At 38.3% G+C, this 144,179-nt stretch overlaps 4 protein-coding genes across 7 annotated transcripts in view; 1 reads left to right on the top strand and 3 right to left on the bottom strand.

Moving 5' to 3' along the window:
• NCOA6 (nuclear receptor coactivator 6) overlaps window positions 1–46,617 on the bottom strand; it is a 51,949-nt gene extending 5,332 nt beyond the window's left edge. Inside the window, exons 1-13 of the mRNA XM_026697624.2 lie at window positions 46,386–46,617; window positions 30,580–30,710; window positions 28,693–28,829; window positions 28,024–28,306; window positions 26,847–27,002; window positions 25,937–26,059; window positions 24,774–24,893; window positions 23,221–24,075; window positions 19,844–19,990; window positions 17,382–18,501; window positions 8,511–8,632; window positions 4,240–7,233; window positions 1,963–2,016 (exon numbers count right to left, since the gene is read on the bottom strand). Of these exons, the coding sequence (XP_026553409.1) occupies window positions 1,963–2,016; window positions 4,240–7,233; window positions 8,511–8,632; window positions 17,382–18,501; window positions 19,844–19,990; window positions 23,221–24,075; window positions 24,774–24,893; window positions 25,937–26,059; window positions 26,847–27,002; window positions 28,024–28,258 (5,926 nt within the window). The 5' untranslated portion in view covers window positions 28,259–28,306; window positions 28,693–28,829; window positions 30,580–30,710; window positions 46,386–46,617. The remainder of the gene's footprint in view (window positions 1–1,962; window positions 2,017–4,239; window positions 7,234–8,510; window positions 8,633–17,381; window positions 18,502–19,843; window positions 19,991–23,220; window positions 24,076–24,773; window positions 24,894–25,936; window positions 26,060–26,846; window positions 27,003–28,023; window positions 28,307–28,692; window positions 28,830–30,579; window positions 30,711–46,385) is intronic.
• An 18,753-nt stretch (window positions 46,618–65,370) lies between these two features.
• On the bottom strand, window positions 65,371–107,286 carry GGT7 (gamma-glutamyltransferase 7). Its single transcript, XM_026697623.2, has 15 exons — window positions 106,990–107,286; window positions 90,166–90,392; window positions 86,082–86,233; window positions 83,767–83,884; window positions 83,225–83,292; window positions 81,800–81,873; window positions 79,238–79,434; window positions 78,217–78,304; window positions 77,603–77,730; window positions 75,187–75,275; window positions 68,849–68,998; window positions 67,769–67,886; window positions 67,026–67,163; window positions 66,652–66,751; window positions 65,371–66,183 (listed from the first exon to the last, which is right to left on the bottom strand). The coding sequence occupies exons 1-15, from the start codon at window positions 107,198–107,200 to the stop codon at window positions 66,020–66,022; spliced, it is 2,022 nt and encodes a 673-aa protein (XP_026553408.2). The 5' UTR covers window positions 107,201–107,286; the 3' UTR covers window positions 65,371–66,019.
• Window positions 107,287–109,273: 1,987 nt separating this feature from the next.
• On the bottom strand, window positions 109,274–117,131 carry RAB5IF (RAB5 interacting factor). 2 transcript variants are annotated; one of them, XM_026697622.2, is made up of 4 exons: window positions 116,838–117,131; window positions 114,325–114,428; window positions 112,275–112,404; window positions 109,274–110,852 (listed from the first exon to the last, which is right to left on the bottom strand). In XM_026697622.2, exons 1-4 carry the CDS (start codon window positions 116,991–116,993, stop codon window positions 110,811–110,813), a joined length of 432 nt encoding a protein of 143 aa, XP_026553407.1. In that variant the 5' UTR covers window positions 116,994–117,131; the 3' UTR covers window positions 109,274–110,810. The 2 variants fall into 2 exon arrangements, with proteins under 2 accessions (XP_026553407.1, XP_087785255.1); XM_087929129.1 differs by having other exon boundaries at window positions 109,280–110,879; window positions 112,274–112,404; window positions 116,838–117,117.
• Window positions 117,132–122,869: 5,738 nt separating this feature from the next.
• MYL9 (myosin light chain 9) lies at window positions 122,870–142,455 on the top strand. 3 transcript variants are annotated; one of them, XM_087929127.1, is made up of 5 exons: window positions 133,008–133,117; window positions 133,785–133,849; window positions 135,199–135,403; window positions 140,248–140,409; window positions 141,170–142,455. In XM_087929127.1, exons 3-5 carry the CDS (start codon window positions 135,220–135,222, stop codon window positions 141,346–141,348), a joined length of 525 nt encoding a protein of 174 aa, XP_087785253.1. In that variant the 5' UTR covers window positions 133,008–133,117; window positions 133,785–133,849; window positions 135,199–135,219; the 3' UTR covers window positions 141,349–142,455. The 3 variants fall into 3 exon arrangements, with proteins under 3 accessions (XP_026553406.1, XP_087785253.1, XP_087785254.1); XM_026697621.2 differs by lacking the exons at window positions 133,008–133,117; window positions 133,785–133,849 and adding an exon at window positions 122,870–122,921; XM_087929128.1 differs by lacking the exon at window positions 133,008–133,117 and having other exon boundaries at window positions 133,564–133,849.
• Window positions 142,456–144,179: the final 1,724 nt, after the last annotated feature.

The raw sequence follows: 144,179 nt of genomic DNA, 5'->3' as shown, positions 1-144,179 counted from the left end.
TTGCTCACTTCCTTAGGCATAAACCTGAAACTGATTGCAAAAAATCTGACATATTTGTATCACACAACTCCATTGATAAATGCCATAAAAAAGTACCTATTGTAAGTAAATCCATGTGGGTTCTAATAGGCTTATCCTCACTAATCTGAAAAACTGTCACACAACACATTTAAGAATTCCAATTTAATTCTTGAACTCTGAAGCCAGAGTTAGCTCCACTTAGCTTCACTATTGACAATTGCTCAAGGATGCAACACAGAAGACAAACCAAGATTCTTTCCCCCCTTCTTTTACTTCCATAACAATCATAAAAATATGTTCTTGCCTGTGTTTGGTCAAGCTTTCTTTAACATTTGGTTACTGTTTGTTTTAAAATAAATTGTAGGGCTGCGCATCACATTTGAGAGAGGGGCTTAGGAGGGCACACTACATTAACCATGTATTCCTCATTAAAATATTAAAGCAGTAAATATAGTCCATGCACATGTGGAAATATAAGGATAGTCAGAGAGTGCCTTCAAAGAACTGACACTGAGGTCTCCAGTGTATGCAGATGCTTTTGTGCTTAGAAGAGGCATTAAATGCTCAGGGAACAATTGGCCTCTTTCAAATGTCTTGCACAATGCTAATACTTTGTGCAGAAACCCCCAAACCACATTCATCTGCAATAATCAAAGTATTTTACCTTGTAAGTAAAGTCAAAATAAAAATTATATTCAAAATTATTTTAAATGTATTCCCTTGTCTAAGGAACTGTCCAGTATAAAATTCAGTGTAAGATCCAATATAATATAAAATTAATTTTGAATGTACAAGAGATTTTATTTATTTGTAAAGAATATAGACCATCCCGCCAACACATTACAACTCTGTGTAATTTAGAAAAATAACAGAAAATGTAAAGATACATAATATAAAAAGGAAGAGCCAGGACATGAAATACTAACTGAAACTGGATTCATCATCCACTCTGATCTAAAGCCTGGGGAAACAATGAGGTTTTGAAGGCATATTTAAATAAGGTCAAGTGTGGATGTCATATGAACCTCAGGGGCAATGTTGTTTCAGAGGGCATAAGGCCCAATTCTTGTAATTTAAAAACAATTCTTCTAATGGAGTATATTGGGTATGTCCAGTTAATGAAAAGAAGGACTAGGGGTGACATGATAACAGTGTTCTGATATCTCAGGGACTGCCACAAAGAAGAGGGAGTCAAGCTATTCTCCAAAACACCTGAGGACAAGGCAAGAAGCAATGGGTGGAAACTAATCAAGGAGAGAAACAACCTAGAACTAAGGAGAAATTTTCTGACAATTAGAACAATTAATCAGTGCCTGCAGAAGCTGTGAATGCTCCAACACTGGAAGTTTCTAAGAGATTGTACAATCATTTGTCTGAAGTGGTATAGGGTTTCCCGCCTAAGCAGAGGGTTGGACTAGGCTTCCAAGGTCCCTTCCAACTCTGTTATTCTATTCTATTCTATTCTATTCTATTCTATTCTATTCTATTCTATTCTATTCTATTCTATTCTATTCTAGTCTAGTCTAGTCTAGTCTAGTCTAGTCTAGTCTAGTCTAGTTTATTCAACTCTACTCTATTCTCTATTCTCTGTACATCCTACCTAATTACGTGAAGTGTACAAAATTACAAACTCACCAACACTGATTATATAAATTACCTTAAATATTCAAAATGATTGTCTTTTTGTTCTAAGCATTCCCTTTCTAATTTGATGGCTGACCATTGAGCATTTCTACAAACAGTAACATTTTCTATGAAAATAAAGATACATTCATGAAATAAAATATAACATATTGCGACTAGCCTATGGTGTCTGACTTTTGGTACATCCTGTATATTATAATTATACACACAGATACAGGTTATAAATATAATTACTTATACACACACGCACGCACACAACTTCATGAAGCCCTACATCAGTTATCTAGAAAAACATACCTGTTCTTTGAATAGCACTCTCTGGTATTGCACTTAGAGTCTGACACGAAGATGCTAAAGCAAGAAAAAAAAATTAAAAACCAATCTATGATACAATCTTAAGAAACATTGTATATAAAATTCATTTAGACGATGCAAGGGAAGGAAAAAGAGATTTATTTTATATGGCAAGATACTGTTGTTCCAAGAATGGAAATTCCTGAAACAGAACATTCTGTTCTACAATGTTTTGGGAATACTATAAACCAGCTAGGAAAATCTATTAAAATAATGTGCTAAATGTAAAAATCTCTTAATTATAAAGTGATGGCTAGTATACGAATTAATTGAATTTTGATACATTAAAATTTACTTTGTCAACTTGAAATACTGATATATTGAATCTACTATACTGGTATATATAAAAATATTAGCCCATAGTTCTATTTTTATGTTTATTTATACATGTTCAACAATATGTTTATAACTATATCCTTAGACGTATCTTGGTTTCTGATTCCTGCAAATTAGGAATGAAATCATCAAAAGATCTTCCATAGAGAAGATTTTATCTTATGTTCACCAGATAGCAAGCCACATCATCTTTTTGGGGGAGGGTCGGGTGGAGGTAGGAGAGGGCTCAGAATCAGAGTTGACTATTAGTGACTGCCTGGTTTAGGATTGTAATTAATTTATAATGTACTCTTTGTTGTTGTGACTTCAAATTAGGGTTTAGTCCTGGCAACTGCCTTAATTAGTCCCTGCAGTTTTCTTGGCAATATTTTCAGTAGTTTGTCTTTCCGTTCTTCATAGGGCTCAGAGAGTATCATGGTCTCCCAGTTTCTAGTCTGATATCTTAATTGCTGCAGCAAAATAGTTCCCAACCCTTATCTACTTCTGAAGTTTTACAATGGCAAGTCAATGCTCTGATAGTTAGAAGATAACCATCAGTTACATTGTATGCATCCAAGTTCTTTTTATGTATTCAACATTACTCTGCCAAAAAAGCAGCTCTCATTTTTAGAAAACTATTTAGAGACATTTAGAGAACATTTTATAGAACTATTCATTTTTCCCTTTGATGAGCCCTTCTATCATTTTCTTTGCTTTTCATTAAGGTATACTTAGCTTTCTGCAATTATTTGAAACTTCGTATCATACAAGAATTGAAAAAAAGTATCCTTTCTTCTTCTACCAGCAACAATGTCCGTTATATGAAATACTGCCAGAGATTTCAAAATCCAAGCTAATGTCACTAAACTTTAGAGTACAACTTACTTCTCAAACAGTAGTATCCGTTACTGCTACAGCTGGACATATGCACCTGGCATCAACCAACTAAATTTAAGGAAACTCAGTTCAAAATATAGTTACAGAATTACAAAATAGGAAGGGAACTTTTAGACCACTGAGTTGAACTCCGGCAAGAATCCGAAGTAAAGCATCGCTGGCAGATGGCTACTTAACTTTGGTTTGGGCATACTAAGTGAAAGGAGGTCTGTCACGTTCCCCCAAATTTTATGTCAAGCTACTCTTGCAGTTAGGAAGCTTTTCCTAATATTCAACTGCAATCCTCAGAATTCCTTCCAACTCTTCAAATAAGATCTCATCAATTATGTATATACACCTGGATGTTTCCTATCCAAACCTTAATACAATAAATACAGTGGGAAAAAAGAGAAATTCACTGGGGAATTCACCAGTCCTTGTCTTTAACATGTGCTATAATGTTGACAATAAGTACAGCACAAGTATAGTGTTGTGCTTAGAATAACCACAGTAGAAAACAAATTTTACATCAATTCAGTTTTCTGTCAGCTGAAGGACTGGTGCAGTGCACTAACTCAGTCATTTAACTGAATCCCAAACTAAAATTCTCTCAATTCTTTCAGGTTATTCTTCATTTGTATGGATTTTTCAATATTTATTAGTATGTTTCACCTGATATCAAAGATAAGAAACAAAATAGGATATGTAAAAATATTTTTCCCAAATTCACTGTGATTGTGCTACTTGTTTAATAACCCAGACAAATATCATTGCAGGGTTAGCATTTTGGAGCATTAGTATGCCTGAAGGTTTTTAAACCAGGGTTTTAAACAATATTTCATCCGAACTACACATTTTTCATAAAATATCCTCCCGTCAATTTTTCCAAAGTTTCAGGTCTGACATATGCAAACAAGAGTGGTCTCTTACAAATGTTTCTAGTTAAAAACTCCTGTATGAAGAATATTAAGCAAATGCATTCTGTTTATTTTGGCAAGAAAGGCTTGCCAAAGTACATGGGATACATACCCATATTATGTGGTAATTCATGATGGGTTTCCACTTTCTCGTCTTCAGATGCAATCCCAATCTGTTCATCTGTTATACCACCAGGATTTCCATTAGTACTCTGAATTGAAGATATGATTTCAGACATCACTGGAGTGCTTACTACTGACAGTACAGCAGTAGTAGGAGTGCCACCTGGTAAACTTAGCGATACTGATGCAGGAACAGTAGCAGTATTACCAATATTTGAATTACTAGTTCCACAAGTGCTGTGTTTCAAAAGGGTGGAAGCCGGAGCTGCCACAACATTGTCTTCTACTTCTACAGACTGTTCTGCCTCCATGCTGCTAGGAACTGAAGCATCTTGTTCCTGACACTCTATTTCTCCCTCCACAGCATATTGTTCTTCCCCGTTATCAAAAACATCTGTGACTTTTTGGCATGCTTTTGTTAGCAAAAACTGACCAATTCTGTCCACCTTTCCCTTTCCCTTAGCATTTGAAACTGGACTTCGCCGGTTGCTGGAAGACCCAGGGCTATGAGCACGAGATGGAGAAACCCCCGCAGTTGACTGTGAGGCTGTTTCTGTGGATGGGTCAGCAGAGGCACAATTTTGAGAATTCATCTCCTCTAAACTGAAATCTTTACTTAAGTGACTGGGAGGATGTGAAGAAGTGCTTGAAGGAATAGTTGATGAAGGAGAAGGAAATGGAGTAGTTGTTGTTAATGAATTAATAACCAATGGTCGGTTTGTTGACATACTTGTGACAGCAGTATTAGTTGAAGAGCTAGGTGTAGAAGGCCCAGATGAAAATTTTATATTCTGGGATAAATGTAAAGGACCAACAACTGTAACAGGCTGTGATATTAAACTAGAATTAGAAGTAATTGGGGTTGCAGGAAGTGTATTTGTTTGAGAACCTTTCATAACCTGAATGATTGAGGATGAATTTATAAACACTGGAGTAATAAATTGAGGTCGAGCATTAGCTTGAACTGCTGTCTGTTCTTCAGACGTCAGAACTTTATTCCCAACATTAGGCATGGTGACAACAGTAGACATTAATGTGGGTTGCATATGAGACGGCAATGATGCTGAAGTGTTAGATGATGATGTAATGGGATTGGAAGTTACAAATACTGTTATTTGATTGGGTGAGATTGATGTAGAAAGAGAAGTAGAACTAATAGGTCTCTGTACTGCTGGAGACATATTTTGAGAAACATTTGAATTTATGTCTCCCAACTCTTGTTGTACCGGAGTTGAACAAGATTCTGTATTTGCAGGTAAATTTAGGGAACAAATGGGGTCTTTATTAGAAGAGGAATCCTGTGAAGGAGGGGGTATGCCAGAAACCTTTTTAAATTCATCTGCACAAGTTACTGTGGGAGGTACCTCAAGGCCAGGGAGCCCAGAAGGTTTGATAGTAACATTAGGGGCTCCAGAATTATCAAGAAGTTGACTTAAGGATGTTGGTGCTTCACGCATAGCTGGGGATAGAATAATGTTATTTTCATCTAGACTGGGAAGCTTAGAAGATTCTGTGAGAGGCACCTCTCTTTTCTGTTGCTCTTCACGTACCAATATTTTGATTTCTTGACTGGGAACTTTTAATTCAATGTTCTGCTGATCTTTATTCACTGGGACAACCTGCATATTTTGGCATACACCATCTTGAGAAACACTGAAGCTTTCCTTGCTTTCTTCTGAAATACCAGCCATAACAGATACGGGAATTGCAGGGTTCTGAGCAGCTAACATACCATTATTTTGAAAACTTCCAGGCATAGCTGTTTGCAAAGGTTGGCCAACCATAATATTTCTCTGTAAATCCATGTTGTGCATAAGTGTGGGATTCTGCTGAGAAGTCAAAGCTAATTTAGCTGCTTTTGAATTTTGTCTTCCAGGACTTGGTGTGGTTTTCCTGCTGGATCCAGGACTAGATCTTCTACTGTTACTTGGACTGGCTCGCTTTGCTCCACTTACATTTGTTTGTTTTCCTGGATTGACAGCCATTGGATCCAACTTGTGAGTCTGGGGGGAAACAAAACTGGATTGGCTGTTCATTGTGAGATTTGAGGGTGCTTGGCCAATGGCCTTCAAAGTGGTTGGATTAAGACCCTGTTGATCAAATCCTCTGTTAAGATTAGGTCTGGGGGGCAAAGGAATATTAATCTGAGGAGGAAAAAGACCAGCAATAGAAGCATTCAGCCTCTCTGGAGATAAACTTATTTCTGATGGTTCTGTACTTGGTGGGCGATTATTGGGAGTCTGAGGATAATATGGTCTCGGACTTGCCCTGTTTGGTGTTTTTGGTCTTGATGTTTGTGATGCGGTAGCAATATTTTGAAAATGATGTGAATGTGGGCCTGGAAGAGAATTGGACTGCTGCTGAGGACTTGTTCCTTGGGGAGTTGACATCTGAGGAGGTCCAGATTTTGGCCCTGCCATCATTATCTGGTTTTGTGAAACTATTAAATGAGATGCTATAGTGTTTTGAGGACCTGAAACTGATGGAGCTTCAGGTCCATTTCCTTCAGGAACAGAGGAAACAGATGAAATATCTCCCAGTGGAGAACTGGTAGGGTTTTGTGAATTATCAGTGTAAACCATCTTCCGTGTATTGTTCACTAGGGTTGGATTGTTTGACATCGGAATTCTTTGCTTATCAGGAGATGGGGGCACTATACCAGGACCTTGCAGACTAACCATAACCGGCATATTGCCTCCCTGCTGCATTGACATTCTTTGTGTTTCTACATTTAAAGAGCTCCTAGACTGATGGACACTTTGGGAAACAGGAAGCCTGACTGATTTAGAATCTTGCTGCATCATGAGCATCATCATCATCTGTTGCTGCTGCTGCTGCTGTTGCTGTGACTGTTGAGATGTGAGTGGTGGCTGTTGTTGCTGCTGCTGCTGCTGCTGCTGATGTTGTTGCTGCTGACCATGTTGCAAAAGCTGAGGAGGTATTTGCTGAAGTGATCGTTGTTCAACTGACTGAGATGGGTAGCCTGTAAATGAAAAAAAACAATCATTTATCAAAATCTGTTGCAGCACATTACATTTTAAAATAATAATCACGGGTTAGGCAGGAAGACAAGAAGTTACAACCTCTCACTTTTTAAACTGGCAGAAAAGATAATTAATACACAGAACATTAGGTTTAAGTGAAGAGTGGAGAGAAGCTAGCTGTGGAGCCTTCTCCCTCCCCCAGTGTTTCTGGATTGAATTAGGACTGATGCTATTTAAATTATTTAAACAGAAAGAAAACCCCCTAAGTTCACCAAACCGGTCAATTAGTTATGATGAAAAAAATGTATGAATCCAGAGACCTCTAAAAGATTTCTGTCCATTATGAAGTAGTCAACAGAAAGATAAATGAGGCTCAGTGTAAAGAAATGCAAGTAAAGGCAAAATCCCATCTTACAACCTTTTACATACTGTGTACTGTCCAATAAGGTGCAACTTATTAGTGGCTAACAAGTAAAGATTTCAAAGTCACCATAAATAGCTCAATGAAAAACATGTTGTTATATGTCAAAATGAAACTGGCAAATATTCAATGATATAGTAATTACTGTTAAAACTATACATAGCTTCTAATGTAAGAACATTAGGAATACAACTGGTCTTACTATGATGATTTGAAGAAGACTAAGAAAAGTAATTAAGATAATGAAGCAGTTGGAACATGCTTTGAAACTTTGTGGTGCTGTTTAGAAGAGACTACTGCAGGATGTCAGAAGAAAAATAATAAATATTTATTAAAACATGCATAATATTAAGAAACTTTTTTCTCACTTTTCCTCATTCTATCACTATTGAAATGTGGAGTTAATCAATTACTTTAATTAACACCTAAGTCTGAAAAGTTTGGAGAAAATAGTTCTGTAATTGCAACTAACCTATAGAATATATTACACATATTCATGTAATATGTCAACAATTATTGACCAAAAGAGTTGGATAGATTCTCAGAAGCCTATAGATTAATAATGAATATTGATTGTACCAGTGAAATATACAATATAATTGATTTTTCAAATATTGTTATCTAATTCCAACTAATAATTTTTTGAATTATGAGTTGTTTATGAGAGACGATAATGCTAGATGAAAACATTTATTTTATACTTGTTTGTGGACCATTTTGCTGTGCTCCTAATAAAGAACAACATTTGATCCAGTATCTAAAAGGCTTTGAAATAGCAGGAAAATAACATTTAGGATATTTAAAACATTGCAAAATATATGACCAAACACATTTGTTATAAAATATATTTATTACCTGTTGGCCTATTTGTGAAGTCCGAAAGTTTATGTCCACTGTTATCCAAATTTATACCTTGCTCTCCTGGCAATGGTGGCTGCTCCACTTCTTCAAGGCCAACTGGGCGTGATTCTGAAGCACTAAGGACAGAAACATGTATAACTAATGCAAATGTAATACTTGTTTTAACTTTATGAATGCATTCTATGTTCATCAATATAGAAATATATCTGTTTAAACATCAGCAAGAGCCATTTGGTGTAATGGCTTAAGGTACCAGGTTACAAACCAGGAGACCATGAGTTTTAGTCCCATGTTAGGCATGAAGCCAACTGGGTGACTTAGACCAATTACTCTTTCTCAGCCCTAGAAAGAAGGAAATGGCAATTCTGAAAATCTTGCCAAGTAACTGTAGGGAAGTCAACACTAATTTGAAGGTACAGCAATAAAAAGTATATCATAAATTCATTATAATTGATTTTATTAGATCCAAGAAATGTCATCTTTGCCTAACTGTTGTTGATACAATTCAGAATATTCTCTTCATAACTTTGGTTCATTCAACATAAGATTGCAAAAGGAAATTTTCACATGCTTCCCTTAAACCTCCACTATATTATTTCTTCTAACCAAATTCCCCTTTTCCTAATTAACACAGCATATATGCCAGTTTGGTATAGTGATTAAGGAATCAGGCTAAAACCCATGAGACCATGTAGTCCTGCCTTGGGCAAGAAGCCAGCTGGGTGACCTTTAATCAATCTCTCTCAGTCCTAAGAAAAAGACAATGAAAAGCTACTTCCCAAAAACCTTACCAAGAAAACTCTAGGGACTAGTCCAGGAAATTCCCAAGAGTGGCTAAAAGTACAAAATAAAAAATGAATGTGCAAAGCAAAGCCCATTCTATATATTAGGTTAAGACAAATCTTTTTATGTACAGTTCATGCTTTTTTGTTTCTTGGTGGCTGAAGTTAATAGGCAGGACACTGTTATAGTTTCTTCTGGGTGGGTGAGAATGACATCTTTTTCTGAGCTGCTTTCTTTATTGCTATACCTTATTGCAGACCTTCCCAGAGGTCACCAGGGGTTCTGTAAGAGCTCATGACTGAAAAAAGTAAAAAGTTGTTTTTTGAACATTCAGCACCTCATAATGCTAGCACTTAAAGTGGTAGGAATTTTTACATGCTACAATTTTCAGCTACCACTTTGCTTTAGTTTTAAATGTTGTAAAACATGCATAGATTAGATGTGAATTGCACTGTGAAGTCTTTATATTTTTTGCTATTTTTATACTGAGGTTCCTTTCAAAGTTTGCTCCAGAGTAAAAAAAAGTTCAGAAAGACTGCTTTATAACTATACTTTGACATTTAGGGCCAGGTACAGTTTTGATATGTAAGTGGATTAGATAAATATAGTAGCGAGTTAAATGGACTTTTGTGACAAACTATTCTTAAAACAGGTAGAAAATTAAATGTGAGTTGCATGGGTTGTTCTAATAATTACTATTAAAAACCAGCTACTGCATATATTAAATTAATAAATGGCATGCTGCATATAAGTCAATATATCTTTTATCCATTATTCTATTTCACCATCATAACATAGACTACTAAATTAACCTGAACTTCTGAATAACATTTAAGCAACTGCTCTTCCCTCTTTTTTGATGTTAAAAAAATCTCTGTACATGTTGTTTATTCTTAGGCCTTTGATTTCCCAACATAGCCTTTTGGGGAGCCACTGTCTCTGTCAAAAAAAACTGAGATAGACCTGTCCTAAGCAAATGCTAGCATATCAGGGGATGCAGAAAACATCAGTAGGAGACTGAATCTTCCCTAGAGCTCTACTGATAGAGACAATATAACAATGATGGAATTAACTGAAGCACTTAAGAAGCAAAATAATGGGAAAGCACCAGGTCCAGATGGGCTCCCGGCAGAATTTTATAAAACACTACAAGAATCGCTGAGTCTTCCATTGCTTGAAGTCATGAATGAAGTTATGTCAAAGAAGATGATACCTAAAACATGGTCAGAAGCTTATATTACACTTATTCCAAAAGAAGAGGCTGATCCATTGCAAATTAAGAATTATAGACCTATCTCTCTATTAAAGACCTATCTCTCTATCTCTCTATTATAGTCTATTAAAGACTATAAAATCTTTGCTTCAATTTTGGCAGAAAGGCTTAAAAAATACTTAAATAACTTTATTCATCCAGATCAAAATGGATTTCGCCAAAGAGACAAATCAAAGACAATATGAGAGTAATTCTGGACACTTTGGAATATTATGAAGCACATCCTGAAAAGCAAATGGCTTTGATATTCTTAAGATGCGCAAAAGGCATTTGATAATGTGAATTGGAGATTTATGTTATTATTACTGGAACAGATGGGTTTCGCCAGAAAATTTATTCAAGCAATAGAAGCCATATACTATAAGCAAACGGCAAAGGTAATGATAGAGGGAAAATTTACAGATTCTATCAATATAAGAAAAGGTACAAGACAAGGATGCCCACTATCACCTTTGCTATTTGTATTAACTTTGGAAGTGTTGAACAGAAATATTAGAGATGATAAAAGTATAAAAGGAATGAAAATTAAAAAGGAAGAATTTAAATTGCAAGCCTTTGCGGATGATTTGGCCTTTATTTTGGAAGACCCCTTAGACACAGCTCCAAAATTATTGGAAAAGATAGAGACATATGGTGAGGTGGCTGGTTTGAAAATAAACAAAGATAAAACAAAGATCTTGACAAAGAATATGTTATTAAGACAAAGAGAAAAACTGGCCGACCTGTTGAAAATTCAAGTTACGAATAAGGTTCAGTATTTGGGGATACATTTGACATCAAGATGTAGTACATTAAAAGAGAACAATTATATTAAACTTAAACAACAGATAGCGTTAGACTTGATGAAATGGGAGAACTTACAATTGTCATTAATAGGGAGAATCTCAACAATCAAGATGAATATCCTACCCTGAATCTTATATTTGTTTCAAACAATACCAATTAGGCTTGGAAAAGACTATTTTGAAGATTTAAATAAAATTGTGTTGAAGTATGTATGGCAAGGCAAGAAAGTGAGAATAAAGTTAAAACTTTTACAAGATGCTAGAATTAGAGGAGGATTTTGGTTTGCCTAATTGGGAGTTGTACTATCAAGCTGCAAATTTGATGTGGGCCAAGGAATGGATAACATTAAGAAAGACTAGATTGTTGACACTAGAAGGACATGATTTGTTGTTGGGCTGGCACGCTTTTTTATGGCATAAGGGAACTAAAACACAGGGCTATTTTAGAAGACATCATATACGGGAGTCTTTGTGGTTAAATTGGGAGAAGATTAAAAGACAATTTTATTTGAAAATTCCAGTTTGGTTATCGATTATTGAAGCATTTTCCTATCCTATAATTTATAAGAAGGAACAAACAGTTAGATATGGGGAAATATTGGATGAAAAGGGTGAACTTAAATCGATGCAAAATTTAGAGGAACAAGGTATAAAGATGAATTGGTTTTCATATGCGCAAATACATTCAAGGTATGATGAAGATTTTAAAACAGAAGGATTTTATGATAAATTGACTGATTTAGGTAAGATTTTGACAGGTACTGATGAAAAGTGATCAAAAAATTATACGGTTATTTATTGGAAATTAAGCTAGAGGAAGAACAAGTTAAAGAAACAATGATTGCTTGGGGGAAGAATTTTGGATATGGGATTGATTTAGAGAAATGGCAAAAATTGTGGTCTCAAAATTATAAAATGACAATGTCAACAGCATATAAAGAAAATTTGTATAAGATGTTTTACAGGTGGCACTTTCCCCCAACAAGAATAGCAAGAATGTTCAAGAACAAATCTGAAAAATGCTGGAAATGTCATCAGATACCTGGCTCATATGTGGTGGACTTGTGAGGACGCTAGAAAATATTGGATTAAAATTCGCATGTGGTTGGAAAAAATGACAAAGAAACACATAGACTTGAAACCAGAGATCTTTTTATTGGGAATCTTACCTGATACATATAGTAAAGATTTGGAAGTAGGAATTATTATTATCACTTTGGAAAAACAAGGGTTTCTACTTGATCTGTAGTAATGATTCATTCCTACCCTAACCGTTGTTAATTTTAATTTAGTATTTGTCATTTTAATGTTTTATATTATTTTTATTATGCAATCTGCCATGTCATTTGATAGTGAGGTGAGTAGCATATTAATTTAATAAATAAATAAATTACATGTGATATTTTTGTTATTATTTTTATTAACCAATTGATATTTGATGACATTTGAAAAGTATCAAATGTGATGCTTATATTTTTTTGCTATCTTTTGCTTTTTAAGTAAAAGTATGTAACTTTCATGTTATAAAATTGTCTTTTTACTGTCAGAATGTTGACAAATACGAGTCACGCACATACACAAACACCACACATAGACTTGTCTCCTAGTAGTCTTGCTCAACATAATGGTAAATGACGTAAGAAGAATTGTTATTTGTTTAGTGCATTTGCATCGTCTTTTTTTCTATCAGAAACATGAGACGGCATACTTGGGAGTTCCCAGCTGCCTAGATACTAGTGAGACCTAGTTCATCTTAGATTCCGTAGGGTGGCTGTTTCAAGCAGTCAGGTTATTCTGCATTTTGTAATGGCAAAATGATAGTAGTCCTTTCATTGATGAGATAATTGCAATGTTAGAAAGTTCTACAGAAAGTCAATTCACAACTATAATTGAGCCCGGAATTACAGTTTCAAGTCATAGAGGTCATTAGGTAGGTCACCATCTGACCACACCAAATTTTACATTCTTTTGCAGTTGTTAAGCAAATGCAGCAATCATGAAAATAAAGGCTGGTTTCCCCCCACCCACCCCTTAAAAAAAATGCTGAAAATCAAGTTATGTCGCCGACAGAGGCTGTAATATCTGTAGATGAAGGCCGGTTGTCAAATGTCCCGAATGTGATCACATGATTTGGGGGGGCACAACTGTCAGAACTTCAAAATCAAGTCATAAGCACCTCTGGGGAGATCTGTTGTAACTGAACAATCACTAAATGTTGAGGACCACATATAGTGGGTTTTGAATCCTATCACTACTATACAATAGGGACCATTAACATTCATCCTTTCATCAAGCTTTTTGTTTAAAACTTCCGGACAATAACCCATTCATTTCTTTCATACCAAACTTGCGTACCAAACTTAGTACTCTCCTGTATGCATATATTTATTTTATCAATTCTGACTAAATAGAATAGCTTATATATATTCTATATATAAATTTATGCTGAAATTCTATATTATTTTCTAATTAATAATCCCATGATGTAACTATAATGGTAAGAAAGCCTCACATTTATTAATTCACCTACAGCTAATAAATGGATTGATCATAATATTATGAACATAATATGATCATCGTTGTATTAGGGGATTTTTATTTTCTTTCTTTCTTACCAGGCTACTATAATAAAAATAAGATGAAGTTCCTGTTGATAAATGCCTTGGAATAGCATTTAGATTAATGTGGCATTAAATTTCCCTTTAAAAATCGGGTATGGAATCTGGACATGCTCTTGCTTTCATGAAAATTTCTGGAGATTTAAGAAATGCTAGTGAGTAGAAGACTTGATATACTAACTGAATTTTTTTGAACAGAGGTCATTTAACAGTCATTTGTTTTTTGTGAGTTATTGGATGGATGACTGCAATGCATTATATGACGGACTATCTGTGAAGCATGTTCTAAAATTTAAATTACTCCAAAATAAAAACCATCAAGTTAACAACTGTGACCAGCTAAATCCTGGCTGGAATCATGTTAGTATTCAGTCATTAAAAGTCTCATTTAAAAAGGCTCATTGAACAGCACAAATTGGTAAGTATAAAGATATTTTACTGAGGAACCTGAAGAACCACTTTGATGCCTCTGTATTATTATACTAGATTAAAATCTACAATTCTATGCAGTAATCCAACTGAATTTAATGGATTTTTTGAATAAATGTATATCAGAATGTGTCTTAAATTGTTTCTTTCTTCTTACTGTAATCAGTACTTCAGACATAATTAGCCCGTGCTGACATAGAATTGTGCTTTTCCACTTAGAAGAATGAATGCTTATTTATTTATTTGTTTAATTTATTTGTTGCCTATCTCATCATGGGGCTACTCTAAGCACTTACAATAAAAAGGAACAAAAATGTAAATGTAAACAGAAGTAAAATAATAGAACAATGAAGTAAACAACGACAAAGGAACACAACAAGAATAAATACATCAATATAATAACCAAAAAGATGAGTGGGTGGAGGGCAGAGAGAAGGGACGGAGGGAAGATGAAATCTGTTATCACTCTAGCAGCCACCTCCAGTGTGGCACTCCTCATTTGGCAGATCCATGTTTTCAGGCTCTTGTGGAAAGATAGGAGGGTGGGAGCTGATCTTATCTTAGAAGTTAAGATGTTCCAAAGGGCAAGCACTAAAGCAGAGAAGGTTCTGGATCCAAAGTAGGCCCTCTCTGGTGGAACAAGTAGGATAGGCTTGTCCTAGTGGGACAAGGCAGTTCATCAGGTAACCTGGACCTATACCATTAAAGGCTTTAATGGCCATGACCAACACCTTGAACTGCACTTGGAAGCTGCCTGGTAGCCAGTAAAGTTTGCAGAGAAAAAGTGTGATATGGGTCATCCTACAGAGTTCAAAGACTGCTGTCACTGCTGCACTTTGCAGCAGATAATCTTCCAAATGGACTTCAAGGACAGCCCCATGTAGAGCACACTGCAGTAGTCCCGGTGAAAGATGACGATTGTTTGAGTAACTAAGCGCGGAGAGTCATGATCCAGGAAAGGCCACAACTGGTGCACAAACTGGAGCTCTCCTGGTCATTCCTGTCACCTGCTCTTTGAGCAGAAGACGTGAGCCCAGAAAAACTCCTAGGTTGCTGATTGGGTCAGAATAGATTAGTACAAGCCTATCCAAAACTAAGGATGACAAATACTTGAATCTAAGGCTCCGTGCACCCAAAGCCACTTTTTTGTCAGGGTTCAGTCTCTCAGTCTGTTGTCCCTAACTTCCTAACCCATCTCCATATTTCATAAATTCACTGGAGGTTTTAGGGGAACAACGAAAGAGACTGTATTGAAGCATAATTGGTTTCTTTTCTAATACAATTTATATCTACCAAGTTTTTTAATGCATTTAAACATTTTTCGGAGAACAGTTCAATATGTTTCATTAGATTCTTGAACGCATCCATGGGACAAAAAGATTAAGAATTGCTGCTTTTAAGGACTGCTTTTTACAATTCTGCCCATTAAAAAGATCAACCAATAAACTACTTATAAAAAATACAATAGCCTTTCATATCAATTTTTCCAATGATTCTGTTAAAAAAAAACTTCTAATACAGTTAGCAATCTAACTTTGTTCTAATTACATTTTCAATTTTATTTTCTATTTTCTTTCAACAAACATTTTCCCATTTTTTCTGCAAGTTTTAATTCAGATTAAATCAATAATAGCCAATACATCTTTCCATGCAGAGACCTTTTAAGTGAATCATTATGGTATGACATACTAAGTCTTCAAAAAGAATAGAGCGATGAGCAGGCCCAGCCATTTCACATAGATAATGGTGTAACAAAGTCTGCAGAATGGCTTTTCAGGTTTGTATACATAAACTTGGAGATAGTCAACTTATTAACATGTATAACTATGTCCATGATTTGCCTAATACCCATTTCCCCAACTTCTTTAGAAAATTAAATTTGTAAGAAATCAGCCAATTTGCCTAAATCCTGCCTCAAACCTAATTCCATTTGTACATATAAAGTTGGAAATTTATGTTGTACTACATGAGGAAATTATATATAATTATATAACAACTGCTGTGCCAAATAGCATCCAAATCAAAACTTGGGATACAGTGAATGTATGTGGATAAGAACAATTTTTGTTTTTGGTGTGGTAGATCTTAAATGAACAATGTAAGTTATTAATCAAGAGAGAATAAATCTACTACTGAATGTAAATTAGAGGAAAATGTAAAAATAAAATGTTTACATATTTCTATTACTCTAATCCCAAAGCACTAATAACAAGCAAGCTATTACTTGTCCCATCAAAAATCCTACATGTATTATTAAAAATTTAGCCCAACTTAATGCCAGAATGCTGTTTTTAGTTAGCTTGACTTTTAAGATCAAAAAGAAAACTATATATTATTTATCAATGTAAATATCTATTCTAGTCTTGCAGAAGTTGCGGCTGATTTGTTTGCAGAATTACATAATATTTTTATTTTTGTTTTCTGTAGTTTGTAAACTACTCGGATTTTTAAATATTTTAATGATGGTCATGATAATGATGTTGGGGCAAAATTAAAAAAGAATACTGGATAGATGCAATCTAATATTGGTGAGTGCATTTTGATTTAAATGTTTACATTTATTATCCTATACAAAACAAGTATCTCCTTTATTAGCTTCAATTATCTTCTCTCATTTTCTGAAATACCAAACTGAAATCGTGAGTAATGAAGATATTTGAAATATAAACATATATTAATTCTGGATGGTAACTTAAGACATCCCTTAGCATTTCTTTCTGTGATTGCTTCTGAATCACTCCTGTATCATAAAAAGGAATTTGCCTCTGGATAAGACAACATTTATGGCACAAATTCTTGAGTTTAACAACTAACATAAATGTACAAATTGTTGTTAATTATTTCTTCAATCCTTAAATATGTTTATCACAAAATTGTTATTGCTTTGGTATTTAAAAATGCTTAAAACAATCCAAACTGAATACTATGTTCAACTGACAAATAAACTTTATGTAGGAAACAAAAATGTTAAACCTACTTGATTTGTTCTGCTTGCTGATTATTTTTCTTCTTTCTTGGAGGCTTTTTCTTCTTCGGTTTATTAACATTTTGATTGTTCTGTTTGTTGTTCACACCAAAATGTCCTGCAGATATATCACTCTGTAGCAAGTTTACCAACAATGGACTTGTTAATGTGACATCTTTGTTGACAGGAAAACCTGGATTTTGTGCACAGGAAATCTGATTCCCATTTTGGGTTCCACTAAAAGGGGCATTGAAAGGTATCCCATGTCCAGCAAATTGGTTTCCTGGTGTGTTGCTGTTTCCCTGCATCCCTTGCAAGTGTGGAGGTACTATGTTTCCTTGTTGCATAGAAACTTCAGGTAGTATTTGTGTCAAATTCACATCACTGTTGGCTGTAGTGGTGGCATCACCCAGCTGTTGAGACATATGAGGGCCAGGTCCTGTAGGCCTCAAAACTTGTCCCTGAATCCCCATTACCTGAGAAGGATTACTATTTACAGAGCTCTGTTGAGTCATCATTTGCCCTGTGAACTGCACCATATTTCCCTGCAAATTGGGAGTTGGTCCTCTCATCATCTGAGCTGGCCCCGTCATAACATTAGATTGGCTTTGAGCATTGAAGGGCTGTTTATTTCCTTGCATTTGATTGGTCATCATCTGTTCCATCATTGAATTTTGCTGCAGCAGCACCTGGCCTTGAGGTCCCATAATCTGATTATGTGCACCCATCATTTGTTGGCCTTGTTGGGGAATCATTTGTTTGGGTGGAGTCATCTTTTGCTGTGATGGACCAAGATTTTGATTTTGAGAAGCTACCATCATCTGGCCTTGTGGCATGAGTTGAGCTCTAGAAAGTATCATCTGACTTTGAGGATTTAGAGATCCCTGGGGCTGTATGTTAACCATCTGTCCTTGAGAGGATATTATTTGTTGGTGCATGCCCATTAACTGAGATTGTGGTCCTTGTGGAGGTTGACCCTGCATGTTGCTTATATTAAGTTGTGGAACTCCATTGGCACTTGTCTGTTGACTGTTTACATTCCCATGAAGTCCAATTAAGTTGGTCGGCATCATGTTTGATGGGCCATGTTGAACTTGCAATTGAGTCTGGGGAGGACCATTTCCTTGACCACCTTAAAAATCGTATTTAGACTGAATTAATACAAATACATATAACTTAAGAAAACAATATCCATTCAATATTGATTATACTGCTAAAATAGCAAGATCTGAAATATATAGTAGGAGGGTTGAAATAAAATGTATTTCTAAAATGTATTTACTACTAATATTTGTGCTAGTAACACACAATGAAAATATGGAGCTTTAAAATGCAACAGATTGGTCAACTGGGGAAAACTAAAAAAAATCTATAAAACCAAATAACGGAATGCAATGAAACCAATGAATTCTTCGCATTTATCTCCTTTATAAATTGACAGTTATACATTATACAGTATAGTACAAAATGTTTTGTTTACAACTATAAATGACTGTTAGTCACAGACAATCGTAGTGAAAACTACATCTCCATTATAGTAGCTGCTATTCTCTAAAACAGGGGTTGCCAACCTTTTGGACCTCAGGAACCAGCAAACTCATAATTTTAGATCCCAGGGATCACTAACTGGTTCTGTGGGCGTGGCCTAATTTGTGGGCATGGCTTGGTGGTCATGTGACTGGCTGGGCATGGCTTGTGTGTAAATATTATAAATATTTATATAAATATTGAATTTTTTATAAAAAAGAGCAACTTTTACCCAAAATCAGGCGAAGTAGGCAGGCAGATTGAGTTGCTCACAGAACCACAGATTCATTCAGAGATCTATCTATCTGCCATTGTCTAGCTCAGTCTGTCACATAAAATTTGCTAGCAAGCAAACTCACAAAATTAACTCACAACACACCATGCATGTAAATATTGAATTTTTTATTTTAAAAAAGCAACTTTTACCCAAAATCAGGCAAAGCAGGCAGACTTGAGTTGCTCACAGAATCATTCAGTGATCTATCTATCTGCCGTCGGCTAGCTCAGTCTCTCAAATTTGCCTGCCGTGAGTCTGAATTGAATTTGCTGGCAAGCAAACCTTCGAAGAGTCCTAAGGGAGATTCAGCTGTACTTAAAAGCAGAGCCGAAGATCTAAAGACTAGCTAGAAAGCAAGAAATCCAACCATTTCCTGCTTCCTAGCTAATCTAAATCTCCCAGCACAGCAGAAAAGATGATGGTTGGAAAAAGGAAAAATAGCAACTTAACAGACAAGCTTACTGAGTAAGGAGTGAGTGGGTGGGGAGGGTTCCTGCGGGCCATGTGGGCGGCGCAGCCTTGTGTTTCTGCGCAGCCTGGATTAATTGCTTTGGGGGGGGTGCTCTAGGGGTGAGATTTCTCTGCGGCCTACCAAAATTTTCTCATAGCCCACTGGTTGGCGACCGCTGCTCTGGAAAACAAACAAGTAATCCAACAAAATGTAACAGACCTGTATGCTGCACACTTTGACTTGCTTGCAGTTGGGTTGTGCCACCATTTGCAGGTGTGCCTGGTGCTGTAGAAGGCACCTGACTTTGCATGAAATTTTGATTTGGTTGCCCTGTAGTAAAGCCAGTTGGAAGACGTTTGGCCATTCCTGGATAGAAAAAAAATGCTGATTTGAAGATTTTTATTAATATTAACCAATATATTCTATTACTAAGAGAAGAAAAAGGATGAAAAGGGATCAGGAAGATAAGCTATAAAAAGCAGTATCTGACGAGACAAAAATTAAATCAGTACCAATCATTGCTTTTAGTACTAAAAGAGGAACTAGGTAGTGGGTTCAACATTTTAAGATATATAGAAAGAATGTGGATTATTACAATCCCATTAGAAAATATAACGCACATTTATATATTATATGTAAGACAGAGGGGATGGTGTCTTACATATAATATATGTAAAAACATGTGGGATCTTGTCCCCTGAAAAACTACAGAATTATACAAAGTGGTCAAGGATCTGGTAAGAATGAAAATCATATTTCTATGGTACTTAGTTACAAGGTAGCTTCTCTGAGAAGCCAAAGCCTAGAACAACCAAAATCTGAGACAGAAAAGAGTTTCAGAAAGATATTTTTTCTATTATCTCAAAGTGTATAAAGAGGCTAAAAATGAAATCAGCTGATAGAAAATAACGAAATTATTCTAAAAGATCTCTGAACACAGAAGGAGATTCCAATCTCAAGTGTAGAAAATATTCCCTACTTACAACAACTTCTAACTACGGTAGAAGATAATTAAACCAGCACCCTGGTTGGAAGGTGACAGGGATTGATGAAAAAAATCACTCTAATTAAATTATGTCAGCAAAGCACATAGATTGAAACAGATTGAAAGAGTTCAAACTACATTCCAATTCCAAAAAAAGGAGGAGAATTAACAGAATATCTAAATCATCATACAGTTCCAAATTTCATTTGCCAACAAAATAATGCATAAAATTATCCAAAATAGATCAGAGCCTTAAATGGAAACGGAGATGTCAGTTGTTCAAGCTGGCTTTTAAAAAGACCAAGGAACATCTGATGTTATTACTGATGCACATTGGATTAATTGAAAAGCCAAAGAATATAAAAAAGAAGTCAGTTATGCTTCATTAATTATATAATGGCTTTTGTGTCAATCAGGTCAAGCTGTGGAATATACATAACAGATGGCTATGAAGAAAATCTACCTACGTGGCCAGTAAAAGTTGACACCAACTTGATGGCACACAATCAAGTAGTAGTTAAGACTAGGGTTTTTTTCAAAATAATTTACTTTAAAATAGCAAAGGCCCACATTCACCAAATAGATGCTCTTTTCAAAAATAAAGAACTCTAAAAATGCATATAAAATCCATTTTGAAATATAAATAAAAGACAAATCAGATGCATGTATTGATATTCCATTAATTACACAACAGGTTGTTGTTTTACAGCAGGTCAAACTCAAGGCCGTGCCAGATTTGGCCTGTGGGGTGCTTAGATCTGGCCTATGGGGCCAGCCTGGAAACAGCGGACTGGCTCACAGTGCCTCTGTCATCAAAAATGGAGCTTAGGCTTGGTTTTCACTGCCAGAGGACTACAGGAGGTTGTTGTAGCTGAAAATGAAGCCCTTTCGCTGTCAGAGGGCTGCAGGACATCAAGCTGGCCATGCCCACCCAACCCTTGCTTACCCCAGCAATGCCCACTTGGTCCCCCGAAGTCAAACACAACCATGATGCAGCCCTTAATGAAATCAAGTTTGACACCCCTTTTTACAGGATATTAGGTTTAATAAGTATTTATTCAATCAATTAATATTAATTTATATGATTAATATATTTTTTCTCCTAGTCCTGTATCTTTTTTGGCACATCTTCTGATTAGTATGACTAGAGTGTACATACACACCACATACAAACACAAACACACACATAGAACTGTGCAAAAGTTTTAGGCAGTTGTGCAAAAATGCTGTAAATTAAGAATGCTTTCAGAAATAGTATTATTACAGTTTATTTTTATCAATTAACAAAATGGGAAGTAAACAAACAGAAGTGAAATCCGAATCAATATTTGGTGTGACCACTCTTTGCCTTCCAAACAGCAACAATTCTTCTAGGTACACTTGCACAGTTTTTGAAGGAATCTGGCAACTTTCCTTCACAGTTGTACTAAACATCTTGGAGAACTAACACAGATCTTCTGTGGGTATAGGCTGTCTCAAATCCCTGTCACTTCATGTAATACCAAATAGACTCAATCTTGAGATCAGGGCTCTGTGGAGGCCAAACCATCACTTCCAAGACTTCTTGTTCTTTACCCTGAAGATAGTTCTTAATGACACTGGCTGTATGTTTGGGCCAATGACTTGCTGCAGAATAAATCTGGAACCTGGATCACACTGGTTTCTGTCACTTCTGTGCTGATGGAGCTATTGGACATCTTCCGATGTTGAAGAGAAGTAAGCATGATGTGTCTTTAATCTGCGGCATTAAATTTCCTTGGCCAACTACTGTATCCACAGTCTTCAACATTGCCCATTTCTTTGTGCTACTTCAAAAAAGCTTGAACAGCACATCTTGAAACCCATCTGCTTTGAGGCTTTTGCCTGGGAGAGACCTTGCTGATGCAGTATAACTACCTTGTGTCTTAGCCCTGTGCTCAGTTTTGCCATGGTGGATGACCTGAAACTGTCTTGGTTGTTCCTCACTCAGTTTTAAACCTCCTACACAGCCATTTCTGTTTCAGTTATTGAGTATGTTTCAACCTACATATGAAATTGATGATCATTAGCACCTGCTTGGTATAATTGGCTAATCATACATCTGCCTCTAATTCTTCAAAATCCTGGAGTAAGTGTAAGAACTGATGCTGTTTTGAAGGCAAAGAGTAGTTACACCAAATATTGATTTAATATATCAAGGACTGCTTTTACCTGGTATTGGTAACTCTAAGTTGGTAAGACATGGAAATTAGACATTACATAGTATTCAGGGGTTTGTTTTCAGAATGTATATGGCTTCATAGAATGATTCTAGGTGGTTCACAACACTCCATAAAACCATGGTTAAAAACAATTACCTTTTTCCCAAGTTACCCTTTTCCCAAGCACCAGACTAAACATCTGCACAGCTCAACCACAATTTATGTAACTTTCCTTCGGGCTCATTTTAAAAGATCATTTTAAATCCATCATCTATATGTTGAACAGATGCAATACAACTTCCACAGGTATACTTCTGGCATTTTTTATCTCATATATAATGCCTTATGATAGAAGTAAATTCAGATGAAGTTATAACATGTCAATTTACTATAAAAATAAACAAGCATTTTTCTAAAATGGGATAACTTACCACCAAGCCCAGGATGCAAGCCCTGTGGACCCTGGTTTTGCTGCTGCATCACCATGAAATTAGAAGGTACGTTTCCCTGCTGTACCATAGGGTTACGGCCAGGAGAATTTACAGACTGTTGGAATCCCTGGGGGAGGGTATTAGCTTGGGGGGGCCTTGGTCCCATCTGCTGCTGTGCTTGATTAACTGTTGGTGAAGAGGCAGGAGAACCTTGCTGAAAAGATGAGGGAGAGGATGCAGGAGACTTGCTGGAAAGGTGGGATTGTTGTAATGGAGTAGGAACCCGTGAGGGTCCTCCCTGAAGACTCTTCATTTGAGGAGCAGTAAATTGGGCAGAGTTGCTCATCTGAGAAAAGTTTGTATGTGTTTGAGAAGCTTGTTGGCTTCCAAAGGGATACGGGGGTGGAGGGTGAGAGGGTGTTTGTACTGTTGCTAATGAGGGCCTGGTTTGGATTTGCTGCTGCATTTGCCCAGGCAAAGGGGTCTTTTTCCAAGCCTGGTTAACTGTCAATGCACCCATTGTTCCTTGGGATGGAGGAAGTTGAGATGTTCCAGAAGGTACTTGGTTCCAACCAGGAGGAGGAACTGGAACTTGAGCTGGGGTTGTAAATGAAGGTCGAATACCCTGTTGTTGTTGTTGTTGTTGTTGTTGTTGTTGTTGTTGTTGTTGAGGCCGTGGATGCAACTGTTGCTGTGGCTGAATCTGCTGCTGAGCTTGCATCTGCTGAAAGTTGCCTGGATTTATTTGTCTATTAACAGAAACTGATTGTACAGAATGGAGCTGAGGCATCATAGATCCAGATGGATGATTCTGCTGTTGGATAGTGAGGCTTGATAAAAGTGGATCCGCTGTATCTATGAAAAAAAAAATGTAGGTAACTAGTTCTATAAAAGTAGCAACAGAACAAATGTATATCCCAACGATTACTCAGAGAAACAAACATATTCCATTTTCTTTTATATAAATTGCCCTTAGAGTAGCATTCTTCAGTAATTTTTCACTCAAATTTTATTAATTCTATAGTCTCTGATCAATGTTGACATGGGAAGAAATGTTTCTTTTCTCCATGTATACATGATTTTACATTTTGATCATATCCCTTCTCAGTCACACTTTTCCAAGCTAAGAATTTCTGATGTTCTACCTTTATTTTTTTTGCAGAGAATGTGTGTGAGCCTTATTATCACTGAGTTTGCCACTTCTGTACTTTTTCAAACTTAGTGGAAGATCAGTTTAGAGTGCAACCTGGTTTCAGAATGGAATTTTGCTCAGGAAATGAGCTTTTCTTCCACCCATCCTACTAAATCATCTACCATGCCATTTCTAAGTATCAAGTAGTAGCCTGGATAGCATGAGGTTGTTGTAATGAGATAACAAATTGGAAAAATTTGTTGGAGCTCTATTGTTCAAGTAAAATTGCTTCTCTGTACATGCAAAATAGTTCTAAATTAATACAAGCAAGAAAATGATTAAACATACATTTTTTCCCATGGAGGTATTCACCAACATGGAAAACAATGGCATTTAGAATTTGCGAGAGTTAATTAATTACCTGACTGAGCGGCTGGGTGAGGTGTTCTGGATTGCAGTTCTGTATTTGTCATTACAGAGGATGCTACAGTCCCACTCTGTTGCATCATCACGGATGCAGGATTATTTATTCGAATTAAACCTAGAAATGTGAACACATTTTTATAGTATATCACACTAAAATATCAAATTATAAACATCTTAAAACTCAGCACTGAAATATTTTTCGGTAGTTACTGAAATATAGTTTACAGTCATTTCTTATTGGATCTAAATATGGGTGTCCAACCTTGCTAGGGCCACACATGAGAAGAGGAATTGATCTGGGGCACATATAGAACATATAATATACAGTAGTTAATGTATATAAATCACATCATGGTAAAGTTAATCTTGTGGGGTTTTATTACTGGCTGCCCAAGACCACATGTGGTCCGTGGGTTGGACATGTCTGAACTAAGTAAACAAAATAGAAAAAGAACAGTTCCACAATTATATCTATTTGTAAGACCATACACCTGGAAATACTATCTCACAAACATAAATACCACATTCTACCATTAATGTATGATGTTACTATTTTTAGTATATTTCAATTTAACTACTGAATGTCAACAAAGAAAGAAAAAGCCCATATATCTTTCATTCACAATACAGTAAGTGGATTTTCCACAGCAATAATACTGCATACTTTACCTATGTAGTGATCTATGAATATTCTTCATTTATTACAAACAGAATTACAAAATACATTATGAATAACATGTCTGCTTCTGTTCCTAAAAATTACCAGTGATCCCCATGTTTCCTAATGTAATGTAAGACCTATAGGATTTAAACATTTCAAAGAACATCTCTCTCTCTCCTATATTTTTTTAAGAAGGCATCTTTTCCTGTATTTCTTTTATAGAAGCTAAAATCCAGATTTTTACTCCTTCCCTATATTTTTTCTGTAATCAAGCTGTGCTTTGTTTTTACTACACGAAATAAACTTGCATCAGTTTATTTATATCAAATGTTTGCTTCACAATTCACATCCATATCTGACTTACCCAAATCCATTTGACTTGTGCTTCCAATTTGAATTTGAAAGGAAATATCAAGCAGAAATAGTCTGGAGTTGTAAAATAAGCTATGGTATTTGAAAATTTCCTGGATTATCCAAATTTTAAAAACTGAACTTGCCTTGACTTCCTGGCAGAGGAAATCCTGTCTCTATCCGTACTGTGTTGCCTTGTCCAACAGGCCCATTAATCCTTAAATCCTGACTCTTGTTTTGAGTTAATGATAAATTGATGGCACCTTCACCTAGGAACAACAGTCAGAGAATATAAATGTGGCTTTCATGTGGCAGGAAGTTAAAAAAGCAGCTTTTTTAGAAGTTCAAAAGTCTTATAGGTTAAAGGAATATTAATTTGAAACAAGTTGGCTTCTTGCAACTGATCACCCCCCCACCCCACCTCACCCCCCAAAAAACCACCATTAGACACCACACTTTGGATCTGTAATTCAATTGTTATATGTGGATATTTTGCTGCATAGGAAACTTCCCAGAGATACTTCTCCATTCAACTAATTGAAGAGAAAACATCATTTTCCTTTCTTTCAGTAATGAATGGGTCTGCCCAATAATTCATGTATCACTCAAGCAGAACAAATTGTATACAAATTTCATCTTATTAACAATGGCATTGTGCAAAAAGCTATATTTAAGATCTATGCATCATTGGATGTTTAAGCACTGATACTCATCACCTCTAAAGAGAACTGTTAAATGTTTATTCCCAACGCTACTCAAAATTATTACAGCATTACATTTCCTATTCCAGTTCTCAAGATCTATTAGATGATTTTCCCCAAAAATGACATGTAGCTGTTTCATAGCTAGCATTCACTTTAATTATGTTAACAAAGATGGGGGGTGGGGTGGGGGAGGGAGAATGAACTTGGAGAGTGTAACTCGTCCCAAAAGATTATTTAGTCCTATTGTTTTAATCAAATTATTAAAAAGCTAATCAGAATGGATTAACAATAAACTTAGCTGCATTATTTGATATGGTTCAAACTCAGTCACAAAGTAATTTCAATTAATTACCTTCGATTTGAACAGACAGAATTCCCAAGTCACGAAGTTGTTGGTTGTTGTTCTGAGCTAGCATTCGTAGCCTCTCAGCTGCTTCACGAGGAATATTAAAAGTAACACGTACACTATTCCAGGGCTCCACTTTCTTCAATTTTAACTTGGCAGATTCTTGTTACAGAATAAAAAAGAAAACAAACTATAAGATTTGCACTCTAACATACATGAGATTAGGAGTTAGAAAGCTTCATTCACTTTTATTCATTGTTTGTTACTCTTAGCAACTCTAGGCTAGTTTATAAAAGAAACCATTCAACTAAACATAAAATTACTGTAGTTAACTCTCAAACTAAGGCTAGCTATTATCTTCATAAGAACCTACATATATCATGAGAAAGAAAAAAGTATGTAGAACCAGTCTCAATAACTTGTTCTATTTGAAGCACGAAAATTATGGAAGTTTGACTCCATGATTTGGATTTAATTGGCAGAAGATATTTATCCTAGTATTACATTTAATTAATCTTAATAGCTTACAAATGATATATATCACATACATTTATTACATTTAAGATCTGATATCAACAAAGTATTCATTTATATAAAATTATAATTTCATTTTATAAATGATTTTTGAATGTGCCACACAGTGTTTTCTCCAAAACAAGAATTAATAGATTGAGTTTTCTTAATGAAATGCATCTATTTGAAGGCAGAAATACTGATTGCTTAACATGGCTGTTATTCCATTTAAGATCCTACATATAGATGGATTTTGTGTATGCTTCAAATATAACATATATAATTTGTTTGTTTCGAATAAAAATGCAATTAAAAATGAAGCAGCTACAAGAACTTATTTCATCTGACAGAGGATAAAATAAGAGATATCTATAAATGAAATATATGTTTTCCTGTCTAAAAAAAGAGAAAACCTCAAAAATAATTGATGCCTCCCAAAGCAAATAAAATGTGTAGCTGCTTATTATGGCAGGAAACATCCAGGTTAGTAAACACACAGTATATTTTTAATGGAGAATAATAACTATATTACTGATCTTCCCAATGGTTACTATATAGTATTGTTTTACCAAAAAATATTGCAGTGACGTCTAATTTTTTAGAGCAACTTGAACTCTAGATACACATTACATTTTTACATATAAAAAGCCAATATGAAAAATTGAAGTACCCATGTGTAAGAGGCCAGGAACATTGTCCAAAATGACTCCCAATTTCTGCTTGAAGTCATCGTCATCTATATTGCCCTTAAAAGCTACAAAGATTGTAGAAACACCAGAAGGGCTGTTAGGTTTTATATCATCTTCTTTTTGTACAGGATCAAGATCCACTTTCAATTCTTCCATGACTGAGGAGCACAATAAACTGTAATTATCTTTTAAATTGGGTAAGTCGCTCCAAACCATGGTAATATAATATCCTGCACTGGAAATTTATCAGGTACTAAGGAGAATCTATGAAAAAAAAAGAAATATATTATTTAATATATGTAGAAATGCAGGTTATTTTTGTTAATATTTGGTTTTTACATGTTTAAATATAAGGAATTATTTTTATTCATGTTATTTATTTATAAAGACTGGAATTAAAAAAAAACTCTCCAAATTTGCTAATGCTGAATTTGCAAAAGTAGTTGCATTCAATCATTGTATAGCATACAAACCACTGAGTACATAGAAAAAGAATCTTGAGAAATGTTTTAAATTTCAGTGCAAAACAGCTCTTTTGATTGCAAAAACCCCCCACCTCTGTAATATTGAAGCCAAGTATTTTTATTAATCATAGAAATGAATATTATTCATAATACTAAACATGTTAATTAGAAAAAAAAATAGCCTACCAGGAGATCTTGCATCAGAAGCTTGATGACAACTTACAGAGGTCCATAACATTCGAGCCATAGTAGCATATACGTTGCTGATTTGCTAGAACATACTATGGGAATCCAATCTTCTTTGATCTTTACCCGGGGCAAACCTGTAAATGTATCCCATTAAAATTATCTTCTCAATTCTGAATCAATGTAATACCCAGTAAAACACATGCATATTTGTTTTTAAAGATTTCATTGTTAAACCAAATATGAATTAAGTTATGTTTCTAGAAGGAGCATCCAAGTCAGTTCCTAAATTATGTTTAAATTTTAAATTTTAATTGATATCCTATATGTAGACAATTCTTTGAATCTCCAAATTCAGAGAAAACTCTCTTGGTCGGGGATGACATTCCAGGTGGCAAAGATTATTAAACCAGCAAAGATTTCTTGATTTGAAGCTAAGACCTGAGAAATGTTGAATGGCAACAGAAGAAAATACATGTAGCTCAGGGTTGAGCTGCGGAGTCCTAGGTGCTCTCTTGAGCTTGGTTGTTTGCTTACAGACAGCTCATTTTCCAACTAGGTAAAACAGTGCATTGTTGAATTTGAATAGCTTCAGGCAGAGGAATTTTAATGATTCACACTGAATTTCACAAAGTTGACAATATCAGCACCACTAATTATTCCAGTAATTTAGGATAGGATTAAATAATCTATGACTTTTTATATATTATTTCCAGCATCCATCACGGCTTGCCTTAGAACTGAAGGGGATTGTAATTTAGCAATGTCAGGAAGATACAGGATCCCTACTTCTGACTTAGATGAATAAAGTAGCACTTATTCCTATTCTTTATTTGAAGGACTTTTTCAAAAAAACTTTTTCAAATAATGTTGGTGCATGCTTTTAGGAGCTCCATTTTCATTAAAGAAAGATTTGGTAGAAACAAGTGGTTTTTTTAAAAAAATTAGTCATAATGATTTTCTGATAATAAAAGCTATATTTCCCAATTCCCATTCAAAGAAGATTCTCTAAATCCATTATACATTTTTATAAATAGATTATATACCTATGGGTCGGCATAATACATTTCTAGACCAAGTGTTATATTTCAGGATGAGTTATAGTTTAACAAGGATTTCTATCTTTAAATTAATAGTAGTAAAAAATACATCTTTACATCTAAATCCTTTCCCAAAATATATTAGAGATTTGTATGCATGTTATATAAAATAATTAGTTTTCTAATATGATAGGATGGTGAAATCTATTTTGTTCTGATGTTTGGGACCAAGCTTTATTAATTTAAATGTTTCCCTTTTGCATGAAGCTTTAATTAATGCATCTTAAGTTTTATAAAACCTATAAACTCAAAGTTCTGTTCTATTGTATAAGAAAAATCTACGTTTCATTACTTTTTAGGCCAATGACAGTTCAGGTCTCCCACCTTGACATTAATAATGATTAACTTAAAATGTAATCTTATCTAAAATGCTCAGAAGCAAGTTTCACTCACATTTATGGTACTTATTTTAGGTGAGCTAAGTATACACAAATCTCGCTTCTAATTTGTAATTTCAAAAACACTAGGAGCTTAAGTCCCAATGAGATTAATGAATACACTGTACAAAGTGTTAAGCAATCAAAATATTATATATTAACATTATGTCAGTTTCTTGAATCATTGCAGTAACTTCATTAGTAAAGAATATTGATATATAAGACAATAAAATCTCACATTGTAAATATCAATGGTTTGCTATTTGTTTAATATTATTAAATTTTAATATTTGTTAAATTGTTGCTTTTTTAAAACACTTGTAGACCTCCAAGGGTAACTTTGGGATATGGGAAGCCATATAGATTGTTTAAATAAAATAAACGAATTTTGTTTACATGAGGTTAGATACCTGTTAGTCATAAATCCACAATCATCTTAAATTGAGTAGCCATCACATTATCCACAAAACCACTCAGCATAGTTTAGAGCTGGATTAGATTCTGGATGAGGTCCTGCTATTCTTCTTGTATAAGAACAGACCTTTATTATCAAGAAAAGGAAGCAATTAATTTTCCACAAATTTAATTATTTTTTTAAAGTAAACTAAATGATTGCTAGGCTGTTTCTTATAGGTTATCACATCACAGTTATTATATTACAGTTACAGGTAGTCCTTGACTTATGACAAAAATTCGGTCTAGAATTTCCATTATTAAGTGATGCGGTGGTAAAGCAGTCCCAAGGGTTGTTGTGAACTGAATCTCATGATTGTTAGTCCCAGGCCTGCAGATAGGTAAGTGGCTGCTGCCAGGTGGGACAGAGAATGAGGGGGTTTGCGAGGGTACAAGGGAGGGACGGCATGTGCAAGAGGCACAGGGAAGATGCATGACAGCCATGGAACAAAGGATTGAGGAAGAATTGAGGACAGTGCGTGAGATCCCATGCGGGCCAGGAAGGATTCAGGAAGATGCATGACAGACATTGTACAGGTTGAGGAAGGTGTGCAAAGGTGCACAACTTGAGTGTGGATGGGCTGGGGGAGGGTGGGTGGATGGGTGTGACTTACATCAGTGAATTGTGATCTTCCCTGCCAAGTTCCCCATTCAGATATTGGGAAGTTGGCAAGGAAGGTTACAAATGGTGCCAAGAACACTGATAACAGAGGAGTGCTAGGATGGTCAGAACTATAGGACTGGTCCTGACCACTATTAGTTCAGCACCATCATAACTTGGAATGGTCACTGACTGAATGGTTGTAGGTCGAGGACTACTAGTACTGCTGAATGACTAGAGATTTGTAGACAACTTGTGAAATATAAAATCATGTTCCAAGTCACTTCCAATCTATTATTGCTGATAAATAATACTAACAAATAAATGCACAAAGCTTTATAAAGAAGGCAAACCCTAATTAGGTGAAACAACAGAAAAGGGGGAAGTATTTAAATCTTTCTCTAACTTCAAATTCCCTTATCTTGTTCGGCTGAACCGGTCCAAACCGGTAGCATACCATGTTTAAAACCAAGGAAAGTTGAACTAAAACCATAAGCACCGTTATGTTCATATGATTTTCACTTAGCAACTGCTTTGCTTAATCACTGAATTGCCAATCCCAATTGCAATCACTAAATGAGGACCATCTGTAATATAAAGCTGTGAAGAGACTGTGGAAATCAAGAAGCTAATATTACAGCCCCCCTCCCCCCCCCCACACGCACGGCCATCCAACGTCCACTTAAATCAGGCATGTCCAAAGTCTGGTCTGGGGGCCAATTGCGGCCCGTTTTCAAATTTTGAGTAGCCTGGAGCCTCTTCTCCCCACTGGCTCAGCCTGTCACTCATCCCCACCAGCTGGTGTTTTTCCCCTTTAATGTTAATGGTTCAAGAATGTCAGGCTGAATGGTCGGCCCCCACACATTTTCACCTCACCAAATCTTGCCCTCCTTGCAAAGGTATGGACACCCCTGACTTAAATACTTCCCCTGGAAGAAATAGCTACTATCACCTGAAGCAATCTGTTTCATTATTGAAGATTTTTTATGAATAGGACATTCTTCCTGCTGTCTAGTTGAAATCTGCTTCTCTGTAATTTTAAGCTTACTGTTTATGTTATTTTATGGAACAATACAATATTGAGTAAGTTTACTCTACCTGTTAATGTTAATCTTTCAGACACCTGAAGAAAGCTATCATGCCTCCCTGTAATTTCTCTGTTTCAGGCTATAAATACTAAATAAAGTAAATAAATATTTCAAGATTTTATTATGTCAAATCCACAAACAAACAAAATTGCCCATCACTAGCAATTACCTAACTATCATGAAAACTGCCTTGAAATTTCAACTAACCCAAAATCTGGTGGCTGGGCAGTGATGAGCATGCTTCAGTAGGCTGCTTCATAAGCTGTACTGGTTCCCTTTTGCTTTTGGTTACAATTCAAGGTTCTGGTCATTACCTATAAAGCCCTATATGTAGGGATGGGATTCTACCAGTTCGCACCTATTCGCTAGAACCGGTTGTTAACATTCTAAGCAGTTCAGAGAACCGGTTGTTAGAATAAATTACTAGCCTAATCCTCTAAGGAAGGCAGGAAGGAAACATTCTGGTGTTGCTTACAGAAACTGCCTCTCTGTTAACCCTTATTACATTCTTGGCAGGACTAGACTTCCTGTCTCTGGAACTTTTCTGGAGTTTTTTTTCCCCCTCCTTTGCTGGTACTTTGCTTGTGTGGAGTGACCATTGAAAAAAGTGACTTATGACCATTTTTCATACTTATGACTGTTGCAGCATCCCCACAGTCACGAGAGGCGAGGTGAGGAGATGCATGCCTCGATGTGAGTGATGTTGAGTTGGCCACGCCCAGCAAGTAACATGACCACCAAGCCATGTACACCAAGCCACGCCCACAGAACCGGTTGTTAAAAAATTTGAATTCCACTCTTGCCTACATGCATACAGCTCAGCTACCTGAGGGACTGCCTCTTTTCCCTATTAATTGCTATATTCATTTCTTCTTTCACTGCTGTATTGTCTTTATAGTTTCATAGTTTTATGATTTGTTAAACATCAGGTATTATAGGAATGAAATTTTGAAAGTAGCTGTCGTCTGCAAAATTGCATTCTTCTGAGAAAAAGAGAAAATTGTGGCTGCTTCCAAAAGGTCCTGATTTTAAACACTTGTCTGAAACTGGCTTTCAAAATGGCACCCGGCATCCTTAGTTATTCTAATATCTTGCTCTATCCTATTAAGAAGCAGTATGAATAATTAATTATTAATTCATTTACTGTTATGCTTACTTTTCATTCTGTATCACGATCTAGCCAATTCTTGTTCTGTACTCTGCATTAAAATTCTCCTCCATGCTGCATCGAGAGCCCAGGATGGGTTGACTCCTTCCTATGATGCCATTTAGCTGAGTCTGTACTAAGATATAAAAGCCAGCCCCCGGAAGAGATCCCAGCTTTTGACTCAGCTCCTTTCAGTCAGTAGCTGTGTTTCTGAAAGCTTCTGTTAGATAACACTCACCAGCGATCTTCAGTGCCGTTTTTCCTCGTTTCAAGCAAGGTTGGGAGCAGCGTTGCCAGAGCGCTGTTCAGGCAAGTTGGGCAGCATCTGTAGACCTCCCCCACGCCTGCGGTTTGAGTGGTCGTAAAAAGCGATCAGCAAACCGATAACAGCTTCAGCCAGCTGAGGTTCTGTAGATTGCACTCACCAGCGATCTTCAGTACCTTTTTTCCTCACTTCAGCAGCTCCCAGGATCTGGGCAGCTGCTCTTCCAGGAGAGCAGGGCTCTCTCTCTCCTGCAGCATTGGGGGCAGCGTTGCCAGAATGCTGTTCAGGCAAGTTGGGCAGCGTCTGTTGGGCCACGCCTGCGGTTTGAGCGGTCGTAAAAAGCGATCGGCAAACCGATACCAGAGTCAGCTAGCTGATCGTGTGGCCAGAGGCTGCCCTTTCCTTTGCTGACTTCACTCGGGGCTCTTTATAGCCTAAGGAGAAATTCTTCAATCTCGGAGCCGGTTTCCCATAGTCAGTGGCCATCTTGGATTGAAGCCTTTCACCACGAGGTGAGCAGCCATTTTGTAAGCCTGGAGGCCAATTTATACCCTAAGGGGCTTAATACAAAAAATTTACAGTTTCTTTCCATCGTAAGAGCCTTTATTCTTCAAATGGAGCAAGATAAGGGTCAGGCAGAGTCCCACCCCCCCGTGGAATAGTCTCTTAAGCCAATGAGAGAAAAAGTTGTAGGCAACGCACCCAATCAGTCCAGAGGGAGGTGGCTGCTAAAATCAGAGTTAAGGCTCTAGCCCCTAAGAAGGCAACTCAGGCTGAGTTGAGGGCAGAAAAGCGCAGACATGCAGCCCTAGAGAGGCAGTTCAACAGAACTATTCAACAGAAGGGAATACAACTACAGCATGTTTCAGGTAATACCTGTGGGCCCCAGCCAAGCCCTCCCAGGGGAGGAGAAGTTATCTATGAGCCTGCCTCCTGAGGCTTTTGCAGTACAATGATCCTCAGGATCTAAGCAGATCTGGGCCTTATTTCCAACAGGCTTCTGGACCCTATGCTCCTCCCCCTCCCTCCAGGCCTCAAACCTCTTCTCAATCTAGGCCTGAAGCCACCTTCACTCCCTCAGCAGCGGGCCTTCTGCCTTCTGCCCCTACCTTTGAGTACAGACCAGGGGATATCCAAGATGTTGTCTCTTTGGCCATTAGGCAGGGATTGGCTGAAGGCTTCAAGAAAATCCTTTGACCTCCGGAAAGGGTTCAGGCCCTTCTCCCTTCTCAATTTATAAGTTGCCTCATCACCCTGATTTACACAGGCCCCAGGACCTCAGGGTCCATTCTTCTCTACCAGAATGGGAGGAGGTTGATGAGGAGGGAAGGGCTTCACCATCTGAACAGTTACTCCTCTCATTCAGAACATGAAGAGGGCAAGACCTTTGACCAAAATCTTTCAGAGGAAGAGGACTCTCGCCCAGTGCAGACATCCTCTGCATTGGTCTTCAATCCTTCTCTCTACAGGCCATTACTCAGCATGGCCTTGGTCACTGCCAAGCTGTCACCAGAGGAAGTGGCTCCTGAGCCACAAGGAATTCCCTCTAGCCAGGGAGACTCATTCTTCTCCAAGCCTATAGTGCATGCAGGAGTTTTGCCTTTTCCCACTTTGTTTCTGGACATGGTCAAGGAACAGTGTGCTTCCACTTCGGCAGGTCCTCACCCATCTTCTCTGGATAAGCATTTCTACATCATCAGCGCAGCCCTGGACAATTCCCTGGCAGTGCCTTCTGTTGACATTCCGGTTCTGGCCTCGTTCCCATTTTCTGGCACTCTCACGTGGGCAACCATACAGTGGCTGCACCAACTCGATTAGATTGCCTACATCTGACCTTCGGTCTCACCAAGGCCTTAATAAGATTATCGCAGTGGAGGAATTCACTGCAGATGCCACTCTCAAGTCCGCCAAATTTGCATCTAGGGCCATGGCATCTTCAGTAGCAGCAAGAAGACTGTTATGGCTCAGAAATTGGCAGGCAGAGTTACGCCGTAAATGGAAGCTGGTTTCAGTTCCATTCACGGGCGATAAGCTTTTTGGCAATGCTCTGGAACCTTATCTCATCGAAACCAGAGATAAACGTAAAATTCTCTCTTCCTCTGGGAAGAGAGCCGACTATCGCCCAGCTCCTTATACTGGTAAACAGCCCTTTGGGGAGGGTGGGGGTCGTTCCTGCCGTCGCTCTAAGTAATCACTCATTCTCCCCACCCATCGGAGGTTGCCTAGCCTTCTTTGCCTCCAAATGGGAAGAGTCAATGGTGGATGCCTGCGTGCTCAGCACTATTAGGTCAGGATTACAATTGGACTTCCTAATGCACCCCTCCCCAAAAAAATTTGATCTGTCCTGTCACTCGGGACATTTCAAGGCAAGACCTCATGAATCAGGCCATTCAACTCCTTCTTGAAATCCGAGCTACTCAAACCTGTTCTCCCCAATCAATGGGAACGTGGGCTTTATCCTCGCCTTTCATCGTTCCCAAAGCCTCAGGAGAGGTAGCGAACCAACCTGGATCTAAACTTTCTCAACCAATTTGTAAAATACAGGCTATTAAAATGCAGACTCTGCATTCTATTTTAGAGAGCGTTTGGGAGGGCGATCTCCTCTCTTCCACTGATCTCATGGAGGCTTACCTCCACATCCCCATTTGGCCTCATCATCGCCAGTTTCTCTGCTTCTGTAATCAGAATACCCATCACCAGTATCGAGCACTTCCCTTCGGCCTCTCATCAGCTTCAAGGGTCTTCACGAAGGTTCTGGCAGCATTGATGGCATCTCTGCTTTCTGTTCCAGTGAGGATCCAATGCTACTTGGACAACATTTTGATTCTGTCCTCCTTCATCCATGCAGCCCATCGGGATCTGCAAATTACCCTGTCATATCTCCAGAGCCACAGATTTTTCCACTCCTGTCCACTCTAATGGTTCCTGCTTCCCTACCAACAAGCAAGAACCAGCCACTCATCCATCAAGGTCCCGCTCCCGCCACAAATCCGGAGATCTCTCAATTGGTGGTGTTCCCCGTTAATCTGGAAGGGACTCCTTTTCAGGGTCCCAGACAGGCTAGTGATAACCACCAATGCCAGCCTCCTGGGTTGGGGTTCCCATATGCAGGGCCAGATAACTCAGGACCTTGGTCCAGGTCAGAGCAGGCCCTTCCCATAAATTGGCTAGAGCTCAGAGCCATTTTTCTAGCTCTCAAGCATTTTAGGCACTCAGTGACCGGCTCTCATATTCTAGTCCTTATGGACAACATGGCCGCCATGGCTCATGTCAATCGGCGGGGGGGACGAGGTCCAGAGCTCTCATGGGAGAGGCTCTACGGTTGGGGTTAGGGGCAGAGCAACACCTGTTGTTGATCACGGCGGACCACTTCTCCGGGATCAACAATTCCCAGGCCGACTGGCTCAGCAGGAGCCTAGTCAACCAGGCAGAATGGTCTATTCCTCCTTCTCTATTCCGGGACCTTTCCCTCAGATTTGGAATGCCGGAGATGGATCTTTTCCATTCCTCAAATTGCCCAGGTCACCAGATTCTTCACCAGGTTTCCTTGCCAGGGAGCGGAGGGGACCAATGCCCTTCGATGCAGATGGTCCAAAAGTGTCCTCTATGCCTTTTCCCCCACTCCCATCATTCCGGCAGTAATTCAGAAGATGTTGGAGGAACGAGCGGAGCTCCTTCTCCTGGCACCCTATTGGCCAAGGACGCCCTGGTTTGTGGACCTGGTCAACCTGTCGGTGGCTTCTCCTTGGAGGATCCCAGACCATCTAATCTCCCTTCATCAGGGGATTCTGCTCCACCCGGAGCCTCAGTGGCTCAAGCTGACCATGTGGCACTTGAGCAGCAGTGGCTAGAGGTGGCTGATCTTCCTGAAAGGGTCATCATCACTATCCTGGCATCTCGCAAACCTCCCACAAGGCGCATCTATGATGCCACCTGGAAGGCCCTTCCTGATGGTGCCTTAGGGAGGGTCTCTCTCTCCCGCTTTAGCCCAGTTGGCAGAGGTTCTTAGATTCCTTCAGCATGATCTGGAGAAAGGTTTGCCCCCCTTACGCAGGCAGCTTGAGGCCATCTCCTCGGTTCTTTCATGGGGTTCGCTTCCTTCCTTATCCCATCACCTTTCAGTCAGGAGGTTTTCGAAAGGGGCTTCCAACCTGCACCCTCCGGTGGTTCACAGGTATCTTCCTGGGATCTTCATGTGGTCCTTTATGCCCTTACAAAGCCCCCTTTTTGAACCCCTTAGAACATTGTCTCTCCGTTTCCTGACTCTGAAGGTAGTGTTCCCCGTTTCCATCACTTCAGCCAGGCGGGTATCCGAGCTCGCTGCTCTTTCCATCAGACAGGACGATGATAGGGTTGTCCTCAGTCTGGACCCCTCATTTATTCCAAGGGTTAACAACTGTTTCACAGGTCCCAGGACATTATGTTGCCTGGCTTCTGCCCCCTCCCGCACCATGACTTAGAGCAGCAGTGGCACTCGCTAGACATAAGAAGGGCTCTTAGAATATACATGAAGTGCACTTCCTCCTTCAGGAAGTCTGAAGCCATTTTGTTTCCTTTTCCCTTCTCACTTGGGGCACAAGGCCTCTTCTCCTACCATTAGCAGGTAGGTCAGATCTTGCATTGAGCAGACCTACAAAGCTGCGGCCGTTCTGGTCCCTCGAGGTCTGATGGTGCACTCTACCAGAAACGCGGCCACTTCGGCTGCCTGGGCGACCCAAGCACCCTTGGAGGAGATCTGTCATGCAGCCACGTGGACATCTCTGTCTCCTTTCATCAGATACCACCGTCTGGATGCTTTTGCCTCGGCAACTGCAGCCTTCGGCAGACGGGTACTTCAACGAGTGGTTCAACAGTCGGTGTGATGAGCCGGATGAGGGCCTACCCGTGGACATGCAAGCTTTGGTATGTCCCATCCTGGGCTCTCGATGCAGCATGGAGGAGAATGGGCGTTGGTAGAAGTTACCCTGAACGCCCTTTCTATCTCTGCTGCGAGAGAGCCCAGCCCCTCCCTTGATTCGTCCAGAGAGGGTAAGTCATATTTCTGTATTCATTTGTGCTTTCAGAGACACCTTTCAGTCTGTCAAGTATCTTCGCCAAAGCTGGGGTCTCTTCCAGGGGCTGGCTTTTATATCTTAGTACAGACTTGGCGAAATGACATCACAGGAAGGAGTCAACCCATCCTGGGCTGTCTCGCAGCATAGATAGAAAGGGCGTTCAGGGTAACTTCTACCAACGCCCATTCCTGTCTCACAAAATATAAGTTAACTGGTTTTTTTCAATCAGCATTTCCCATGTTGAAATGGGAAACAGATAAAACTATATCATATGCCCTAAAATAAACATACAATTAAAAAAAAACTTAAGATGATTATCGAGAAATGCAAATATTAAGCCACACACAAAAAAGGGGATAAATTATCTGAATCCTAAGCAGCAAAGATTATGACAAAATGGAGGGAAAACAAACAATGCCATCGGGCAAATTATATCTGGAAAACTGCAGATATGTTTATACTTTTTAAAATACAGCAATATAAGGGTATAAAAATTCATGTGGCATTGTAACATAGTTTTCATTTGTACTTTCTTTTTCCTGCAATTGTTTTACTTTCACTCTGTTTACTTCTTTTATTTTCTTTCACATCCATTTTCTCCCAAGATCAGTACTTGAAAAAGATAGTTGCAAATGACAGCCCCAGAGAACAAGACACAGTAAACATTGAAAGAGGCAGAGAAAATGCAATTATTTTGGAAGAATTAGTTTGTTAGTGAAGAGAGCTAAACAAAGGTCTACATGAGCAAAAATTTATGAGGCTTTATATTAAGGCAGAAGGTGTCCAGAAGAGAATTTTAGTCTTTATCAATCCACTGAAAATTATTTATTCAATTTGTATACTGCCAGTGTTGAAGCAACTCACAATGCATTACATAGATAACAAAGGTACCCAAAAATAATAAAGCACAAAATAACCACATTAAAAGTAGTAAAATAACTATCATGTGCCAAATAGTGAATCATATAAATATGACATCATATTTTTTTAAAAACCCAAGAAAAAGTTCTGTCTTAATAGTTATGCTGTAAGAATCAATGACAACTGGACCTCTTGGGGAAAATTATTCCTTAAAGTGGTAACCCTCAGAGAAAAACACTTTCTCTGGGTCTTCACAATTCAGTTGTTTTTTGCAAGGGGAGCACTAAACATACTCAATTGGAATGAATAAATGGAATGGTCTGTTTGTCCCTGGAGAAGATGGAAACTAAGTCACAAAGGCCTTTAAATGTCAAAAACAACACTCTGAATTGCACCCAGAAACCTGTTGAGAACCAAGACAAAGACTGCAATATGGGATTTAACAGATTTAACAGATAATCAGAGTTGAAAGGGACCTTGTAGGTCATCCAGTCCAACCCCCCACCCAAGCGGGAGACCCTACACAATTTTTGACAAATGGCAGTCCAATCCCTTCTTGAAAGTCCCAAGTGATGGCACTCCCACCACTTCCAGGGGCAAGCTGTTCCATTGGTTGATTGTTCTCACTGTCAGAAAGTTTCTCCTTATTTCCAGGTTAAATGTCTCCTTGTTCAGTTTCCATCCATTATTCCTTGTCTGGCCTACAGGAGCTTTAGAAAATAGCTTGACCCCTTCCTCCCTGTGGCAGCCCCTCAAACATTGGAAGACCTCTATCATGTCTCCCCTGGTCCTTCTCTTTACTAGACTAGCCAAGCCCAGTTCCTGTAACGGTTCTTCATATGTTTTACTCTCCAGTCTCCTAATCATCCTGGTTGTTCTTCTCTGTACTTTTTCTAGAGTCTCAACATTTTTTTTATAATGTGGTGAACAAAACTGGGTGCAGTACTCTAGGTATGGTCTTACTAAGGCTTTATAGAGTGGTATTAGTATCTCCCTTGATCTTGACTGTATCCCTCTGTTAATACAACTTTATTATGTGACTATAAGATTTTTATCTGCCAAGCATGAATATCTGCATACTGTATTAACTATAATTTCCAAGTACCTTAGTCTTTAAAGGCAGACCTATATAAAGCACATTATACTGACAACCTCGGATAAGGGCATGAGTTACCATAGCTTGGGCCTTCAACTCTACATAGGATCACAACTAGTTGTTGGATGTGATAAGTGTACAATGGAAATAAAACATTAGTGAAAGTGAATGAGACCCTTAGTGAATAGCTTAACCATTATTTTGCTTGCTTTTTTGTTTTAAGATATTTACTTGATAGCAAACATTTTCAAGTTTAATAATTAGAATAGCCATCTCAAAATTGGGAGTTTGACAGTACCTTTTCCAACTAATGTATTTTCTTAAAAGGCATAAACTTTTGTGAGCTGCAGTTCATTTCATCAAATGTATAGAGTTAAACCAGACATTCAGGAGATAACTACCACTCAGTGAGATCAACAGACAAAGCACTAGTGCCGGATCAATTCCCAGGAAGGACCTATTAAAAAACAGATCACAGAAACAGAGCACCACAGGTTGCCAAAAACAGCTCAAATCACTCAAACATACCCTGCTCAAAAAAATAAAGGGAACACAAAAATAAGACATCCTACATCTGAATGAATGAAATATTCTAATAAAATACTTTGTTCATTACATAGTTGAATGTGCGGACAACAAAATCAAACAAAAATTATCAATGGAAATCAAATTTAGCAACCCATGGAGGTCTGGATTTGGAGTTCAATCTTTGATGTAATGTCCTTAAAACAAGTCAAAATGAGGCCCAGTAGTGTGTGTGGCCTCCACGTGCCTGTATGACCTCCCTACAAAGCCTGGGCATGCTCTTGATGAGGTGGGGGGTGGTCTCCTGAGGAATCTCCTCCCACACCTGGACTAAAGCATCCCCCAACTCCTGGACAGTCTGTGGTGCAACATGCCGTTGGTGGATGGAGCGAGACATGATGTCCCAGATGTGCTCAACTGGATTTAGGTCTGGGGAACGGGCGGGCCAGTCCATAGCATCAATGCCTTCATCTTGCAGGAACTGCTGACACACTCCAGCCACATGAGGTCTAGCATTATCGTGCATTAGGAGGAACCCAGGGCCAACCGCACCAGCATATGGTCTCACAAGGGATCTGAGGATCTCATCTCGGTACCTAATGGCAGTCAGGCTACCTCTGGCGAGCACATGGAGGGATGTGCCACCCCCTAAAGAAATGTCACCCCACATCATTACTGACCCACTGCTGAACCGGTCATGCTGGAGGATGTTGCAGGCAGCAGAACATTCTCCACGGCATCGCCAGACCCTGTCACGTCTGTCACATGTGCTCAGTGTGAACCTGCTTTCATCTGTGAAGAGCACAGGGCGCCAGTGGCGAATTTCCCAATCTTGGTGTTCTCTGGCAAATGCCAAACGTCCTACACGTCCTGTAAGCACAACCCCCACCTGTGGACGTTGGGCCCTCATACCACCCTCATGGAGTCTGTTTCTGACCATTTGAGCAGCCACATGCACATTTGTGGCCCGTTGGAGGTCATTTTGCAGGGCTCTGGCAGTGCTCCTCCTGTCCCTCCTTGGACAAAGGCGGAGGTAGCGGTCTTGATGCGGGGTTGTTGCCCTCCTACGGACTCTTCCACGTCTCCTGATGTACTGGCCTGTCTCCTGGTAGCACCTCCATGCTCTGGACACTACGCTGACAGACAAAGCAAACCTTGCCACAGCTCGCATTGATGTGCCATCCTGGATGAGCTGTACTACCTGAGACACTTGTGTGGGTTGTAGACTCCGTCTCATGCTGCCACTAGAGTGAAAGCACCGCCAGCAATCAAAAGTGACCAAACCATCAGCCAGAAAGCATAGGAACTGAGAAGTGGTCTGTGGTCACCACCTGCAGAACCACTCCTTTATTGGGGATGTCTTGCTAACTGCCTATGCTTTCCACCTGTTGTCTATTCCATTTGCACAACAGCATGTGAAATTGATTGTCAATCAGTGTTGCTACCTCGGTGGACAGTTTGATTTCACAGCAATGTGATTGACTTGGAGTTACATTGTGTTGTTTAAGTGTTCCTTTTATTTTTTTGACCAGTGTATATTAATAAGCTACAGCCCATAACAGAAATGACACTGTAGTTTCTTAGGTTCATATCTGACTATGAGCATCCACCCAACCTAAAGTATATTCTCCACAAGCAAAAGAAAGAACAGAAAAGAATAGCAACATAGAAATCAAACCATACAACAAAACTAGGTGATAACTTTGCCTCCCTGTCTACAAAACAGCACTATCACAGGATCCAACAAGTACTCAAAATACTGGAGAAAGAGGCACCCCCAATGAGATATATGCCATCATCTGCCAATAATGCCCTTTTGGATTCTATGAAAAACAAGTGGGATAAAACTTCATGCAAAAAAAATTAATGAATACAAAGTTTGACATCAGGCCTCAAAACAAAGTCAAATGAATATCAGAACATTTCAACCTGCCAAGATATTCCACAGCAGACTTAAAATTAACTATTTTGGAAAAGCAGGGCTTTAATACCAACTTCAAGTAAGAAATTATTGAATTCATATTCATAAGCCTGAACAAACACAAGGATTTTTTAATACATTACCATTGTTATTTGATAGGCATTTGCAATTTGTCTCACAAGACAGGTGCTACCAGACTTTAGATTTTTTTGCCACCAGAGACTAACAGGCTTAACATATATAGACTAGCACGCAGACTAACTATTCTATTCTATTGGTGGGTCTTCTCCAATACTGTACTATCTTCTGATTATGGGAAATTGTATAAAACTTGGCAGCCTTTGGATGTAAGAAGAGAAATGAACAGAAAATTCTTGAGATGAAGTCCATATATGTGGAGGGCAGCCAACTTAAGGAAGTCTGCAGTAGGGGTAAAAGTTGAAGATAATATATAAATGAGGAAGGGTGGGAGAAAAAAAGAAAGGAAGAACTGCGGACTCTTGTTTTTGTGGAAAGTTAAGGATGGAGAAGATAATTTTATTCTTGCATACTAGATATTTGGGAAGAACTTCTAGAATGATACAGGAATCAAGGTTTATTAAATCTACTTTTCTTGCCCTTTTACTCAAAGAAGCAGCTGCTAATTAAAAGCCTTCCATTAAGTGAAATTTATGTAAGGATGAAACTTTTACATCATACCTCTAATTTTTGAGATGAAAAAGCATGCACTGACTGAACTACTTTTAAAAATATAAAATCTATTACTCAAAACTTTCTCACCATAATTAGGTGAAACAAAGGTTCTATAATAGATGGAATTCTGAGAAAAACTAGTTAATATTTATATTATATAGAGATTATATATAGTGACATACAAAACTCTGTAGAGGACAACAAACTAATTTTTTTCAGAGTGCTTTAGATACTCAAACATGATTGTGCAAAACATAGCATTCTCTTCTTATCATTCAAATAACCCATCTTTTGCAAGGCCTGTAGTATTATTTCAAAAGTTGTGTTCATGAACAAACAAAAGTTCTGCTGGGATCTCTTTGCATGCATGTGGTCTCAGCCAGATATAATCTTCAAAGAGACATATTTCAACGTTTTGTAGAAAAGTGTTTCATTTACACGAAGAAGGTTTGGAAAACTTTCTTTTGAATGTTTTTCATATGCCTTTTAAATCATTCTATCTATCAGCTCAAATTATTTAATGGATTGTATCTGCACCTTTCTCTTCAGCAGCAATTCCACTTCGTGTTGTTTTTATATTATTTAGATTTAATATAGCCTCCCACTTGAGTTCAAAACAATCTCTCTGTTATGTGAAACTAAGCAATTATTGCAAGCAAACCAAAACTATAAGTACATTAGCACAGACAGAAGCAGTATATTTATATATTCCCTCCCATATCCTAATTTGGAACAGACCATTTCCAGAATTTGGCTGTATAGTAAGAAATGAGAAAATTTAAGATTTGAAAGGTCATAATATAAAAATAAACAGTAGTTATGTTATGACTTGCAATTAAAAAGAATATAGATTGCTTCATAGTTTAACCGTATCTTTAAAATACGTACTGTTAAGGTTTTTTTTTTTTAAGAAAACAAGGCATTAAAATACATTATTAAAATATATGGAATAAGCAAACAATAAAAAAGCACTGGAGATCTTAGGGTCTTAGTTCCCCTATCTTAGAATAAGGGGTCATCTCAGGATAATGTATGTCCTGAAATTGATACAAAAATGTGGTTATGTAAACATATTTCAATATAAACATAAGCTGAATCAAACTTCAGACATTTTCCTATATTACTTGCCCTATCAGATTTCAAAACATGTTTTAAAATAAAGGCTATGTCACCTAACCAATTTTTATTTTAAAAAATTTAAGCAGGATTAGATCTGGCTAGTACAGTAATCAAATGGAACACCACCAAAATTTCCAGAGCGAACAAACAAAACTTCAGAAAATATGACAACACTGTATAAATATGTACATATCATAAACAGAAACTGAATTAAGTTGAGGAAGACTATGTTATTCAAACACCAAATAAGTATAAATCACAACCAATAGAATATCAGGTTACTTTATTATTGAAATAACTAAACTACACTGGTATATCTAGTATGACACCAGCAAAATTACCCAAGCCATCTAGATGTCAGATCAAGGGTCTTTTTCTAATATCAACGGACAAAACAATAGGCAATTGATGCAAAGTCCACATGCACCAAGGTTCCAATTATTGCCTGAGAAAGCAATCCTTTATGCATTGGATGTCAGTTGAATTTGTATGAATTATTTAATGGGGAAAAAGTAAAGCATTACAGAGAAATTATTTGGTTACTGTCCCTCAGGATTCTGAAATATAGTACAAAGCCATTTTACATCTATCACTTGGATATCCTGAGGAAAGACAGATTTCAAAATAAGTGGCTAATTATTGCTGTACGGTTTAACAACCAAAGGTGGAACAGAGCAAGGTAGATTAGCTTCACTGAAATGGAAGTCCACCCTTTTGGACTCCCAGCTCACGTGCTCATTTTGATACTACTAGTCCCTCAAGGGAAATCAAATGAGGCAACAACAGTCCTTTGCACAGCGCAGTCAAGCAATCAAATCTACATTGCCTCAGCTCCTGGGCGTTGGGAGGAAAAAGGACAGCCATTGTGCTTCATTTTGGAGCCCCCGTTTCATCCCAAGAGCTCCCCTCTCTTCCAACCCAGGGTGTCTAACAAAAGGGGGAGGCAGGCAGCCAGGCCCAATGCGAGGATCCCTCAGCCTGGCCTAAATCTTCCTCTCTTTTCTATACAGCAGCTTCCCCTCTTCTCTAACCTGGCCCAGCCAGATTCCGTCAGCCGTCCGCCCCCAACTCCAGATGCGGGGTCTCCCCAGGAAGGATTTCCAGCTCCCCTTCCCTGCCTCCTCGCCCTTCCCCAGGCAGCCTGGCAGGCCCATCCGTCCGACCGCCTTCCCCCGATCCCGGGGAGCCCCTGACCAGGCCCGCCTGCCCGTCCCTTGCAACGGCTGTCAGACCAGCCCCTCCCACAGCCGGCCTGCTCGCCGCCCGTCCGGCGGGGCTGCAGCTCAAGGCGCCCCCGCTCTCTCGCTCTCTCCCCCCCCTTCCCTCCGCAGCCCACCCGTTCGGCCCCGCCTCGCACAACACAACCACCCCGAGCCCAGAGCCGCGCGCTCACCTGGTGGCGCTACTCCTGCTCCCGCCCAACGCGCCTGCAGAGCGCCTGTGCGGGCAGCCCTCCCCGCCACCGGACGCCCAGGCGAGGAAGGCCGGGAGGACAGCGGTGGACAACGGGGCGGGGAGGTGGTCGGAGCGGACCCGGACCTCCAGGACACCGACCCTCAAAGCCCGGCCCAGGCTCCTCCTCCTTCTCTTCGGGCAGGCCACGTGACAGGCCCGCTGCGCGCGTCGCCTGTGACCGGGCGCGCGCCGCCGGTTGGGAAGCGGCGGCGGCGGCGGCGCGTTCACGGCTGGTCTTCCGTGGCGATGCCTTTCGTCTTCCTTCCCTCGCTTTCCTTGTTCGTGGGAAGGGATCGAAAGTCCGCGGTTCCTCCCTTTCCAGCATTGTCGTTAAAATCTCGTGGCGAAAGAGCGCTCTTGGTCCCACATTGAGACAGTTCCCGCGTTCACATGTTCAAGTCAGCTTGCCTTGGGCGGTCACAGACCGTTAGGGTGGCCCCCTGCCACGACTGTCTGCAAAGTAGCTTGGGACATTGAAAAGGGATTTCACTCCCACCCGCGAGAGTCCGAGTCTCCTCAAAATGGCCAGATGTTCTCAGGGGTCCCTCTTATGATTCCTCCCTCCCTTGCTTCCTGTAACTCTCCTGCTGAAATTCAGTGGGCTTTCATCCAATCGGGGAATGACCCCTTTTCCCCATTCTTAGAAGTTACATTTAACTTCTTACACAGCCATTATTTTTAGGTAAAGCCACCATTACGTATACTACAGTGTAGTGGCATTAAAAGACCAGGGAACTGCAGCATGATGCTAGGGACAACAATAAGAAAGAAATGAACAATGAGTTTGAATTCAAAAGTTAATTCTACTGTACTCTTGAGGATTGGAATGCTCCCTGGTGATGCTTTGAAAGCCAAATTATGTTCATCCTTTTTGGTCTTCCATAACTGTTTTCCAAAAGATATGTTCAGAAATTGAAGCGCTTAAGTTGGCTGATCTCAGAAAGCTAAAAAGCTCATACCTGGTTTGCACTGGGATGGACCATCAGGAAATCCTAGGATGGAAGTTTAGGGAAATTGAAAAAGCATCCCAGAAAAAAAGTAGTGGGGAAGTTGGATGTCTGTGAGGTCACCAACTTCAATTTGAAGGAGACTCTTTTTAGAACCAGAAAGAAACTACCATTGTGTTGAATGTTCTTTTGAATGGTAATACTAGGAACCCATAATCCAAAAGCACCTTTCCTTTCTTTTGGAAATGGAGTTTCACTTCTGCAGTAAAACTTGGATTTACCATCTCTCATTTGTAATCTTCCTATATATTGTAGTGATTCTTTAGTTTAACCACAGAAAATCTTTTAAAATGGAATAATAGAACAAAGGAATTTTTTATTCGTAGTATATTGGTTGCCTGGAAGCTCCTCTGCCTTATTCCTTAGAGATGAGATACCATAGCACAGCTTTTTTTCAACTGATCATTAACTGAAACAGAACAATGAAGCAACAATGAACCACTAAAGAAAGGGACTGAGTTACTTGGCATTAAATTCACAGATTTCCTGGATAAACATTTAAACTGAACAGCGGGGACAGAGAATTAATGGATTCAGAGCATCTCTGTCCCCAGCAACCTAAAACTAATAAGGATACCAGTGCATGCAAAATAGATGTTTGTGCAGGTAAGATTATCAACCTTGATGCCAACCAAAACCAAGCATTTAATAGTGAGTGCCATACCATGTGCACTAATCAAACAGGTGGCAAAAAAGTAGGGGCAGGCAGGTACAACACAGGTTATGCAGACAGTAAATACAATGTCAGACATAAAGATCTCAAGTGCCTATATACAAATGCACAAAGTCTGGAGAACAAGCAGGGTGAACTCGAAATACGAATACATGAAGGTAAATATGATATAGTTGAAATAACAGAAACTTGGTGGAATGAAACCCATGACTGGAACGTACTGGTAGAAAGATACAAACTATTCTTTTTGTAACGGACCCCATAAAAGAGAAAAATAGACCCCATAAAAGAGGAGGTGGAGTTGCACTGTATGTAAAGGACCACTATATTGCTACAGAAATGCATGAAACCAAAGATGAAAACCTCCTAGAATGCATATGGATCAATATAAAAGAAAAAAATAATGACATGGCCATAGGTATATATTATAGGCCACCCAATCAAGCAGAAAATATAGATGTCTTTTTTGCCAGCTAACTAACAAACATATGCAGGAAACACACAACAATAGTAATGGGAGACTTCAATTATCCTGATATCAATTGGAAAACTAATTCTGCACCGTGAGAAATCAAATAAGTTCCTAACCAACCTAGCTGACAACTTTGTTGTCCAAAAGGTAGAGGGTGAAACTAGAGGGACAGCCATACTGGACTTAATTCTTACAAACAGAGAAGAAGTGGTAGAGGGAGTTGAAACTGCAGGAACCTTGGGTAAGAGTGACCATGTCATACTAGAATTCAACAAACACAAACACAAACACAAACACAAGCAACAGAACACAATGACACCAGAGTCTTGGACTTTAAAAGAGCTGATTTCAATAAACTCAGAGAGAACTTGGGAAAGATTTCATGGATGAAAATCCTAAAGGGGAAAACAACTCAAGAATCTTGGGAAACTCTAAAAAGTATGATCACAGAAGCCCAGACCAGCACAATACAACTGAGAAAGAAAAACAAGAAATCCAAGAAGAAACCAGCATGGCTGCACAAAGATCTCTCTGGAAAATTGAAAGAAAAAAAGGACAACTACAAAAAATGGAAAGAAGGACATACAACTAAGACAGAATATCAGCAGATAGCCAGAATCTGCAAAGACGAAGTCAGGATAGCTCAGAACGAACAAAGACTTGCAACAAAAGTCCAAGATAATAAAAAAAGTTTCTACCAACATTTAAATAACAAGAAAAAAATCAAGGAAACAGTCGGTCCACTAAAGAGAGAAGATGGCAAGGAAGTAACAGGCAACAGAGAGAAAGCAGAACTGCTTAACTCATTCTTTGCATCTGTCTTCAGCAAAAACAAACTATAGCTCAACCCACCAAAAACATAACTGTAAAAGACAGACCAGAAAGAAAAGTTAAAATAAGCAAAAAAATAGTAAAAGAACACCTGTCTGATCTTGATGAAAACAAATCACCAGGGCCTGATGGATTACATCCCAGAGTTTTAAAGGAGCTGGCAGATGTCATCTCAGAACCACTGCACCATATCTTTCAAAAATCCTGGAGGACCGGGGAACTGCCAGAGCACTGGAAAAGAGCTGACGTGGTTCCCATCTTCAAAAAAGGAATAAAACCAGATCCAGGAAACTATAGACCAATCAGCCTAACATCAATACCTGAGAAGATACTGGAAAAGATAATAAAAAAACAGATCTGCCAACATCTATAAACAAGTAAAGTAATAACTAGCAGTCAGCATGGGTTTGTTAAAAACAGATCATGCCAAACCAATCTTATTTCATTCTTCAACAAAGTGACTAAATTAGTAGACCAGCAAAATACTGTGGACATAATATATTTAAATTTCAGCAAGGCATTCGGCAAAGTAGACCACAACCTACTTCTTAGTAAGCTAGAAAAAAGTGGAATAGATAGCACCACCACTACATGGACTCACAACTGGCTGGCAAACTATACTCAAGGAGTAGTCCTTAATGGGTCTAAGTCTACATGGAGGGAAGTAAGCAGTGGGGTGCCACAAGGTTCCGTCTTAGGCCCAGTACTCTTCAATATCTTCATTAACGACTTAGATGAGGGAATAGAAGGGGAACTTACCAAATTTGCAGAGGATATTAAGCTGGCAGGAATAGCTAACACCCAAGAAGATAGGCTCAAGATACAGATGGATCTTGACAGACTAGAACACTGGGCCATATCTAACAAAATGAAATTCAATGTAGAGAAAACTAAAGTCCTACACTTAAGCAAAAAAAAACCCAAAAGTACACATATAGTCTGGGTGAAACCAGGCTCAATAGCAGTAACTGTGAGAGGGATCTTGGAGTCTTAGTGGATAACCAGCTAAATATGAGTCAGCAATGTGCAGCAGCAGCCAAAAAAGCTAATGCAATCCTAAATTGTATTAACAGAGGGATACAATCAAGATCAAGGGAAGTACTAATACCACTCTATAAAGCCTTAGTAAGACCACACCTAGAGTACTGCATCCAGTTTTGTTCACCACATTACAAAAAAGATGTTGAGACTCTAGAAAAAGTACAGAGAAGAGCAACCAGGATGATTAGGGGACTGGAGGCTAAAACATACAACGAACAGTTGCAGGAAGAGAAGGACCAGGGGAGACATGATAGCGGTCTTCCAATATTTGAGGGGCTGCCATAGGGAGGAAGGGGTCAAGCTATTTTCTAAAGCACCTGTAGGCCAGACAAGGAATAATGGATGGAAACTGAACAAGGAGAGATTTAACCTGGAAATAAGGAGAAACTTTCTGACAGAACAATTAACCAATGGAACAGCTTGCCCTCGGAAGTTGTGGGAGTGCCATCACTTGAGACTTTCAAGAAGGGATTGGATTGTCATTTGTCAGAAATGGTGTAGGGTCTCCCGCTTGGGCAGGGGGTTAAACTAGATGACCTACTAGGTCCCTTCCAACTCTGATTATCTGTTAAATCTGTTAAGTATGACCATGCTTGACAAGTTATGTGTATATGCTTGTGACTCTTTAAAATGCTATAGGATTAGCTGGTGTCCGTATCTGTACTACAACACAATATTCATTTCAACATTTTCACTTAATATTTGCTTATTTTTAAAAAGAGTAGTCCTGCTGGTTCAAAGGACCATACATCTAGAGGTATAATGATAATAGAGTCCTGGGTTCAAAACTCTATTCAACTCTATTTTACTTTCTTCCACTCTATTGAACATTTTAAATTAATGTCCTCATCTACATTTAGGTATACATTTCTAGAAAGAGGTAGTCACATTATTTGTTCTAGCAAAACTAACTTGAACAGGAAAAAATACCCTTAATAATAGATGTATTAAAGCATAAACCATGAGTTTATATACTGAGTTGCATCCCAGAGCCCTAATTTACAGAAAATTCTGTAGGATAATCTTGATTGATCTTATCTTCTTCGCCTTTATTGATTATATTATTGAATGTGATATATATATTGATTTTAGTATACCATCCATTCAGTTTTGTATTTTTTTCATTGGTGCTCATCATGTAATTATTTTACTTATTCTCAAACAAGTTTTATCAGACTGCAGATAACATTGGTCTTACTTAAATAGTCAGCAAAATTACTGTATTAGAAACCTACCCAAAAGTACACATAATGTCTAAATAAATGTCTTGTAATACTTTGACTTTTCATCACTGTATCTCCCTTTTTCCATTATATTAACCTACACGAACAACATATTTACATACTAAGGCTATTCTAAAAGGCCCTAACACAAACTAAAACCAGCTATTTACAGATTAAAATGTAAAAACTAAAAATAATAGCGGTTAAGTATACTTCTACAAAATAGGAATTGTCATATTTTTATTCATTTAATACAGTAAGCAACTAGGTGGTCTGTTTGATTCTATATTATGTATTGGGTGAAACCTGATGTTATAGTAAACCAGGCTTTTATGGCTGTGGGAAATCTAGTATATAATTGCAATCTCTTTTACTTTCAGTGGTTCATATGCATGCTATGGTTAATGATACTGAAAGCATTGTACCTGAATGATTCAGCAGAATGAACATATTTTTCTGTGAAGTTCCATCATATATGTAAAGATAATATGCATAAATACGTATACACACATACATATATACACACGCTTTTGCAGAAACTTAAGAATCAAAACATGTAAATTCTTTTGAAATTATTAGAGAAAGTATAATAAGAAAGACGTGCCATTGTCAGAGTTCATTATAACATCCTAAGTAACAAGAAAATATAGAAATCAGCTTTTCTGTATTAAATGACTAATCTGTCATTCAGACATGAGATTTTTCAGTAACCTAACATCTGCTAGAAAACTGTCAAAAGTCAGAGGTCCAAAAATTCTTGCTCTTTCTTGTTGACACTTTCATTTGTCAAAAGGTAGAGAAAAGTAGAAGAGAGTCTTGGAACTAATGTTCACAACCAGAGAGGAATTGATTAAAAAGTGAAACTAACTAGTAATAATCTGATTTTTTGTTATCCAGAAAGAATTGGCAAGAATCAGACCTCTATGCTGTATGCTGGACTCAGAAGAGTAGTTTTTGATGAATTCTGAGAGGAAGTACTTCCAGTGGCTTTACACTTGGAAGAAAGGAATTTCAATATCCAGAAATCATTAAAAAAATACAACATTACATACTAACAACACAATTACCAGGCAACCCTGCAAGAAAGAAAGATTAGAGAAATATAAAGGTGCCAATAAGTTTTTTTGCAGAGTTCACTAAAACAAAAAGTGTAATGTACAGGAAATGGAAGGAGAGGACTCTAACTGAAGAAAAATGCATGGCAATTGCCAGAAACTAACTGTGTCAGAAAGGCTCATACTCAGAATGTATAAACATTCAGCTTATATAGAGATACCAAAAATAGCCCCCCAAAAGGTGACATTTGGATCTGACAGAAATACAGTAAGGATTGTCAAAGAGAGTGTAGGTCCGTTACAAAAAGAAATTGTGAATTGGTAATGTTTGATGCTGATCCTGTTTTGCATGTTCTTCTCTTAGGAATATGAAACTCTAGCAGCTGGTTATCAATATATCACTGAGAGAATAAAGGGACTACAATCTATGATAGAAAAGAAAGAGTAAACAAGCTTAGCCAATTTAAATTAATTTCTGGATCCAGTTGGGCTACATACTTAAGGAACTAGCAGTGATAACAAAACTACCCTTTAGCTAATCTTTAAGAGCTCCAGGAATACTGATATATGTGGACTCAGATTGTTGGAGGCAATATGCTGACATTGTAATCTGCTTCAAAAAAACCTACAGATCAGTTTGACGTCTCCACTTGGAAAGGCCTCTGAAAGGATTGTCAAGCGGTGTGTTAATGAAGTATGCTACAATTAGTAAAATCCAGGATAGGTTTATCACAGTCAGATTATACTGTACTTCAATGAAGTTTTAGCATAGTGGATAAAAGGATGCAATAGATATAGCATTCGTGGACCTCAGCCAAGCCTTAAGACAGAGTGCTTCTTGATATTCTCCTCCATAAATGGGTAAAATATGGACTAAATTAGGGGTCTCAAATACACAACCCACATTTGGTCTGCTGAGATTTGGTGTTTGTTTTGTTTTTTGGATGATCCAAACAGGTCACTGACATTAACAAAAAAATTAACATCATTGAGAAAAGATGATTGCAGATGAAAACCATTGTCAAGATGAATGGCAAAATTATATTTGGGTTATAGAGATGAAAGAAGAAAGTGTGCAGCACAGTATGCAGCAATAACTGGCAAAATGCAAGACAAAACAGTTTAGCAACTCAAAGTAGCTCTTGCAAAACAACAAAACTTTTTTACAAATATCAACAAATCAAGCAAAGATTTTTAAGAGAAAATTTCATCATGAAATGATTACAAAATCATAAGGACCATTAGCTTAAGGTCAGTTTACAAAAGATTACTTTAAATGCAAGTGAAATGATTTGCCCCAATAAGGAATTTTTTCCCCCCAACAGGATTACTGACTTGAGTATGTGCACATTAAATCTCAAAGCATTTTCAATTGTACTTGTCTACTAGGGTAAGATCCCCTGCTTATTGTGTGGTATTTGTATGAGGAATTGCCCAAAACCTAAGCACAGCTGAAGAATTATTGGATTTACACATAAAAAGCACAATAACAAATGGTAATATAATCAGGAATTGAAAATATGCAACAACTGCAAAGCCTGCAGATTTGCAGTGGGGTATACTTTATATCAATGGCCATGGATGGTCCACCTGAAATGTGTTTTCAAACACATTGTGTTATAAAGAATACTCAGAGCAAATGTTTGTTGGCAAGAACAAACATTCTTCACAGCATGCAAGAGTAAAATAATTAAAAGATGCAGGAAGGAGACCATCGAGTAAGGAATAACATTAAAGCATGATATGGCTGAAGGATCAGACCTCCGTTATACTATCTGAAGGACTCTAAATAGGCTGAGGGTTGGAGTGCCTGAGTATTAAGACCAATATGCTCAAGTGGAACGGATAACAACACCCTGTATGAATGCAGAGAGACACGGAGCCCAGCCCATCTGGTATGTCACTTGCTATCAGAAACACGTTCTGACAATGACTTATTTCTGATCAGCAGCAAAGCCAAGAAGATGACCTCATTTCTGCAATCTAAAGGTAGATCTGGACACAGAAGAAAAAGAAGGTTCAAAGCAAAATTAAATAAACTTGGTATGTCAGGTACCTTCATAGCTGTGAAGGTGAAAGTATACAAATAGATTTTATTAGGATATTAATTTTGGAGTATTCAAGATGATTTAATCATAGGCAATTTAGTTATTTCCTAACCAACATGGTAGCAATATGGAGAGTTACTGTATAGTGAAAGTAGATGGCTAATGTGCTTAAGAGATTCTGGGCTCCAAGAGAAGCCAATGAAAAACAGAAATATTCTATACCTTACTGACTACACCTCAGACTATTGTATCAACTTTGGTTTTTTTCTGATGTGTCATTAAGCACCTGAATACATTAAACTTAAAGCTCACCCAGCTGTTGATCACCCAGATATATAACAGTGTCAACTCAAAGGTAAGCTCTCTTTATGGGCAAAACACCTTGCAGTTGGTAACTTGGCTAATTTTTCAGCCCAAAGTGGTTAGGAATGACAATCATATTGTTTGGAAGAAATATGTAGATGTAATTGATAACCCACATAAACAGTTTGACCAATGTTTTAAAGATTTTTAGATGTTTGAAACACAATTTAAACATTTTGTCAGTACATTTGCTGTGGAAGTTGGAGTGTTTTAGAAGAATTCCAGATGGAAATAGAGGAGCTTTTAGTATGAGACTATCCTGAAATAGAAATATGTTAATGTTCTTATTCTGGATTTTTACAAATTTCTTTCAACAGAAAGATTTCGGAGATTGGTCTCCACATTTTCTAAAATCATGGCAATGTTTGGCTCTAATTATGTAGGCAAAGTATTTTTCTTATCAATGAAGATTAACAAATCAGCTTTATGGTCAGGGCTCACTGATCTGCAAGCAATTTAGTGATAGGATACTTCACAATACTTCAGGACCAGTGTTGACATTCTGGTCTCTGCAGAGCACTATCAATGAAGTAGTCAGAATGAAGAAATTCAGTAATAACCACACATTATTTTCAGTACATTATGTAATATTACCCAATATTTTCCAAATAAGTATTTCAGTTTCAATTCAACTTCAATATGTGCTGCATTTTTGTAGATGTATGAATGCAACCACAGTTAGTATATATGTCTCCCATTTTCATTTGAGTTTGAAACCTTGACTAAATTATATATTACTGTTAGATGGATTCATGATTAGCTAAATGATTGTACCCCCAAAATGCTCATTAATGCCTCCATTTCAACTTGTAAGGAAGTATGAGGAATGCCACAAGATCCTAGTTTTATTGACACTGGCTATAACGATATTACTAATCCTATGTGCTATACCAGGGGTCCCCAAATTTGGCAAATTTAAGACTTGTGGACTTCAATTGAAGTCCACAAGTCTTAAAGTTACATAGCTGGCTGGAGAATTCTGGGAGTTGCAGTCCACAACTCTTAAAGTTGCCAAGTTTGGAGACCTCTGTACTCTACTATCCCTCCTTGCTTTCTTATGTGAATTAGGGATCTGTGTATCTCAGCCTCTTTTGCATATTTTCTGCTTGCAGTGGATTAAAATTTTTTTTTTCCCCCACATAGCTTTGGATAACTGATCTTGCCTATTTTCACCGAGGTTGTCTGCCTTACCCTCTACACAGACATTACCCATCTCCTATCTAAAGTACCTTTTTCAAATTGCTGAATATCTCTAATAAAAACATGTATCTTTTAACAAATTTTAATGGTTAATTATTTAAATGATGTGTTTTAATTTTGGTTTAATTGCATTAATTTTCATATACATTTTTATTGTTGCAAAACTGCTTTGAATGGTGAAATAAACAGAAGAATAGGGTGTAAATTCTACATTATGCTGCATATGGTACTTATTGTCCATATTCAGTGGACAAAAGCTCCACTGAATTCAACTGAAAACAATTTTAAGTAAAATAGGTTTACGGAGGGTTGTACTATTTATGCTGTTTGAATTAAATTTAAGCAAAGAAGGAATTGAATTTTTATATATTTATATTTTTAATCTAGGTTACTATTGCAGATATTACTAGAAAGTACTAGGGTACATCTTATGGCCCATTGTTGCCATAATCTCAAAATAGTAATAGCAATAGCACTTTGATTTTAAAAATTCATAAAATTGAATCTGATTCACTTGATGAATTTTTTCCCCAAAGTTTTTATTTTTTACAACAAACATATGAACAAAACATAAAAACATAAAGCCCTCTTTCAATTATATACATACAGTGTGTCAGTTGGTTACAATCTTTTGTGCTGTCCTTTTTTTACCATTACTCACAAGTTATATAAATTCTCACCTTATCGATCTAGCTTGTGCTTATATAGTATCAATTAAACATTCATTTGACTATTTTTCCATCATTTTATACGAGATACTCTAATTTTCATTATGATTTAATCTTATACATTCATCCAATGGTTATATATTTTATATTGTATTCTTTATCAGTCTATTAACTTTTATTGTAAGGCTTACTAATCTATTTCTTTACCATGTCTTTTTATCTAACCATTGATAAAATAAATCCCACATCATATAAAATTGTTTATCCTCTTGTTCTCTAATTTCAAATGCCAATTTATTCATTTCGGCACAGTCCATGATTTTCTTAATAATTTCCTCCTGCATAGGTATTTTTTTCATTTTTCCAATTCTTAGCAAATACAATTCTAGCCACTGTTAAGACATTTACAGTCAAATATTTCAATTCTTTACAATATATTTCTGGTATAATTCCCAATAAAAATATCTCAAGTTTAAAGTCTATGTGTTGTTTTGTCATTTTTTTCCAACCATGTGTGGATAACTTTTTGCATCCGAGCATGTCCACCACATGTGGTAATATGAACCAGGTATCTGATGACATTTCCAACATTTATCCGATTTATTCTTGAACATCCTCGCAATTCTCATTGGGGGTAAATGCCACCTGTAAAACATCTTATACAAATTTTCTTTATATGCAGTTGACATTGTCATTTTATAATTTTGAGACCACAGTTTTTGCCATTTCTCTAGATCAATCCCATATCCAAAATTCTTCCCCCAAGCAATCATAGTTTCTTTTACTTGTTCTTCCTTTAATTTAATCTCTAGCAAATGCCCATAAAGTTTTTTTATTACTTTTTCATCAGTACCTGTCAAAATTTTATCTAAATCAGTCAACTTATCATAGATACCTTCTGTTTTAACATCTTTATCAAATCTAGATTGTATTTGCAAATATGAAAACCAATTCATTTTTATACCTTGTTCATCCAACGCTTGCATAGATTTAAGTTCATCCTTTTCGTTCAATATCTCACCATATCTAACTATTTGTTCCTTTTTATATATTATTGGATAGGAAAAAGCTTCAATAGTAGATAACCATAGTGGAATTTTTTAATAATATTGCTTTTTTATCTTCTCCCAATTTAGAAACAATGCTTCTCGAATATAATGTCTTCTAAAATACCCCTGCATTTTAGTTCCCTTATACCAGAGGAAGGCATGCCACCCTAACAGCAGGTCATGTCCTTCTAAATTCAAAAGTCTAGTATTTCTTAATGTTATCCACTCCTTTACCCACATCAGATTTGTCACTTGGTAATATAATTCCCAATTGGGCAAAGCAAATCCTCCTCTTATTCTTGCATCTTGTAACAATTTAAGTTTTATTCTTGCTTTCTTCCCCTGCCAAATGTATTTTAGCACTATTTTGTTTAAATCTTCAAAAAATTCTTTCCCTAATCTGATTGGAATTGTCTGGAATAAGTATAAGATTCTGGGCAATACATTCATCTTCATTGTAGATATTCTCCCAATCAGTGATAATTTTAAGTTTTCCCATTTTATCAAATCTGTTGCAATCTCTTGTTTAAGTTTGAGATAATTATCCTCCTTAACTGTGCTACATCTTGATGTTAAATGTATCCCTAAATACTTAGCCTTGTTTGTGACCTGGATCCCCAAAATTTCCTCCAATTCTTTCTTTCGTCTTACTAACATGTTCTTTACTAAAATCTTTGTTTTATCTTTATTTATTTTCAAACCTGCTACTTTCTCATACTCTTCTATCTTTTCTATCAGTTTAGGTGCAGACTCCAATGGATCCTCTAATATAAATACCAGGTCATCTGCAAAAGCTTGTAATTTATACTCTTCTTTTTAAATTTTCATTCCTTTTATTTCTTTTTCTTCTCTAATGTTCCTATTCAGCACTTCCAGCTTTAACACAAACAATAGAGGAGACAGTGGACAGCCTTGTCTGGTCCCTTTTCTTATATCTATAAAGTCTGTTAACTCTCCATTTATCATAACCTTTGCAGTTTGTTTATGATATATCATTTCGATGGCTTGAGTAAATTTTTTACCGAAGCCCATTTGATCCAATTGTAACAGCATAAAATGCCAATTCACATTATCAAAGGCTTTTTGTGCATCTATAAACATCAGAGCCATTTGTTTTTCAGGATGTGCCTCATAATATTCCAGTGTATCTAAAATTATTCTCATATTATCTTTAATCTGTCTCTCTGGCAGAAATCCATTTTGATCAGGATGAATAAAATTGTTTAAGTTTCTTTTCAGTCTTTCTGCCAGAATTGAAGCAAAAATTTTATAATCTGAATTTAATAGTGATATAGGTCTGTAATTTTTAACTTGCTGTGGGTCTGTGTCCTCCTTCGGTACAAGTGTTATATATGCTTCTGAACATGTTTCTGACTGGTATTCTCTTCTTTGTCATATTCACTTGATGAATTTTTTGACTTATGAATCTAATAGGCAGGCTCCATTAGGTTTGTATGTCAAGGACTACCTGTACTGCTCCATAGTGCTTTACAACACTCTGAATGGTTTACAGAGTCAGCATATTGCCCCACAACAATCTGGGTCCTCATTTTACTGACCTCGGAATGATAGAAGGCCTGAGTCAACCTTGAGCCCTGTCAGGATCCAACTTCAGACTGTAGGCAGAGTTATCGTGAAATACAGATAGTCCTCAACTTGCAACCACAATTGAGCTAAGCAAGACATTTTTTAAGTGATCTTTGCCCCGTTTCATGACCTTTCTTGCCACAGTTGTTAAGTGAATTACTGCTGTTGTTAAGTTAGTAACAAAGTTGTTGAGTGAATATGGCTTCCCATTGAGTTTGCTTGTCAGAAGGTTGCAAAAGGTGATCATCTGACTCTGGGACACTGCAATAAATATGAACCAGTTGCCAGTTGTCCAAATTTTTGATCATGTGACCACAGAGATGCTAGTGGTAAGTGTGGAAAATGGTCATAAGGTACTTTTTCAGTGTCATCATAACTTTGAATGATCACTAAAGGAATTGTTGTAATCTGTATTTATACTATATTTTGATGACTGTACCACCAGGGCCCCTAGTGTTTTACAGAAGCCTCCTCCAAGCCACAGTCCTGGACTGTAGGAATTATAAAAATTTAAAAGTACCCCTACCTTCTTAAATTGGAACTACGGAAAACAATACTATGTGAAAAAATGTGTTTATTTAAAGGTATTTCAAAGTGAATAGAACACAACAGGTATAATATTAATAGAAAGAACTATTTAATTTGTCGCTCTGTTCCCACAGTGATTAAATAAATCATATGCAATATGTGAACTCAGCAATGTCTTTTTAATCAAGTTCCTCATCCTTCATGTTGGGAGACATCATAATTAAATATGTCCAAGGCAAATGATATAAAATTTGCCATAACGAGATGTTTCATACTGTCTCACAGCCTCCTTTTAACATTCTGGAAAAATCGGAAGAAATATCTTGCACAAATGCCTCCTGTAGCTTTTGCAAGTTCCAAAGGAAGTGGGGAAAGCTAGCAAAGCGAAGAAAGCCACTTGAAGTGAGAATCTTTTTTGAATCGATCACTGCAGCTTCTATTCCATAACTTAACTATGAACTTTGTCAAAAATAATTTATTGCTTTGAATCTCTTACAAAGTTTTGTTTTACCTTGATGATGGTGATTATTGCCAGATTTTTTTGATTACCTTAGAGTAGTGGATTTGGTGTTCACTTTGAGTTTCACACCTCATCCTATGCACATTGATTCATATGTTCCATTTAGTTCATTCAACCTCATTGACGGGTGTATTTAAAGGCTTTATGACTGGTTAAGTGTAGTGACTCACATGTCTCCATTCTACCTGACTGACAGGCTTATTCATGCCTATGGCAGGCATTCTTCTTAATCTAACCTGAAGTTGTCATAAACTTCCTGGGACCTTTTGCATACAAAATAGTGCTAGCACTTGAAGTCCTTCCTGAAGAATCTTTGGTTTGTGATTGATTAAATGCCAAGAATAAAGATCAATCAATTCTAGAATATTATTGTCTAATGAATTGGTTCTAATTCACAGGGGTTCTTTCTTATTTTTTTTCTTAGTTTTCCCAGCCTTCTCAGTATAGGATCATCATTATTTTCCATAAGTTCTTGCTGATTTGTAGCACCTCTTGCAACATAAAGGTTTTTTAAATATGCATATATTTTTGGAAGAGGCCATAAGAATGGGCATCTAGCACTTTAAATGGTGTGCAGAAAAGCAATTTGCATTAAGCCATGTGCTTAATAGACTCTGGCGTGCACACAATTCCTTCTGCAAATGGTAGCTATTACTGGAAGAATCATTAATATGCATGCTTGACCTGCAATTTTTACTCACACTGTTTATTATCACACTACTTCTTCCAGTTTTTGCAGTTATATTTTGCACTTACATGGTAAATTAGAATTTGGAAAGTATGTATACCTTGGGTGCATCCTGTTGTTTTCTCAGAATAAATGCATGAATATGTTTACTCAGTGTAACTTCTTTTTACTCACTGAAGAAATCCATGCTACAGATAACAGAAAGAACTCTAAGAGATAGACTTGTAACACTTTTGACTTCAGTCCTTAGTTGGGTAACATAAAATCTGTCTTGTTGGAACAGACTAATGTAGAACAGACATATGTCCTTATACTGATAATTGATAATATATTGGATATTACAATTCTTTATAGCATTATTCCCTATAATTTTCAATACTGTATCTAACTTGGTAAAAACTAGCAACCATTAGTAATAATTGCTATGTGCTTATTATTTTGCAAATTGCTTATTAAATCCTTTAGTTTTAGAGTTCTAAAACACTCAGGACACTCAACCCATAATTAGATGTTAAAAGGTGTAAAAACTAAATATATGGCTACAATACTGTGCACATTTGAGCAAATAATAGTTACATGACAATTAAAAAACTATAATCCTAGTAATTGATCTAAAGTTTATGTTGTTTGTTGACTGTTAAGACATCATTTTGAGTTTTGGCGGTCTCATTTAATGTTTGAGGGAAACCATGTTTAGAGGAGACAATATGAAATAATAAAATTTTGTTGCTTCTCAGTATTAGGGAGAATAACTTGTAGGGATGGAAAGCATTTATCTTAAACATACATCCTGAGAGTTATACTTTCTACCTCAAAATGACAGGAGACAATGCTTCTGATAAGAACACATTAACTTTGGGGCATTTGACAGTTCATTTTTTTCTAAGAGATTCTTCTGGGCCAGTTAGATAATTCTTCTTGAGGATTAGGCTGAACATCATTATGTTCTAATTTATGAAAGTGATTCAATTTCTTTCAAACTGTCCTCTGCTGCCAGTTGTGGTCCCTACTGAGATCCAAAACTCCTTCTATAATTGAAAAACTGCACAGTTGATAGAGGAGGACTAGACTCTGGCTGAGGTTTTGAAAACTAATTCTGATTGATGATTTTTTTTAAACCAACTCTAGATTCATTTCCCTTGATCATTCTCTCTAGAGTCCAGATCTATTGCAGTTCCAATATTTCAGAAAGGAACTAGAAACACTCACAACTAATTTCAGTCCAATTATCCTTCTAAGTATTGTCAGCTGGACCAACAGGCATCTTTGCTGGAAACTGAGTGACTAGTTGATCCAAGACAGTTTAGCTTCAGAAGCAAAGCAAATAATTTAAAATAGAGATGATCTAGTAGAAAAATATTCTTAATATTGAGAGATATTCAATGAGTTACTTGTATTAAAGATAGATTTTGAGTCAATTCACAAAGATAGGTTCTAGGCCAGTGAGAAAATTTTGGTGGTCTGTAGAGAAATGTCACCTCCAAAGCACCCTCCCAAAGCAATTAATCCAGGCTGCACGGGAACATAAGGCTGCGCTGCCCACATGGCCCATGGGAACACAATGCTTGCGTTGCTTGCATTGCGAACAACATGAGGTAGTGAGGGAAAGGGGGAAAGGACAGAGGGAGGGAACTTGCCCCACTCATCCCTCGTGCCTGGCCTGGTCACTGGGCTGCTTCTTTCCGCTTCTTTCTTCTGCTTTTGGCTGCAAGCAAGGAAAGCAGCAAAAGTCTTTCTTTCTCTCCCCCAAACTCTGCCAGAAATGAGTCTTTGGGACCCTGCAAGGCATTCTGCTCCAAGAAGTTGTGCCGGAGTGACAAGTCTCATAAAGACTCATTTCTGGAGGAGTTTGGGGGAGAGAAAGAAAGACTTCTGCTGCTTCTGCTGCTTTCCTTGCAGGAAGCCAAAAGTCTCTCTCTCTCTCTCTCTCTCTCTCCCCCTGAGAGAGGAACTGGAAACAGTATCCTGTGATTCCAAATAAAGAATGATCAATTGGTAGGAAAACAGGGTGGGGAATTTTCCTGCACACTTTTTTGTATACAGAAAGGTAGATAATTAAAGTTCCCACTGATAAGCATTATAGTAAAATGAAATTATATAATTAAAAATATTCTCAAATGAATTAACAAATATTTAAGGTAGTCAGTGCAATGAAATTGGGGGTGCTGTTTTTTTTTCTTAATAGAATAGAAGGAATACTCTTCCAGTTTTTTTGTTGTTGTGTTTGAGTAAAATGAATTTCCTTTTGTGTTCAGAATAGCTCTTCAAACATTAAGTGAACATGTGGAAATAGAATCACATCTATTGTCTATTTCCTTAAGCTTTCCATTTTCAATTGAAGATAAACATAGAGTTGCACGTTGATAGGATCTGTTAATATAACAGCAGCCTGCAAAAGCAGGGTTTTTATTCATTTTCAGTGATGTAGTTCCTATATCTTGTACTAAGCAAGTGGGGAAGGGTCTATTTCTGTGCTTTAATTTTTGTCGCTGTGCATTCCACAAAGTATATTTTTTCATTAAGAGAAATATTAATATGTACTAAACACTACCTAAACAGAAATAGTTATGTATTTAAAAATGTTCCTATAATAAATTGAGAGCAGCAGCATAAATGTGAAGAAAAGAGTCTGTTTAGTGAATTGTCTTTAATTTTAACAAGTGACTGATTTTCTAATGATTCATAACTAAACCAAATGAAAATTAATTTGAGGGCAATTGTGGAATATATGCCTCTCTAGGTGTATGCATGTGTGTGCGTGCACACACATACATACACACATACACAAACATTTATACTTGCATTGGAAAATTCTTGCTATAGCCTTACTGAACCAATAGCATCACTTCAGGGGCTTCAGGGGCTTTCCCATTCTGGATAGGGGTCTTAAGTGTCATGAATGAATTCTATTCTTTTTTTTTCCTGCTTTTTTCTGCATCTGTAGTTGATTTTTTAAAATATCAGAAATATTGAGAGTTTATTTAAGTATTTTTAAGCAATGTTACTAACGATTTAGATTAAAAAAAAGTTTTGCAAGCATTAATCTAGTAGGTATATTAGGAGGTGATTTGTTTAATTAGAACTCCAAGTTAATGAAAGAGAGAGATGCTTGGCAAGACATCAGCTGTAAGCATGTAAAATTATAACTGGCTCATTTACTTTTTTTTTTATCTTGCTGCCACCTACAGCCTTTAGATTGAGGCAATTTACAAACATTTCAATAAAACAGGCCACCATAAGTCTATTCTGTGCGAAATGACAATGATTCTGCTTGCATCATTTCTGCACATAAAATTATTTCACTATAAATGAAAACAATCTAGAGAGCAATAATAGAGACCAAGAAGAAAAAGGTTCAATTTTCTGCAGGATAAAATAGCTTAGTTCATAGCTCCAATCCAGAACTGAATGATATTACATATCGTGTCAAAACATTTGAAATGGCATCTTCAATGTGTTGAAGTTGTCAACCATCTACCATTAAGTTGATGCCATCAGGAGGATTATGGAAACCTGCCTTCTCTCCTCAGGGCAGAGAGGATGATAAAAGTTAATATTGCTTGAGATATGAGTAAGAGCAGTTACAATTAAATATGTGTGTTGTTACAAATTATTTCTCTCAAAGGGAAATTTTGAGAATCTTAAGCATATTATTTTCCATTCATGTACAATAATTGAGAAAGGAGTGAGATCACTAAAGTACCAGAAATAAATTCGTTCTTACAAAACTTTTTTTGCTTGATCCTCAAGGTACTGACATGAAGGCACTCTGCATTATCAAAGTACCATTTTCTTTCTTCACTGATGAATAGAGAAGTACAACTAACAAGCACACTTGAATGATATGTGTAAATCCATGTTATACTGAAATCCGCTGTACATAGGATGTCAGGTACTGTGTTAGCTGCCTGATTTACTCTAAAAGGTTAGGCAAACAAACTACCTTAAAAGAAAAAAAAGCACACACATCTTTATTTCAGTATGTGTTTATCCATGTAAGGAAAACCATCAAGAAAACATTCTTACGAACGGCAAAACTGTTCCAGAGATTGAAGATGAGGAAATTTATTAATTGCTATCAATATCAGCAAATAGGCATATTTCCTAGATATATGTATTTTCCATGCAAATTCAAACTCATGGAACTGTGTTTGATTGTTAGATTTGTTTGTTATTTTATTAAGAACCTGGGTGAAAATAGACATATTCCTTGAACAGTGAATCTTCCACTAACACTGTTAAAATGGTACGTTTTCAGTATCAACTGTTAGTTTCTCAAATATTCCCTGTGCTCAATTTAGAATTATTTCACTGTGGTGCATCAAATAGTTGGACTAGCTATCAAAATTAAACTTATTCCCTGTGCTGCTATTATAATAATGCCTGAGATTTTTATAAGATCATAATGAACAAAAATTCTAATTGCTGTGCTGTATCTTGATCAGGCTTCATTGTTTTAGTACAGAATTGCAGAGGGGACTATGTAGCAATGTAAAAACCCATAGAAACACCACTTGTTCCACATTATGGGGAATGATAAAGGAACTGTTTGGAAACATGCATAATGTATTTTGGGGGAAAGCCTTTTTTTTTGGAGGAACAAACTCATCTGAGAGTTGCTATAATATTGTTGCTCCTGCTGCATCCACACTTCTTGGGTCTTTCATACCAATTATGAAATTGTTTGTTCTTCTGGCTCCATGAACTATAGAGAGGACCTCAACTTTCTTTACATGTTCACCTCTGGTTGTAAAATAGCTGATATCTTCTTCTGGAAACTCACCTAATAAGGAAGGTTTGAAAAAGTTATTTTCATTAGAGCAATAATGCTCCATTTGAGTAAACTTGAAACATTTTGTTTTCTCAGGTACATAACGAAACAGTAACTTCTTCCCATTTTGCATCTAGTTTCTAGTGATTTCAGGAAAAAGTCCATCAAATTATATTGGCAAAAAGACAAAAGCAATTTATTTTTTCTTTGGAGATTTTTTTTTGTTACTTCCTACTCTAGCCTAAAGTGCTTGCAGTGATCTCATCTAAGTACTGGTCAAGTCTATCCCTGCTTAGCTTTTCAACCTCAGTCTTTTATGTAGTCTATTGTAAAAGAATATCCCTTATTTCTATACTTGCATGCTATAAAGTTTAATGGACTATGTCTAGCAGAGAAGGGCTGCAAAGTAGTTTTAGATACTTTGGAAAAAAATATTTATGTCAGCATATTAAAGGAAACCTAGTAGAAGTTCATACTTACTGTCAACTTCTAGAATATTTGATTGTAGCTGAGGGTGAAGCCGTCCAAGTGATAGACTCTCACTTAGATTTTTGTTATATGCCAAAACATTTATTAAAATCTGTCAGAAAGAAATGAAATCAATTATGAATGGATTATTCTTTAATTTTACCCTGAGTCTTGTCTACTGTTCAAAGACTGAGCAAGCAACAAGTTCCCACCAGAAAAACATGCTTTCAGTAGCCTGTGCATGGAAATCCTTGTAGAGGCACAAATCTGTTGTGGAATCTCTACACTTCACTGACCTGCCCTCCAATCGATGGGAATCACTGCCTGAACAAAGCAGTGTTCTCTACTCCCATAATGAAATTATTAATCCTGTGCCCAAAACTTACCTGCATAATGCTGCTTAAAGCCTTATCTCCACCACTGGCTCCCAAGCACAGGTAAGTTCCACACATCCCTTCTGATGGCCGAACAATAGTGGGTAGTAAGAAAGACAAAGGCCGTTTCCCAGGTTGAATAAAATTCCTCTGCAAGAAAAAGATGTTATCCCCTAAAACACTGCTAAAGATATCATTAGGAGCTTCCATTGCTCTTCAAGGTTCAGTTTCCTTATGTTTCCTTCAATTTCCTTTGTACAAATACCATTTTTAAGGACTAGATTAGAGTTTCTCAGTCTTGACACCTTAAGTGGCTAAACCATTTCTAGATAGACTCAGGAATTTTCTGTCCTGCTTTTGTTAAGTAACTTAACAAAAGTTAGCAGTAAAATCTTGATTCTTTTTTTAACTAACTTGTATGGCTGCTGTGAAGTAGATTCAAACTTGTCTAGTGCTCAGCTTCAATAATATAAAGACTCTGAATGAAAATTATCCTGGCTAAAAACTATCTTTATTTACATTCCATCAATATTTCTTATTAAATCAAGTTTATTTATTTAGAGGGTTCACTAATATAAATCCAACCCAATGATTCTTTAAAAATATAAGTAATGTAAAATTATAAACATAATAGAATGTTGCTAATGTTCTATTAATTAATTAAATTAATTATCGGGTATAAATATTTGAGCATACTAATATACTAATATTCCTGTTTTCATTTTTTGTCCTGGAATAATTTTATAATTTATTACCAAGTTGGAAGAGGAATGGTCCTCTGTTTCATTCATCCAAGAAAAATCCAACATCTGGCTGTTTAGAAGGATTCCTGAAGAAGTCATTATTCCACTTCCAAATGGTCGATTCAAGGAACTGAAATAAAACAGAAAGATGGTTGGGCTAGAATTCAAGTCTTCCAAATCAATTAACTGTCCAGTATTGTACAACTGTATAAATCATTTTAGCCTGTCCAGAATAAAGAGTTCTTACAGATCACACCCAAGTTCAATCTTTAATATATTATGTAGCTTGATCCATTTATGGTACCACTTTCCATACATTTCAAGAAGTAATACTTTGTCTGAATCACACAACAATCAATTACCCAGGAATTATCTGTATTCTAATATTATGAGAAAGGGATAATAATAATCTGCTCCCTCTCAATTTTCTTTACACAATGCATTCTCTCACAAGTCTGTTTTAAGCTTTTTTTCTCATTTTAACCAAAAGTTCCTCTTCTCTGCATTATTTTTAGACTTTTCAGATTTTGCAAACTAATTACAAAATCAGATCAGTACAACATTTCTAAGTAATGATAGTAGTGCATTTAAAGTGCATGAAATATTTTTGTTCTATTTTTTTCAGTATGTTATCCCAATCTACTACTGCTATAATATCTGTTTTAAATGAAAAAAAAATACAGTTCTGTCTTAACTGGTGGCAGTTGGATGACCTTACCTATGCTTAGAAGCTAAAGCAGGGGTGGTTTGGGGTTAATATTTGAATACAAGACTTCCAGAGAACAATAGAGCTATTGCCTAGACTCGGAAGACAGAAAACCACATCTTGTTTTTCTTATTTTCCCCAAAAGACTATATGATGTGCATTTGCAGAGATCTAATGCTGAGCTTTAAAGTTAAACAGAACAGCACAGGAACTTTCCCCATCACAGATTGATATGAGCAGATTATCATTGTGGCAATTTTATTTTTAATCCATAAAATAGAGGAACCCTTTCTCACAGATGCCAGATATTGTCACTACCATCATCACAATCCAAGATCCTTTTCATAGCTGGAGGTTAATTGTTCAGAAATTAGGAATCCTTTTACCTTACAACAGCAACAATGTAATCATCAGGTCCCATGACAAGGACTTGGCTAGCTGAAGGGCCACTTTCAATAGAGAAATGTGGGATGTGAAGATCAGAGGGAAAAACCTGGGAATCAATCTGCTGATGCAGGAAATTGGCTTTAGATTTACTGCAAGGAGAAGAAAAATCAGGAAGGAATTATTATTTGTCTTGATCTTTGCTCACCAAATATATAGATATTTGATCAAACAAAGGACAGGATACTTTTAAAAAATGAAATTACAAATAAATAAAATATAGAAACTGTCGTATATCTCATACGAACAAAGGACGCGAGTCGGTGACTTGGTTCAGCTCATTTATTAGGATAAGACACAAGTGGGGAGAGTGGGGAAGAAGCGCGGCTTAGCACTTTTCTGCTGAGTGCTGCGGCCAATCGGGTCGTTTTGAATCGCCCGCGATCGGCTCAGCCAATCGCGGTCGATTCCGAACGACCAATCAGTGCCGCGCACTCAGCCAATCCGGTGGCCATGGCGCTTTAGCCAATCCGGCTGCCGGATTTCGAGTATTCAAATGTCTGTACAGAACACCCTCCTCTTGGTTTGGTCCTACGTGACGTAGTCCCATAAGTAGGCGGGCTCCATATTTTCCGACTTGACTTGCGCTGGTCAGTTGTCTCCTGGCTGTCGGCCGGTTCGGGTGGGACTCCTGTCGCTCTCCGCCTCGTTGATGGAACCGCCTGGAAGGGTGAGTCAGGCCCTTCGCCGCGGCCCCTCCTGGTCTCCCAGGTTGGTCGAGCTGCTGGCTTCGCTGCTCCTGCTCGGCTTTTCCGGGCTGGTTGAGCTGGCTTGGCTGCTCCCGCCGGGCTTCCGGGGTCGGTTGAGCTGGCTCGGCTGCTCCTTCCAGGTGAGGCTTCGAGTGGGTCGCTCTCCGGTTCTTCAGGTGGTGAGTACTGCTGGTTTCTTTTTGGGTGGGTTTGTTCTTTTTGTTCTTTGGGGCTTCCTCCCTCTTGGTTGGTGTTTTGCCGGTTCCTTTCAGTGTCTGGTATTTGCGTGTCGGTTGTATTTCCCATGCGGTGGTTCTTGCTCTCAATTGGTCGATGTGGCGTTTCCACGCCGGTCCGTCGGTAGTTTGAAGGTGGTACAGTGTGGGCCTGTTGCTTGGGTGATCGTTGCCAGTATCCAGAGGGGGTCCCCGTAAGTTTTTTGCGTAGACCCTGTCTCCGGTGCGAATGTTCTGCGTTTGCTGGTGGAGTCAGGGGTCTTTCCGGTTGTATGTGGGGTGCAAACGGTCGAGCGGTGATCGCAATTTTCTCCCATTAGTAGCTCCGCTGGGCTCTTGTTCGTCATAGTGCTCGGGGTTATGTGCTGAATTAGTAGCATCTGGTTTATTTTGTCTTGTATGTCCCCGGTTTCGATCTTTTGGATGGTCTTTTTGTGAATTGACCATTTTCTCCGCCCTTCCGCTCGCTGCCGGGTGCACCGGTGCCGTTAACGCGTGTCGGATCCCTCGCTCTGCCAAGAATTTCTCGAAGGTTAGCGCGGTGAACTGGGGGCCGTTGTCTGACACGATGACATCGGGAAGGCCATGGGTTGCGAAGAGCTTGCTGAGTTCTCTGATGACGGCGTCTGTGGTAGTTGTCTTCATGTTGCTTACCTCCAGCCAGTTGGAGTAAGCGCTCACGGTTACCAGGAAGGTGTGTCCTCTGGTTGGTCCCGCGAAATCTACGTGATTCGGGACCATGGCCCCCGAGGGGTTTCCCATTCCAGGATCGGGCGGCGGGGGGTTTGGTCTTGATTCCTGGCACTGCTTGCAGGAGGCCACCCAGGCTTCGATCTCCTTGTCCATCCCTGGCCACCAGGCGTGACTTCTGGCCAGGGCTCTTGTCCTAACGATGCCGGGGTTCCCTTCATGCAGCATGCTAAGGACTTCTTTTGCAATTTTTCTGGGACTATGACTCTGTCCCCCCACAGTAGACAGCCTTTCTGCGTTGATAGCTCTGTTTGTCGGTTCCGGTAAGCTTTGAACTCGTTGTCCACGCCCTTTCTCCGCCACCCTTTTCCCACCCATCTTAGGACCTGTGCCAGACGTTTGTCTTTATTGGTTGCTAGGGCAATGTCTGACGCGGTCAGGGTAGGTTGGTAAGGTCTCGATGCTCAGGGTGGATCTGGTGGGTGCTGGGTCAGCGCCCAGGGTGGGCAATGGTGTGCGGCTGAGGGCATCCGCGGCATGGGATTGACTTACCGGGCGGTGGATTAGCCGGTAATTGTAGGCGGCGAGGAATTCGACCACCTTGTCATCCTTGGGGAGAGGATGATTGGGGTGGCCCGGCTCCCGCCAGTATTCCCAGCAGCGGTTTGTGGTCCGTGATTATGGAGAAGGTCCTGCCGTAAAGGTATTCGTGGGAATTTCTTTACGGCTGCGACGATTGCTAGAGCCTCTTTGTCCAATTGGCTGTAGTTTCTTTCGGGTTTTGAAAGTGTCCTTGAGAAAAAGGCGATGGGTGCTTCTTTCCGGTCGGCGAGGGTGTGGCTGAGGACGGCTCCTACGCCGAAGGGTGATGCGTCGCACGTTACCATGATGGGGAGTGTCTCGCTGTACTGGATGAGGACAGCGTCCGATGTGAGAAGGTCCTTGGTTTTGTTGAAAGCGCCCTTCTCGTCTCCCCCACGCCCAGGTGGCTGCCTTGTCGAGCAGCCTATGCAACGGTTCCGCCACGGTCGCCTTTTGGGGCAGGAAAACATTGTAGAAATTAATCAACCCCAGGAATGCTTGTAACTCAGTTTTGTTTCTGGGTTTCGGGCTTCTTTGATGGCTTTTATTTTGCCCTCGGTGGGTGGATTCCGTGCTGATCTAGTAGGTACCCCAGGAATTCACCGTGCTGCGTGCGCAGCAGTTGGCATTTCTCCCTCTTAACTTTTAGTCCTGCACTTTGGAATCTTTGCAGTACTTCCTTTAGGCGGCCCTCCAATTGTTTCTGGTCGGCCGCGGCTACCAACACCGTCAAAATAGGGTACTACCCTTTTATGCCCGGAGGAGCCTCTCCATTAGGCTTTGAAATACCCCGGGCTACGCTGACTCCAATTGGAGCCTCTTGCAGCGGAATGCCCTCGGTGTGTGACTATAGTCTGCGCTTCTGCGGTTTCCTCGCCGACCGGCAGTTGCTGATAGGCTTGGGCCAGGTCGAGTTTGGCGAAACCCTGCCCCCCAGTGAGTGTAGAAGGTGTTGCACTACTGGGATGGGGTAGGCGCTTTGTTGTAGCGCACGGTTCAGGGTGGCCTTATAGTCCCCGCAGATTCTCACCGACCCGTCTGGCTTTATCGGGTGACTATAGGGGTCTCCCATCGGGCATGGTCCGTTGGCTCGAGGATCTCCCTGCTCGATGAGCTTATTTAATTGCTCATCGATTTTGGGGCGGAGGGCAAAAGGCACTCGCCGGGGTTTGAGGCGGATAGGGGCAATGGTGGGGTCAAGGCTGAATGATATTGGGGGCCCCGGCACTTGCCTAGGTTTCCGTCGAAGACCTCTTTGGAACTTGCGCACGAGCTGCTCCTCCCAGTCTGCCTCGGCGACGTGGTTGGTGCCGGTCACTTAGTCCCAACGGCGCGAACCATTGAAGTCCCAGGAGGCTGGGGCTGTCTCGCCGACGATGGTTAGGGTAGTATTTCGGTGCGCCCTTTAAATGTGACCTTGAAGTGCCGTCCCTACCACGGGATGCGATTCCCCTGGTAGTCTTTGAGGATGAGTTTCTGGCTCTCCAGCTCGTGCCGCTTCATGGAGGGTACTAGCCGCTTAATTTCCCGCCACTCGACCATGGATAGGTAAGATCCGGAGTCGACTTCCATTTTGCAGGGCGGTCTTCGATGGCGACCTCCATGTGGACCTTCCGGCCATCCCAGTTGGAGGAATGGCCAACGATGACCGTCTGGTCGCTTCCTCGCACTGGCGGTTTTCGCTGAAACGGCGGCTCCTCGCTTCCCGCCCAACGGCTCTCGCTATCCCGGTCGCGGTTCCTTGGGGGTGTTGTCGCGCCTGGCGTTGTCGCGTCTCCGCCGGCTGCCGCTCTCGGTGGCGGGGCTGTGGTTTCGCTTTGAAATGGCAGACCTTGGCGATGTGGCCCCGCTTGTCGCAATGCCGGCATATTGCATCAAAGAACCGGCATTCCGACCGCTGGTGTTCGCCGCCGCAGCCGGCGCACTGGAACTTTGATTTTCGGTCCGTTACTCGCGCCAGTCGCGTCCCGTCTGCAGCCGGTGGATGTCCTCTCGTCATCTTCTGAGTCGGAGGGGGATTCGAGATCGCCGTGATGTGTGGAGGCGGCTGCTCGGCGGTCGAATCCGACTGGTTCTCGGGGTCGCGGTCGCCGGTCATGGCGGGTCGCCCGCGGTGCCGGCTTGCCGCAATTGGGCCGCTGATTTCCGGGTCGCCTGCTGCGGTGGCTTCGGCAAGGGCGCCGGCGAGGGAAATGTCGCCTTTGCCATGATCCGCCTGCAGGACGGGGTCCCGGAGGCCGAGGACGACACGGGTCCCGCAGGGCTTCATCGAGATCGGTGAACCGCACAGGCCCCCGAGGTCTCTGAGGTCGGCCACAAAGTTGCTGACGCCTCCCCTTGCTTCTGATCGCGGCGGTAGAATTCGTGCCGGCGGATGAGGGTGGGCACGGCGGGTGCGTAGTGGCTCCTCAGCAGCGGTTCGAGATCAGCCCAGTCCATGGCCTTTACGCCGAGCGGCTTGGCGAGGGCTTTTGCCATTTTAAACACTGCGGCCCGCAGTGTGTGAGGAAAACGGCCCTTTTCCTCTGCCCGTTCGCGCCCTTGAGGTTGCTACTCTCCAGGAACATGAGGAATCGGTCTATGTACGATTCCCAGTCCTCCGTAGCTTGGTTGAAGGGAGCGGTGGCACGTTGCCGCTGGCCATGCTGCCGGTTGCGGTTCCGTGGGCCACGGCGGTGTGGGACTTGTTTAAGATCCCACCTCGTCGCCAGTGTCGTATATCTCATACGAACAAAGGACACGAGTCGGTGACTTGGTTCAGCTCATTTATTAGGATAAGACACAAGTGGGGAGAGTGGGAAGAAGCGCGGCTTGTAAGCACTTTCTGCTGAGTGCTGCGGAACGGAACGTTTTGAATCGCCCGCGATCGGCTCAGCCAATCGCGGTCGATTCCGAACGACCAATCAGTGCCGCGCACTCAGCCAATCCGGTGGCTGTGCGCTTTAGCCAATCCGGGCTGCCGGATTTCGAGTATTCAAATGTCTGTACAGAACAGAAACAATAATAGCATTCAAAATGCTTCTCAGTAGCCAACTTTACATTTTACAGTAGCCATCTTTGAAAGCCTACATTTGGGTACCAGAGGTATCGCCTTTTTCCAAGAGTCTCTACCCATTCATTGTTGAATGCAGAAGGGCTAGGTTACTTAAGAAATATTTGTGGTAAAACAGGAAAAAAAAAGTCTTTAATGAATGTGAACTGAATATAAAAATAAATGATCAGAAATAAGGTGATGAAGTGAGGTGGTTTGATATTACATAGAGAAAATGATTAAGGACTGAGTCATAAAACAAAACTATAAGAGTGAATGGTTTAGAGCAGGGGTGTCAAACTCAATTTCATTGAAGGCTGCATCAGAGTTGCATTTGACCTTGGGAGGCTGGGGTGGCCAATTCGATGTCACTCATGACAGGGAGGGTGCCTGTAGTGGCCTGGGCGAGCTCCCAAGCTCCCTTTTCGATCGCGATAGCCTCCTGCAGCCCTCTGCTAGTGAAAACAGACCTTGGGGGATGCGTGCAACCCCCCTGAGCTCCATTTTCACTGGCAGAGGACTGCAGGAGGCCGTCGCGGACAAAAACAGTGTCTTTTTTTTTTTACATTTTATTGAGAATAAAAACAGTGTTTTGGAGGGCCACACATAGCCCTCCCAAGCTCTGTTTTCGCTGCCAGAGGCATCGTGGGCCAGTCCTTTGCTGTTTTCAGGGCAGCCCCACCGGCCAGATCTAAACACTGGGCCAGATCTTGAGTTTAACAGTCCTGGTTTAGAGCAATAAGAAAGCTAAGAAACATTTTGTTGGATGGAGCACAAAGGGTCCTTGAAAAGAGATGTAAGAAGTTTAAAACCCCAAAACAACATGGGAACCAATAGATAGACATGGTGGAAAAAAGAATAGTTTGCAAGGATAACAAGATTGGGGAGATATAATGAATTGTGGCAGCTGAGACTTGTGTTAGTAATATTTCTTTTGTTTCATCTCTTTCCTTAGTTCATTTGACTTAGTTTTTCTTATTCTTTTTCTTCATTTAGCATGATGACAAAAATAATATCAGTATAAAGAATGATAATCAGAAATTGAAACTCACCTCATCATATCTTCCACGCTGTCGGAAATGGATGCATCGTAGAAAGGATCTCCCAAACTGCTAGCTAATGCCAACACAACTTTTAAGGTCTACATAGAATAGAAAGGAAAAAATAAACAGAACATGAAGTTGGTTTTGAAATCTCTCTCCAGAGAGAGACAGCCAGGATATTTATGCTGCCTGAAGAAGACAATGGTTTCTCTCATTCCCTCTACAATAGCCAAAGGAGTGGCTTCTATTATCGGAGAAAGCTGTATTACTCTTCTTAATAACTTGTCTTACAAGTGTTTGAAATAGCAGAGCAGGGCTGGAAATTCAATTTATGTGGTAGGTCTCTGCTCCTCAGGTAGCCTATTGTCCTTCAATATAATGGAAGCTGCATTCCTACTGTCACTGTTAAAAGAAAACTCAGCCACTATAGGTGAAATGTGAGAGAGGCCTTCCCTCAGATTACAACACTCAGGCAAGACCTGCAATTTTTATTTTCATAATTAAAACATTTTGGTTCTTTGTTCAAAATTAATGCTGGGCACACAATATAATTAACTTGTATTATGGGATGGGAAAGAAGTTCTAAACCCCTGTCCTTTTCACTGTTTCTACTTTGACATATCTTTTTAACATTCTATATGTGTCTGTGCTCACTCACATATGTACGCACACATGCATGTGTGCACCTTCTACCCATTATTGACCCCTCCTAGTGATTGCCTGGACTAATCTCTGCAATTTTCTTTTGAGAAATTTGAGAAGTACTTTGCAATTGCTTGCCATTGTCTCCTTCTATGGGCCTAAGGTGTGACTAGAACTCGTAGCCTCCTGATTTGTAGCCTGATGCCTTAACCACTACACTGTGCTGGCTCTCTTAACAATATTAATACCTGCTGTTTGTATCTTTAAAAAAAACACTTTGGAAGCAAATAACATTTAACCTTCTGTTCCGACTCCAGATTGTGATCAATATTTATTGAAGTCTTGAAGGGGAGGAATTGATAGATGATTCAATTTCAGGTCCAGTTTCATACTTAACACCTAACTTACTTGATTATAGCAGAAATATACAAATCATTACATTTTCTAAAATGTATTTATTCCTAGCATTTCTAGAAGTCAAGGAATACAATTGTTGACAACTGTGTTTGTCTGTTTCAATAACCACAGGAAATGGTTAAGACCCACATGTCCCATCTATTGTGAAGTAAGCATGCATGGTTTAAGAATACATGTTGCATTAGCTTTAAAAGCATGCCATATTATGAACATTATTAGGTATGCTGAAAACAGTAATACTTCTTTTTGACTTAAAGCCAAGAAATGCTTGTTCTGGAATGAATCAGTGACTGTTCCTAATATATCACCATGCTAGCTCAGTGAAGAGAAAACACTCTCTCGTGTGTGGCCCAACGCTACAGAAACAAAGTTAGCACACTTTCAGATTGATCAGTTTCACAGTGAAATCTTCATTTGAATTTCTTTTATTAGAACGTTTACCTGCAGTTCCTGAATTTTATTATTTTAAGTATCACATTGAAGTCTATTAATTATTTTTAAAATGCAGTTGCGTTTATCAGGCATATATCAAATTTATGTAACATAGACCATTATAAAAATAAGTATTCTCTAGATGTGGTATAGAAAATCAACTGAGCCTGACCATAATTGTTGCAGGAACTTTCCCTGATTTTTTTACTAGCCAAATTTCAAATTATATGCCATATACTATAAAAAATGATAACGTAGATGACTGAAAAAAAAGTAGAAGTTTTTTTCTTTTTAAGCCATAGAAAATTATATTTCACTTACAGTGTAACTGCCACAAGGAGGTGCTTTTTAGCTAATATGTGTGAAAGGATTGTCTCATCTTCCAATAATCAGGAGACAGTAAAGAATATTAATTCATGAATTTTCTCTTCAAAAACTCTTGTAGTTTATATCCACTTATTGTAGACATTTTGTAAATAGTTTATATTAACATGAATTATTATCCTAGTTTTAAAATAGACAAACATTTTCAAGATGAGAATTAATCAGTGTTCAGGAACCTATAGCTCGTTGCACATTCATAAGCCAAAACCCAGTCATTAGAAGCAACTGACCATATTTCTGCCAGTGAAATATATTGCATTTAAATACATTTTTAGATCCTTTTTATGACTTTGCATGTAATTTTATTGGATATATTTATATGGAAAAGTAAATAAATTTTAACCAGTTGGTTTTAAACTGTACAAAATCTATGACTCCATTTTCAAGAGCATATACTCTAAGTTCATGAAATATTATCTTGGAAAAAAAACATTTCTTGTACCTTACTTGCAAATAGCATAAATAGTATGGTATATACTGTATATTACAAAGAAGAAACAAAGTCTTATGAGAACTTCAAATCCAAGCAATTTGGCTGAGCAGGTCTTACCTCTGTTATCCAATGCAGAATAATTTCCCTGCCTACTTGACTGGTAATATTAAATCCCTCAAGGATGTTTAGGGCTGTGATCAAAGCAGGACCTGTGTGTGGAGGTGGTGGACTCAGAACAAGATGTCCTATTCAAGTGAAAGAAGGAGAAATCCACAGAAAAACTGGGTTAGACTAATATGAAACCAAGGGCAGCTACACAGTGGAGTTCAGAACAATCTATTCAGAAGAGAATCTTATTGAGTTTGGCAAGATTGATTCCTATGTAAGAAAACATTATAAGCTTAGTCTTGCTTTTTCTGAAACTGTTATTCAGATTCCTCTGTTATGAGAAAACTGTCTGGAAATAAATATTTTGAAAGCAACTTGTGACTTCAGCAGAAATGACATGGTAAGGTTTGGGAATACCTTATTATTTCTCTTTTCAGTTTTTATGGACATAAATGAGGCTTAGTTTTCATTCTGTTTTCTGAGCACAATGCTAATTTATAAACAAGTGCAATCTAGGTTTCTAGTTTTTTTTCCTAAAAAGTAGCTGTACTTCCTAAATTCATTTTAAAATTAAAATTTAAATGATAGAAATAATAGCAGAGGTTATAGAAGAGGTTTTTTACCTTGGTATATTGTATGAACTGGATTTTCAACCAACACAGTGTAGTTGGTAAAGTCCTCTTCAGACAAAGTACCTCCAGATTTAAGGACCTAGTGAGAGAATTACAGATTTTACAGATTAATAGAGTTGGAAGGGACTTTGTAGGTCAACTATTCCAACCCCTCCCCCCGCCCAAGGGGGAGACCGTACACCATTTCTGACAGATGGCAGTCCAATCTCTTCTTGAAAGTCTCAAGTGATGAAGCTCCCACAACTTCTGAAGACAAGCTGTTTCACTGGTTGATTGTTCTCACTGTCAGAAAAATTATCCTTACTTCCAGGTTAAATCTCTTCTTGTTCAGTTTCCATCTATTATTCCTTGTCTGGCCTACAGGTGTATTAGAAAATAGCTTGACCCCTTCCTCTCTGTGGCAGCCCCTCAAATATTGGAACACTGCTATCAGGATCATAGTGTTATTAATTCCAGTGCATTGTCATAGTTTAAAATAACTTTAAAAATGGCTAAGCAACTACAAAACAATGATCTGAAGTTATTTTATCTGTAAACATATTATAACATGCATATTTTAGTATGTTGAAGGAACTATACAAATTTATCAACAGTTGAAGAGAATGAGAAAGAAGAAAAATTCCAATTTTACATAGGTCATCCTGTTCATATTGATTACTTCCTAGATTTGTTGGGCCTGTCTAATGAGTGCATCCTAGTACAACAAATATTCCCTTTTAGCTAAGTGGGGGTTGATAGTGGCTGACAAACAGGCTTTTCCCACCATTACACAATGTTTGGAATACTAGAGAAAATTTAAAATAAGGCTTCCCAAGTGCAGCTGAAACTCATTGTCCCAGATTAATTTAAATAAGAATTGGAATTCTCTGCAATTATATGTTTTATGTGTTTAGTTTATTTGCTTCAGACCTTTCCATAAAAAAATGCTTTGGGCCACTAACAAGAATATTCTTCACTCATACATACACCCATGTATACAGACAAATGTACAGAACAGCAATGAATGACTCACCTCTGAAATAATTTCTTGTGTCACATTTCCACTATAAAAAGCTGACACTCCTCTTGATCCAATCAAGTCCAAAAGAGCTGCTAGATCTGGTCTTCTCACAAACATTCCTGGCAACAAAGGTTGCCCATCAGGAAAGAAGATTTCTCTGAATTTTTCTGAATGGTTGTAGTGTTCCTTCATTTCTTTGATAGCCATTGCTACAAATGACAGAAATAACAAAAGAATAAATGTTGAGTTATTAAAGTTTTCCAAACTAACTTAGAAATTGAGGAAAAATTCTTTCTAAAAGCACTTGTAACCTGTTATACTGAATATATCTAATATTCTCACTTTTAGGGACTTCTGGATTCAAAAATAAGGTTTTTTTCTATTTTTCTATTCTAATCCCTAAAGTGTTTTCTATAGCTGGTTGTGCTGGGATGCTGGCTTTGTGTTGTGTAGCTCCAGTTGAGATCCTGGCACAAACCTGAAGGAATCTCTGCCATCCCCTTGGTGCCAGGTCTAGATATTTGACCTCCCCGGATGCTTTTTTCCAGAAAGAATGACTTCAGGAGATGCCCTGAAAAGTACCTGGAGACTTCTGATGTGATGAGGACAGTGCCAGGCTGGGAGGAGGCTCTTGTGGACTTGAGTTCCTTGCTGGTGTTAGAAAGTTACCCTCTCTGCTGACAATGAGAGTCTATCTGTTTTCCCCTGTGAAGTCAGGAACTGGAGTATTTGCTCACACCTAATTTTTAAAATCTTTTTCGGACTGTGTAGAAGATGAAAGGACAGTGATGTAACAGAGATGTTTTGGGAAACTGCTGCAGGATCCAGGATCCTCATGTGCTGTTTGAATGCTTGAAAACAAGTGTGCTCTCATGGTAGAGTTTTGATATTTCCATGAGGGGCTGGGTTGTTTGAAAGGGTGTGGTGAATGGATGCCTCAGCCTGCAAGAAGAAAAAAGGAGTGGGAGGGAACTGGGGAGAGAATGAACAATCGGTAGAGTCACTGAGACCATGACAGGCAGGGGATGGGATTGTGAGAGCTTGATGGTGGGCCATACATAGTGACATTGGGACTGCTATCTGAGAACAGCCCCAACAGCCATCCCTCTTGATACCAGATCATTGATAGCCCAGGACTCCAGCTGTGGTTTTGTCCAGTGGAGATGTCTGTAGCAGAATCTTAAAGGATTATTTTAAGCAAGTCAAGCCTGCTTGGAAAGTGACCTGTGGTTGGATCCATGGAGCAATAGCTGCTTCTTTGAGGGAAAGAGTCATCTCCTTATCCCTAAAGGTGGTAAGGTTCATTCCATTCTCAAGAAGCTATTACTGGGGACCATGAATTTTTTGTCTGGCCTTTAACCTTTCCTTTAGGGCATAGGGCCTGAGTATTTGAAGGCCTGCTTGACTCCAGTTATTCCTGTCTCCCCAGTGAGGTTGGGTTCAGTAGGTGCAATTGTTTAAGAAGTGTCAGCTAGCAAGACCTAGGAAGTTCCATTCTCTGTCACAGTGCCTATTCTTTGGAAATGGAAGCCCAGATAACTTTCATTTTGAGGAAGTTATTAAGACTTGACTGTTCTCCCTGGCTTTGAAGCAGGGTGATGACTGAGCATCTGTTAGGTAGTTTTTATATTTGTATTTGAGCCACTGATTATTTCTTCTTGTTTTGTTTTTGTTTTAATTATAAGCTGACAAAAGTTGTTAGGTAATCTAAGCATTATATTAAATAAATAAAATAATTCTTTCCTACTCCTTCAGTCCCCTAATCTAATTATTATACAGTCTTTCATATAAGTTATTACAACAGGGATATTATAAGCATTAAGTCCCAAAACACACACACACACACACATACATATGTGTGTGTGTGTGTGTGTGTGTGTATCTGTGCATATAGGCACATGTAAATAGAAGAAAAAATTAAGAGTTTTAATTATATTATTATAAATATGTCTTATTTGAAAGCAGACCTAGTGTTTTATAAGCTGTTGCATGACATTTACTTGATGGAGTTAGGGCATAGGAATTGAAATTAATATCCATCTTCTGTATGTCTATTCAGAATTAAATTTCATGAAATTTACTCAACAATATTGTCTAAGAATCAATTAAATAATTTGAAGAAACAAAGGTAGAGTAGAAGACATTTATTAATCTATTTCTCTGTACAATTCTCAATCAATTGAATCAATATTCAACTTTTATCAAACTGGTTCTCCCCAATCTTGTAGTAGATGCTATGAAAAGGTGGTGGGGACAAGTGTAGAAGGAAGGATGGATGGAATAGTATGTTTATTGTTGCTATTATTATTAATGGATGACTGGCCCAATATCACTCAAGCAAACTTCTTGCCTAAAAGAGTAGAATCTGAGTCTCCCCATCTCTAGTTCAGCCGTTTAACCACCATGTCATCCTGTTCTCATAATCCAAAATATAATTGGAAGAAAGCAAATAATAATACTGATAGTAATGGAAAATTTGGAGAAATACTGCACTGGCCAGCATCAAAAAAATGTGGCATTTCTTGTACATACAGTCTAGCTTCACCATACCTCTTATTCTGCAAAAGCACTCACCTAAATCATATGTGACATTGAATCCATTTTGAGCTATGTCTGCAACAAGGCCCAACAACTGTCTCCATGGCAGCCTGGAAAAACAGAAGTAATGGCTTGACTTGATAGTCTTCATCTCATTAGGAATATAAAACCATACTGAAAATGTTATCAAATAATCTTAGGCAGAATTTTTCAATTCCATTTTATGTAGAACTCAAGTTAATTTATTTGTCCTTCTGTTGTTCTGAAGAAGACATACATAACTAACTACTGACAGATATCAAAATATAAACAAAGAATGGCAATTACAATGGAGTGCACAATTTTTCACCAAGTTCATGTCCTTCATGCTTGGGCTTGCAGTAAAACAACTAATACTAATATTGGAAGAGGAGGGAGAGGTGAAGGTGAATAACGACAAAGAACAAGAAGAGAAGCTGCTGCTGCTGCTAATTGCAGGCCAGAAATTGCCAGGACTAGAATTAAAATTGAGTTGATTACATTTAAATTTGTTCAATATTGTTAACAAAATTATTCTTTGTATATATTGTCCAAGCTTTGCATTTTCAAGGGAAATGAACAGAAAGAAGAAAAGCAAAAGTGACACAAGTGTGAAGTCAAAGTACTGTAGAATTGAAGCAATGTGATAATAGGAAGTGAAAAAAATTAGAAGACATCTGGCAGAAAGTCATAACTTCTAGGACCTCTGCCAACAGCTACACTTGCAAAGATAACAGAATGTAAAACTTTGATTAAATGTAATTAGGCTAATGAAAGAGAGATAATAGATGTGTTCTCCCTACAAATTTTATAAAGTTCTGATAGAAATTGATAGAAATTAAATTTCCTAGCAACTTTTAGAAGCAATCTGAAAGCTACATTATAGGATCCAAGGGCCCCACAAACTCTGGAGACTCCCATTGTGTACCTCTTCGGTATTTGAAAACCGACTGGTCCCTGATATGAGAGATTTTTGGTTACTAGATGAAAGGTTTTTCAGAGAGATGACTGATCTTATTTCTTTGTGCACTTTAGTGCAGTGTTGCTGTATAGTGCAGTGTTGGTATGGTGTTGGGGTTTCCGGTTCAATGTGTGAAGGGTGAAGGATGTGTGTTTGTGTTTGTGTTTATTTTCATGGTCATGGTCATGATGTGCACTGAAGATGGTGTTTGATTTCGTTGTTTGTGGTGCAATGACAATAAAGTAAACTAAACTTTAGCACAGTGAACATGTCTGTCCCATTCACATTTTATTTTTGCACTTACAGTATTAGCTTTTGATAGATACACATTAAAAATTGCATATGACACGTGGATCTGACTACTTCCATTTATATGAAGAAACAACCCTTGCACATGGCATATTGTTATTTAACACATACAAACTTCATCTTCCAGCTGGTATCAAACAATGTAGTACATCCACATGACAAATGTTCTTTACCTCCCAAAAGACTGATGTGCTTCATAGAGTCCTTTGATCATTCCTGGAACACCCACCAAGAGACCCGGCTGGATTAAAAATAAAAAAAGGGAAGAATGTAAGGAAAGAGTCAAGAACTTTGAAAACAGTGTTTTAAAAGGAATCTAACTTTAAATCCATTTGTTTTTAAAAAAAAACATTTTTAAAATTTATTTAATTTGTAAAGCTATCCATTGAACCATAACTCAGAATGGTTTTACAGACTGTTGAAATGAGTAAATAAAATTAAACTTTGAAAAACCCAAATAAGAAGCAAGAAGATAAGGTACAGAGAAGATGCAAATTCTTTAAACAGGAGTGAGGCCCATTGCACCATGAAAATGGGGGATGTTGTTAAAAATACCAACAAAGTCAAGAGAGTCTCTATCGGAAGAGGAAGATAAAAGTTTGTTTAAAGCACTTTTACTAATTCAGTGAGAAAAACAAGGAATGACAAGAGATGAATGGAGACCTTTACCAACCAATTCCTATTCATTACCTAAATAATAAAGATAATGACCCACCTTTGTTTCCCAAAACTTGCTAAGTCCGTCTTCTTGGATGTTGAAGGGGGCGGTTTCTCGGAAATCAACAACCTGGCTTTCATTCTTCTTGATGTCATGAACCAGCATTACCCCTCCACTGCAACAGTGGAATCACAGATCAGTAAAATTTACATTAAGAATACTTTGTCATCTCCAGAATGACTTTTTCTCAGCTGGGCTCCAGTACAAAGGATCTACCCTTTGTAGTTTAAGTAGCAACCCAAGACTGATCGTACCCTCCTGTGCATCCTTTTCTTGGAGACAGTGACAGCTCCACTCTTTTCTCTACTGACTGCCTTAACAATGTCATTCTGAAGGAGTTCTCAAAATAATGCATTGTGAAACAGCTGCATCTTACAATGTGCTGAACTGAACTGAGGATTCTTCATAATGATATATGGGAGACAGATGTATTCTGAACACAATGAAAAAACAGCTGAGATAGTGAATAGGGAGAGCAGTGAATGGAACTTGGCTCCAGTTTGACATCTGTCTTGGTTTGATGCTCAAAGCAGCTGTTTCATTTTACCAAATTAAGACTGACAATGCTTAAACACTCAAGAAAGAATATTAGAATAAGCAATTCTAGATAGATATATAATAGATCAATCTGTTGTAAATTTGCTTTCTACTTCTTCTATATCAGAGCTATACAAGTCTATTCTTAATTTAATTTAATAAAATTTAATAAAATTGAAAGCACTTACCTCTGCTACAAAATGCATTTTAAAATGTACAGGACATTAATAAAAAAGAATAATAGAATGCTTAAATATAACAAATGCAATGTGAAAATAACTTTTCTGAACACTGTGTTGATGTGTTTGCTTTAAGAGACTCCTACTCTTCAGGTTAGTATTATACAAGTGAGTCCTTATGATAAAATAGAAAGAGGGCTAATATATGCTTCTCTTCTTAAACCATAGCTACTATTCATCTAATACACCATTTAAAATAGAGCAATTCAAGTCTTAGTCCAGTCTGTATGAAAAGGAAGTATAAATTGGCTTTATCTTTGTGGATTATTTTTATTTCTTTATTCTCTAATTAAGTGCAGTGGATACCAAACTGGATTTTCCAGTTTTAACAAAAGTTCTCTCAGATCCCAGCTGGTGGGTCATTATCAGGTTACATAATTCATGTAATTATATGCTTTAGAGCTTCCTGGTTTCCAGCCATTGAGACCTTGAAATCTAACTTGTATAATATCTACCTAAAACAAACAGCCTGATTATTGATGGGAAGCAACAGCTATAAGCAATATGTGTTGCAGCCAAAAACAGAGTTTGTTAAGATAGTGGCCACAATGGCCACACCATTGTGGCCACTATCTTAACTTTACCAGGCCAAGTGGACATCCCTGACACCATGGCAACAGTCACAAGAGCAGTTAGGATTACAAAGACAACCTAGGTTATACTAAAACATTGGAACAATGACCATTCAAAATTTGAGGTGCTGGCGGTGCAATCTGGTTAGGCTTGATCTTTGGCCAGAAGGAATTCACAGGAAAAAAAATTAGCCACCAATCTACTCAAATTGGATTCCACTCATTAGATGTCTTCCCTAGATAAGGTCCTATATCGTTTAACTTGAAAAATAAAAACCAGCAGAGAACATTTTGGCGGTATAAGATTTCTCCACAATGTCTTGTGGCAAAATCCATTCTATACTCAAATTTTCAGTGTCTTTCAATCTAAAATCTTCTCTTTGAGCAACAGATATTAAAATACAAGACTATCATTCAATAATTTTGTATTTCACAAGATTTTCATCATTGCAGAACAATATATTTCATGTGGGGATGAACAGGAATTATTCATCCATCAATGAAAAATAGAAACAGGGGCTGTTCAGTGAATTCCCTCAAAACGACGCTATAGAGCACTGCATACCAGAACAACTGGACACAAGAACAGTTTTTTCCCAAAAGCCATCACTCTGCTAAACAAATAATTCTCTCAACACTGTTCAACTATTTACAAAGTGTACATTACTATTACTGTTTATCTTCTCATCACTCCTTATCACCCATCCCCTCCCACTTCACTGTTTCCCAGTATGATTTGATTGTTGATTGTACCCTATGACTATCATTAAGTGTTGTACGTTATGATTCTTGGTTCTTAACGAATGTACCTTTTCTTTATGTATACTGAGAGTATTTACACCAAGACAAATTCCTTGTGTGTCCAATCACACTTGGCCAATAAAGTATTCTAGCTGATCTAGCTGAATGTTTTTCTTGGTAAAATGATAACAAATCGATAAAAGAGATTCTGCTGGACACCTACCCGCCAATGCCAGCTGTGTGAGGGTTGATAATTCCTGAGCATAAGGCTGAGGCAATAGCTGCATCCACTGAGGATCCTTGCTTGTTCAGTATCTCAATCCCCAGGGCGGTGCAGCGAGCAGCATCAGTGACTACAGCACCCTGGTGGAATATCTGTGAAAAACTACATGGTGAGACAATAGCTACAACTGCAACTGATTGAATCATTAGAAAGTCCCCCACCACCCTCAGCCTTAGACTTATTCAGTCAATCATCAGGCTGGCTCCATGATAGTACATTTAGGAAGTACCTGGCAATTGTTTTTTTATTTTTATTTTATTTTATGTTTTAGATAACAGATATAATTAGGTACATGATTATGAGTACATGGGTACAAATAAAAGCGGCATTAGGACAGGGATGGTAGGCACTTTGGTGCTCTTATGCACGCCCCTTACACACCTCTTAGGAATGGGATGAGGTCAACAATAGACAGTCTAAGGTTAAAGTTTTGGGGGTTTGGGGAAAAGACCACAGAGTCAGGTAGTGAATTCCAGGCATAGACAACTTTGTTGCTGAAGTCATATTTTCTGCAATTGAGTTTGGAGCGGTTAACCTTAAGTTTATATCTATTGTGGGCTCATGTATTTTTGTGGTTGAAGCTGAAGTAATCATTGACAGGTACGACATCGTAGCAGATAATTTTATGTACTACGCTTAGGTTGGACCAAAGGCAGCATAGTTCTAAGTTGTCTAAGCCCAAAATTTCAAGTCTGATGGTATAAAGTATTCTGTTGCAAGCAGAAGAGTGAAGGACTCTTCTCATGAAATAACTCGACTCTCTCAATTGTATTAATGTCCAATATGCAGTGCGAGTTCCAGATAGATGAGCTGTATTCGAGAATTGGTCTAGCAAATGTTTTGTATGCTCTAGTTAGCAGTGCAACATTACCAGAGAAGAAGATACTCAAGATTAAATTAACAACTCTTAATGCTTTTTTGGCAATGTTATTACAGTGGGCTCTGGCACTTAGATCATTAGACATGAGTACCCCAAGGTCCTTGACAGAGTATTGGTCATCTACAAGGTTATGTCCATACAGCTTGTATGTTATGTTCTGATTTTTTCCCAATGTGTGAGACAGAGCATTTGTTGGTTGAGATTTGAAGTTGCCACATTTGACCATAGTCAAGGTCTTTTTGTGAAGGGTAGCAGTGGATTTAGGGTAATTGTAATTGTGGGTTATGGAAAGGTAATGACAGTTTACATAGCAATTATTGTATAGTTTCAAATGTGTACTGTCTCTACCTTACTGATATAGATGCCATGAAATCCTTATCAACTCTTAGCAATCACATGGATACATTCTGTCAGAATGACAGCCCTATTTTAATTCTAGCATATTTGGGGCTACAGTGACTATCAAAATGACCATTACATGTCAGCAAAGAAATAGAGAAAAAAACTAATGCTTTGCAGATACTGTACCTAAAAGTGGTCCAAAATTTTGCATCCCAGATACTAGCCCATTATTGGTAATATATATACAGGTGAAACTCGGAAAATTAGAATATCGTGCAAAAGTTCATTTATTTCAGTATTGCAACTTAAAAGGTGAACCTGATTACATGCAAAGCAAGATAGTTCAAGCCGTGATGTGTCATAATTGAGATGATTATGGCTTATAGCTCATGAAAACCCCAAATCCACAATCTCAGAAAATTAGAATATTGTGAAAATGTTCAATATTCTAGGCTCAAAGTGCCCCACTCTAATCAGCTAATTAAGCCATAACACCTGCAAAGGGTTCTTGAGCCTTTAAATGGTCTCTCAGTCAAGTTCAGTAGGAATCACAATCATTGGAAAGACTGCTGACCTGACAGTTGTGCAGAAAACCATAAGGAGGGAAAGCTTCAAAAGGTAATTGCAAATGAAGTTGGATGTTCCCAAAGTGCTGTATCAAAGCACATTAATAGAAACTTGTGTGGAAGGGAAAAGTGTGGACAAAAAAGGTACACAAGCAGCAGGGATGACAGCAGCCTGGAGAGGTTTGTCAAGAAAAGGCCATTCAAAAGTGTTGTGGACTTTCACAAGGAGTGGACTGAGGCTGGAGTCAGTGCATCAAGAGCCACCACACACAGACGGATCCTGGACATGGGCTTCAAATGTCGTATTCCTCTTGTCAAGCCACTCCTGAACAACAAACAACATCAGAAGCGTCTTACCTGGGCTAAAGAAAAACAGAACTGGTCTGTTGATCAGTGGTCCAAAGTCCTCTTTTCTGATGAGAGCAACTTTTGCATCTCACTTGGAAACCAAGGACCCAGAGTCTGGAGGAAGAATGGAGAGGCACACACTGCAAAATGCTTGAAGTCCAGTGTGAAGTTTCCACAGTCTGTTAATTTGGGGAGCCATGTCATCTGCTGGTGTTGGTCCACTGAGCTTCATTAAGTCCAGGGTCAATGCAGACATTTACCAGGAGATTTTGGAGCACCTCATGCTTCCTTCCGCAGATGAGCTTTATGGGGATGCTGACTTCATTTTCCAGCAGGACTTGGCACCTGCCCACACTGCCAAAAGCACCAAAACCTGGTTCAATGACCGTGGCATTACTGTGCTTGATTGGCCAGCAAACTCACCTGACCTGAACCCCATAGCAAATCTATGGGGCATTGCCAAGAGAAAGATGAGAGACATTAGACCGAACAATGCAGAAGATCTGAATGCCGCTATTGAAGCATCCTGGTCTTCCATAAGACCTCAGCAGTGCCACAGGCTGATAGCTTTCATGCCATGCCGCATTGAGGCAGTAATTGCTGCAAAAGGGGCCCAAACCAAGTACTGAGTACATATGCATGCTTATACTTTTCAGAGGTCCAATATTGTTCTATGTACAATCCTTGTTTTATTGATTGCATGTAATATTCTAATTTTCTGAGATTGTGGATTTGGGGTTTTCATGAGCTATAAGCCATAATCATCTCAATTATGACAAATCACTGCTTGAACTATCTTGTTTTGCATGTAATGAGTATATCTCATATATTAGTTTCACCTTTTAAGTTGCATTACTGAAATAAATGAACTTTTGCAAGATATTCTAATTTTTTGAGTTTCACCTGTATATAAATGAAGATCTTCTATAAAAACACCTTCACACTTATTGGTATCTTATTCTTCTGTTACAATATCTTATAAAAAGACCTCATTCTGGATCTCAGAACATTTACTGATATAACTTAATCATGGAGTTAATGTCAGAGGAAATGGGTTTTTATGGTGATGTCTCAGGCACTGGACAAATCCAGATCTGTTTAATTTAGCAAAGACACATATCTTCATATCATAGAAAAACAGGTTATGTATTTAATGCCATAAAATGTCAGGAAAATTATAATGCAAGGGAAACACATAGATATTTTATTAGAATTGGCCATGTTACCCTGGTGTACTCTATAATAAGAAACCAGCAGAAGGCCAGTCAGACTCCCATATGCAAGAGATCTCCTTGATTTAAAAGCCCATTCTGATAGAACCTTGTTAAAGATTAATTCACAGCATTGAACACTACTAGCAAAAATAGTAACTTGTGAAATACTTATATACATCTTATTGATGCATCCATTTAGCCGCCATTTTTCATTGTTTGAAAAATCCCAAAATATGATACAAAGCAATAAAACTAAAACAAAAATTACAGAAAAGCAGAGAAGAGAGAGAAACAAAGAACACAGCAGCATAAATAGTCTAAAGTCGGATGACCATGTAGCTGTACTGCCAAAGCTTACTAGTACATAGATCATCCCTAACTATAACAGGGAAGGGAAAGGAATTCTATTAACAGGAATTCAAGGACATCTTTCCTTGAATTAATAAATAAGAATCTTAGTAAATACAGCAGCCTCAAATCAGCAGCTTCACTACATGATCTCAGTAAAACAATTCCTAATTTAGCTTTCACTGAAGTATTGCTTGCAGAGTTGTAGTTATTTCTTCATATAATACTAGAAATCATTGTTATATATGCGAGATATGTTCTTCCAACCTCAACATAATCACCTTTTCAAAGCAAAACAACAACAACAATCCAATACCTCTTCTTACCTGGGGATCCCCAAAGTAGATTTGCATGATTAAGGCCACCGTGACTCCTGTAGCAAATGTTAGGCAGGCAGTGATGATCACAGTCAGACCATCCTGACGACAGCTGCAGTCCCCAGAGAAGGGATCCTTGCTGGTCTCCCGAAGTGGTGAGATATCCTGGCTTCCCATTTCTGATGAAGAAGAAGGCAGGCGCTGGAGGCGAGCTGATTTAAGGAACAAATCGGGGTCTTCAATCAAAAAAGAAAAGCGTAAGTGAAAAAACGTGTCAAGCAGGAATAAGTTCAGGTCTGTGTTCGTTTAAAGCATATCCAATGAGACACTTACATTACTGGTGTTAATGTCCCAATAAAACCACTGTTCTTCTGCTGACGTGAGTTTTCAAGAATCTTTCTGGCTCAGGTATTACAGGGTCAAATTACATATAATTCTCACTAATTCTCGGCAATCTAAAGATAATGTTTAACAATACACAGAGAAGGGGACTAATTTGCACTTTGGAGTTTATTACTTGGGCTATACTTTTTTTAACTCATTGAAGTTATTGGCATTTCTGCTGTATGTACTTATATTACAAATAGGTTCCCACAGCAAATAGCAACCCCTGGCCCATCTAATCCAGAAGCTTGTTCTCACAATGGCCAGTCAACTGCTCTACCATAGTTGTTCCCCAACAGATGTCCTTCAAAGACATTCACATTGCCATCAAAACTAATAACCATGGATCCCTATGAATGGTTTTAACAATTGTTTTTGAATGAATCCAAGTACTGATCTAGCTATTTCAGTTTTCCCATATTCCTGAGTTTATTATTCAGTAGTTCCTTAGTTCTAGAGAGCATAGGAAACAAGTTGCTAATTCACAAAAGTCACCTTCCTGTTGTTCTAATTCAGCCAACCCAAACTTCTATAGTAAAGATCACTATAGTAAAGCTGCCTGAGGTGATGACAGTTAAAATCCAATACCTCTGGAGTCCATCAGATAGGGGAGGATGATATCATTCTAGAGCAGGGGTGTCAAACTTGTGTTATTAGGTCATCGTCACATGATGTATCACGACTTCCCCCTCTTCGCTAAACTGGGGTGGGCATGGCCTATGCATGACGCATCCAGCCCACAGGCCGCAAGTTTGACACTCCTGTTCTAGAGATTCTTCCAGTCCATGGTAGTTGACAACCCAAGCCAAAGATAAGTAACTAGTGCCACTCCAGGTGTTACTGAATAAGAAGTCCAGCACCCCTAAGAAGGATGGCCAATAATGTGAACAGGAATGTCAGAACTTGCCTCCCTCACCCACTGGACCTTTTTCCAGCCTCTGCTGAGTTATAGAATTATCCATCTACTCTTGAGTAAGCAAGTAACCATATCTGGATGACATTTGCTGTCTCCACTGAGGATCCCTCTTCACTGTCCTTGTCAGTGGCAGTCATCTGACTTCCATCCAAGATAAATGCTAACTAATTTTACACCAGATGCGACTGCCCTTGGATGGCACTGGGATAAGAGTAGAAATACAAATGCAATGGATAACTTTAGTCTGTCTCGTTCATAGGCTGGGAAGAAGATAAAGGCAACATTATGGAGACCCAGCAGAAAAAAAAAAGGTGCTGCCAAAAATGTTGCTGTGTCATGACGGTTCAAGGTGAGGACAAGACCCCAGTCTAAATCTTTCTTGAGGGAAGCAAGAATGAACTGCAGTTGGATATAACCTTAAGACATTCTTCAAAGATTTCAAGAGCCTGAAACAAATAACAATTGTTGTAGTCCGGATTTAAGTTCTTTCCTTCAAAGCTATATAGATCACATGGGAGAGTAAAAGATTTGTGAATGACTGCTCATGAAAGTAATTTATTTATTTATTTTGTCAAACTATTAAATGACAGGTATAAGTATAAACATGGTTATAAATACATGAAATGGATATGAATAAGAAAAAGAAACAACAGGACACGGATGGTAGGCACGTTTTGGTGCGCTTATGCCCGCCCCCTACAGACCTCTTAGGAAAGAGGTGAGCTCAATAGTAGACAGTCTAATGTTGAAGATTTGGGGGTTTGGGGAAGAAACCACAGAGTCAGGTAGAGTATTCCAGACATTGACTACTCTGTTGCTGAAGTCGTATTTCCTGCAATCAAGTTTGGTGCGGTTTATCTTTAATTTGTATCTATTTTGTGCTCTTGTATTGTTTTGGTTGAAGCTGAAGTATTCATTGATAGGTACGACATTGCAATATATAATTTTATATACTATACTTAGATTGAATCGAAGGCAGCGTAGTTCTAGGTTGTCTAGGTCTAAAATTTCAAGTCTGGTGGCATAAGGTATTCTGCTACGAGTAGAAGAGTTGAGGATTCTTCTCGTAAAATATTTCTGGACTTTCTCAGTTGTATTAATTGTATTAATAAATTGTATTAATGTAATGCAGGTTCCAGACTGATGAGCTGTATTCAAGTATTGGTCTAGCAAATGTTTTATATGCTCTGGTTAGTAGAGTAATATTACCGGAGAAAAAGCTATGCAGGATTAGGTTAACAACTCTTAATGCCTTTTTGGCTATGTAGTTACAGTGGGCTCTAGCACTTAGATCATTTGAGATGAGTATTCCAAGGTCTTTTACAGAGCTTGGATCATCAACAAGGTCTTGACTATTCAGCTTGTATTTTGTTTTCTGATATGTAAGACAGAGCATTTATTTGTTGAGATTTGAAGTTGCCATTTGTTTGACCATTCTGGCACATAATTGAGGTCTTTTTGAAGGGTAGCAGTATTGTCTGTGGTATTGAACAGCTTTACATCATCAGCGAATAAAACACAGTTGCTCTTAATATGAACACAGAGGTCATTTATGTAGAGAATGAAGAGAGTTGGTCCTAGAACACTGCCTTGGGGGACACCACTGTTGACAGGTACAGGATTTGATAGGACTCTCCCAATTTTGACCATTTGTTGTCTGTTTGACAGGAATGCTTCTATCCAGTTATGCAGGTATCCAGACATACAATAAGACCTTAGTTTTAGGAGTAGTTTGCCATTTACCACTGAATCAAAGGCTTTACAGAAGTCTATGTAAATTGAGTCAATTGCCTTGCCCTGATCAAGTTGTGTAGTCCATATGTTTTTACAGTACAAGAGTTGCAGGTTATAGGACAGTTTCCTTCTGAAACCAATCTGTTTGTTAGAGAGTAGGTTGTTTGTCTCTAAGTGGAGGATAATGGATTGGTTAATAATTGATTCCATGACTTTACAGGTGAAGCAGCATAAAGAGATTGGTCTATAATTTTCAACTAGGCTAGGGTCTCTCTTTTTGAAGATGGGAATGACTGTGGCTAGTGACCATAGATTTGGCAAGGAGATTGTCCTGAAAGATTTTTCAAAGATTATGCTGCTATGAGGTTCTGCTATGGCACTGGATAGCTTTTTTAAGAAGTAGGCACAAAGTCTGTCCGGTCCAATAGATAAAGATGGATTTAGATTGTGTAGTGCTTTTTAAACATTGTCTTCTGTAAAATCGGTATGTATTAGATCATTGTAGTTGTCTGTGGTTCAACCAGGAAATACTGGGCATGATCCATTGCTGTTTACAAATACTGAGCCAAAGAATGTGTTAAAGAGGTTGGCTTTAATGGTGTCATTGTTGCAGTCTTTACCATTTGGTTCTTTTAGGGGTGGGATGGACCTTAAGTCTTTTAGTTTGTTTTTTACAAAATTGTAGAAAGCACGGGTGGAATTGGTGCGTAGAAGGTTTTCCTCTTGTTTGGTGTGATAATTGGTACATTCAGTCTTTATCTGGTGGCATACATTTTTGTATCAGCTTTTAAAGTTGGCAATATGACCAGATTTGTTTTTCCACTAAATATTTCTTTTTGGATTGGTGCTTTCTTATTGTTATGGGTAATTTGTTTTTTCTGGTTTTGGGAGTTGTTATTGGTACATATAGTTTGATGACTCTTTTGACTTCAAGTAAAAATATGTTGTAATGGTCTTCAACAGTATTGTATCCAGTGAATAGAATTTGCCAATCAAGAGATGAAAATTGTTGTCTATAAGATCATAGTTGCTTTTTTTGAAGTTATAATTGGGGATCCTGTTGTTATGGTGATTTTTGTGAGGACATATGTTGAGACAAAAGTCAATCATGCTGTGATCGCTGTTGGAAAAGGGTTCATTAATTTGTATTCCATAAATTGAATTCAAACTGTTGCAGAAGATGAGATCGAGGCAGTTGTTAAGTCTAGTATTGTTAGTTACTAGTTGTTCCAGTTCTAGTGTGGTAATGGCATTGTACAAGGTTGTATGAATGGGTTCAGATGTACATTCATTTAGTGTCCAATTTATAAGAGGTAAGTTGAGGTCACCAAGAAAAATGAGAGGGTATGGGCAGGAGGCAGCCCATGTCAGTAGTGAAGTTAGCTTGTTTGCATGAATTATATCATAGTCAGGGGCACGATAGCAAAGTAAGAAGCGAATTGAGGTGTTTAAGGACAGTTCACAGATGATGGTTTCGGGAAAAGCAAGCTCTTGTATAATTTAGATCTTTTTTTAGATTTAGAGACTTTTTATAGAATATAGCAACTCCACCACCTCTACAGATTTCGCGCGAAAAACTTGATATTCTCTTGTAGTGGTAATGGAGTCTGGGAAAGATGCATTTAACCATGTCTCACAGACAAATATAATGTCAAATGTGGCTGAGCTTAGAAGGATGAGGAATTCATGCATTTTATTTGCAAGGCTTCTTGCATTAAGTAGTTTACATTTAAGATATGAAGTAGTGGGTCTGGCGGAAGGAGGGGGCGTGCATCCCTAATGTTGCATGTTTGGGTGATGGATATTGTGATGTGGGTTGATGCTCTTGCTTTTGATACAGTCCGCACGGTAATCAATATATAGATTTGTATTACCTAATTCATGTAAACTTTTGAACTCAGAACGTAGCTCCTGGGATTGTACACATTGCTGTAAGGTTAGATCAGGGTGAGAATGAAGGTTCTTATGTTGTTGTTCTTTGCGAGTGAATTTATTGAGAAAATGAATTTGCATTTGCTTGTTTTGTTTTTGCAAACAACCCTGAAGAGGCATGGGATCATCAAGCCGTCTTTGTTTTTAAGCTCAGGACCAACACGGAAAATATCAAGTATTTCTTCAGGGGAGATCGTTGATGCTTGATTTTCTCTGATGATGTTTCGAACATTAGAGAAGTCATCATTGTCATTGACCTCTAGACCAAATAAGATGGCATTTGGTCACTTCCGTTCATGCTCAACAGCTTCTTTGATGAGGATGGGGTATCAATATTTGTAGGATTTGTTTTTTGTGGATTGGGTTTTGGTTGCAGTTGTTGAGTAGAGATACGGTCTGTAATATATAATCAGCTCACATAGAATATCTGTAGAACCAGATATAGAAAATGATTCCAACCACATTTTATAGGAATGTATCTAAAGGCTTGTGAGAATATCGGGGTTCCCAGAGAGAAGATCTCAACAAATAACAATAGTGTGCTAACAACCCCCTTAGAAACAGTCTAATAAAAATTGGTAGGTATCAACTCACTAACTGAAGGGTGCTAAGGAATGGATTACTGTCAGGAATGAAACAGGGAAGATGGAATTCAAATAGCAACTTTCTTCACCATATTTCAAGTAGGCTCCTTCATAAATTGTGCACAGAAGAACAACTTAACCTTTGAAAAGTTAAGCTTGTCTCTTCACAGCACATTTCTCCTCAACATAGATTATTAAGTGCAAAACTGCTTTTGCAGTCCTTAAAGCTACTGTCACCGATTTGAAGATGAGCGTTAGCACCTTACGTTATCCAGAAAGATACAGAGCAATTCAATGAGAAATGATGATCAGTACTCATGCGGAGGAATTCATGCAGTGGTCCATACCACTCCTGGAAAATTTGAGTTCTAAGGCATGGTATGCATTCTAGTCCCAGGAGTTCTGTTAAATTGTATTCGGCAAGAAATCTTAAAATACATTAAATGGGTGGTCAATAATCACATAGACTGTATTAAATATAGATTGTATAAAGTTAAGATTTGGGGCCTGGGAAAAAATATATTCTCCAATGGCCATGCTAATTTTTTTGGAGTTGCTGTAAGTCACTGGCACTTACTCAAAAGCCAAGTGAAATCCTTGCTTCCAAAAAAAATGCATTTATCTATGCTTAAAAAGATGCATTTTTTATTTTTTAAAGCATTGATCCTTTAACATCTGCTAGGAATGTTAAACAATTAAGTATCACTAAGTGCTATACATAATTTATCAAATTATTAAATCAATGGTAGTTTTTATTTGTTCTGTAAAGTAGAAGTGTGCGTTGGACACCTGTATAGGACATCAACTGGATAAATCTACTGGCATATTGGACAACAACTCCTCTGACCCCCAGACATCATAGTCCTTGGATGCACTGGCTTAAGATGATTTGTTCATCTTGCTCAACCATGTTAAGCCTATTTTAAAGTTTTTATGAATTTCTCTTGTCAAAATTGCAGGAAATTGTGCCACCTATTTTCAAAAATTGTGGCCAAAATTGGCTTAGATGTTAATTATAATAATTATATAACATAATAAATACAATATAACAACACTCTGTAAAAATTATGTCCTAGTAATGAAAAATTGGTGAGAATGTGTATTTGAAAATATAGTTGAAAATAAACAGATTAAAATACTATGGGATTTCTGAATATAAAGCTTTGGCACATAACACATCAAATTTAACTCTGGTTAAAAAGAACACATGCATAATTGATGAGACAATACCAGAGGATAATAAATTAGAAGGCAAAGAATTGGAAAAAAAATCACAAGTATACAAATCTAAAAATAGAAACTGAAGGATTACGGCATAAACTGACCGTGGTCATCCCATACTGGGTGCCATAACAAAAACTTTGAAGGCACTTAGCAAATGTACCTATTGAGAAAATGTCCATTGGTCAATTACAAAAGGCCACACTATTTGGAACCTCACCTACACTATGCTGATACGTTATGACATCCTATGTTCTGTCAAAAGAACTTGATGCGAATGAAGGCCAACATCAGCTAGAAAACTGGCAACTGTGGTTTCACATTATTGTATATAAAATAATAATTCATTGCCTACACATGGCCCTGGGCCATGCCCATGCTTGCCCAATTTGACCCACAGTCAGCATCAGCAAGCTCCTATGTATCACTCTTCTGTCCCTTCCACCCACCTGATATATTTCTCATTCACAAGCAACTGTCTCTATGATCCAATTGCATCCTTCTTAATAATCCATTCTGCTGCTTGCATGCCCAACTTCTGTGTTTCTATGCTCCTCTCTGCAGTAAGAGGAGAGATTGGCTTTCCTTATTTTATTGGAGCGCAATTAAATTAGATTTCAGTTAGGCAAAAATGCTCTTCGTAATGGCTTGCCCGACTTTGTGACGTCAAACTGTACAAAGTTGCATTTCCTCTTTCAGGGAGCACATTTCTTCACATTTTGTCACAGAGGTCCAATTGGTCCTTGGGCCATGCAGAATAGTCTGCTTGTGAAAGAGGATATTATGAGCATCCTTGTCACAGCTATCCATATCCCAGCAAGTTCTGGGTTTGATTTCTGCAATGTTCAAGCTTTTGAGATTTCTAAAAAATTCAATCATTTTAGAACAGGGCTGTCAAACTCCCGGCCTGTGGGCTGGATGAGTCATACACTGGCCACACCCATGCCCAGTTTAGCAAAGGGGGAAAAACTCTCCATATGTCACATGACACCGCTGTGACGACGTGAGTTTGACACCCCTGCTTTAGAATAATAAAAGCTTCTTTCACTGAGATCCTTCTTCTGTTTTTTCTCCCCTTTCCCAACAGAAGTCAAAAGGGCTATCGAACCTTTGGTAATTGTGCAGTCAACCTTTCTACAGGTGCTAGAGACAGAAATTTGTACACGGGGTGGGGGTGGGATGAGGGTAGGGCGGGGTTGAGGCTGTTTTTCAATTGCTGAAAACTTTTCCTACTACCATGATAGTATGTACGTTGTGTAAATTACAGAGGGCTGATGAAAATGTACCTAAACCCTAGGAATTAAACTGACCTGTGGTATAACTGAACCCTTAAAGAATTACAGGTAGTCCTTGACTTACGACCACAATTGAGTCCAACATTTCTGTTGCTAAGTGAGACATTTGCTAAGTGAATTTTGCCCCATTTCACGACCTTGCTTGCAACAGTTCTTGTGAATCACCATCGTTAAGTTAATAACATGGTTGTTAAGTGAATCTGGCTTCCCCATTGATTTTGCTTGTCAGAAGGTCAGAAAAGGCGATCACATTACCTCAGCAGACTGCAACCGTCCTAAATATGAATCAGTTGCCAAACGTTTGAATCCTGATCATGTGATCAAGGGCATGCTGCAATGGTTTTACGTGTGAAAAATGGTCAGAAGTAACTTTTTAAAGTGCCATTGTAACTGAATGTCACTAAATGAACTGTTGTAACTCGAGGACTCCTTGTACTTATCCTGAGGTATAATAATCAAGCACAATCCATTTCAAACATATACCTGGATTTTTCTTCCTTTTAAAACAGCCATTCCTGGCTGGAATCTTCTGTTGGAATTCAGACCCTGCTGGCTGGAAATTCTGGAGCTGAATATATCTGAAAGGTAGGACTCTAGGGAATACTGTTTAAAGTCTTGCATACATGAGCTCAGGTATGTCAAACCCACATTTAAACATCCTTGCAAATAAATTCACTGGGAAAAAACCCCCACTCATATTTACTCTTATAAAGTGCATGTTCATCTGACATTTCAGGTAAATCTGACACATTCCTGTAAGTGATCTCAGTGTTTTATAGATTACATTGTTATTAAACCACAAGACTTAGGTAGGAAAAATAAAACAAATGTTGCATGTAAATATATTTTAATGTAACGATCTTTTAAAATGGAAAAATAACAAAATATAGCTGATTTCCTGAGTGCACATCCTTGATCTATCGTGGATACCTTAGATCAGGGGTATTAAACTCAAGGCCCAGGGGCTGGTTCCGGCCTGTGGGGTGCTTAGATCTGGCTTGCAGGGCCTCCCCGGAAGCAGTGAAGGATTGGCCCGCAGTGTCTCTGCGAGTGAAAACAGAGCTCCGTTGCAGGAGGCTGTTGTAACTGAAAATGGAGCTCGGGAGCCCGTTTTCTCTGGCAGAGCACTGGGGCCAACACAGACACCCCGACATAAGCAATGGCAAGCTGGCCACACCCACCCAGGCCATGCCTACTCACCCCCCCCAAGGTGAAACACAACCCTGATCTGGCCCTCAGTGAAATCGAGTTTGACACCCCTGCCTTAGATCCTATCATACTAGCAAAATCAGAACACAATCCATCCAGAGTTAAGCCTATTAACATACCAATGTCTTCAACTACCCGTGCATCATTTTCTCCATTTAAAATAAAGGGGAGAGGCAGAGAGCTGCTGCATTCTGTTTGGATCTTGGCCCAAGGTTTTATTTCTAGAAATCATATTGTAGAGGTAAAATACAGTCATTTTGCACTCTAGGTAACAAACTGTAGGTGTACAAACAAAAATATTCTAATTTTTATTGAAACATGCAGTGCAAGTATTACAGAAACAAACAAAAGTCAAGTCAGTATGCTTCAAACACTGTATGGACAAATTTAAAGAAAACTAATGGTTTGATCTGTAAATAATCAATTTCCTATATGATGACTCTATTTTCTAGATAATTACAATGAAGCATAAAAGAACTTAAGTAGTTACACATAGAAATTAAATGCTAAATTTTTGCAGCATTTTCTACTTAAGGGATGGGCCTAAGGCAATTTTGAATCCCTTCCAAACAATAGTGGGAAAATTACTATTCTCTAATGCCAAATACAACTTTACCAATGCATTGTCTTCTTCATGATATCTAATATTGGAACTGTATCCTTAATGTCACCATGACTTACTCATCATCCTAGGTATTAATACCACCCCAAATCACCCTCCCCCATTGGAATCAATAACATTCCTATCCAAAGATGTGGGAAGCTGCTTCTCTTTTTTGTAACCTTAATCCTTATTTACACATTAGGCTAGATAAAAGAAGGATCTGTCACTTCTAGTCAGTTCAATGCAGTAAATTATGCATTTGATGATGAATTTTAGGATTGCTGAGAAAATGGGCAGCCAGATACACACACACACACATATGACACACAAGATTAAAAAGAACCCAATACACAAGCCTGAGGATGGAAGATGAGATTCTGCCAAAACGTCGCTATAATAAAAGCACAAATATTAAGATGTGGAAAAATACTTGAAGAAACCTAAATACCATACATATAAATAACCGCAAAAACATAAAACGTGTGTGTGTGTGTGTGTGTGTGTGTGTGTATGTATGTATGTATGTATGGTATTCAGCTTTGTTCGGGTATTTTCCCACGTCATTATAGTTGTGCTTTTAAAGTTGTAGCAACGTTTAGGCAGAATTTCATCTGCCATCATCAGGCTTCTGTATAGTGTTCGTCTGTGAGTCAGACTTTCACAAAACCGTTTCTGTTTTAAATTTGGTGCTAGCCTACTGCTGTGCCAGAATGTGCCAGAGATATATAGATAGATAGATAGATAGATAGATAGATAGATAGATAGATAGATAGATAGATAGATAGATAGATAGATATAAATAGATAGATATAGATATATAGATATCTGACAAAATATATTTAAGCTATATTAAATGAAAATAGGCAAATATAAGCTAAAACTCAGCCTAATATTTTCAAACATTCTTAGTAAAAAGGAATTTTCATTGCATTTGGTAAACATGGTTTAAGGTAAAGGTAAAAGTTCCCCTCGCAATTACATGATAGTTGTTTTTGGCTCAAGGGGATGGTGCTCATCTCTGTTACAAAGCCGAAGAGCCAGCTCTGTCTGAAGATGTCTCCGTGGTCATGTGGCCCATATGACTAAATGTCAAAGGTGCACGGAACGCTGTTACCTTCCCACCAAAGTCATCCCTATTTTTCTACTTGCATTTTTATTTGCTTTCGAACTGCTAGGTTGGCAGAAGCTGGGACAAGTAACGGGAACTCACTCCATTACACGGTGCTAGGGATTCAAACTGCCAACCTTCCTGATTGACAAGCTCAGCATCTTAGCCATTGAGCCACCACGTCCCTAAAAATGTTTTAAATGTAAACAAAAACAGCAAATATTTGTCGATGATACCGGCCAAGCCTGTTCTTCATCATGTCAGATCCCTCAAGAGGAAACAAGTACTGTAAAAAGAAACGAAAAGTGGGAAACCTTTGAAGAAGGAAAGGCTGAACAAGGAAGAAGCCATTTTGATCTGTGCATAACCATTGAGTGAAACAAGTCATGATCATTTGCATTCCAGATACTTGTAAATGCAAATCCAGGAGAAAATTGCTCCAGAAGCATCCTAAGACAAGAGATTTTGTAATAAAGGTGAAAATGATGCTTTCTCCCCTTCATTTCACATTACTTTACAGGTAGTCTTCAACTTGAACAATAGTTAATTTAGTGACCATTCAAAATTACAATTGCACAGAAAAAGGTGGCTTATGGCTGTTTTTCACACTTATGATCATTGCAGCGTTCCCCATGGTCACATGATTAAAATTCAGATGCTTGGCAAGTGGTTCACATTTATGATGGTTGCAGTGTCCATGTGATCCTCATTGGTGACTTTCTGACAAGCAAAGTCAATGAGGAAGCCAGATTCACTTAACAACCATGTTACTAACTTAACAAATGCAATGATTCACTTAGTAACTGTGGTAAGAAAAGTTGTAAAATGGGGCAAACTCACTTAACAAATGTTTCATTTAGCAGCATAAGGTTTGGGTTCAATTGTGGTCATAACTTACCTGTATATTATTGACAACATGTTTGCAAAGATTGTGAAGTGGCAACAAGTAATATGCCAACTTCTATTATGTTCTTATGTGACCAACACCCTGGTGATGCTATTTTATGTTTCTAAAATGTATAGCCATATTCAGGGAAATCAAAACCATTCCCTGGCATTTGGTAAAGACTACCAAATCCAGATGTTAGTTTTTTGTCCCAGAGAAACATTTTATTTGAAGAACAAATATTTGCATGCGTTCAATTCATTTCATTTTCCTCAAAGTGGCATATGGATGGCAAAACTTTTCCTGAGAAATATGGATTGGTGAAGAAAGGGACATTATTCTCAAAGGGACATTTTATTCAATCCATGAAATCTGTTTTAATTGCGCACCAAGATTCAGCCAGAAATATTAAAATTCAGAAAAGCCATTCCCAAATGAATGCAACTTTATAGAAGACATGGTGGGTGAATTAGAAAAGGAGCTTCAGTTACAACAAAGGCCAGGGGAAAAAATTCACTGTTGACATATGCAGGAAGGTGCTGAACAATTGTAAACTCACCTGCTTTCAGGAGGAATTTAGACATTCTATTCGAGTTTATTTCAAACTTCATTTCTGAGTTTATATTTATTCATACCAGAAACTGGACAGAAACTCATGCATTTTTTTCTAGTAATACATATGAAATCTATCCTATTATAAGGGAGGAAACCAATAATAATCATTGCACAGCATCAACCATAGTTCTAATACATATCTAATACATATCTACATAAGTGATCTACAGATAACTAATCCTTGTTCTAGAGTTGCAGAACCTATTGAGTTAATTTTGGATTGGAGGAAACTGATTATGTACAGCCTGGATGACAGAAGAAAAAGCGGGGTCATGATTGAAACCTTTATGTATTAAGAATGTGAATAAGATTCTGGAAGGCAGTATTTTCAATATTAAGCAAAAATGAAGAACACAGGGGCACAGCCTCAAAGTGACAAGAGGAGAGTTCAAAAGTAATGTTAAGTATTACTTCACAGAAATAGTAGCGGAAGCTTGGGACCAACTTCTAGTCGAGGTAATGGGTCAATCATCAGTCACTGAGTTTAAACATGCTTGGGATAAACACATGTCCATTATCTGACAAAAAAATTAAAACATAAAAAAACAAAAACAAATAAAAAATACCTCAAAGGGCAGATTTGATGGACCAGTAGGAGTTTTTTCCCCCTGAAATCAATTTTCTATGTTTCTAAAGCCTAGAACCCTTTATTAAAATAGTAGTACTGTGTATTGGAAAGAGTAAAATGATTAGATGTCTTGGATGCTAAAAATATGTGGAAGTGTGACCTATTGGCCACAGAATGGAGGGATCGTAGAAAAAAATTCCCTGTAGTAGAAAAATAAAATATGGATTGTTTTTACTTACAGTGACTTACAAAACTGAAATATGAAAAATTCTTGACATGTACTTTCTAAAGAATAAGTGCTACTATAATGAATAATCAAGGTTTTAAAAAATACGAAGAATTTAAGAACACATTGTTTCATTAAAATTTGGTACTTCTATGGCAGTAGTTTAAGGTTATTAATTGGCATTAGTATTGTCTGCAGTAATTATACTTCTATACAAATTAATACTCTGAAGGTTGGGAGAATGTAAAGATTAAAATGGAGAGAGGGACTGGTAACTGGCAAATGTAGTATTGCCACCATTCTTCCTGTGTTTTGGGTTTTGTCCAACTATATTTTGCCTTATGAGAGAAATTAAACAAAACTCTACATAGTGCAACATATACATGCTTTACCCTGTGATGTAAAATTAAAGGTTTCCTTAAATTTTATCTTAGGTAGCAGAGAACATTTGTTATTCTGTCTCAAATAGTGAAGTGTTTTGGAGCAGCTGTGGAGGATGGAGAAAACACACCATGAAACACGCCAAACATTTTATATATTAATAGGTAATTAAACTCCAAATAAAGAATACTTTAACCTTCAAATCAGCGGAATCCTTATTATATAAAGAGAAATAAGCAAATGCCTAATTATATCGATATTGAAATATATTTGATTCTCAAACTTGAGAAGTTTGAGATGGCATTATAATCAAGATAAAAGCAAAATAATCACACATATATAAACACATATTTTATTTAAAATGACAATGGCAATGACAAATGAAAAGTAGGAAAAATTAAGGAATGATAGTAAAATAAGAAAAAAAATCAGACACATCTTGATATTATTTTCCTCCAAGGAGATCGTGATAATTTTCAGCAATTTGATCTTCATAAGAGATCTGTTTCATAGTCCAACGGGGATTTGAATCAATCCTATTTGGATGGATTAGATTTATATTCTCACATTCCTCCAGCAGCTCAAAACTACTTGCTTAACAAAATTTCTTTGCTTTAGGGAGGGACTGGAACCTTAGCTATTATTTGCCACAACATCCTAAATATTTCAAAGCAGACAGAAGGAAGTATTGGTGACTCAGCCTTCTTCTTTCCTAGCCTCTATAATAAAGTGAGATACTATGAATTCCAGAAGTTGTCCTTGGACCATAAATCTTGTCCCGTGGGAAATTATGAGGTTTCATTGTCCACTTCATAGAAGGTACATGGGAGGAAAAAGCATAATTACTTTCTCTCTGCATAGATGTAAATACAGGACAGGAAGAAACTTTGATCAATGGGAATTGAAATGAAGCTGTATATTTAAAAAAAGTACTTAAAAGATATTATTCTGAAATGAATGTGTGCATGCCTCCTATCCTTTGTTGATATTGAGTTCACTTTCCCTCTTTGCTTTAAAATCTGTTAAGTCCTGGCCTCAGCTATGTATTTACTGCAGAATACATATCCTGAACATTTTGGTAACATTTCTCAATCTTCCCTAAAATAAATAAATTCAGACGCTATTTTAACAGAAATTAGTATTTACGGAAAATGAGGCATACTTTGATCTAGCTGTGGTTTTTACTAGTTTGTTTTTAACGTGAAAAAACTTTGAGAAAAAAAGATACACTTTAATGCAATTTGTACTAGAAGCATTTCATTTTGTGAACATAGAGCTTTAGACATAAATAAATAATTTTTTTTTTCATTAGTTTAGACTTGTGAATTCCCTAATGTGACTAAAGAGGGTGAGTCTACTGAACTTGCAGAGATTTAAGGGGAAGATCAAATGCAAGCTGGAGGAAGGGAGGGAGGCTGGAATAAATATGCAAACTCTGCTCCCAGCTGTATATAAAACTCGGGATTGTACTATTGGGTTATTGTTTTGAGCATGGTTGTTTTTCTGCACACATTTCATTACTTGGTTAGATAAGGATGTTACCTAGCCTGCTGCTCAGAGAACCCTAAGAACTCCACATTTAAAAGTCTCTTCAGAACTGGGAAGCTGGAGAAGGCAACATTTCCAATTACAGAGGGACTTCATAATCCTTCTAGCTCATAACTCATAATAATCCATTAAAATAACTGACAACTAACTGAACAACCGTTCAGGATGACAAGTACTTTACACTGTACCATTTATCTTTGTTTTATACTCATAGAAGATTTGAACTTTACCTACACAACGCATGAAGTGATGCTATTTTGACATCTTAACTTAATGTCAATCAGCTTGATTATATGACTCCGAAAACTATTTATGAGACCAGAGAACTTTTAAGACAACCTTTTCCAGACTGTCCCCTCTTCTTAATAAGCATCAGTTATGCAGGATGAGGATTGTAAGAGTTGTAGTCTAGTTATTCTGAAAGGCACCAGGCTAGAGATAATTTCTTTAAGAATTGTTATTGTAGGAAAACTGACTGGAAGCTCTATTCTAACTATTGACCCTATGTGTTGCAATAAGTAATGAATCTGAGAATAAGATCTTGGCTATATCTCAGCTGCTACAGGTCCCATGCACATGTAGTAATACTCCTAAATATTGAAAATATCTACTGAAGCAATAGCAAACTTTACCCTGGGTAATTTTCAGCATACTACTGTTTTTTCTCTCAAACTTTTAGACCAATTGGAAGATCCTAGAATAGGAAATAACATTCTGAAGATCAAAATTCAGGGACACTTCATGAAGTTATTCCCAAGTATGAGGAACTGAGAGAAACAGATTAAAAACAAAACAAAACACCAAGTCCCAGGTTCTTAATCAACCTGAGCCATTTTCAGGGAAGGTAAAAAGTTGCCAAAAGAATGGGAGATGGCTGGCTGGGGATTCTGGGAGTTGCAATTCAATGCATCTACAGGATACAGATATTAGGAAAGGCTGCATTAGCATCAGTAAGCATTCTTTGGAGAGCAAGAGACTATAGTGTGATCAGAAAGATATAATGGGAAGGAGGCAACACAATCACTTACATTATTGCCCCGAAGTAGAGCTGGTAAAAAGATAGAAGGAAGGAAGAGAGGAAAGAGAAGAGGGATGGAAATGGGATGGAAACAAGACAATGGAAAGAGACAGCCCAGGAGCCTCCACAGCCTCGACATGCAGCCCAGCACTCCCACAGCCTCCAACCCCCACTCCGGCACTAGTGGAAGGAGAGAGGAGGCCAAAGGGAAAAAAGATGGTGCAGAGGAGGGGAGATCGAGGACTAGGGACTCCCGGCAAGGACGTTAGGAGAGAGGCAGGCAGGAGAAGCGGGAAGAGCAGAAGCAGGGCAGGCTTAGGATGCGGGACGGCTGCACCGCTGGGCCGGTGCCAGCCGCTTCTTGGGGTGGGTGGGAAGAAGGAAGGGACGACGCAGAAGCCCCGCCCGCCAAAGGAGAGATGCGGGGAAGCGGGCGAAGGGCAGGACTGGAACCAGTCCCGGAGGAGCCGGTCCGATCGGGATGGGATGGAGGCCGCGGAGATGAAGGGGAAGGAGAGGATGGAGAGATGGCCGTGAAGGTCCCGCTGGCGGCTGGTCGGATGGAGAGGCCCGGCGAAGCAAGCGGGCTAACTTCCGCGCTCACCGGTGTCCTGCTCTGCCAGGAAGGCATCCTCCTCTTTCCTGGAGCGCAGGCAGCTCTCGGGGGCGATGGCGCTGCCCGTCTCCTCTTCGGGCAAGCGGGGGAAGCTGGTGATGCTCATATAATCCACGGGCGAATAGGCGCCCAGGCTGCTCTCCTGACTCGCCTCCTTCTCGGCGGCCCCTGCAGCCGGGGCCACCGCCGCCGCCGCCATCCTGCTTGCGCCTCCTTAGCCAGGCAGGCGCGTTGGTTGGCCGGTTCAGCCCAGGCTCCTGCTCCGGAAATGACTGCCGGTGGAGGCCGGGCCAGCTCGCCAAGAGGGGAGCCGAGCGAGTGTCTGGGGAGGAAGCGGAGGCGTGCGGGAGGGGCGGCCGCTAAAGGCCGCCGGGGCGGAGCTTGGGGTTCACTGGCCGACTCGCTTGGCCTGTTGCCCCGCGGGCTGCGCTCTCTGGGCCGTCTCTAAGCTCCGCGCTGATGTTTCAAGGAGGAAAAGGGGAGGGATGGCGGAGATGAGAAATACCGGCACCATCGTGAAGCGTAGTTCCCGCCAGCCGACACTTTTTGGCTGACGGCTGGGCCTGCAGCCTACCCGGTCTGTTGTATCGGGTTGGAGAAAAGGTACCTTTCCCCTTCGTTCCAGCAGATAAAAGAATTATAACATCTCTAAATAAAGCATAATTTTTCTTCTACCCATAGTTCATCACTTAGATAAGGAAAACAAGATCCAAATACTACAATCTTCGTTAGCAGAAATCCAGCAAGAGCAACCAGATATAATTATTTTCTTCTTTTAACACTGGTTGAAGAAGCCAATCTTACAAAACTTCTCTCGTTTTAAAAAGATATTCTTTAACCTATTCAGAAAAAAATCTTAAGAGGCAATTTGCTCCTCATCTGTTTCAAAATGAAAATCCTTCAGAAGTTTAAGATTTCTTTTGAATTGTCACTTCTAAAAATCTCCTAAATCTTAGCAGAGCTTTATTTAAAACAAAAGAAATATTCGGATCAGTTTCCTGGTTTAATATCATCTTTGGGGAATGAGTTGTCCATCAGATCCATTTAAATTCCTTCAAAATAATTTCACAGACATAAAGTTTTAAAAATCAAATTTACATAATCTTTTAAGGAGGCAAAAAATCATCTGATGAATGCAATAAAATCTTGCCAGTCTGGAAAAAAAAATCCAAAAATGTGATTAAAATGTAACCCCCGTCGGTGTCTACAGCTGGGATCTCAATGTTGGAATTTGCTGTGGAGAAGATACTTTCATTGTAATTAAGAGAAATCCAGGCAGGCAGAAAGTTCTTTGGGAACTAAGTTGCTTTGTGGAGGCCAAGCTCAGCAGAGGCCACATTCTTGACTTGAATTCCAGGCTGGACATTGCTTTGGTAAGCAGCAACATTGGACCTCTTAGTTGGTTCCAAGCTGCTCTCCTGTTGACCCTTAAGAGTCCACAAGAGATATAGCCTATTCTGCAATGAATACTTCTTTGCTTCCATTTGTTCTACACAATCCACGTACTACGTGGGTAAGATATGGAAGAGCAGTAACGGTTGGCATTGTAACAGGATTTGGGAAATGGCACAAGAACTTTATAGTGTTGAACTGAAGGTGATCATCCTTAGATGGAACGGCTGGGGAGGCGATAACAAAGGATTCTGGATGCTGTTCAGGAGTCATATTAAGCAAAGACTGGAATTATGTGAAGGAAATATTTGGACTTGTCATTCTTTAGATGAGCTCCATAGTTATTTATGGGTTATGTGGTGTGTACAGCATGGGGCTATTCATTCCATACAGGTAGCCTATGACTTATGACCAGAATTGAACCTGGAGTTATGACAGTAAATCACTGTGGTTGTAATGTGAGACATCAACATGATGGAAGTTAGTGCAGGAACAATAACTTTAATCACATAGCGTGTCTGCTAATGTTTGCTGAGGAAGGTGGGGATATTTTCAAAGATGCAATCTTCTCCAATTTTAACTCAACCCCAACAGTTTTATGCAATCCAAGATAATCTCTTATGTAACTTAGATCTTAAAATCAGCAAAAAAAGTTTTTCCACGAAGGAAGGCAGTTTTTCCTCCCACTGCCTCCAAAGTAAAAGGCAGACCAAGATTATCCTCCAATACTAAAACTCATGGCCAGATCTCTTAACAAAAAGCTACCATGCCATCATCATTTTTAAAAGCAAATATCCATCTACTTTAAGGGCCAAAGCAGTTACAAAATACTACTTGAAAATTTTAAAATGGCAATACCAATAAAAAAGCATTACACCAGTTTCTTAAAGTGATCTTTATTAGTGATCTTCCATGTATAAAATGATTTACTTATTTGGTAGATGACTCAAGCTTTGAAAAAAACCCTGCTGATTGAGAAATGTAGCTTAAAATCAGCAAATACCAAAATGTCTAAGTATCTCCTCAAACTGAAGGAGAGAACACTTAAATTGGCAATGAAGAACTGCAAGAGAAACCTCTGCTAAGGCTTTCCAAACTTTAGTAGTTTTGTCTTTGACTTCCTGTGGCTAAATTCTTCCCTGGTGTTAACAATGAACTGAAAAAAAGGCAGACAGACTTGACAATGTTGAAAGAGAATACATGGAAAACTACTTGTGAAAAAAAGTATGCACGGTTAAGAGTTTAAAAGAAGAGTACAAAGAACTGGAAATTTATCCACAGCATATTAGGACTCAAAACAGCTTCTCATTGTAAGGCAGTCTTAATGAACTCCATTTTCTGTCTACTTACATTAACTTATAATAGGAAATACCTTCTTGAAATTATTAAATACTTATATAGACAAGGAGTTTAAATCTTAAAATGATTGAGACAGTACAATTAAAGCTCATAAGCAGCCTAATTAGTGTACAATTAGTAGACTTTTTCATTCTGATATTTTTAATCATAAAATATCAACACTGAATTTCAGTCTACTCCTATCTGAAAATTAGTTCTATGTACAAGACATTAGCTGCCTTAATTCTTTTGTATTATTCTGTATTATGTTTCAGCTTCAAAAACCTGTAACAATCCCAACGTAATTGAATTCTGAAGCATCTGCTATTTTGTGCATTTAGATCACTAGACTCTGAGGTAGGTTCTGGAAACTGAATTGGTTTACTAACCAATATATTAAGATGTTTCTAAATCACTGCAATTGTTTTGGGAAGTTCCCTAATGAAGCTAGGAAAGCCTCACACTTCTCAGTAAATAGTTAAAATCTCAAAATATTAGGAAACAATCTGAAGATTATGTTTATTACATTGTTAAGCGACCAAAATTTTAAAACCCTGGATGAACCATTTAAAGACATTAGTACTTAGATCAGAGCTTTAATTTCCTCAAAAGAAGCTGAGAACCATCAAAATCTGTGTTCTACAATACATTCAGCTGAATTCTCCTCCTGCCATATGCTTCATGATGGCTACCATTTTAGTATGTCTTACAAATGGAAGACAAGTCACAATCTCAATAGATCTCAAAGAGAACAAGATAATCGATGCAAGTTAATTAACAGAATCACCCTTTTAGGATATAAAGATTTGTCATCGCCATACTGGCTAAAGTCACCAAGAAGGCTGAAAGGTTGAAAAGTCTTGTGCTATCTGTAAAGCATTGTAATGGCTTTTTTTAAGTTCTGGAAAAGCAACAGCTTTTTAAAATAAGACTGATCAAACTTTTCTTCTTAGAATCCACAAGACATGTTGCATCTCCTTGGACCATGGATGTAAAAACTGACTTGTTCTACCTCTCCATAGGCCAAAGGGGGTTCTTAAAGTGTTCTTCAGTTAAGACAATTAATTTGGCTGAGTTTGTCAATCATAATGGATGGCAGTGTAGAAGATTATCCAAACAACCTGAAAAGAAGCACAGAGAAGAACAAATAAAAAGAAAAAATTAAATGTTACCAAATTATAATTATGAATCTATTTTGCTTTCTTCCTTCTGAATAAGATTGCATTATTAACATTACTACAATAAGGGATCATAAAGAAATTTTAGGACTAATATCAGAAAACCTCATTCCTTTTTAGTGCTAGCAGGAGAGAGACAGACAAATAAAAATTGTCTCAAGGTAAAAATGTTCTGATTCTGTTACATCTCTTTCCCTGGCCTAGCAGAAATGCTATACTTTTCTAAACCTTCTTGAATATTATGACTTCAAAATGGACCATTTTGACATATTAGCTATTGGAATGATTAATATGTGGTTAGAACAATTTGTTAACATTAGAAAAGTCATGAGAGTGGAATGGACATAAGTATTTCAAAATCAAAATATTTTTGTACCCCTTTTGAAAACTGGTCTATTATTTTTCTTATATTTATGTATGAGAACTTGGAAACAACCAAAGATACAGTGCTGGATATTTTATGTATAAAAACACCTACAATCAAAATTCTGTTACCCAACCAGAAGCTTTGAGACATTATAAACTAATTGTATATGTTTGAACAAGAATGTAAGTGCCATCTTCTAATCACAACTAAAAAGGACAATTTATACCTAAACAGAACCACTGCCAAAGTTCTTTTCTCTATATATTACTTTATACTGAAGATTTATAGTGGCATTTATAGTGTTTCCTATTAAATGTTATAGCTTGCACATAAAAATATTAGGGAGAATACATGGTCAAAAGTTGGCAAATATACTTACTGAAAAAGGAGGCAGATAAAAAACTTTCACTGCACTCACACATGCACAGATACATATACCTTTCAGTATAAATTAGAGATAATGAAATGTTTACCATTAAGTAATTTGGATTAATTTGCCAACAATCAACAGCATCAGCAAAACAAATTCCCCCTTTCTTTATATTCCTCATCCTCTAAGTAGGTCCTAGAATAGTGATCCCCAACCTTTGTGGCTTGGCAGATTGGTTTTGGGGGGGAAGAACCGGGCCACATGAGCAGCAGGCCGACGCATGCACATACAGCTCTACTCACGCAACAGAGAAGCCTTTGGGGTGCGGTCTTGCCTCCCCAAGAGCAAACTGAGGGGTAATTTTGAGTTGAAAGAAATAATGCAGTTTTGCATTGGGGAGCTTTCTCATGCGATGTTGAATTTTAAAAGTTATATGTTTCCCTTTAAATTCTTAGTAGGGGGAAAAAATATATTATTTTACCCACATGCAATTTACATTTCTAAATGTAATCTCAATTTCTTTTCTCTCTAATTACAAGATTTTAAGGTTTCTTGGGATGATAATCTACCTCCTATTTCATACTGTGCATGTGATGTCATAAATCTACAAACAAGTAACATAAATTACCAAAAACAAAGCAAAAGATGTCATGAAGCCTTCCTTTGTTAGTTCCCATGTTCCACCATACTCCTCTTCATCTATTTGCTGAAAACTGCTAAAATAGAGGTATAGGACTCCAGCATTTATGAGACAGAATCTGGAGGAGAGGGGAAAAAGGAGATGCTGGTTAACTTCAATCAACTTACAATGTAAAAGTATCAAGGAGCTTTCTTGTTTCAGTTTCACTGAAATTAATAGCAGCCCCTAAAGAGTTCTCAGCTTATAATCAGTCATTTAACAATTGCACAAAGTTACAGTGGACTTTTAAAATAGGCTACTGATGATCTCTTCTTAAAGTTACAACTGCCACCCCTCCCAGCCACAATGGCATTTCAGGTGTTTGGCAACTTGGCTTGCAATTATGACAGGTTGCAACATTCTGCAATCACGTGACCAGAATTTGCAACTTTTCTTTTGCTACTAAGTTGGTATTGCCAGTACAGATTAAAACACTGGTAGGCCTCAATTTATGACTAGTCATATAGCAATCATTCAGAATTATGATGGACTTCCCTGCAGTCATGTGAACACATTTCAGGCATTCAGCACTAGCCACACTTATGGCCATTTATACTTCTGGTTTAATCAGTAAAACCAGCCCATTGCAAACAATTGGTGCACTTAATATCCATTGTGTTCGCTAAATAACCACCACAAAAAAGATTGCAAAATTGGGTTGCTCATATAAATGGTCCATTTTATGACTGACACAACTTATAACTATAATGGACAGGATCCATTATGGTCATAGGTCAAGGACTATCTCTACTATTGTTATCAGTCTCTCCCAAATAAATTTAAATGGTACACTGTGTCCTTCACAAGCCTGCTTCAAACAAGAACCCTGATGTCAACCCTGAAACTGACCTGGAGGAAGCCATTTTTGACAGCTTCAGTCTTGCCACACTGAAGCTGAGGGATAGGGAGGGGGGGATTTGAAATAGTTGGGATTCTGTAGCCAAAACAAAACATTTTCTCTTGAGAACCAAGGACATTCTCACAACTGATAGGATGAAGGCAGAGTGATGTCACCCAGAAGCCAGACTGCACTGTGATTGGATAATGTGGCTGATTATTTTGAGAAAGTGGGAAAACTTTTACTTTTAATTAGGTGAAAACCACAGAAGTCTTCAGCGTTGGTTTTCATCAGATCTGTGCCAATATATTTCCAATAAAACTATTCTTTGAGGAATCTCCCTGCCTTGGAGTTTTGCTTATATGGAATTATTATTTAGAACTCTGACACCTGAATGCACATGCATTAACCCTTTAACAATGTAACATTAAAATGGACAATAGGTACTGAAGAGGTATCCTATGTTGTGTTAATTTCAGGTGAACCTGAACTATTAATTCTGCCCTCTAACCCACACTATCCTGGGTTTGTTAAAAATTTGAGTTGCTTACATTCCAGAAGGGTGGATGATATTCTTTCTTATAATCTCTTAAATACAGTTAAACCAGAAGTAGGTATTTATCTATAGATGTATAAATAGTTTTAGAAGAAATATCTGGAAGTATTTCATTTTCCTATTACACAACTCGCTTTCCTATCATTTAAGGAAAACATAGGCAACTGCGAAAATATCTTATGCTTTAATTACTATCAGTATTTAAGATATTCCCTTTATCATTTCTTGTCATAGCTGGAAATTCATAGTCAAATATATATATAATCTTTCAACATAGTCATACATTTAGTTTTCAGCAATAAATGACACATTCTAAGCTTCTAGACATATTTTCAGGCAAATGGATATATTTTCAACATTTTCTTTATTTCATGCACTGCAGCCATTTTTTTTTCTATGAAAACCTTTCTGATGTTCTGGTGCATGTTCCTTCTGACTAAACTTAAGCTTTCTGTATCTTTTCTACAAACTGCTCTGAGAAATTTTTTGCAAGCTCAAATAATTGTATAATACAAAGCCCATATACTTCAAGTATACATCCCTCTTCTTAACCATTTCAACTTCATCAATGAATGCCTTTAAATAAATGCAAAATAATTACTTACATTGCTATACCCACAAATCCCTTCAGTGGAACAATTCCCCAGATCACTCCCAAAATAACAGCAATGATCTGCCTGAACCAGTAAATGACATCTAAAAATTCATCCTGCAGAGAAAAAACAATATCCAATTCATATGGAACCACATATGTTTGTAGAGATGGACCTCCAGTTATAACAAACAAATCAAAGTTCTCAAGATATCTCAATTGCCTAATTCAAAAGAACTATACAAACGTTTTGAGGAGGTCTTAGAAAGTCTAAAAACTAAAGGAGATTCAGAAATTAGACACCTGCAATTATTTCCATCCTACCTGGAAATCTATCTCAATTCCAGGGTAAAAGGTATATATTTACATTCTTTCAGCCCTATTTATTATGTACCTATCTTTCAAGGAGCTTAGATAAATTACTTTAATCCCGTAACAACTCTGGGAGACGGAGGGGGCTACTGATTCAAAGTGAGGTATCTGCTCAGCTTGATTGTCAAGTCAGGGTTTAAATCTAAGCTAATATCAGCTCACTAATCTCTGCCATTCTCATTTCACTTTGTTTGCAAATGGGCTGAACAAGTTGTCTGAATTCTTCTATTTGAAAAAAAAAGTATAATTAATTCACAGAATGGATTAGAATGATCTTCCACTTGCGATGAAATGGTAGAAAAAAGATGTACTTTCTACCATAGGATAGTTTGCTTGGTCGGATTCCAGCTTCTTTGTTTCACAATAGTGAAACAGAAATTATACAGAACTTATTTTAAGAGCTTAATTTGAGTACTGTATCTATATTCTCTTCCCATGTTTTATGACCTGTTAGCCCTCTAAAATAGGCCAGATTAGGAAACAAAGTTCATGCAGGCCTATACTAATTTTATTAAAAAGTTATGGTAACAGTCATTTCTCAGCACCCTCTGTTTATCTTCCTGAGAACTAAATTGAGTCTTGTCACAAATATTTTATTGAGTTACAGATATGCCCTGAAGTCAGATTTCTTTTATCTGACTATTGACTGGGAAGCAGTTTGTTCCTTGCCTTTGAATTGTGTAAACTTGGCCAACTGTGAATTACTCACCATGTTAAACTAATTTGTAATCTAAGCTTTTAACTTCAATAGTATCCAGACTGTTATTCAAACTCCCCATCCCCCTTTACAAACATCTTAGTTGCTTAAATCAAAATTAAACACTCTGAAAAACATAAAAACTGTGTTTGCACAAGAAGCTAACTCCAAGTTAAATGAATCATAACTGAATATTTACCCATATAATCTATATATCATTCAATTCTATAAACATTAGGAACTTACATAAATATTTTAAATTATTTTTAGTGCCTTTGAATCAGTCTTGACTTCTGCTAACCATATGGATAAGTCCACACAGTTTCTTGCCTATTTAGTTAAAAATGCTTTACCACTGTCTTCTTTCTATGGCTGAGAGTATCTAGTCCAAAGTTACCCATCTGACTTCATAACTAAGGCAGTCCGTTGTACCCCGATGCTTTAAACCACTATACCAAACTGGTTCTCAGAAACATCCTACAAACATTTAATGAAGACAATTTAATTAAAATATACTTGAAATATTTAATAAACAAGGGCCCTCTGGCCATCAAAGCTTAGCAAAAGAGCAAAACCTTTACATTTTTCTGAATTGTAAAATTCAGACCCAGATCATCATGTGTTTCAAAATAAGGGAAAAGCCAGACACACACAAAAGCCTGCTCTAACATTCCAGGAAGGAAGAAGGTAACCCAAAGCATTGCTTTCTAGGCTGACTGGACAGTTATAGGAAGATTCTGTTTAGAAAAGATGGTCCTGAGAGAGTAAGAAAGATGCAAACCCTGTGGGGTTCTTTGCAGATCCTACAGTTCAATTCCAGTACTCTGAATTTTATTTGGAGACAGGCAGGCAGCCAAGGCAGCACCCAGAAATATAAGCGTTGCCACATCAGATGCCAGCTAGTAGGTTGCCACATTATGCACCAACTCCCGTTTCCTAATCATCTTCAAGGGCAACCTCAAGCAGGCCACACTGCAGCAATCCAGTGTTCCAGATAAAAAGGGAAAAAACCTCCTTGTTGTCAAAGGTTTTCCACTCCCCCAACTGGGCATGGTAGTTAGCCTGCCAGTCAAAACTGGGGGCGGGGGAAGCTCTCCACCTATTGATCCCTTGTAAATCTGAGGGGAGGGGAGAAGGCCGGCTACCAAGATGCTCCTGTAACACACACACGGCCAGCAAAGGGGCTGACACCAATCCCAACGGTTTCTGGCCAGTCAACATCGCCGCCTTAGTTTAGACGTCAACGTCCTTGACATCTTCCATCCTTCCAACAGCTCAAGGTACAAACCAGGAGGCTCCGTTTCTGCCTCTTGCGAACTGTGCAGGGGCTCCGCTGTGACCTTCAGGAGAACCGACTGGCAAAGTCTGCCCACCCCACAAAAAACCCGCTAGGAACCACAAAGCCGAGGCCTGCCCTCCCGTAAACACCCGGCCGGCCCACCCGGTCTAGGCCTCACCTTGTCCTCCCAGGCGGAGTCGCTCCGCAAGGCTTTGCTCCACAACGAGGCCCGCAACACTCCGCCCCCGCCGTTGGCTACCAGGTGCTGCTGCTGCTGCTGCTGCTGCGAGTGCGGGTGCGACGACGGCTCCTCCTTCCGTCGACCGCCGCTCATCGTCCCCCGCGCCACACCTCGAGCACAACGCGCCCCGGTCACGGCAGGAAAGGCAGCCGCTCGTCCACGTGAGCGCCGGTCCTGAAGCCCCGCTATCGCGTCGCCCGAGACACGTGGTCCTCGTCACGTGATGCGAGCGCCCTACGGCGAGAGAAACGGGCCCTAATCCAGCGGCGCGAAGGGCTTGCCAGGTGGAGCCGAATCCGAAGTTTCTGCGTTTACGGAGCTTGCCGGGATATTCTTCGGTCGCGTTTGGAGGCAATATTCGGGGACGGGAGGGGGCCATGTACATTTCGAGTCTACAAGGCGCTCTTTCAATGCTCCCCTGCGGCTTGCTAGTCGTGGTTAGTTCTTATGGGTATTTGTAAGTTTCATGCGGTGCGTAAACTCATTCGTTGTGTCTTAGCCTTAAGCGCAGCCCGTACGCTGAATAAACCATAGTTATATCATCACTGAGAGGTTTATATATCATCTCTGCAATGGCCAGGAGAAACTGGGCATCTGGCTCCCCTTGGTATATTTCCTGACATCCCTCTCTCTATACTTATTTATTAAATTTATAGAGCCGCCCATTTCACATATGTGGCTTTGTGGGAGGTTCGTATGATTAAAATTACAAAACCCAAACCACAGCTGAGACAATTAAAAAAGACTATTGAAATATAATTAAACTGGTTAAAGATTATAAATACTTTGGAACAAAAAAACATGGGAGGATACCTTCCAAAATTTATGACCAGAATTGCCGCTTTTCAAGGGACTGTACCTAATATACAGTCTTACAAGCATTTTCTACTGTGATTAATATTTTCAGCATAGTTTAGAAAATAAAAATACTACTTTAATAAATTGCACATAAAAAAATAAATTAGCACATTTAAATTCTGTACAAATGTCCTGTGGGAAATTACTCTCCTTGCCAAATATTCATATAGTTTTATTTTGAGTTTTTAATATTCTCACCTTCCAAAGAGAAAAAGCAGTTACGGAGACTAAACAGATTTAACACTGTTAAAATGCATGCTACCAGAGTATAATGACTGAAGGTGTAAATTGATGCATCTAAACATCCACAATACATATATAATGTATATTACTTTAGGCTGGATACTACTATCTATTGTGTAGTTTCATCCCAGATTTATTACTGAAATAATATGTAGAAAGACCCCAGTCTAGATAAAGAGGCACACAAAATTTTATTTTATCTAGTTTAGGTTCTGGAGAAATAACCACAATAATTATTGAGAATCCTAGTCATGGGTGTGGATGTCGTATATACAAAGTGAAAGAGGCTGGATTAAAACTGCAGACACTGAGGCTATGTCAGCCTTCCCAAACCGGGGATACTTCTCTGCTAGTTGGAAATTTCAACACTTGTAATCCCAGCATCCTGTTTACTTACATTTACTTTCTGTTACGAAAATCTGGCACTTCTAATCATTATGCCATGCTTTATTTCATTGGTAAAACAGTTAGGCTTGTAATAGGAGATTCAATAGAAAAAAAACCCTCAATATTTATTTATTTATTAAACTTGATGCGACCAAATTCCCAACCATTCTGGCTAGTTCATGACAAACAAAAAATTATAACAATTAACAGTAAAAGATGGCAAGTGTAATAGATCAGATGGGATGAAGTGAAGGGGTCTCACCCTCCCTTGTTAGAGGCCCAGGTGAAGAGTTTTTGTGATTCTTCTGAACAACAGCAGAATAGAGGCCATCCTGATCTTGGGAAGAACCTTGTTCCAGAGGGCCGGTGCTGTGGCAGGTGTGCTTCCGAGATCCTGATAGAGAACATTTAATTGAAGAAATCCAAAGTGTGCCAACCTGCAGATTTAAATTGGTCAGGTAGATGCTATAGGTGATAGATAGTCCTTCAAGTAAGCAGGGGTATGCCATGTAAGGCTTTATACATAGTGACCAGAGCCTTGAATTATACCTGGAAGCAATTGGAAATCAGTGTAGCTCAAACAGCTACATTTTTGAATCAGTTTAAAGCTTTGGGTGTAAAGAGGTATGTCCTCAAGGACAGCCTCATTAACACATGAAACTGCTAAATGTGTTACAACTTATGCATGTTGCAATGTAAGGAAGTGAAAATATCCTGTTGCAAAAGACATCATCAACACATAGTATTTTACTGAATGTAAATTAAAAAGTTTTTTTCCTTTTTTTTTTAAACAGCACCTTTTAATTATGCATATTCACCACAAGGTGGCAGAAAGATACCATGTTCCATAGCTTCTACAATGGCCTATTCTTTGGCTTTACCTGGGAGTCCCTCTCTCCTTGGACAGCAAATACAGCCTGAGAGATTTAAGGCACTAGAGAATTTACAATATTTGCATAACCCACTGCTCTCACAGTAGGGATATTAGTTTTTCAAACTGCTCTATGTTTAAAGCCAACTGTGGTGAAACATTAAATCATAATGATCTCATGTCCATATCTGCAAAGCATAGAAACCAAACTTTCACAATAGCTAAATTATGTTTTTTAAAAACTCATATTTCTGAAACATGAACTTTGCATATGTTTGGAGAAAGAAAGAATAAAATCGATGGGATCCTTACAAAAAAAGAGGAAATATTTGTCTGTCACTGGGCACTTTAACAAGAGCTAATCAAAATATACTTGCTAGAAAGGTTTATTCCTTGCCGTTATTTACAGGTTGTGGTATTTGCTGAATGGTTTTCTTTGTACAATCGACTCAATACAGTAGTGCAATTTGTGAACAAAGCTCATTAGATTAGTCTTATGATTCAGTGTGGACAGGAAACCCAAAGAACTGGCTATTTGAATAAAATGTTGTATAAACACACTCATCATTCACTAATGTGATTTGTCTATTTATACTGCTAGCATGTCTGAATGAATGTTCCACTGAGTTCAGCTGAACTGACTTTTAGATAACTCATTTAGTGTGATAATCTGTCAGGGTCACTTTATACAGATATATTTAAAAATAAGCCTTGATAGATTTAGAGAACTTTGTTTCAGATATCTGAGCAAGGGATGGTAATTTAATTGTGTAACAGGGTCATCTAGGTGAATAAAAAAGGTGCAACATGGTGACTTCAGCTGTGGTTGAACCCACAACCTTTTGTATCAGAGACATCCTGACTTTTCAACTATCCTCCCAGAAAAGCCCCTGTTGTGTAATCATTACAAAAGATGTCACATAGATAAAATGTATTTTCTAGTGTTCCAGAACATAAGACTGGAATCCATTAGTGCAAATTGAAAGGAAGTTTTATTTATTTATTTAATGTATACCCTGCCTACCTCACCATTGAAGTGATTCTGGGCGGCTTAAAAACAGTTCAATTAATCAGACTTAAGTAGACTAAAAATCAAGGAGATGGGCAGCATGGCTGTGGGAATTTTCTCTTCTACCCTATCAACTACCTCCACTGAAAAGTGCTCTCAAGCCAGCCAGCCAACTGATCCAGGTTTTAAGTCCTTCCAGGAGGCCAAAAAAATAAAGATTATTCTCACTTCCAGTGGCAGAATATTCCAAAAGATGGGGGCCCCAATGGAAAAGGCTCTTCTCCAGCACCCCACCAACTGAAATTCCTGGGCAGATGGTGTCCATCAGAGCGCCACTCTTCTGGTGGAGCAAGTGAGCAAGGGCCAATCCAGTTTGAGCAATTTGGTTCCTTAGATATCTTGAACTCATGCCATAAAGGGCTTTAAAGGTAAAAAAAACCCCAATACCTTGAATTGGACTTGGAAGCAAACTCGCAAGCAATAAAGCTTGTGCAACAGTGGTGTTACATGCATCGCCCTAGAAGCTTCCCGAACTATCCATGCTACTGCATTCTGTACTAGCTGTAGCTTCCAAATACTCTTCCAGGGTGGCCTCATTTGTAGTAGTCCAATTGAGAGAAGGCAGAAGCACAGGGCCTCATGATCCAGGAAAAAGTGCAATTGTTGCACAGAACAGCATGAAGTTGTGCAAAAACTCTCCTAGCCACAACTGTAGGTGGAAACAGTTGTAGATAGTAGATTATGTTATCTCTGAAGATTGTATCATGTTCTTCTCCATTGTGGATTTTTGAAAAAAGGATGGATGATGGATGGTGGAGTAACAGATTGCCTGAACTGGTAGGAGGTTGAATGAATTACATTTTTTAAGTTGTTTTCAGCACTGTGATTAATTTAAAAGGACATTATGTGGGTTATATTAACAAGTCTCTGGATGAAATGCAAATTGGCCAATCACATTTTAGCATAGTTGTACAAACCTATTCCATGTAGTTAGCTTTATTTTTTAGTATAGTATAATATGTGAATTCGAATAATTGTATTAATGAATAAGCTGATTAAGCAGAAACTATATACAGTATGAATAGATTCAGAGAGCCTTAATCTGATTTACTTTTTCACATAGTATGACATCTTGCCTGATAACAAAACACAATAAACTCTAACTTTCCTTGCATAGCTGTATAAGCCTTGACGGCTGGGATTTAGATGTGTCTGGATTTCCTTTTCAGAACATCCAGGCTTTAAGAACTGATTCAGGTACCATCTGCTCATGAGAACGTACAACTGTCTTTTCCATAGTCATCTTCCACAGGAAATGTAATTACAATGTTTTCTTCCAGGGCTGCTTTTTAATAAACAGGCTAAGACATTGGGACTGGGCTGGGGGTAAAGAATGGGTGGGATGAGAAACAATTGATCTGTTCTTTGCCTTGATTGGAAGGAACCTACAACTGGCATAACTTCACCAGAAAGTTAGGCTGGATGCAGTGCAGTCTTTGAGCTTAAAAGGTTTCTACATCCTCATTCAAAGCCCAAGTGAATAATGGATCAGAATGAATGGAAAGCTGGCAGATAAAATAACAATATTTTAGATAACTTTGGCATGCTAATCTTTTGCAAATTAGCTCAGCGGCTCCCACCCCCACTAGTACCAAATAACTGTCAGATGGATAGGACAAGACTTTGCCAACCTTTGCTAAGTTAAAAAAAGGTAACAAAACAAATTACATTTGATTAAAAATTGGATGGGAGACAAGGATTGTTGGCTAAATTTGGGAAGTAAAACATTCAGAAAGAGAGCATTGGCAAACTACTGCATTGTTTGAAGACAGCTACGTGGATGGTCCATGAAATTACTACAAATGAACCTGACTTAAAGGAAACTTGACTTTATAATACACAGGACTGTTTTATGGTACATCTTTATACCATGAAGAATCTGGTCAGGAAATGTTACTGGCTTTTACAGAAATGTAAGAGCCTGTTTGACAGGAAAAATGAATTAAGGGTAACTGCTTCTGATGCTTTCTTTTACGTTTTCCTGTCTAAACTAGTCTTTATTCACTAGAAAACATCTGTACTTTTATTTTTCTGGCAAGGAAAAAATAATTGAAACAACTGCACAGAGGAGTGAGGAATGCCAACCAAGCATTGTTCAGGAAGTCCTTGTGACTTTTAACCATACATATTTAAGCTTTTGTTTAAACTTTTGTTCTCAGCCAGCAGAAAGCACAAAGGTTTGTCATTTATATGACTTGCATCCTTATAAAGAAAACTGTTGCTAGGTCCTCTCAGATACCGGTTTTAACAACCGATCAGTTCAGCAACTTCCCTCCAACCCCCCCCATCATTTTATCTATATAAGGCAGAATCCTCTCTTCCCCTTCCCTTATTCTCACAGTCCCAAATCCAGCGTCTCACAGTTGGGCTGCTGCCACCCGCACAGCACGGCATTCTTTTGCCTTGTATGGCCAAATCCTTTGGGGTGGGAGGGGACCATCTGGGGAAACTCTCTTTTTTCATTGGCTGCCTCTGCCCTCTGATCCCGCTTTCCCCCAAACAAGGGAGAGTAAAACAACAGCTAATTAATTTCATCCCTTTGCAGAAACACTTCCTAGATCTGAGGGCTTTTCACAGTTTCTGTCTGAACCAGGTAGGTGCTCTTCCTTACATATCCCTTTAGCAAGTGAGGATTGGGAGTGGGGTATTGATGGATGGATGGAAGGAGACTTTCCTTGGGCAGAGCAAGAGCTGGTAGCTTGTTATACTAGATCACTTGGTTATTGCATCGCATTTCATAATTCAAAATTAATGATTTTTCTGCTGCAACAAACTAGCAGTAAGGCTATCCTTTTGGGACGTACTGTATTCCCTCGATTAGTTGTGCTTACCAGTGGTTCTTAACTATGTTTTTATTCAACTGAGTTTTTCTGCGTTTACATGATGCACTTACTAGGCTTCTGTATGTATAACATGCTAAGCTAGAGTGTGGTTGGCTAATTTGTGGCTCACGTCATGCATAATGTGCCATAAGGAGAACTTGCACACAGGAGGTTATCAGGTTCATAGTGAATCATAGCTCTGGTCCATCTCTGTCAGACTTTTCCAGTGTGATACCTTCAGATAGAGTATGTTGGAAGCTGTAGAAACCTTCACATCCTGGAGTGCACCAGGTTGGGGATAGCTGATAATGGTCCTTACAGGTTTGCACATGAAATTATAATTTGCTAAACAAAACACAATTGTCTAGATCCACACATTATAGTAAGATACAAACTACAGTTTACAAACCTCAGGGGTCAGATTCATGTACAAGTTAATCCAAAACCAAACAAATCACACTAAGGTTAATACATGAATTACTGGCTATTCCTTAACTGTATGTTTAGAAGCAGAATTTCAGTTAGGATTGCAAGGATGAAGGGAAATATCCCACTGCAAATAGTGTGGGATACTCAATGTCCTTAAACATGATACTGCAGGTCCTCAACCCTGGAAGAAAATTTCACACACTAATGTGTGGGGACCCAAGCAACAACCCTGAGCAACAAATATTGTACCGATTTGTACTAAACCCGAAAGCCATCCAATCCAGATTGAATGCTTTCCAATTACTTCCATTGCTGATCTGCATCTTGAAATCCAGAGCTACAACATCTCTACTCAGAGGTTGCTTAGCCTTTAATTGAATGCATTCCAGCAGGGGAAGCCTCCAATCATTTCCATTGTTGAAGTGTTCTTTGCCATTACCCAAGTTGAGTAACCAAAGCAGATTAGATGAAATTTGATGAAAATATATGTTTTGCTGCAGTTTGGAAAGAGGAAACATCTAGACAAGGGTAGATTCAGGAGCATAGTTTACAGGCAGTGTCCTAAAGCATCATTCAGATTGCAATGGTTGTGAGTACATACAGTACTCTGTAAGGGATGGTGCTGCTAGCTTGACCTGCAGAGTGCTTCATTCTGTTGATCATAGAAGCATCTTCTGTGTGTTTATCTGATACCTTTTCTCCTCAAAACCGATTAAATGCTAAGCTTAAGTAGAAACTATTTTAAAGAAACACTAGAGTTCAATGATGTAGAATTGCAGGATAACATTCTGCTGTTTGCTGTAACACCTGTTTGCCAGTCCTGGCCACTTTTAGGCTACTCAGAGTCAATTAAGTTTCCTTGTATGTTGATTAAAAATATTTGGGAAACATGCGTACGGTTTCATGTTTATCTTAAAAAGAGATATAACTTGGAAGAGGTGAGCGTGGATGAATGATTTTATTCATGAATATGATGAGATGTATTCTTTTACATATTCAAGAATGCTTTTTTAAATAATATATTATTATTTTAGTATACATGTCTTCTGAACTTGGATTAGTTGAACTCAGGAATCAAGCAAGCCTCAAAACAGATGTTTGGAGATTCTATTTCCCCTTGTCTGAGCTGAAACAGAGAGAGGAACAAAAATTATATCCACCTGAAGACAAATCTTTTAATACACTGAGTTCTTTGACCATATTTCAAATAAAATGGAGGACTGTGTGTGCACATGTGTGAATGTATGAAAGGATAATTTTGATCTATTAAACATACAGTAAACATCGGGTGTTAGTGCAGTATAGTAAGCAACTGGCAAAGAGAAGGAACTCTGTGATGAAGAGAGGCAGTGCCCCTGATTTATTGAATGTTAGTTTTAAAGAGATCAAAGCTTTGTTTACCTACATTTTTTGAATAAAAAGTGGCTTGTTCAACATACTTAGCCAAAATCAAATAAAGCACATCATGCTCAAACCTTTTGGGGTCACAGAAATTACAGTATATTATACCTGGAGAGAACCAACTTAGGGAAGGCTGCTGTAGCATATCACTTGCCTAAAGATTAGCTTTAGATATTCTTGAATGGTACTCAGATTATGGCTTGTATACAACCAATGTGTACAAGCTCCATTCCATTGAATGGAGCTAGGATATGTAGCTCATATGTAGCTAGGATATTTGATGGATTGTACCCTCACACACGCAGCTACTTGAGAAACCATCAAAACATGAACTGTGACTGAAAAAAACCTTTTTATTTGTTGGGCCACTGAACTGTGCCAAGTTCCTTCCCCAAGAAATGAAGACAAGCAGTCCTAACAACCATTTAAGGAGAAGAGAGGAAAGCAAGAACTGGTATGGCAATTAGAAGCTCAGGCTGGAGAAATCTCACTGCCATTAAGGAATGACAAGAAATCTGCCCAGAGGACAAAAGAAATGCTTGCTTTCATGACTCAAATTAATACCATGGTCTCTTAACACATTACGAAAGGAAGGAAAACTTGATGTGGGTAATGTTGATTTCATGTTTGTAATAGTCATTTATCTTTTCCCCCCTCTCCTACCTTTTACAAGGCCAGTTAAAGGGGAGAAGTAGATAGCTTACTTGGGCATGCTTGGTGAACTTACAGATTAACTTATAAATATAAGTGAACCTAAAACTTCTTCTTTAAGCAAGATAGTTATTAACTGAAGTTTCCCCCCATTTTATGACTTTTCTTGCCACAGTTATTAAGTGGATCTATGCCATTGTTAAGTTAGTAATACGGTTGTTAAGTGAATCTGACATTCCCATTGACTTTGCTTGTCCGAAGGTCACAAAAAGTGCCTGATGACCCCAGGAGACGGTAACTATCATAACTATGGGCCAGTCGCCAAGAGTCCAAATTTTGATTATGTGACCATAGGGAACTTGCAATGGTTGTAAGTGTAATGGTCACTTTTTTCAGTGCCGCTGTAACTTTGAACACTCACTAAACAAATGGTTGTAAGTCAAAGACTATCTGCATTTCCTCCAAACCAATCCATTATTCATAGAAAAGTTTTAATAGAAAATAATGAACAAGAGAAAGCAGATAGGCTGGCTACAGCATCATAACGAATAGGTTAACTGAAGGTCAGTCTGAAAGTATGGAAATCCAGGAGTTTTTCAGACCAGACCAGGAACATTACATGCAGGAGGAACTTTCAAAGCTTCCCTAGGCTTTTAGGTTTCACTCTTTTTTGTGTGTGACTAGATAAAGAAATCAAAAATGAAGAAAATCATCAAACAGAAAGTGGTTACTTTTTTTGCTTTTCTTTAATGGTTTCCTCTTTAAAGCTACCACTTTTAAAAAAATGCTTGCTCCTTCCCTCAATTTTTAAAATATATTTCTAATTAAAAGCCCAAAGTAATATTTCAGGTGGCATGAAAATATTTTCTTACACTTAATCCAAGCAGTCAGAAATAAGCATGACTGAAATCATTTTGATGTTAGTAAATCCACTGTTGCTCTATGTGTACAACACACACACAAGACTCCTTTCAAATCACTTGAATATTTTTCATGTCAAGAAGCAAAAATCAACTTGATTGCAAAGCATTGACTCTTAGTGATATATTTGCACCACTGAAACTACTACTGATAGCTGTAAAGACAGGGTTAGTTCAAAGGAAACAAAAGTAAAACAACAACAGGCTAATTTCCCTTTAATTGGCTGGGTTGAATGGATCCATCTCTGGCATATAAACCAAAGTCCCAAGGTTCCACTATGGTGTGACGGTTGCCATTGTTTTACTTTTATCTTAGCCACAAAAGCAACTAGCCAAATTCCTAAGATTATTAAGAGCATGGCATTCTTTGCTGTTCCAGATTTAGCACCTAATCTTATACACAACCCATGGAATTCATGTTTTCAACAGCATTCCAAATGGATGCACAGCACACTCACAACACATATATCACAACAGGACAATCCTGATGAAAATGTCACTTTATCCATAACTAATGCAGTTGAATTTGCACTTGCACTAAGGTAAAACATGTTTTAAGCCTAGAAACATTTTGCTGGTTAGGAAGTACAGTATTTAGCTAAACAGAGGAAAAAAGCAGATGTATGGCAATTTCCTTCTTTCTAAATTTTCAAGCCAAATTTTGACACTGCAGGCAGTATGATATTACAGGAATTTCTTAACTTTTGCTTTTCTACATCCAGTCAGTTTATAATTTTAAAACTTCTGCCAAGAAATTTTCAAGAAAGAATATTCGATGCTTGTTTTGCTTTCTTTTGTTTTAGAAAAAGAAATGTAGCTAGGATATCAGAAAATATAACCTTATTTTGATAATGTTCAGTTTCCATAATTCCCAACCAAAATTTTGCACTGGCAGGGAGCATTAAATGTTTACTTCTATAAGTATACTGCTCATTTAGAAATAAGCCCCATTGTGAGCAGTAGAACTTGTCCTGGGGTAAAAGATGCAGCTAAATAATAAATGAGAACCTAACAATAATGTAACATTTTAAATTACTGTGAAAGTCACTAAAGAGAATTAGTAAACCCTAATAAACAGTTCAGAAATTCATCTTCTTCATCATAATCTTGGTAAGTGCAGTTTAAGTATCTGCAATTGCCTTAACCATATTATACTTATTTTTACTGTTTAATTATCAGGATTATATACTAAGATATTGTCATAGTAACAAAGAAGCAACCTAAACATTTTTTGTGATTATTCCCTTATTTTCACGGTGTGCACACACATATGAATTCTTTTGTGAGGATACAAGTTATGTACAAGTTTTTGACTGAAAAAATATATGTGGCATAGCCAAGAACACATCATACAACATATCACATGAAATTGAAATGCTGTATGTGCTTACATAGGTTATTGGTTGGTTTCAGCCAAAGCATTATTTTACTTTAAAATCAATTACTTTAAAATCAGTGGATTCCAATCTTGCTTCCAGGCCAACCTCAGAGTACTGAACAATTCACTGTGTTTCAATCTACTGACAGAAAGATCCCTTCCTTGCAGAAAAACAGATATTATGATAAGGATTTACTTATAGATCTTTTGTAAGAAATAAAGCACAACCTGGTTCATCGTACACTAGTAAATCGGAATTCTTCAAATTACTGGCTGTAGTAAGTAAGCAAGCTGTTCTAAACCAGCTAATTAATCCATCTCCTTTTACTAGTGGTCATCATAAAAACCAAGGAAGGCAATCTATTTCTAATTTGGGAAACATTTTAATTTAAGGGAAGCTCCACAAATTACAAATTGTTACCACAGGGGGCATAACTAATGATGAAACAGCTGTTTCTAGAAGATAAGTTGTTCCTTGCACTCCGTTTTACTTATCCCAGGATACAGCCTACGTTACCTTTGTTTTACTTTCAGTGCAGGTAGATATTTCCAAACAAAGCAGTGGGCTGCATCCACGAACCATTTTTCTGTATATCAACATCACCTCTCTGGGAGGAAGGAAATTCTTGTAAATAAAGATGGTGCTTGCTTTGTAGCACCCCACCTTAGTATTCTGTTATTAAAGTATCTAAGCAGACCTAAGATCTGTTAGGAAGAGAACATGGTTCTCTATCCCAAGTGCAGAAAAGCCAAGAAAGCTGTAGTTTGAAAGTTCTAATAGAGTAGTTGCCAACCGGTGGGCCATGGCCCACTGGTGGTCCGTGAGAAAATTTTAGTGGGCCGCAGAGAAATGTCACCCCCAGAGCACCCCCCCTAAAGCAATTAATCCAGGCTGCACAGAAACACAAGGCTGCGCTGCCCACATGGCCCGCGGGAACTCTCCCCGCCCACTCACTCCTTACCGGGCAAACTTGCCTGCTAAGTTGCTATTTTTCCCTCCTCCCACCCCAACCATCAGCTATTCTGCTGTACCAAGAGATTTAGATTAGCTAGAAAGCAGGAAATGGTTGCATTTCTTGCTTTCTAACTAGTCTTTAGATCTTCAGCTCTGCTTTTAAGCACAGCTGAACCTCCCTTAGGATTGAAGTTTCTATTATTTAGTGCAGACTCACGGCAAGCAAATTTTATGTGACAGACTCAGGTAGCCGATGGCAGATAAATAGATCACTGAATGATTCTGTGCGCAACTCAATCTGCCTGCCTGCTCTGCCTGATTTTGGGTAAAAGTTGCTCTTTTTTAAATAAAAAATTCAATATTTACATACATGGTGTGTTATGAGTTAATTTTGTGAGTTTGCTTGCTAGCAAATTTTATGAGTTTGCTTGCAAGCAAATTTTATGTGATAGACTAAGCTAGCCGATGGCAGATAGATATATCTTAGAATGAATCTGTGATTCTGTGAGCAACTCAATTTGCCTGCCTGGTTTGCCTGATTTGGGGCAAAAGTTGCTCTTTTTTAAATAAAAAATTCAATATTTATATAAATATTTATAATATTTACGTACAAGCCATGCCTAGCCAGTCACATGACCACCAAGCCACACCTACGAATTAGGCCAGGCCCACAGAACCAGTTAGTGGTCCCTGGGATTTAAAATTATGAGTTTGGTGGTCTCTGAGGTCCAAAAGGTTGGCGACCCCTGCTTTAATATGTCTGAACTGCTATTCCTTGCCCGGGTGCTGTCTGATTTGGCTTATTAATCCATGGATATTATCAGGAGAAGCAAGTGCTGGGGAAATTGAAGGCATTGCGAACAGCACTGCAAACACGAAATCTGCAGATATGGCTGCTGCTTAGGATAATATTATGCATGTTTCTGTTAGTAATGAAACACAGGTTGCTACTTGGAGTAACAGTACACAAAGCTGGGAAGAATTTAGCATCATGTCTTGGTCTCAATCAATGTTAGTTTTCTTTATGAGGAAGCAAGTGGAAAGCAGAGCATGGGGCAGGTAGTAAACAATCTAGTGTTAAGTGAAAAGAAGAGTGTTGTTGCAGAGAAAAGACATTTGACTTATTCTCTGGGACACCTGAGGGTAGAACAAGAAGTAATGGGTGGAAGCTTGTCAGAGAAAGACGCAGGCTAGACATAAGGAGAAATTTTCTAACAGGAAGAGCAATTTATCAATGGAATAGCTTGCCTCTTGAGTAGTGGTGATATGCTACTGGTGCGGTCAACCGGTAGTTAAAAAAAAAAAGCCTCCAACAATCAGCTGAGAAGAGGAAAAAAAGCTCAGCTGAGAGGAGAAAGAAGAGAAAAGCACAGGATCCGACCTGCCCCTGCAGTTTTCTCTTCTTTATCCTCTCAGCTGATTGGCACTGCAGGCCTCAGCTGGTGTGGAAAGCTGCATGTGCAGATAAGGTGCACGTGTTAGGTGCGCACACATGTGATCACCAAACCGGTAGTGGTAGGATCCCCCTGCTGCCCTTGAGGTTGTGGGTGCTCCATCACTGGAGGTTTTCAAAAATAGACTGGACAACGATTTGACTGGGATGGTATAAGACTTCTGCCTTGAGCAGGGGATTGAACTACAAAACCTCCAAGGTAGCTTCCAGCCCTGATTCTAAATTCCCACTAAAGGCAGTTGGACAAAGAGGCTTTTATCTGTTTTGTAGCAAGAGGTGTGTCCCAGCCTTGAACTAATCACCTCACCTCCTGTCTTCCTGGGGCTGCAGAAAAGGGGGCCTTTCCTGGCCTGCACTAAAAGCCAGCCTTTGAACTCTGCAATCAGTGCTTGGCTACATATTTTGGGTGTGTGTGTAGTTTTTAAAATTCTTTGCTAAGCCCTGGTTCAGCCTCTCAAAAGGTAACTCCTTGTCAAACTCTTATCACCCATGTAAAAAAGTTAAAAGCAAAAAACAAAACCTCCCTAGTAGTAATTAAGACCTGGGAAAGTTGTGTCCGCCCATGAGGGGTTCAGAGAGAAAGTAACACAGAAAGGGTGCCTCTCTATCCCAAGACAAAAAAATCCCAGTTTTCAAATCAACAAGGATGACTGTGACAACTTGGTGCCATCACTAGGCAGAATAATTTAGCAAAGAGAAAAGCAGATATTTAAAATAGGTGATGTCCATAGAGGAAAATTCACAAACCAGGGGTCTTCAATTCTGGGAATTGAAGTCCACAAGTCTTAAAGTTGCCAAGGTTGGAGACCCCTGATTCAAACATTTTTATCTGCTTTTCATATATTGACAAAAGAGTCTGTCGGAAGGGTCTTCAAAAAGTCAAGAAGGCAGCTACCATAATAGGAAGCCCAGCCATTTACCAGGCAGGGCTGCATCATTGGCTCAGGAGCAAACATGCATTTCCCCAGTTCAGAATCATGAAAGCAACACTGCACCATTGCAGCATTAACCCCATGTTATTTTTTCCACATACATCGTGATGTGATGAATGAAGAAAGGGATGGGTCTTATGCTACAATATGCTGTTTCCATCAGATCAGTAGTTAGATCTCCCCTTAGGGATCCACCGGCTGTAAAAACTGAACATCGTTTCTATCTTTTCCTTTCTTCAAATGAATTCTGTTCTAGCTGCCCATTAATACCATTTTGCAGCTTTGCATTTTGTTTCCTCCCCCCCCCCCCCCATCCCTCTTGTTTGGGAGACCTGTCTAAAACGAAAACTGTCCAATTACAGATCTTTGTAGGAAACATTTCAATGTGTTTTAAACAAATAACAGATTGTATATAATAAATTGTACAAGGACAGCATGATGAAAGTCTTTTCAAGCATGAATTGTGTGCTTTGCAAATACTTTTACATCTCTAAGTGTAAGAAACATGGTTAATGGGTAATGAAAACACCCATGGCATTTAAAAAATCAAGTCAGATACATTTGGCTTTCCACTTTCAGTTCCAGATGGTGGGAATTATAATTTATGTTATCGTTAATGTGCTATAAAAATTCTCCTCAGATGGCAACACATAGCCAACCATGGCTGATCTTGGAGAAAGAAGCTTAGGAAAGTGGACCTGGTTTATACTTGCACAGGAGATAGTAGACAACCAGGAAATCCCATGGTTATTGACTAGGCTGAGAAGTTAAATAAAATAATTCAGAAAAAGAATAAGAACACCCTTCTGCCAACAGGTTTCTACATTTATCAGGAATCAAATTCAACTCAAGGAAGGCTCGATCTTTCATTTGTAAATAAAATTTGTCATCTCTTAGCCTTTGTCCCATGAAGTAGCAAATATAGTCATTTGCTTACCTGGACTAACTTAACAATCAGAATTGTCAAGAGTCACATTTGAAGTTATGGTTTTGTATGCTTTTTAAGTTAAATCCATAATATTACGTGGCTATTCACTAAAGGTAACAGGTATATAAATAGATCATATAATTTATATAAATAGATAAACCAGAGGACCTTAGTAAGAGATGAATGGGTTTGCTTTGAAATGTTTTTTATGTTGTTTGGTTAGTTTTTTGCATCCTATTCATGCTGCTGTCACCCAGTAAAGGAGTCTTCAGAAAAAGCTATAAAAAATCAAGATGGTGTTCACAAGACACATAAAAATGAGTGGGAGTACAGAGCACCTTGACTTTTTCTGAACCTACTCCATGGAGGCTTCTGTATCCAATCTTTTGATATATTTCACATATTGGAAGTTAAAACCCATCCTCTCCTAGAAAAATGAAATATCCTAGAAAATATTAAAAAGGCAGAATATTTCCCCTAAAAAGAGTAAAATAGAAACTCAGGCAGAAACTCAGCCCCCCACCTTTGCTAATGGGCCATTAAGGCCTAGGTCAGAGTACTCTACATAATAAAGGCCTCTACCCATCTCACCACCTAGCCTGGGGAGATTGTATCAGCCAACACTCAGGTGAAGCCATGTGGTCCAGACAAAGCCACAAAGTTAGTTAAGACCCCAGTCCCTGGGAGTCTGACAGCCAATGGGATACATTTTTTACACAGGAACAGGAAACACTAAGGTGGAGCCCAACAGAGGTTATAAAACTAAGGGTCTCTCAGCATCTCAGCCCTTTTTCTTCTTTCTTCATCCAGGGCATGTGATCCTGTCCACCATTAAACCATCTTTCCAAGCAGTCACCATGTTTCCAGTGTCTTTCTTCCCCACTTGGAACTGAATCCAGAAGGCTATTCTTCTGACACAGATAAATATTGAAAGGGATTTCTTTTCCCTTTTAGACATTTTTTTTATTTCGTAAGAAATAAATGTTTGGCTATCCTTAAAACCAAGTACAAAAAGAGTTAATGTAGGAGTGTCACAAATCTAGGACTAATTGACTTCATTCAATCAAAATCCAGCCCATCCTTTTATGGTGAAGAAAATTATAACCAAGTACTAACGGTTCGAGACACCTGCTTTCTTCAACTCCTTCTCCTCTGTAAAAGGGGAAAGTAGGGATCCCCTCCCATAACCCTGTCTCCAAGCTTCCCCTTTGCTTGATGAACTGGGTGCTTGTAATCCTTATTCACAAGCTGTAGGGATAGTTCAAAGAAACAGCACAGATCCGCATGCCAGGCTAGACAAAGGGTGTAAGAGGGAGGCAAATGGAATGCTTGGAATCTGCTCCAAACAGATAACTCATTTCCTCTTAGTTCTGAGCTGAGCTGCAAGAGATGGGGCCTTCCTTGTGAACTTGTAGAGCAGCTAGAAAATAAGAAGCCTGAGATTAGTTCAGATGGAGGCCAGAGGCTCTCAGAAGTAGGAAAGGAAGCAGATTTTCTCAATCTCAGCTTGGAGCATCTATGCCGGCCAAGGAACAGCAGCCCTTAGAACTTCATAATATAAACCTGTTGATTTCTTTCACATTTTACTTCCCTCAATCTTAGATCTGTCTACAAACTGAAAAGTGACTTAAAATTAAAACTGCAGCTCCAAGGTAACCAAACCACACTGCGTTATTCTTGTGCTAAAATTCTAATCTGCACAATAGATTAGAATCTGTATTACAAGTTGCTTTCAGAGTGTGCAGAGTAGGGAGTTGGGATGGTATCAGCTTCCTCATTTCACCAGGATGCATCTGTACTAGGCTGTAAACTTAGAAACAGATTAGTGATTTCAACAGTGTTCATGATATGAAAAGCTAATTAAATTATCAAGCCTTCAGTGTTGTTTGAGATAATAATTCAGTTGGGAAATTCAGAATGTTATTTTTGTCAATAAAGTAAATATCAGTACCAGGTGTCAAATATTTTCCAAGATCTGAAATATCTAAATATTAAGTTAGATACATAGAAAACATTTCCAGGTGGAAAACTATATTTATTATTTTTGCTGCAATATAAATGTAGGATCTTGCAGAATAATTAGATTTTCATTATAGTTTTTTTTAATTAGTAAATGCATTACTATGTTATTTAAATTGATGGGCTTCATAACACCCTCTTCAGCCTATGTTTTGATTAGAATGACAATGTATTATGGATCTTACCTATAAATATATTGGGAAGGTAATAGATTTGGGAAAGCTAGCTTATGACATATAAGTAGGTATATCCTTCAGTTGTGAATCTGTACAAGAAAAAGAAATGATTTTTTTTCTTGTTTAGTGTTAACATATTCCAGAGACATGAGTAAATTTATAATTATCTAAAAGAGATAGTAGCAATCTGATGAGTAACACATGTTTGAACTTCAGCATGGCCAATAGCGAAGGGATGCAGGATGTGTTACGCAAGATACTTGGAGTGGGTCAGGATTAAGAAATATATACTTTATTGATGTTCTAGGGAAAAAAGCCCATAGCTTTATTTTCTAATATCACATAATGATTTCACAATATTTGGAGACTTAAACACTCCAGCAACAAATTATTTTTTTCCAAAGACTCCTTTTACACAACATATTTATATTTACCATTAATAAAACAGGCTGAATTTGTATGATGTCTAAAGGAAAATATAGCTGTCAAAAATAATTAACTATGTTTCACGTGTTCTATAATTGAAGCTGCTAAATCTTTCTCTAATCTCTTTTAGTATATTGTGTGAAGAGAGCCAGAGTTAGCACAGATCTTTGTAGGTTTATGAAGAAGTCCAATTCAATTCAGTGGAGCTGTGATGCCATGTAAGATGCTGCCTGCATTGCAAAACACTGAGATTCAGAATTTCTTAAGAGATTCCTAGATGAAAAACCAAAGGATGCAAAGAAATGAGAAAAAAAATTGGGATTTTTTTTTTGAAGGTTTATTCAGACTTCTTTTTTGATAATTTCTATTTTGTTTCACAGGCCAACAAAAACTCCATCAAAATGTCCAGCAAACGAGCCAAGGCAAAGACCACCAAGAAGCGCCCTCAGCGTGCCACCTCCAATGTCTTTGCCATGTTCGACCAATCACAGATCCAGGAGTTCAAGGAGGCTTTTAATATGATTGACCAAAACCGTGATGGATTCATTGACAAAGAGGATTTACATGACATGCTGGCTTCTCTAGGTAGGAAAATAAGTTTAATCCAGTGCTATATAGTGCACTGAGTAGGGAAGGCTGGGATTTTGTAGATATTGTCCAACAACATCTCCTAAGTAGTCCCAATTGAAATGATGATTGAGATGGTTGATAGGAGGTGTAGTTCAGCAACATTTGAAAGGCTACCAAAGTATCAGGATTTCTTTAATTTTAATCTAGTCTCAACACTGAACTGCCGAAATATCCTTAGCTCTGAAACCTGACCTCTGAATATCTTGATATCTGAATATCCTGATCTCTGAAACCTCATTTGAACATACAGCTGAATGATTCAAGGATTCAAGGCAGGAGAAGTAATACTTTTGAATGCTCCCTTGTATTACGAATTCCACACAAGCAGAAAAACAACACAGTAAGCAAAAGATAGAGCCAATCTCAGGTAGGCAGAAAACTTGAAAAGGATTAGGTCTGGTTGGTTATTTGGATGGGAGAGTGTTAGACAGAACCAGGGCTGTAGGCTAGACTGAAGACATGTCCCAGAAGAAGATAATAGCAAACCACTTTTGAAACTCCATCAAGAAAACTGCATGCAGTGTCGAGTCTCAGGGTCATGTGATCTCCATTTTGGAACCTTCCCAGCTGGCTTCTAGCAAGCAAAGTCAATGGGGGAAGCCGTATTTGCTTAATGACCATGTGATTGGCTTAACAACTGCAGTGCTTCGTTTAACCACGATGGCAAAAAAGGTGGTAGACATTTGTAAAAAGTCATAGAAGTGGTTGCAACTCATCTGCCTTGTTTAGTGGTTAGCAATGAAAATTCTGGTCCCAATTTTGGGTGTAAACCGAGGACTACCTGTATATGAGTGAATTTTAATAGTCCAAAATGCTATACCTTTCTGTAAAAAAAAAAAGTGGGGTGGGTAATAGCATAGACATGCCTGATAAAGACATGCAGTATGTAGAGTTTAACTAAGATAATTTATGAGAAGCATAATTAACTATATACTTCGTTTCATTATTTCAAAAGAAACTCAAAGCCAAGCTATAATAAATAGCCTGCGGTTATTCAGGGAACTTCATGGCTGAATGAACTCTGAAATCTGGCCTCTTCAGCTCTACTGTAACTACTATGCCACATTTGCTGTGGCAAATTTTCTTATTATTGTGTTCTAAATGCTAGGCTTGTTTAGACTGGAAGGTTGAAAGACGTCAGCTCAGAATTTATGAATGCAATTCTCTAAATTGCAGTGTCCAACATGAGGCTTCCTAGACTCATGATTAGATTCTGCCATTAACTTGGAATCTGTGAAACAGTTTTCTTTCTCATCTGATTCCCTGAAAGTGGGATATCATCTATCTAGGGTCTTACATTCTACAAAATTCAACACATAATGAGAGAGAGAGAGAGAGAGAGAGAGAGGAGGGAGGGAGGGAGGGAGGGAGAGGGAGGGAGAGGGAGAGAGGGAGTAGACAAACAAACACAACATAGAGTATCACTCCTCCTGTGACCTTAACCATTGAAATAAGAAAATTCCAGTCCCTCCATGCCAAAGAGTTGTTTGCCTCTTATATAAAGAGCTCCACAGGAATGTCCTGCAAATTTAGCATTTAAAGTCATCATATAGCTAGCAATTCTTAGACATTTGATACAGTCATTTTTTTCATTCAAATATAAATTCATTCAAATATAAATACATTATTGATAAACATATGATTAGGTAGGCCAATGAAGACATCTTAATATCATTCTTAATTGATAAATTAAATAAGCTATACATTTAGCAGCACTAATACCTAGTGAGGGCATGCAGTTCTTCAAAAATAGTGAATAGTAGGAGATAGCAAAATATATTGATTCTATACTGTCATTGAATGTTTGTGCATATGTGGGCCCTAAACACTTTAGACTAGGAATAAGTGTTCTGGTAAGAATAGTTTCCCTTCCCCTGCCCTTCTATCCTCCACCATACAGTACTAAAATGAGGATGGATCCAGGGCTCCTGTAGGGGAGTCAAAAGGTCATCTGTCTGGTCAAGGATCACATCCTTTGATATGCTTTGCAAGTGCAATGCATATTAAAAAGAGGTGGGACATCTTGACCTTTCTTTTAATACCCCCCCGTCATCATGTGAGATGCCCTGCCCAATATAACACTGTGGATGTCATAGTGTGTCACTCTGCTGTCTTCCACAACTTGCTCCCAATGTGGTGCCCTCCAGATCTACTAGATACAAAATCCATCACTGTGGCCATTCTGTTGAATACGATGGGGGCTAAAGTCAGTTCTTCTGGTGGACACTATATTGAGGATTATGCCTCATATACCTGAGTAAGCTTTTGCTGGCTGGTTGATTCTGAAAGCTGAAGTCTACACATTTTACAATTGCACTGGATCAAATGCTGATATTTTTGAGACTTCTGAAGTGTGCATGATCTCCCCACCATCAGTTTCAAATTCAGTTTCAGACTGCCTTCTTTCTTAAGTGCCAGTCATGTACTGTTTCTTTTAGACTGGGATTCACATATTACACCAAGGTTTCTTTAATACAGTATTCTGAAGCATGTAGCTTGTTAACAAATTGTAATATCAGCATTTACATAACAAATTACTGCAATATCAGACCAAACAAATTAATATAGTTCTGCTGTGGAACCTGGTCTGAATCTTTTTCTGGACAACAATGCCAAATGCTGACGTTTTCCAATTAATTACAGATGGTCTTTGACTTATGACTGATCACTTATGTATAAATTGCCCTGTTAAATCAGTTATAATTTAGTTCAGCTTCTTTCTTACAATAGTCAGCTACATGCTTTTACAAAGCATTCTGCAAAGAGAAATACCTGAATGTCTTATTATTCAGAAATACAACCCCTAATAAGGTTTTACTTAACTTCAGAGATATATTGTCTATTCTTCTTCATCTAGCTTTTCCTTACAGATAATTTTTATACAATTCTCTATAGCTGTCTACTCAAAATTGGGCTGATGGTGAAATCCATATCATACAATTTACCTATATTTTAGATACTTCGGCAGTGTACAAACAACACACTAACAAAGGTTGGCTGAATGGTTTCGTGAATCAATACAACTGCCTGAGTTCACAAAACAACTCTTGAGGCACAATTTGCCAACCACATTTCAGTTTGCTGTGTTGATGGAATCCACAGTTGTTGAACTGTTCCCATGGTGCTAGAAAATTCACCTTGAAGCAGCTAAAAACTGTTAAAAATAAGAAAACAATGACCATGGTGGATGAAATAACCAGAAAGGAATCAGGAAGGTGTTAAAATGTAGAGGAAGAAAAGCATGTCTACAGATTGCCCCGAGAGGGCAATCAACTATACCACTGTGAAGGTTTAAAAAAAAGGTATTTGGGTTTCTTTCATAATGAACCAAATTTGAAGGAGTGTTGTAATTGGGCTCCTGCAGGCTTGAGTGCATGCTCATAATAGCAAACTGGGATTTCCTCCCCATTGATATCTACTGGGCAATATTTCTTCTCCAATATATTTTTCCCCATTTCCCACAGCCATTCTTCATCTGCTTCAATGCATGTTGAGTACTCCATTTCCCAAGTGCAGCACTGGTCTGGTGTTATGGGGAAACTCCTCAGAAACTGCCTTAGAAGAGGAATAAACGATCGACTGTAATCCCTTTTTACAGGAACATTTTATTACCCCAACCCAAGGATGTCAATCTCAATTTCACTGAGGTCTGCATCAGGGTTGTATTTGACCTCGGGTGTGTGGGTGTGTGGGCATGGCCAGCTTGATGTCACTCGTGTCAGGGGTGTCTGTGGTGACCTGAGTACTCTGCCAGAGAAAACAAGCTTCCGAGCTCCATTTTCGGCTGGGACAGCCTCCTGCAACTCTCTGCCAGCAAAAATGGAGCTCCATTTTTGCTGGCAGAGGCACTACAGGATAGTGTTTCTAGGGTGGCCCCACTGGCCAGATCTAAGCACTCTACAGTCCGGATGCAGGCCGGCCCCCAGCCCTGGAGTTTGACACCCCTACACTAACCTAACTGATAGGCTCATTTTGTGCAGATTCAGATCTTTGGTGTGTATCCCCTGTAGATCAGAGCTAACCCTGCGGGAATACCAGCCAGGCCACCTGTACAACTATCACAAAATACAGTTTTTTTTAAAATTGCTGTTCTTTTCTTTCTATTAGCTAATTTTTGGAGAATTATGTAATCCAAAGAAAACATATCCTATTCAATTTTAGAATCCAATTCTATGCAAACTTACTGAGAATAATTCCTTAATGGAATTATTTTTGAACAGATGTATGTAAATACAAACCAGGGGCTTCTGTTGGAGGGCAGATCAAAAAAGTCAAGATGGAAGTTGTGATTGTACAAACAAAGCTCCCTGCCTTTTTATCTGCGTTGCATGCCAGACTGTGTGATTGTATCTGTATTTTGACTTTTTAAAATGTTCCCTGCAGGTCTTTCTAGTACATAGTTCTGTTTCTATGTACTGAAAATGGACACCACTCTGGAGCTGGATAATACAATAAATCTAACAATTTGATAAAAAAAATATGCCCAATTGGGGAACATGGGTAAGACGGGGCAACATGTTCTTTTAATTGACTTACCATGCTATGTGAATACAACCATAAAATCATAAATTTTTCCATTGTCTTCCTGAATGACTAACTTCTAGGAATCTTGTACTAACTTCATGCAGTAAAAGAAAAACTGGGTTTGATGTGCTGAGTAATTCCAGTTCCAATTCCCTAATCTTTAATTGTCTCCTGTTGGAGCTGGAAACGATTCCAAAATAAGCTTTTACAGAAGAATTCAGTTGGACCAGAGCACTGAATGAAAGCCTAATTTCTTTGCTGATTGCATCTTTCAGGGAAAAATCCTACAGATGAGTACTTGGAAGGGATGATGAGTGAAGCACCTGGACCCATTAATTTCACTATGTTCCTCACTATGTTTGGGGAGAAGCTGAATGGCACAGATCCAGAAGATGTCATTCGAAATGCTTTTGCCTGCTTTGATGAGGAAGCCACAGGTATGATCAGAACAGATCCTTTCTGTAATGCAACTGGGAATTTCCTGCTAAGCCATCTGTGAGAGCTTGTAGCAATAGATAGATCCAAAAGTATAGACTCACTTGGGTGTATTATGAACCATCTATAGTGCCTGGGGCTAGGTTTTGTGGAATTTCTTTGAGAGACTGAAAGCAAATTTTTTTTTTCTTCCATAATACTAAATTAAATCAGTCCTGTCCCTAAGAGATCTTTGTCTTGAAATGAATGAAAAGTGTGCATTATAAGCCTAGGCTACATGTAATTTGCTCCCATAAAAGTCTTGTATGCGGCCTCAAATATTTATTCTAAATGATTATTTTTAATGTGACAGGAGAAGGAATTTATTGGATTCACAGGAAGCAAATTATTTCATTTTAATTAAATCTCAGGTTTTGGGCATCAATCATTTTAGGGAGTGTCATCTATGGCACAATACCAAGCACAATCCCCATTCTGATAAAAGTTTCACATCTGTGAAAGGAACAGCAGTCAAACTTCTGGAGAAAAAAATTGTTTGGATTAAATAATAGAAATCCTTTTTTTCCAAATAGTAATAATTTAGGAAGGTCACATTTCATTTCTGAAATTCATTGGAACATGAAGCAAAAGCCATTGAAAACTTCTTAATCAGTTCTGCTACCTCTGTTGGCCATCTTACCCTATCTCATGGAGGGCAGGGTCTTTCTTCTTTTAATGGACACATGTCTCAGTCCTTCTTTCCCCTCTTCATCTCTGATGCAGGCTTCATTCATGAAGATCAACTTCGTGAACTGCTTACCACCATGGGTGATCGTTTTACAGATGAGGAAGTAGATGAGATGTATCGAGAAGCTCCAATTGACAAGAAAGGCAACTTTAACTATGTGGAGTTCACTCGTATCCTGAAACATGGAGCCAAAGACAAAGATGATGAAAACTAAGAGAGATTTCAACTTCCAGTTATCCTTGAGATTCTTTGATGCCCTGGGTCAAGTAACAGAATGGGTTACACTCTGAAATATGTCAGAGAACTATTTCCATTCTTAATGGAGAATAAGCTTTTGCATGTCTGTGTATGTTCACATGGATCAATATTGACTCATTTTTAAGCCACCTGTTGATTTGATAGGTCCCATGGAGTAAAATATTTACAATATCCCCTTTATAAACAAATTTCCAGATATTATTGATGCTGAATGAGAAGAAACATTGTGAGTGCATCTGATATTGTTTCATACACCACTAGCGTTTGAACCTAGCATTGCTGGACTTTTTAAAATAGAAATCTCTTTTCACTCACATGTACAGCTGTAATGTGGCTCACACTCTTCAGCTTTTTCACTGCCATCACAAACTAGTGAGGTAGGAATATTCCCTTTTTAAAGTTGAGGTGAGGTGGGAGCTGAACTATATAGTATATATAGCCTGGGCTGCTCTATCACTCTTCAGGTGTGAGAATGGAATCAGGGGATCCAGACCCTACCTCAAACTTTTACATAATGGAACAAGTTAGCTTTCACCCTCACAGCTTAAATTGAACCCATGAAAACATCATTGGATACCAGATTAGCTGATATCTCACTGCCTTATGAGAATCACATCCCATGTAGTAAAGATGTTTTCCTCACAAAGCACATTTGACACTCATACAAAGATTCTTTCAAATTTCTCCATTGCTCTTGACCCAGACACATAATCTATCAGCTAATGCATTGATAAAGAAACAAGTTGATTGGTCCACCAAAGCTGAAATTCTCTCTCACATAAATCCCACCTTGGACTCTGATCTAATATAGTGTTTTTGTGGAGGTTGCCTGAAAAATTGAAGAGGAAAAAAAACCCACAAAAAATAAACCACTTTTCCATATCTGTTTTAATTTTTTTCCCTTCTGTTTCTACTGAAATGCCTGGCTTGAAAAATTCAATATTTTTATTAAAAAATACAACTTTTGCAGAAGTCCTAAAATTATCCTTACTGATTTCCAATTAATGAGAGAGGTGGCTGCACTGTTGCTATCTGATTAAAAATTTTGAGATTTGACTAACAGAAGTAAATGTGTTCCTCTACATGTTTCCTTATTCATTATATAATGGATATTTATTATTGTGAAAAGTATCATAAAAACATTTTCCCCATCAAGGTTTCTTTTGGGCATTTCTTGATATCATTATGTGGAAAGGGAATTTCACGAAGGCAGTAGTGTCACAAAAAAAAAAAACAGGAAAAGCCCAAGGGGAACATCAGGTCATCCAGAAAACAAACTTACATAGGAAAAGGAATCAAATAAAAAGTATTAAAGAATCCCTATAGACCAAAGCCTAAGTAATTAAGAAAACTAGACAAATAGGAAAAGGAAACAAAAGATAATTTGGAAAACCCTTACAAACACAGGACACACCAAATAAGCAAAACAAACAGACAAAAGACACAAAATATAAATTACAAAAGGGACAGACAGACGAGATTGCCACAGAACAAATATGAAAAACTATCTTAAAGCTAAAAGAGATTACAGAAAACCAATAATACAATCTGGCCACCCCACAGAGTTTGCCTTCTGCACCCCACGGAGTTTGCCCTCTGGCGGAAATAAAGACAAACTCAAACAGGATTTGAAACATTAGGCACAAATACAAACACTCACACAAAATCAACTTACAAAGGGAGAAAAGGGTATAAAAAACCAGGGACTTACCATAAGAAGCTAGCTAGCCCAGGAACGCAGACTTCTCGCTGTTCTCCGCCTTCCTGAAAAATAAAAAGATCCAGCTTTCAAGCAGTTGTCCGTATCCTTGCGCCGGAACTCTCCGAGCAGGAAAATCGAATCCTCAAAAGAAAAGCATTTTGACACCTTTCAACAATTATTAAAAAGTTTAGTTCAGAGTTCAAACCTTTATTGTCAATGCACAACATGTGTACAATGAGATTGAATGAACTTCCCTTGGTGCAGCCCACTCAAGAACACAGAATACATCTCAATAAATAAAAAGAAATCCCTAACCCCAGATAAGTAATAAACTAGCATACATTACCACATACATATATCTATATCTATATCTATCTATATTCAGTATCTATATATCTATATATACCAGTGGTGGGATTTAATTTTTTTTTTTTTACTACCGGTTCTATGGGCGTGGCTTGGTGAGCATGGCAGGGGAAGGATACTGTAAAATCTCCAGTCAGAGGTGGTATTTGCTGGTTCTCTGAACTACTCAAAATTTCCACTACCGGTTCTACAGAACTGGTCAGAACCTGCTGAATACCACCTCTGATATAAATGAAATACCACTCACACATCATCACAAAATCTCCAGAACTGTAAAGCCTATAAACTTGAAATTTGGCACATATGTTCCTCTTGGCTTCTAGGTGCTCACTAAGAAAGGATTTTTTGAAATGACCATCAGAGCATTAGTATTTCATATATTATTATTAACACACTCTGATGCTAAGGAGTTCTGTTCCCCTTCCCCATCTGAAAGGAAATCTGTTCCAAATGCAAAACACAAGCAGAGGAGAGGAGTTTCAGTTTCAGTTTCACAGTAGCAACCAGCTTTAGTACAGAACAGTTGAGCTAAGCCACACCTAGGCTTCTTGCTGTCTCCTTCTTGCTGAAAAACAGCCCTCAACTCTCTCACACACTGATTGGATGCTAGCCAGATGAATCCGCTGGATGCTGGTAGGCAGAGGCACAATTTTTTCCTCTTATTTTCCTCTCCAAAAATTGAGCCCGACCACATAGTTTTGTAGCGAAGTACAGGTATC

This window comes from Pseudonaja textilis, chromosome 3, assembly GCF_049901715.1.
Source record: "Pseudonaja textilis isolate UNSWEBS1 chromosome 3, rPseTex1.2, whole genome shotgun sequence".
In the NCBI taxonomy this organism is placed as follows: Eukaryota; Metazoa; Chordata; class Lepidosauria; order Squamata; family Elapidae; genus Pseudonaja; species Pseudonaja textilis.
This window is presented reverse-complemented; position numbering and strand designations above follow the sequence as displayed.

Excerpts from the sequence above, each read along its gene's own strand:
- GGT7 (XM_026697623.2), bottom strand. The coding sequence starts at position 107,200 with ATGGCGGCGGCGGCGGTGGCCCCGGCTGCAGGGGCCGCCGAGAAGGAG. Across the intron at positions 77,731-78,216 it reads AGTTCATACAATATACCAAG|GACATCTTGTTCTGAGTCCA; the intron begins GTAAAAAACCTC and ends TCACTTGAATAG. Across the intron at positions 75,276-77,602 it reads TTCTGCATTGGATAACAGAG|ACCTTAAAAGTTGTGTTGGC; the intron begins GTAAGACCTGCT and ends TATTCTATGTAG.
- RAB5IF (XM_087929129.1), bottom strand. The coding sequence starts at position 116,993 with ATGAGCGGCGGTCGACGGAAGGAGGAGCCGTCGTCGCACCCGCACTCG. Across the intron at positions 114,429-116,837 it reads ACTCCGCCTGGGAGGACAAG|GATGAATTTTTAGATGTCAT; the intron begins GTGAGGCCTAGA and ends TTTTCTCTGCAG. Across the intron at positions 110,880-112,273 it reads ATCTTTTGCTTTGTTTTTGG|TTTGTTCTTCTCTGTGCTTC; the intron begins TAATTTATGTTA and ends TTTTTCTTTTTA.
- MYL9 (XM_026697621.2), top strand. The coding sequence starts at position 135,220 with ATGTCCAGCAAACGAGCCAAGGCAAAGACCACCAAGAAGCGCCCTCAG. Across the intron at positions 135,404-140,247 it reads TGACATGCTGGCTTCTCTAG|GGAAAAATCCTACAGATGAG; the intron begins GTAGGAAAATAA and ends TGCATCTTTCAG. Across the intron at positions 140,410-141,169 it reads CTTTGATGAGGAAGCCACAG|GCTTCATTCATGAAGATCAA; the intron begins GTATGATCAGAA and ends TCTCTGATGCAG.